The sequence below is a fragment of the Nomascus leucogenys genome, chromosome 5, assembly GCF_006542625.1.
Source record: "Nomascus leucogenys isolate Asia chromosome 5, Asia_NLE_v1, whole genome shotgun sequence".
NCBI classification, from domain to species: domain Eukaryota; kingdom Metazoa; phylum Chordata; class Mammalia; order Primates; family Hylobatidae; genus Nomascus; species Nomascus leucogenys.
Window position 1 is genome coordinate 139,305,933 of NC_044385.1, and position 122,499 is coordinate 139,428,431.

At 45.9% G+C, this 122,499-nt stretch overlaps 3 protein-coding genes across 9 annotated transcripts; 2 read left to right on the forward strand and 1 right to left on the reverse strand.

Annotated features, from left to right (window-relative positions):
* Window positions 1-3,225: 3,225 nt before the first annotated feature.
* PCID2 (PCI domain containing 2) lies at window positions 3,226-57,051 on the reverse strand. 7 transcript variants are annotated; one of them, XR_004030218.1, is made up of 17 exons: window positions 56,942-57,051; window positions 48,821-48,910; window positions 46,593-46,666; window positions 45,580-45,645; window positions 44,587-44,628; window positions 43,475-43,529; window positions 39,334-39,437; window positions 34,126-34,201; window positions 33,076-33,217; window positions 29,888-29,988; window positions 28,912-28,985; window positions 28,671-28,796; window positions 27,698-27,821; window positions 26,910-27,023; window positions 20,149-21,843; window positions 7,699-9,044; window positions 3,226-3,726 (listed from the first exon to the last, which is right to left on the reverse strand). XR_004030218.1 is itself a non-coding variant. In XM_030813722.1 (15 exons), exons 1-14 carry the CDS (start codon window positions 56,975-56,977, stop codon window positions 26,934-26,936), a joined length of 1,200 nt encoding a protein of 399 aa, XP_030669582.1. In that variant the 5' UTR covers window positions 56,978-57,051; the 3' UTR covers window positions 7,680-9,044; window positions 26,910-26,933. The 7 variants fall into 7 exon arrangements, 6 of the variants coding, with proteins under 6 accessions (XP_030669582.1, XP_030669583.1, XP_012362379.1 ...); XM_030813722.1 differs by lacking the exons at window positions 3,226-3,726; window positions 20,149-21,843 and having other exon boundaries at window positions 7,680-9,044; XM_030813723.1 differs by lacking the exons at window positions 3,226-3,726; window positions 7,699-9,044; window positions 20,149-21,843 and adding an exon at window positions 23,884-24,889.
* PROZ (protein Z, vitamin K dependent plasma glycoprotein) lies at window positions 7,321-21,151 on the forward strand. The gene is made up of 8 exons (XM_003279759.3): window positions 7,321-7,681; window positions 8,957-9,120; window positions 10,705-10,729; window positions 11,708-11,821; window positions 12,794-12,925; window positions 13,340-13,407; window positions 18,493-18,610; window positions 20,375-21,151. The coding sequence occupies exons 1-8, from the start codon at window positions 7,330-7,332 to the stop codon at window positions 20,884-20,886; spliced, it is 1,485 nt and encodes a 494-aa protein (XP_003279807.2). The 5' UTR covers window positions 7,321-7,329; the 3' UTR covers window positions 20,887-21,151.
* Window positions 57,052-57,409: 358 nt separating the features above from the next.
* Window positions 57,410-112,189, forward strand: CUL4A (cullin 4A). The gene is made up of 20 exons (XM_003279760.4): window positions 57,410-58,112; window positions 58,310-58,425; window positions 66,229-66,332; window positions 75,520-75,589; window positions 77,014-77,087; window positions 80,510-80,672; window positions 81,203-81,292; window positions 82,365-82,447; window positions 84,107-84,174; window positions 86,728-86,846; window positions 90,206-90,398; window positions 91,966-92,070; window positions 92,501-92,611; window positions 92,704-92,789; window positions 93,517-93,624; window positions 100,456-100,569; window positions 102,055-102,160; window positions 102,334-102,506; window positions 107,960-108,112; window positions 110,595-112,189. The coding sequence occupies exons 1-20, from the start codon at window positions 57,965-57,967 to the stop codon at window positions 110,688-110,690; spliced, it is 2,280 nt and encodes a 759-aa protein (XP_003279808.1). The 5' UTR covers window positions 57,410-57,964; the 3' UTR covers window positions 110,691-112,189.
* The last annotated feature ends 10,310 nt before the right edge of the window (window positions 112,190-122,499 follow it).

Here is a 122,499-nt window from a genome sequence, read left to right on the forward strand (position 1 = left end):
CAGCCTGGCCACTGAAATCAGTCTGTGGAGTGAAGCTGGCCAGGAGCTTCTGGAAGCTTCCGGAGCTCCTCAGGTGCTGAGTGGTGGTGGTGTGGCAGGAGGGGCTTCGCAGGGCGCCTCCTTCTCTCCTCGGGTCCAGATGTTGAGTCCTTGCCCCGCTCCAATCCGGCACTGTCCCTAGGCCTCAAGTTAAATGGCCATGAGAACCAAATGAACTTTCAGTAAACAGAAAAGATTCCAGACAAGGCCTGCCGTGTGTCTCCCAAACGTCCCCTGCAGTTTGCGTCTTGTGTAATGTCCCTAAGCAAAGTTCAACAGTGCTAGTACAAAAACTCCCCAAAAAAGTCATGAGCTGGGCAAAACTGTTCGTAAACAGATGTTGCGAAGTTAGGGAAAATCAACGTGGACAGGTGTTCGACCTCCCAGAAACGGTCTGAGGAAGAGCCCGTCTCCCAGGGTGGGCCGGAGGGCGTTCCTGGCCTGCCGGTTCTGAGGCCTTCTCCGTGGAGCCGGCTGTCAGGCTCTTCACCGGCCCTTCCTGGAGAAAAGGTTTCTGCCTCGGAGCTAGCACCCTGTTGGGCTGCATTTCCTAGGCAGCAACGTGGTCCTCAGGGCCCCAGAGGTAAACCCTGGACTTGGATTCCCGTTTCTGGAAATCAAAGGTTGAGTGGGGTCCAGAGATAACTCTGGGGAAAAATATACAAATGAAACCCCCCATCGCCATCACTCTCTGCACCCTGGTTCCTGCCGCAGTGGGTGCCTGGTGCCCGTGCCTGTCTCAGGATAGAAAGGAAACCGGAGGCTGCAGAGAGAAGGGCCTGATGGGTCGCAGCTCTGCGTCTGCCGAAGCCCCATCTAGAAATAGGGTCTCATTCAGGGAGGTGTGGGAGGAAGCCTCGGGAGGGAGGCGGCGGGAGGAGAGGCCCCAGTCCTGGACGCGCCCTGGGGGTCGAAGTCTCAGCTCTGCAGGCTCCTGCGCTGCCGTGACTGGCAGGGATTTTCTCTCTGCCCGAACATCTCCTTCTTCATAAGTAAAGGCAAGTGGGCTAAACCCATGTCATCTCCATGTTAACTCAGAATAGTCTAGGCCTGGGCCAGGGGACTCTCTGTGACCTGAGACCCCCAGAATTCCCTGAGGGAGGCCCGGTTCTGTTTCGGGAAATAACTGAAGCGGCTGTTTGTGCGAGGTGAGACCCTGAGGACCGAGAACAGCAGGAGGTCACAGTGGGGAGCAAAGACCGAAGTGATTCCGCCTGAGAGTGAGGGAGAGAGAACCTGCGGCAGCCCCATCGCCTCCCCCAGTGACACCTCCCCTCCCCCTGAGCAGGAAGGGGAGCTTTGGGGGGTCCACCTCTGGAGGACGAAGGTGAGAGCGGGTGTCGGGGGCCTGGTGGGGCAGGGAGGCCCTTGTGGGTGCTGGGAGGCCAGACTGTGTGGGGCCAGAGCTGCGCTTGGATGGGGAAATGGGCCTGTTTCCAGGAACACGCAGCCCAGGCTGTGAGGAAGAGGAAGCAGGAATGAGAGCTTCAGCCAGGACAGCTGGTGGACGGCAGACCTCGGCCCCAGCATCATTGTGATGGAGCCATCTCAGCAGGGCTGGGGGTTAAGGTCCCGTTTAGAAGGAGCCCACTCCACAGCCACGGGGTAGCTACTGATGTGGGCAAGCGCCTGCCATGAAGACCCCACCTTGGAGGAAGGGCACTGAGAACTGGATACCCCCAAGACTCAGAGGATCACCCCAGAACTGGCCTGCTAACTATACCAGGAAAGCATGCCTTTAGCATGGCCAAACCTGGGGACCCAGCCTCCTCCTGAACCGAGGGCAGGGGGCTGCCAAAACAGCTGTCTAAGCCGAGCCCAACCCTGAGTCAGGCAAGTCCGAATGGAGGAAACCATAGACTCTTAACGTCAGCAAAGACCAGAAACAGCCGGTGACGCTGCATTCGCTGAGACTGGAGGAGCCCGCAGGCTGCCAGGAGAGCGAAGGACACTGCTGGGGGTTCCCATCAGACAGCCCTCAGCGGGGTGAGGGGAGAGGGAGAGAGGCAGAGACAGAGAGACAAAAAGAAAGAGAGACAGAGACAGAAAGACAGAGAGAGACAAAGAGAAAGAGAGAGAAAGAGAAAGAGAAACAGAGAGGAGGAAGTCCAGGTAAAAAAACAACAAAAAAAAATTGAGAATAAAACGAGAAACAGAGACATAGAGACACAGAGAAAGACATAGTGAGACACAGGAGACAGAGACAGAGGGAGATGCTGAGAGACAGAGAGGGAGAGAAAGAGACAGGAGACACCAACACACAAAGAGGGCGGAGAGACAGAAACAGAAAGAGGGAGATAGCAGGGCTGGATGGACGTGTGGCCGGGCCAGTGGAGAGGAGAGATGAGTCCACAGCGTTCGGAGGCCGCGCTGCCTGGGTGCTGAGCTGTCCCAGGGTTCACAGTCGCAGTTTGTTCTTATAAAACGCCCGGCCACCCCGACCTGTGGTGCTTGGGGAAGACCTGGCTGTGCAGGTCTTAGAAGGGGCCAGTGAGGCCCGGTGCAGGTGTGGGCGGATGCAGATGGAGCCAGGAGGACAGGCTGGAGCAGGGGGGCTGTCCCACACAGGGGCCTTGGCAGCACCGGCGTGGGTAGAGGCCAGTATGGCCAGGTGTGGGGGGAGGGAGCACCGCCTGGCTCGGGTCGTCCGTCCTGACAGGACGCTATGAGGGCAGGAGCCCCGCGCCCCGTGTCCTGCCCCCCTGCTCGAGGACAAGCCCCAGCTGCCAGTCTCTGCTGGGTTCCGACAGGCCTTGCTGGGAGGGAATGCTGGGAGCTGGGGGTTGCTGATGATGCTGAACAGTTGGGGGTTGAGGCTCACAGACTGCACTGACCCCAGCAGGCACAGCTGGGTCCAGGGACTCGGGAAACTCACAGCCTGACACGGGTCGGGCCCCCAGGGGTGGCTGCTGGTGGTCTCGGATGCCCTCCCTGGCTGGACTTTGTGGCTGTGCAGATACTGAGCGGTATCCCTAAGAAGGAGAGTCCTCTGGCTCAGCTGACCTAGGACAAGGTCAACAGGGACACAGGCCCCAGTTCCAGGAGAAAAACAAGCACAGCCAATGGCGAGTGTGGGCGACAGCAGCTCAGAGAGAAGCAGATTATCAACAGCAGCGAATTCACTCAGTGTCAGCCAACTGTACGCTTAAAAAAAGATTACTGTGGTAAATTTTATGTTATGTATATTTTACCACAATAAAAAACTTAGTTTTTAATTACCAATGACTTCTAAAAAATGTTTTTAAAACCCAGATCACAAATCCTGAACATAGGGCCTGAAAGGCGAATTCAACCACCATGGAGGACTCCTGCACCGTGGAGCCGGGACGCGGGGACTCCATGCCGCTCGCTCGGAGGGCAGCTGCTTATGCGGCGGGGCGTGGGGGAGGCGGGGCATGGGGGAGGAGGAGGAAGGTTCTTGAGTGGCTTTTCTACTCCAGAAGTCTCCCCGATCCTGAAATAAAATCTAGAGAGGTGGAAAAAAGAGAAACATGTCCAGATAGTGTCTTCCACATTAATGGTCTCCCAAGCTCTGAGGAAGCCCATTGTGTTGAACAATTCCTCATAAGCTTGCAGGTCCCTGTCAGTGCTTCCGAGACGCTGAAAACGCCAGGCCATGGGCTGCGTCACCATGTGTCTCCTCTTTAATTTCTTCAGGAGCTCCAGGTGATAAGCTGCCACCTCCATCTATAATGTGGACATCAGAGGATGCACCATGCTGTGGTTTGAATGTGTCCCTATAGTGCATGTGTTGGAAACTTAATCCCAATGCAACAGTGTTGAGAGGTGGGACCTTGAAGACTCATTCTTCATCAGAGCCCTCGTGAATGAATTGATACCACTATTATAGGAGTAGGTTCGTTATTTTGGAATAAAAGGATGAGTTTGGCCCCCTTCCTCTCTCCCCTTTCTCTCTCTCTCTCTCTCTCACACACACACACCCTTCCACCTTCCACCATGGGATGAAACAGCAAGAAGGCCCTCGCCAGATGGGGGCCCCCGGACCTTTGATGTCCCAGCCTCCAGAACTGTAAGAAATAGATTTCTGTTCTTTATAAATTACCCAGTCTCAGATATTCTGTTACAGCGCCACAAAGTGGACTAGACCACACTGAATCTAGGAAGCACCATTATTGATGAACCTCAAAGAAAGAGCATATACCTAAATTAGCTGTGGGTCAGCTCAGCCTGGAGGCAAGAGGGGGAAGCTCAGATAATCTAAACCACAGGCCAGCCAGAAACCAGCTTTGCAATACGTTTACACTATTCACATGGGCTCCGAAAACTCACACAAAAAAAAGTATTTAAAGGGATTCCAAAGTGGCAGTGCCCCCAGGGGGCAACATAAAGCACAAACCCTTTCAGGAAGAACTCAGCCTTGTCCAGGCTGACATTAGAACACAACTGCTGTAGGGAACAGGCCAATTCAGAGATGTTGAAATCTAAAATATAGGTCCCCGAGTTGATTGAACAGGTGTTTAAATAGGGACTGCGGCAAGATCTAAGTATTCAATGACCAGGTTCTCCATAGGCTGCTCATTTCAGGTTCCACACAAAGTTGTGGGGTCAGTTGATTTAAGCTGGGGACCCCCACGGAGGACACCCCAACATCTGAAGGACATGACAAAGACCCCAAAGGAAGGAAGATTCCCCTCAGGTATACAGAAGGAAAGTAAACCAGTCAATGGAAAAAGTGCCCAATGTTGGTTGGTTTGCTTTTCAGAACAGAAGAGGGTGACAGAGGAATGATTATTCATACGAGAGATGAGGAAGATGAGTAGAACAAGGTGAATCTTAATGTTTGGACAATTCATTATTGTAGAATTTTTGGTCCAAAGGTGGTATCTTTGAGAAGACAGATGAGAAAATTAAATCACCACATACAACATGGTCAGTCCACATACAACACAGTCACAGCTGTGACCTCGATGTTGATGCCTTCCCGTATTAGTCTGCTCTCATGTCACTATGAAGAAATACTTGGGACTGGGTAGTTTATAAAGAAAAGCGGTTTAATCAACTCACAGTTCCACATGGCTGGGGAGGCCTCAGGAAACACAATCATGGCAGAAGGCACCTCTTCACAGGGTGGTAGGAGACAGAATGAGTGTCAATCGCAGGAGGAAGCCCCTTACAAAACCATCAGCTCTTGCGAGATTGCACTCACTATCACAAGAACAGAATGGGGGAAACCACCGCCATGATTCAATCACCTCCACCCAGTCCTGCCCTTGACCTGTGGGGATTATTACAATTCAAGGTGAGATTGGTTGGGGACACAGAGCCAAACAATATCATCCCCCAAAACTCACATTGATACCTAACCCCCTGTGCAATAGTACTAGGAGGTGGGGCCTCTGGGAGGCAGTCTGCCTACATGGATGGATGACTGCCCTCCCAAAAGAGGCTCCAGAGAGCACCCACATTCCTCCCTTCCACCATCCAAGGACACGTCTATGAATCATGGGCCGTCACCAGACACTGAGTCTACTGGCACCTTGATCGTGGACTTCCCATCCTCCAGAACTGTGAGCACTACGTTTCTGTTTATCATAAATTACCCACTCTAAGTGTTTTGTTACAGCAGCCCCAACAGACTAAAATGGTCCACGAGGGAAGAGCCTGTAGCTCAGATACCCATGCCAGGCATACAGGATGTGCTCAATTAACACTTATTGATCAAATGTGTACGTCCCTGTCTGCTTTTCCATTTTTAAGCAGCTATTGATGGTTTTTAAATTATCCAGCAGAAGTATTTTTAAAGTATGTAAGTTTCCATGTGGGAATATATTTTCACACAAAAAAAGGCACCTTTTCTTAAGAGAAGGCCACGTAGATTGCCAGGCTGGTGCAATTCACCCAAGATCTATCCTATACAATCAACTTCTGGCTTTCAAATTATTTTAGCTCACTCACTAAAGATAAACTTTGTTTTCTTTTCCCAGCTTTTTAAAGCAAACTTCACAACTTCAGTGTATTCGTGGACATGCCCTTTTAATCAAAGGTGTCAGCTTCTTAGTTTTCTTCTGTTCCCACTTTAACAAAATTGTATTTAGAATCCTTTCATTGAGTTTTGCCACCTTGGAGTATCATTCAATCGAACAAAATCTATATGCTGACAATGCTGTCATTTCATCTGTTACCACCTGAATCTCCACTGTGAGTCCCAGCTTCTCTGATGCCCACTCCTGTCTCCACCTGGACTTCCCACAGACACCTGAAATTTGCCAAACCTCGCTTCCCTCTGCCCTCCTGGAGCTTGGCCGTCTCAGCACACGCACTGCCATCCTCCCAATCGCTCAGCCCAAACCTTGAAGCCATGCTGCCCGACCCAATTCATCACGAATCCCATCAGCTTTCCCTTCATGAAGTATCCAGACTGCAAACATGCTTCCTGCTGCATGGCTGCACCCTCGCCCCCTCCTGGACTAGCCAGCAGCCTCCCTTTTTGACTTCTCTGGAATGTTCTGTTCTCCACACAGCTGCCACAGTGATCCCTTCAGAGCACAAATCTTTCCATGTCAATTCCTGTTCCCTCCAATATCTTCCCAACACAGTGGAAATGAAACACCAGGTTCTTACCTCAGGCTTCAAGGGCTGATATGGTTTGGCTGTGTCCCCACCGAAATCTCACCTTGAATTGTAATCCCCATAATCCCCACGTGTCGTGGGAGGGACCCAGTGGGAGGTGATTGAATCATGGGGGTGGTTTCTGCCATGCTGTTCTTGGGATAGTGAGTGAGTCTCAAGAGATCTGATGGTTTTATAAGCATCTGGCATTTCCCCTGCTTGCACTCATTCTGCTGCCACCCTGTGAAGAGGTGCCTTCTGCCATAATTGTAAGTTTCCTGAGGCCTCCCCAGCCATGTGGAACTGGGAGTCAACTAAACCTCTTTTCTTAAATTACCCAGTCTTGGCTATTTCTTCATAACAGTGTGAGAAGGGATTAATACAAAGGGCCTACATCTGAAAGCAGCAAACTACAACCCTGGGGCCAAATCTGGCCCCTTAATAGCTCTTATAAATAAAGCTTTATTGGCACACAGCCAAGTGTTCACTCATGATTGTCTATGCTGCCTCTGCTACAATGGTGCTGTGTTGTAGTGACAGACACTATTTGGCCCTTCCCCCCTTTCTCCCTCCTCCCTCCCTTTTCTCCCCTTCCTTCCTTCCATCCTCCTGCCTTCCCTCCCTCACTCCCTCCTTTCTCTTTCCCTCATTCTTTTCTGTGTATTCCACACACACCTAGAACATAAGCTGCATGTGACTTTGTCTGTCTCACCCACTGCTATGTCCCCAGGGCCTGTCTCATCTCCATTGACCACACACGGGCATGAGTGCCACCTTCCACCTTGCACCTGCTGCCTTTACCTTCCATTCTCTGTCTCCCTAAATATCTCCCAGGGTCCTCTGAGCCTTCAACGTTCATTTCTCTGCCTGGCCTCAAACAGAAAACGTCAGGAGGGAAGCACACAGCTGCACAGGTCATGCCCCGGGGCTCCTGCTGCCAGCACCTCCCCCAGCCTGGACTTTGGCTGTGTTTGTAGCCCTGTCCCAGCGCTCGGGGTAGGAATGGCCGGCTGCTTCCTGCTGCTCCAGGGCCTGGTCCTGGTCCTCGCCCTCCATCGTGCGGAGCCCTCAGGTAGGCATCTGGCTTACCTGTCTGTTGTGCCTGCGCTGTGTCTTTCTTGACTCAGTCCACAGTGGATTTGTAGATGACGCTTTTTCCAGGAGCCGGAGGAGCCCTAAGTGACCAGACTAGTCTTAATTCCCCTGAAAAAGCTGTTTGGATCTTTATCATTTGGTGACAAGTATTTGGGACCAATGATGGTGTCACTTGAGGTCCTCCCAAGAGATGCCCAAATGGAAAGAAGCATGTGTGCAGGGGATTCAGCGGGGAAAGGCCGGGGAGAGGGGAGGGGGAGGGGGGAGGAGTGGGGGGAGGCCTGGGTTGGGCATTGGATGGGGGGAGGGGGTGGGGCAGGCTGAGCCCAGACTGCAATGTGGGCAGAGAGAGCCTTGGCCAGGCTGGCCAGGAATGCCCAGTTTTGAGTCAGGAGACATAGCCAGGGAGCAGCCACCCTGCCTGCCTGCCACCCTTCTACCACCAGCCACTTCACTGAAGGAACAGACATGGACTCCATTCTGACTCTGCCTGCACAGGCGTCCAGGAAAGCTGCAAGTCAAAACACCCAGTGTCCCCGCTGGCCCCATGGTCTCCCACTGGCCCCATGGTCTCCCTCCCTGAGTGGGTGACTCCCTGCCCACCTGCCCAGCACTTACTGTAGCCACACTTAACTGAGCCGCCTCTGCTGTAACCCTCAGCACCGAGAGAAAAGGAGGGAGGATGGGAAGGGCCTGGGCTTTGACCCTCCAGGAGAGGGACAGAACATGCTTTGGGACCCTCAGGTGGGAAGAGGCTCCAGAGACCACTGCCGTGGGCCGACTGGTTTGCCTTCTCCTCCTGGAAATCGCAGAGCCTGCTGCAACATATAAGTTTCTTCTTTTTGTGTTTTATCAAGATGTTAAATGCTGTGCACAGAGGCAGCATAGGAGCTGACGGCTCTTGGTCCCCAGTTCTCAGCACGGTGACCTTTGACCCCAGCTCGGCCTTCCTTCGCACTTGGACCCAAAACCCAGTTGGAGCCCTCCCTCCTCCACTTTCCTGAGGCCCGTGGCCTCTCTGCAGAACCTTAGTGTATCTGCACTGATCCCGGGGCTGGTCCATTCACCCAGAGGATGAAGTGCTTGCCTACCTCGGGGGAGGGAGTAGCGGGGTGGCCCTGAGGCCCTCGCAGGCTGAGAGCCTGTGGAGACGGAGGGGGCTGGGGCTGGGGCTGGCGGCCGGCCAGGGCGGAAGCCAGGCAAGCAGGGCCCTGGGTGCTCCCAGTCATCTGCCTTCTTGTCTCGTCTGTAGTATTTCTCCCAGCCACCAAGGCAAACGACGTTCTGGTGAGGTGGATGCGTGCGGGCTCCTATCTTCTGGAAGAACTCTTCGAGGGAAACTTGGAAAAAGAATGTTATGAAGAAATCTGTGTCTATGAAGAAGCAAGAGAAGTGTTTGAAAACGAAGTAGTCACTGTATGTACCCCCACCACAAACCACAGGCCGCCTCATTATTTAGACTTCTGCTGGCCCAGGGAGCATCATTTCTCAGAGATTAAGCTTAATTAATTAGCCTATTTACTTACCGATGAGGTTGACACAATCCCAGTTTTACAGATGAGGAAACAATTTAGAGAAGCGACTTAATCCACCCTTCCCTACAGCAGTGAGTGGGGCCGGAAGTCAGCTCAGAGCCCACTGGACTCTTTTCTTCAGGTCAGGCAAGGCCCACACACTGATCAGACACCCAACATACACGCCGCCCAGCTTGTGGTGGCTTTCAGAGAATTTCGTGCTTTTAATGGAGACTTAGTGGTTTCAATACCTTAAAAAAACTTGAAAACAGAAACATCCTCTCTGGGATGCCACACAGTAAGAAAATCATAATCCATGCTTGGGATTACATAAATGATTTTCTTCACATGTGACTGCGTGTATGCTCTAAATAACACAAGTAAGAATTTGCTATTTTATTTATTTATTTTGTATTTTTTTGAGACAGAGTCTCACTCTGTTGCCCAGGCTGGAGTGCAGTGGTGTGATCTCAGCTCACTGCAAGCTCCGCCTCCTGGGTTCAAGTGATCCTCCTGCCTCAGCCTCCCAAGTAGCTGGGACTACAGGCGCCTGCCACCAAGCCCAGCTAATTTTTTTGTTTTTAGTAGAGACGGGGTTTCACCATGTTGGCCAGGATGGTCTCGATCTCTTGACCTTGTGATCCACCCACCTCGGCCTCCCAAAGTGCTGGGATTACAGGCGTGAGCCACTGTTCCCAGCCTAAAGCTGATTCTTAATTAAATGTTGACCTGTTTCTCTAGTATAATTAATGTTTTTAAAATTCTCGTTTCGTAAATACCTATCTATAAGAGAACTCTTATGAAATAGACCATTTTTAATACAACTCATAGAAATCCTGAAGGCATGTGAAAAGTGTAAAAATTTTTCAAAGTATTTTGCCCTAAATTTCATTTTTCAGACTTCCTGGTAAATTGTTTTTCATTTACTACTTATGACATGATTCAAGTTGTTAGAAGTCCAAATATGATCTTGGGAGATACTATTTTTTATACATTTTCTTTCTAGGCTTCAAGTCTGAATAATTCTAATTTTAGATACTCCTACCCCAAACTAAGCGTCCCCACTCCCTACACAGGTATATATCTTTAAAATTCAACTCGGTTTATAAAAAGTGAAAAGGTGATGTGACTTCTATATCATGTGCTTTTGTGGAGGGTGGCGTGGAGATTGGCCCTAGGAGGGAAGGGCCACGTTAGGGGCTGTGTGTGGTGGGTTTGTGCCACGTCATAGACTCTGGCCTTCCTCAAATAGGTGGTGGTAGGCACATGTTGAGTAATGTATCTTACAGATACATTTAGTTACTATACATTTAACATAAACAAACAGGCTGTAAAACAGGAAAATTGTGCATTGTTTCAACCACTATTGTCCTATTAGGTGAACAAAATCAACATTTTCTTACCTTCAAGTTCATCTACAGGAAAGAATACAGAAAAACAAATATCCCATTTGTAATATCCCATTTTTTATGTTTTAACTCTAAAGGATGAATTCTGGAGACGATATAAGGGTAAGTGGTTTCCTTCATCTCCTCAGAAGTATTAACTCCTCGGGATGAGGTGAGGGGGTGGGCTTAGGACGCTTCATGACCCCAGGTCAGCGGATGCCAAGCCTTTGGCTCTGGGACCCACGATGTCTCTCCAGGGAAGGGCGCAGCTCTGACTCTCCCCAAGGACCAGGTCAGGAAGCCCCCGGGCTCTGCCACCAGGGCCACGGGCAGCGCCTGGTTTGTCTTACCCAGTGTCTGGGTAGTTTCTGGGCACTCTGGGACATGGGCCACAGGCCAGGAGGGCCCCCCCAGAGCAGCTCCTCCAGCCGCCTGGCTCCTGGGCTCCTGGGAAGCCTCATGCTGCAGCAGGATCAGAACTCGTCTCAAATTTTGGAAAGTCATAGCCCTGATGGAGACTTTGGTTAGGGGACTCCTCCCGAGGGAGGAGCTCCAGGTGAGCAACTGCAGAAGAGCATGGGACAGAAGTGACATAGATGGAGACCCACGGGGCTGGGGGAGGCCAGGGTAAGGACCCACCTGGGAATGAGTAAGCAAAGAGCTGCAGCCACCACCAGACAAGCACGGGGACAACTGGGCTCAGAAGGAAGCGGGAGAGGCCGGGGAGGCCAGAGAAGGGCTGATGGGGCAGGACAGAGGGGGCCGCATGCGGACGAAGAAAGAGCGCCCAGCAGAGCGGGAGGCACCGGCAGCCAGGCCCTGTGTCCTGAGAGGGGAGCGTCCTGGGGGCCAGGCGACGGCATGGGGAGCAGCATGAGAGGGCTCAGTCCCCGTCCCTGCCACCCCATCCCCCCGTCCTCCTCCTGCTCAGGTCCCCATCCCTGCTCCCCTCTGTCCTCCTCCTGCTCAGGTCCCTGTTCCTGTCACCCCACCCTCCTCCTGCTCAGGTCCCCGTCCCTGCTGCCACCCCCACTCCGTCCTCCTCCTGCTCAGGTCCCCGTTCCTGTCACCACCACGCCAACCCCCATCCTCCTCCTGCAGGCGGCTCCCCGTGCATCTCCCAGCCCTGCCTCCACAACGGATCTTGCCAGGACAGCATCTGGGGCTACACCTGCACCTGCTCCCCCGGCTATGAGGGCAGCAACTGCGAGCTGGGTGAGGCCCTGGCCGTCCCCTCCCCCCAAGGGCCTCCCTGGGCAGGTGGGCCTCACATCCTCGGCCAGGGTCCCAATAGGCCTCTCCTGAAGTGTAGACACGAAGGTGCCTGTGTGAACCGCGATCTGGCTCACCCCAGGGGATTCCTCTCATCCCAACCAGATTCTCCTCCAGAAACCACGCCCAGGGGGCTGGCTGCATTCTGAGCTGCCCCTTCCAGACAGGCCCCCATACTTTTCATGGCATGGGCCCCTCTCCTCCCCACCCCTGCCTCAACCATTCACAATCTGCTCACAGGCTGGGGGTCACACACAGGCATCCTCAGTGCCAGACCCCCAGTGGTAGACTGCAGACAGGGAAGACGCAAAGCATATAAACAAATATCCTTAAATACCCGCCAAATGTCAGTGTCCATCATCGCCAACTATAGCAACAAGCGTGCTCTGTTCTCAGCACCACTGGTCAACTCGGAGCCCGTTTCTCTGGGGAAAACCTTCCTTCCAGCCCAGCCCTCTCCTCCGAAGTCCAGATTTCTGCTCCATCTGCCTCCTTGATGCCCCAGCTAGTGCCTTCACAGACACCCCAAATTTACCACGACCAAAGGGGGCTTTGACCTTCACCCACCATGTGCCCCTTTCTTAATCTTCTCCCTCTTGGTGGAGAGCCCCCATTCCAGCTGCTCAAAGTCTCAAAGCCTCCCAAAGTGCTGGGATTACAGGTGTGAGCCACCGCGCCTGGCCTCACTCATGGAGTCTTTGTTCTACATGCACATTCCTGAAATACGGACATGTGGGAAACACTGACACAAAGGACAACGATCTGAAGAGAATGAGAACACATGGACCAACACACCAGAACTCTGTGTGCAAGGCTGTGATAAAATGAACATGGACCGAAACACCAGAACTGCGTGCAAGGCTGTGATAAAATGACCATTTCCAAGCTAGCATTTCTGTTTTTTTTCCTTTTCAGCTAAAAATGAATGTCACCCAGAGCGGATTGATGGGTGTCAACACTTCTGCCTCCCGGGACAGGAATCCTACACGTGCAGCTGTGCTCAGGGCTACAGGCTTGGTGAGGACCACAAACAGTGCGTTCCCCACGGTGAGTGCTCAGACCACAGCGGCCTCCGGCTTCCAATGCCAGCGACCCGGTCCACATCCTCCTTCCTTCTTCTGTAGTACTAGGTGAAGCCCGCGGATTTGTGATAAGGAGTTGCCATGACTCAGAAGGTGGTCCGCGTCTCCACGCTGGAGCAATGGCAGTGCTAGAAAGTGCAATTTCTGTCACTAGTGCTTGCTCAGACCACTCTGAGCTAAACCATGAGTGCCGTGAGGGGGTGGTTTAACTCCAGTCTACGTGTCTGTGTGAATTATTGCGCATTCATCAGCATTAAGGATAAGATTATAATGGTTAGTACCATAGACGGAATTATGCAATGGTTAACACCCTAGACAGAGTCTGACATTCGCTGGGAAGGCGCTGATTCTTATTCTTATGTTGCTGCCTCAAATGCAGACCAGTGTGCCTGCGGGGTGCTGACCTCTGAGAAGTGTGCACCAGACCTACAGGACCTCCCGTGGCAGGTAACAGAGCGCTCTCCGCGTGCTTCAATTTATTGTTACGACTTTCACCTTACTTGTCATTTCCTAAATAGAAATGTTAACAACTAAGTGAATCAGGCATCCTGACTTTGATGGGCTATTGACTGCATTGACTAACCTCTATTCACACTTCCAACCATGTTCTAATGCTGAGTTCATAACTAATACAAAAGGATAGCATTATTTACGGCCCCCAACACCTTTCCTCTGCAGTTCCAAACTGTTGCCAACGTCATTTTCTCAGAACGTAAGCATCTCGAAATCACAGCACGCCTGGGAAGCACTTCAGTGGTGGGCTGCCCCAACCTGGGGACCTGGGTGTAGCCACAGAGTGGCTGAGCAACAGCTTGAGCACCAGCTCAGGCACTGGCTCTGCTCTCGGCCTGGCATTCTAGCTTTGTTATTTTGTTCACTAAATTTCTCTAGTTTGGCATTCATTTTTGTTCCCTTTTCCCCTCCTTGGCTGGTTTAGAAGTTAACCATTCATTTGTTTTTGATTTTTCTTTTTAAGATGGAGTCTCAATCTGTCACCCAGCCTGAAGTGCAGTGGTCCAGTCCCGGCTCACTGCAACCTCCGCCTCCTGGGCACAAGAGCTTTTTCTGCCTCCGCCCCCTGAGTAGCTGGGATTACAGGAATGTGCCACCACGCCCAGCTGATTTTTATATTTTTAGTAGAGACGGGGTTTCGCCATGTTGGACAGGATGGTCTCGAACACCTGACCTCAAGTGACCCACCCGCCTTGGCCTCCTAAAATGCTGGGATTACAGGCGTGAGCCTCATCATTCACTTTGTTTATTTAATGGTCACTCTTGACACATAAACATCCATATTTAGCACATGTAAAGTCAGCTTTTTCTCCCTCCTCAGGCTGATTCCCAGCACCTCATTCTGGGTCCATTTGCTGTCTGGCCAGTATTTTATTCTTTTCTTGCCTTCTGTATAGCTGCACAAAATAGATATTATGATTTTTGTTATTATGGTTTTATACCACCAACACTGGCTCTGATTTACTTACTTCGTTTTCCACTTTCCTTGCCTTTCAGGGCTCTAACACAATTATCTCCTTCTGCCTGAGTATTTCCTTCAGAATAGCCTTGTCCAATAGAAATGCAATGTAAACCACATAATTTAAAATTTTCTAGTAGCCACAATAATGTAAGTAAAAGCATGTGAAATTTTGATATTTAACCCAATATAAGTGTCATTATTTCCCCATGTAATGAATATAAACATTATTGAGGTTATTTGCCTTTTTCCTTTACACTGAATCTTTGGAATCTGGTGTGAATTTACACTGAGGTGCAGCCCTCGTGTCCACAATGCTCTGTACCCGAGTGTGGCTGCCGTGTGGATGGCACAGCCTCAGGGGCCCCCCTCGTGAGGGCCTGTGAGCAACAAGCCCCTGAGGTTTCTGTGTGTGACATCCTTCAGTTTCACCCGATTGTTACAACACAGCTGTGCCCAGCCCACTCACTCTGGCAGTCATGTGGACTGGTAGAGAACAGGATGGAGCTCAAGGACTTGAAGCCACCCAGCTCCAGGGTGGAAAGGAAGAGACCGAAGGGAGGCAAAGCAGACAGTGATGGAAGGCGGGGATGGAAGCGGGAATGGTCTATTGCCAGCTTTGCAAACTTCCTCTCAATCTTTTATCACCTTTCCTGCCCAAGCTTTCTAAGACAGTTCTTGCTATCGCTGTCTGTCCCATGAGTGCGCTGAGCGTCGATATTTGGGAGGCCCGGAGTGCAGTGGTCCTCCATAGGTAGTGACAGGGTCTGCTCTACCACCTGCAGGCTGTCTTCAGCTTCCCAGCTTACCCGAGGGAAGACAGGGCGTAATTCTAGTCTGCAACCGTAGCGCTCATACCAGCAAGGCTAAGAGCCATATAACCGGGGAGGTGGCATTCTCTAGACACAGGACACTGACTTAGGCAGGCTACATACTATTAGATTTTTACTTCAGTATTATAAATTGTTCTGAAGTTATTTAACTGAATATATGGAATTTTCCTAAAACAAACTTTGAAAAGGAGAATAATTAAGTGACCTAGCAGGATATAGGGTTGAAGATTATCTTTAGAACTTCCTTGTTTCTTACCTCCTAGGGAAGAAATTTTACTAGAAGTCTGGCAGACTGATGGCGCAAGCGCCGTCTTCTCTAGAACTTGATTTTATCCCCTTTAAAGTGAGGATCTCACCCCTAGAGTTGCAGTGAGGATTACAGATAATGTTCTTGACTTATGGTAGGTATTCAACAAGTGGCAGCTATTATTCATAAACACATAAAGAGTTCCAGGAACGATGCCACGGTAAAGTTGAAAAAAACTTTTTCACTTGGCTCAGCATTTTGCATTTTATTAGACCATTGAAAATTGTAACACTTAACACTTCCAGAGCCAGTACCCGTACTATGTGGGTACATGCTTTATTTCATTTAATCCTTCAAACAACTTCTTGTTTTCTCCTTTTGTATCCCTGGTAATATTATTTGCTCTAAAATCCCCTTTGTCTGATATTGATATAGACACTTTAGCTTTCTAATTATTAATGTTAGCATGACTTATCTTTTTCCAATCTTCTACTTTTAACCTATTTGTATTTTTATAAAGTACATGTTTAAAAAATAAATAAGGTACGTTTTATAGGTAGTATATAACTGCCTTTCATTTTTATCCAGTCTGAAAAATCTCTGCTTTTTAATTGGGGTATTTAGGACATTTTACATTTATTGTAATTGTTGATATGCTTAGGGTTAAAGCTATCATCTTGCTATCTTTTATTTTTCTCATCTGTTCTTTTCCCCTTTTTCTGCCTTCTGTTAGAATAACTATATATTGTTATGATTGTTTTCTCTCCTTTGTTGGTTTATCATCTCTGGTTCTTTGTTGGCGGTTGCTTCACAGTTTGGAGAATACATCTTTACCCTATCACAGTCCACTCCACCTTCGACGACGCCACATCCGCTCACTGTAGCATGAGTCCTTATAGCAATCATGCCCCATTCCTCCCCTCCTGACCTGGGTGCTGGTTTTGGCATAGGTCTTACATCTACAGATGTTAAAAATGCCACTCTATACTTCCATTATTTTTGTTTAAAGAATAAGAAAGTTTTAAAAAAGTTTAAAGAAGTTTAAAGAATAAGAAAAAAAACCTTACATATACAGTGGCATGTGGATAAATATTTAATGGGATGTCATAACCTTTTCCAGTGTTCCTTGCTGCTTTGTGTAGATCCAGGCCTCCCTCTGGTATCGTTTTCCTCCTGCCTAAAGGGCCCCTTTGATATTGGTTAAATGCTTTTTAACTTTCTAGGATTTCCTCTATCATGGATTTTGAGTTTAATTATACTGTGTATTGCTTTCTTTATGTTTCTTGCACATAGAGTTTGTTGAGATTCTTGTATTTGTGGGCTAATAGAGTTTGTCAAATTCGAAAAATATTTGGTCATAATTTTTTTTTTTTTTGAGACATGGTCTCGCCCTATTGCCTGGGCCAGAGTGTAGTGGTGTGATCATGGCTCACTGCAGCCCCAACCTCCTGGGTTCAGGTGATCCTCCCACCACAGCCTCTCAAGTAGCTGGGACCATAGGTGTGCACCACCACACACAGCTAATTTTTAAATTTCACGTAGAGATGGGGTCTTGCTATGTTGCTCAGGCTGGTCTCAAACTCCTGGGCTCAAGCAATCCTTCCACCTCAGCCTCCCAAAGTGCTAGGATTACAGGCCTGAGCCACCATGCCTGGCCCATTATTTTCAGATATTTTTTCCTCTCTTCCTTCTCCCTGCTCTGTTTTGAGACTTTAATTACATGTATCTTAAGCTGTTTGAAATCCCATAGCTCAGAGATGGTCTGTTCATTTTTCAAAAATCTCCTTTCTCTCCGTGTTTTACTTTTGATAGTTTCTGTTGTGATGCCTTCAATGTCTAATCTGCCATTCATCCTGGCCAGTGGATGTTTAACCTCATACACTGTAGCTGTCATTCAAAAGTTTAATTTAGGTTTTTAAAAATATGTATTTCTGTCACTACTTCTTAACTTTTGGAACACTTGGACTACAGTTACAATCACTGTTTAATTGTCCTTGTCTACTAATATCTGTCAGTGCTGACTCAGTTTTGGGAGATTTTTCTTCTCATCATGGGTCACATTTTCCTGTTTGTATGCTGTAATGGATTTCCAGACATTGTGAATTTTATCCTCTGAGGTGCTGAATATTTTGTGCTCTATACATACACTTGGATATTGTCCTGGGACGCAGTTAAGTTGGAAATACTTTCATCCTTTGGCACATTGCTCTTAAGATTTGTCAGTAGGACCAGGGCAGCGCTCAGTCTAGAGCTAGTTATTCTGACTACTGAAGTGAAACCCTTCTATGCATCCTACCCCATGCCCCGCCGAGTCAGGGATGTTTTAACTCAGCTGGTGGAAGCAATCGCTATTCCCAGCCTGTGTGAGTGTCTAGCACAGGTCCCTCTCACCCTCTTGGGTGGTTCTTTCCCAGCCATAATTAGTCTCCACGTACACATGTGATCACCACTGCTCTGCTGAAAACTGCTAGGCATGCGGCCATCCTCCGGCATTCTCTACCAAGCTCTCTCCTGTGCAGGACTCTGTTCTGCAAACTCCAGCCCCTGTGGCCTCCCTGGGCTCTCAGCTTTCTCTCTTCAATTTAGGGAGTCAGCAGGGCTCCAACTGAGATGCCCCGTCCTGCTCTGCGCCACGGAAATTCTGGACAGTAGCTGAGACAGTTGTTTCTTGGGGATTACGATCCCTGAAAACCATCATTCCATAGATTTTGTCAGTTTTTTGCTTCAGGTGGGATGGTAAATCTGATCACTGTTACTTCACCTGGGCAGAAAGGGGAAGTGCCGGCCCCATTTAATCCCTGAGCAAATAAAAGCTTAGATTGTCAGCAATTCGTTAACAATCCTGTAGCCATTTGAGTGCTGGGGCAAGATTCAAATACGGCTGTCTGCCTTTGGAGTCCATATCCCTAACCAGTAGACTTTCCTGCCCCTAATCCTGCAAATTGTCACCAGCTATTTATTGTCTGTTTTGATTTTTAAAGGTAAAGTTAACAAATTCCGAAGGAAAAGACTTCTGTGGTGCTGTTATAATACAGGAAAATTTTGTACTGACAACAGCAAAATGTTCACTGTTACACAGGAATATTAGTGTAAAAACACGTAAGTATTCTATCATGAGTTTTTATAAAACCACATTGGAAATACACTATCCTATGTAAGAATGAAATGAAAAATTTAAAACTGGACTGTTTCTAATGCAACATAGAACTGAATTTACTGTCAATAAAACTGAGATACTTATAAACTCAGGAAGCATATGTAAAATACCTAGCCCAAGCCTGGGCCCAGCGATGGGCAAGTGCTAACTCACACTCAGCAAGGGAGGAAATCACAACCTACATAAGGATGACTTCATTTCCCACTGAAACTGAGCAGTTATGGCATAAGAGATGGGTAATTGGCTAAAAGTCGGAAGAATGGGGCTCGAATCCCCAGCAGTTGAGACCTTGGGCTGAGACAGTGGCCTTCTCATCGGCTTATCTGTGCCTATTTCTTTTTTTTCTTTTTTCTTTTTTTTTGAGACAGAATCTCACTCTTTCCCTCAGGCTGGAGTGCAGTGGCATGATCTGGGCTCACTGCAACCCTGCCTCCTGGGTTCAAGCGATTCTCATGTCTCAGCCTCCCAAGTAGCTGGGAGTACAGGCACCTGCCACTGTGGCCAGCTAATTTCTTTGTATTTTTGTAGAGATGGGGTTTCACCATGTTGGCCAGGCTGGTCTCGAACTCCTGACCACAGGTGATCTGCCTGCCTTGGCCTCCCAAAGGCTGGGATTACAGGCGTTGAGTCACTGCACCCAGCCATGTGCCTATTTCCTTATCTGTCCAAACACACAATAGTTTCTACCCCGTCGGGAGGCTGAAAAGTTCCATATTAACCTGTCAACATGCTCTATGACTCTGAAGAACCTCAAAAGAGGCGGGTGGATCACGAGGTCAGGAGATCGAGACCACAGTGAAACCCCGTCTCTACTAAAAATACAAAAAAAAATTAGCCGGGCGTGGTGGCGGGCGCTTGTAGTCCCAGCTACTCAGAGAGGCTGAGGCAGGAGAATGGCGTGAACCCGGGAGGCGGAGCTTGCAGTGAGCTGAGATCGCGCCACTATACTCCAGCCTGGGTGACAGAGCGAGACTCCGTCTCAAAAAAAAAAAAAAAAAAAAAAAAAAGGTATGTTTTTACTCTTCCCTTTTTTTTTTTTTTTTTTTTTTTTGAGACAGAGTCTTACTCTGTCGCCAAGGCTGGAGTGCTGTGGCACGATCTCGGCCTACTGAAACCTCCATCTCCTGGTTTCAAGTGATTCTCCTGCCTCAGCCTCTCGAGTAGCTGGGACTACAGGCGTGCACCACCATATCCCACTAATTTTTTGTATTTTTAGTAGAAACGGGGTTTTGCTATGTTGGAAAAGCTGGTCTTTACTCCTGGCCTTAAGTGATCGAACTGCCTTGGCCTCCCGAAGCACTGGGATTCCAGGTGTGAGCCACTGCGCCTGGCCCTTAAATATTTTTCAATCAACAAAATAACATGAAAACCACTTCTCAACAGCCAATGTCTGACTGGCCTGGAGAAATTCCACATCACTGCTTCCTACTTTTTAATCATTTCACCACACCCCATTGCACTCCAAAACAGAAGAACTGACCTTGACTGTTTTTAAAGGCCGTGGCACTTGGTTGCAATCTTGCAATCTGTGAGTGGCCTTTCTGTCTGCAGAAAGGCACAGTGTCCACACCACGGGGCAGTGAGCCTGCGGGTCCTCCAGGGCCGGTCTCTCCCTCCTCACATGGCTCCCTGAGAAGCTCGTTTCTGAGCGTTATGTCCCCTTGAAAATCAGACTGTAAAGAACTAGCGATTGTTCATGATTTCAGATTTTAACAGAACGAGCCAAGACCCGCTGATGATCAAGATAACGCACGTCCATGTGCACATGCGGTATGACGCGGACACAGGGGAGAATGACCTGTCACTGCTGGAGCTGGAGTGGCCCATCCAGTGCCCAGGTGCAGGGCTCCCCGTGTGCACCCCTGAGAAGGACTTCGCTGAGCACCTCCTCATCCCGCGCACCAGGGGCCTCCTCAGCGGCTGGGCACGCAATGGCACTGATCTGGGCAACTCGCTGACCATGCTGCCTGTCACACTTGTGGAGGGGGAGGAGTGCGGACAGGTCCTGAATGTGACCGTCACCACCAGGACCTACTGTGAGAGAAGCAGCATGGCGGCCATGCACTGGATGGAGGGAAGTGTGGTCACCAGAGAACACGGAGGCTCCTGGTTCCTCACGGGGGTCCTGGGCTCGCAGCCAGCAGGAGAGCAAACTCGCATGGTCCTTGTCACCAAGGTCTCTAGGTACTCACTCTGGTTTAAACAGATCATGAACTAACTGAAACTCAGCCAGAAAGAACAACACAACCGGAAGTGGGATACCAAGCTGGCACTGCCACCATGGAGGGCACTGAAACTTCATCACACACTTAGAGGCCATCACAGCCCTGGACCACCCGCTCAGCCCATGCAGCAGCAGAGCCGCCGCTTGCTGGGTCATTTACCGAGCACTGTGACCTTTCTTTCCCTGGAACTCTTTATCTCAACAGAGACCTTAAAACATGAGATACATTAAATAATAAGATAATCTGTCAGTCATAAAACAGCCTGGTTTCCAGAAATTCTTTCCTTCTCCAAGTCCAGTATTCTCTGTGCTCAGGGAATAGCCACCCCAGCCTGCACACAGGTGAGTGTGTTCTGGCGCAGAAGCGACAGCAATCACTGGTTACAGCAGAAAGTGACCTCCTCTGTTGGTTCACCAATTGCCACTGTGACTGAGGACCATGGCTCAGTGCAGAAGCAGCCACTAGAAGCAGGTTGGCAATGGAGGAGAATGACTCTGTGGGTACCCCAGAGAGGCAGCATTAGAGGAAAGGGCCAGAGAGCACAAGAGAGGCTGAGGAGGCGTGCCGGCGTCTCACGGGGTTGTGCACCCGCCCTTCTCTGGGAGGGTTCCCACAGAAAGTTCCGGGGCCCCAGGTCAGGGCTGAGCACTGAGACCCAGCTCTCTGCTCGTCCCACCATGTGGCTCTTGGACAACTGCTCCACCTCTTCATGCCTCAGGGTCGCCCAGGGTGGAGTCCCAGCACCTCACCAATGGGCTGATGGGCAGCTAGGGCAACGCCCAGCACTGTTGTGGCTGGAGTGTGTGTCCCTTCAAAACTCCGAAATTGGAACTTACCCCAAGATGATGATATGGGGAGGTGGGGCCCTCGGGAGGTGACTAGGCCACGAGGGCTCTGCCAGCCCCTTCCATCTCTTCTCCCACGCGAGGATACTGCAACAAGGTGCTACCCTGGAGACAGAGAGCCCTCAGCAGACACCAAATCTGCTGACCCCCAGATCTTGGACTTCCCAGCCCCCAGATCTGTGAGAAATGAGTTTCTGTTATCACCCAGTCCATGGTATTTTGTAGAACAGACCAGGACAGCACGTGCTGAATCACAGTGAACACCTGCTGTCATGAAGGCTGCAGCTGCAATGCAAGTACCAAAGACAGAGCTGCAGTCCAGCCCCCAGTGAAACTTTCTTGGAGACTGGAGCTCCTAGCAGGGTCTGAATTTGCACTGAAATGGACAGAAATGGTGTAAATGTTCACATTTTAACTCTGACTTAGTTAAGGAAGGGGCACAGCTGCTTCTCCACCAGTCAAAGCAGAGCATTGTTGAAAAGCAGAGAGGACTTTTAAAAAGGGGATTGAAAATGTAGGTGGACAAATATTCTCTTGAGTTGAAAACAATTTACACATAACTTGGGTTTTTAAGCCTTACTGTTCTTCAGCACACTCTCTTTCATTTATGCTTTAACCCCAGAATTAAACTTCTTTTCTCCAATCTGTAGATGAAATGGCTCATTTCTCTGAAAGGTCCTTGGCAAAAAGCAACACTAGTGTGAATTTTAAAGTCTTAGTGAAGTTTGGTTGTATTATTCTCAAACTACAATAAGGTAAGTAAGTCACTGCTTTAAATGTCTACTAATGATTTTAAAATCAACTAATGAACATGGCAGGCTTTCTGTACATAATGCTGCAGAAATGTCTGCAATCTTGCTTCTGGTACATCTATTACAAATTTGGATTTACTAGAGTGGAAGCCCTGCTTGAAAACTATTCCAGGCCGGGCGCAGTAGCTCACGCCTGTAATCCCAGCACTTTGGGAGGCTGAAGCAGGCGGATCGCGAGGTCAGGAGTTCGAGACCAGCCTGACCAACATGGTGAAACTCCGTCTCTACCAAAAATACAAAAAAAAAAAAAATCTTTGCCGAGTGTGGTGGCTCGCGCCTGTAATCCCAGCTACTGAGGAGGCTGAGGTAGGAGAATCACTTGAACCCGGGAGGCAGAGGTTGCAGTAAACCGAGATCATGCCACTGCACTCCAGCCTGGGCAACAGCGTGAGACTCCGTCTCAAAAAAAAAAAAAAAACCTATTTCAAACACAGCTGGGCAGAGGCAAAGTATATGAAGACCCTCCCTGCATAATGGTGAAATCTGTGAAATCAGGAACAATCAGAGAAAGCTACAGGCCCAGATTGTCAGCAGAGACATGAGGGGCCTTCAAAATGAAATAACTACTCTACTGGCATTTAATGACATGCTTAGAAACCACACCATAAACAAATCTAACAAAACAATAAAACTCAAGAAAAGGGAAGCTAGCTATGATGACTGTTTTTCTTGTTTTTTGAGACAGGATCTGTCTGTTGCCCAAGGCTGGAGTACAGGGCACGATCCCAGCTCCTTGTGGGCTCGACTTCCTGGGCTCAACTGACCCTCCCACCTCAGCCTCCTGACTACAGGTGTGGACCACCATGCCCAGCTAATTTTTGTATTTTCTGCAGAGATGGATTTTGCCATATTGCCCAAGCTGGTCTCGAACTCCAGGGCTCAAGCAATCTACTGGCCTCAGCCTCCCAAAGTGCTGGGATCATAAATGTGAGCCACCACGTCCAGCCTGTGATGATGTTTTAAAAGGGCCAAACTAGTTTACACTTGGGCAGAGATTAAGTCCAATATTTGAATCCATGTAAACACACTGATATAGGCCATGTGTTCGCCCGTGAACTTGAATGCTGCCATGCTGGACACAGGCCTTGATATGGTTTGGCTCTGCGTCTCCACCCAAATTCCATCTCAAATTGTAATCCCCACGTGTCGAGAAGTGATTGGATCACGGGGGCGGTTTCCCCCATGCTGTTCTCGTGATAGTGAGGGCGTCTAACGAGAGCTGATGGTTTTAAAAGTGGCAGTTTTTCTCATGCTCACTTCCCCTTCTGCCATGACTGTAGGTTTCCCGAGGCCCCCCACCCCGCCCCCCGAGTCATGTGGAAGTGTGAGTCCATTAAACCTCTTTCCTTTACAAATTACCCAGTCTCAGGCAGTTCTTTATAGCAGTGTGAGAACGAACTGACAGAGGCCTGAACACCAAGAGGTAAACGTAAGGACACCTACACTGAGGTTGTTTCTTTCATTGCTAAGAATAACCATTCAATTACCTTAAAGTATCAGTCCTTGACTTTAGGTGTCACTATGGACGGTTCAATACGTTACCCAGAAATGTTGATAAACCTGAGCTTTCTACCACTATTACATCCAGAATGAAATTCAGCTATGCTGGTAGAAATTCCAATATTCAAATTACTGTAGGAAAATCATTTAAATCAAAAGTTGAAGGATGTTCAAGGCCCATGCTGAGCAGCAGGGAAGATCAGATTTCTGTACCCAACACTGCAAGAGAACGGGGCCCCACTGGACACATGGGGAGCTAGAAAACAGACACAGCACCCAAAGCCTCCACCGGCATGAGTTTGCTCCGTGTCTGCTCCACAGGATGTAGGAGGCACTTGTCACGACTGCCAGCGCTAAGGACCTTGCTGCTGGTGGGGAGCAGCTCTGTAGGTCAAGAGGATCCTTGGCATGAACTCCACAGGCACAGGCACTTGCCCTCCTGCATTCATCTCTTGTGTGTACATGTAGCAGTCCATGGCTGGAATCTGGGTGTGACTTAGGAGAGCAGGGCATAAAAGAGATCTGGCTTCCCTGGCTCTACTGGGATCTGTGCTCCCAGAATCCAGCTCCCTGCATGTGGAGATAAACAGGGGAGCCCACCCACAGCCCTGCTGAGCCCCAGGTGAGAGCCCGGGCTGATACGCGGGAATGAGTCACCTTCAAAGGGGCCCATTTGGGCCCCAGAAGAGCCAGCAAACTTCCCCGCCCAGCTCCGAAGAAACTGCAGACTTGCAGATGTAGGAGCGAGCTAAGGAGTGCTGCTGAAGCCCTGGGGCAGTTTCTGCATCCAGGGGAACCTGAGGAAGGAGCCACACAAAGTGAGTCCTGCACTGCGCGGCCTAGACAGAGAGAAAGAGGGATTCACACTTTGTAGAATAGCCCCTCCTTGCACAAGCAGCTTTCAAATGCAGTAACTTTGCAAAGATGAGCTCATATAGTTTGTGTTCTTCTTTAGTAAATTTTTTATAAACGGGGAAATGTGCATACTCTGAAAAATGGCAGTGCTGAGGACTAAACCGTGTCCCCCAAATTTCTTACATTGAAGCCCTAACCCCAATGTGACTGTATCTGGAGGTAAGGTCTTCAGGAGGTAACTAAGGCTAAATGTGGTCATAAGGGTGAGGTCCTAACCCGACAGAACTGTGGCCTTATAAGAGGAAGAGAGCCAGGTGTGGTAGCACATGCCTGTCATCCCAGCACTCTGGGAGGCTGAGGCGGGAGAATTGCTTTAGCCCAGGTGTTCCAGACCAGCCTGTGCACCATTAGCAAGACACTGTCTCTACAAAAAATAAAAAAATGAGTTGGGTGTGGTGGCATGCACCTGTGGTCCCAGCTACTTGCGAGGCTGAGGGAAGATCATTTGAGTCTCGGAGGTCCAGGCTGTAGTAAGCATTGACTGCACCACTGCACTCCAGCCTGGGTGACAGAGCGAGGTCCTGTCTCAAAAAAGGCGGGAAGAGAGTCATCTTTATCGGTACCATCTCTAGCACAGCAAGAATACCACCTTATTCTTAAGTGTGCAACTCAGAAGAGAGCCCTCCCCAGAAGCCGACCGTGCTGGCAACCCCATCTCAGTCACACCTGCAGCCTTTAGAACTGTGAGGCAACATTCCTGTTGCTTAAGCTGCCTGTGGTATTCTGTGATGACAGCCCCAACAGCCCAATGTGAGTGGCCCAACTTAGCGACTGTCAATCTCGCTGTGGTGCCGAAGGGATGCACTCAGGGGCAGCCCATGCCTCAGCGTCCACGCACCCCTTCGGTTTCCACTCTCAGTGCAGCACTCGGTAAGCTACACGAGGTATTTACACTTTTATTTTTATTCTTATTTATTTTTTTGATACGGAGTTTCGCTCTTGTTGCCCAGGCTGGAGTGCAATGGCGTGATCTCGGCTCACTGTAACCTTTGCCTCCCGGGTTCAAGCGATTCTCCTGCTTCAGCCTCCTAAGTAGCTGGAATTACAGGTATGCACCACCACGCCCGGCTAATTTCGTATTTTTAGTAGAGACGGGGTTTCTCCATGTTGGTCAGGCTGGTCTCCAACTCTCAATCTCAGGTGATCTGCCTGCCTTGGCCTCCCAAAGTGCTGAGATTACAGGCGTGAGCCACCGTGCCCGGCATCTACACTTTATTATAAAATAAAATCGGCTTTGTGTTTGATTTTGCCTTAAGTGGAGGCTTCTGATTATGTTAAGGAAGGCTAGAGTGAGCCATAATGTTTAGTAGCAGGTGTATTAAATGTATTTTCAATTTAAGATGGTTTTTTAAAAGAAATGTTTTTTTTTAACCAACAAAGCAAAGGCAAATAAAATAAGTTTATTGGGACGTAACCCCATCATAGATTGAGGAGCATCCATACGGGCAAGCTATAAAATCTGGAAAATTTAAATCAAATTAAATTCTGCTTTTAAAAAGATGGCTTAAGTTAACCAAGCATTTTGATAACATATTCAAATTTAATATATAAAAATAGATGTATCCTGGAAGATATACTGAAGAACATGCCATGTGTATAAATTCAGAATACCCTTTTTATACAAAGAACCACAAAAAGTTACAAAGACAGCCTTCAGGAACCACACTTAGGAAAAGTGAGCCGGAGCTGCCTTCACGCAAAGCCTCCTTCAAAGAAGTTTCACAAAGACTCCAGAACCAGCCGAGTTTTGTGAAAAAGGAATTCCAGGTTTTCACCAGGCTGAAATTAGTTCCAAATGAAGGAGATTGACTCGGGTGTGCTGAAAATCTCAGCCTCAGCATCCCTGGGAAAAGCGCCTCCAAGACTTCCGACTTCAGGGAGCCTTGTCACAGTACCAGACCGGTCTCATCAGCACAACCAAAATGGAAAGAAGCAACTGCTCACCCGTCCTCAGGGCTACGTGTACTTTCAACACACTGTGGACAGTGGAGGAAATGGGTTCTGCTTGCTGACCACTAGCTTCTGATGCTGATGCGATATGTAGCCTTTGATGTGACCCTGCAGGACAGAAAGGGAGGAATTCGTTTACATTTTTGGATCTGAGTCATGTCAAAGATGCTGGGTGATCTAATTAATTTGGCATTAGCATTCTTCCCCAAGAGCGGCACAGTTCAGTTCAGTGGGAAGACAATAAATAAAAATAAATACAATCAACCCTCTATATCCATGGTGGGTTTCATATCCATGAATCCAACCATGGACTGAAAATATTTGGGAAAAAAAAATGCATCTGTAATGAACATGTACAGATGCTCTTCCCTTGCCATGATTCCCTAAACAATACAGTATAACAGCTATCTACAGTGCACTGAGTATTTTAAGTAACCTAGAGATAATTTAAAGTATACAGGAGAATGTGCATAGCTCATATGCAAATACTACGTCCTACCAGTGACTGGAGCACCTGTGGATTTTGGTATCCGAGGGGGGTTGGAGAATTGACAGATACCGAGGGACGTACCGCCAGTAAAGAATATGCAAACATACAGACTATCCATCCCCTCATGCTCCTAAGGGCCCTGGTGAATGGTATTTCCTGGGCTAAAATTAGTTCTATCAAAAAAAAAGCAAAAGGCCTTTTAACAATCTTAACACCACCACACTGAAACTTCAAATTCTGGGCTGAATCTTGCTGTGAGTAGCTGCTTAAATTAAAACTAGGACTCACACACCATGTATATCAAGTTAGCCAGAATACACTGAACTTCGTCAATGTCCACGTCTTCCACCTGCATGAATTTCAAGGCAACCAGAAAAGCATCCAGAGACAGCTGGTGTGTTTTCAGTAACAAATACCTGGAAGAGGGGAGAAGATCACTGTGGTTACTGACAGGATGCAACACTCCACAGCCAAAAAAAGGCACTGTGAGTCAGCAGGGAAAAGGCACCTCTTAATAAGCCGGTGTTCTAAAGGAGTAAAAAAATTCCCACCTATTAGATAAACTCTAAACTACACTCTCAAAGAGCTATTAAATCTAATTTGACTTTTCAGTCTTTAAAAAGTCACTAGTACAAATACAATTTTTAATTATTTTCTAAGTATTTCATTAAGGTGCGTTTTTTTTTTCACATTTTAATCTCCCTGAAATCAGGAAGCACCTGACAATGGGCTGTGTCTCACAGACTCAGCGAAATAGGGTCCCTACTGTTTGTGATGTGTTACCCACAGCTCTATACAAAGTTGGCCTTTGCCTGAAGTTTACTGAACTGAGATCCTGCTGGGACGAGGCCTCAGAAGACATGTGAGGAAAAGAATGACGATCTCTGCATCTGTCTCTGTGACAGGCAGGAGTGGCTGGGAGGGCTACTTGGTCAGGACTAAGGGAGGAGAGTGAGTGGCGAGTCCTGTGTGCTCTGATGAAATGTGGTACCGTGGCTCTCAGGGCTGATGTCTCAAGTCATCTTCTCACACAGAACCTGCTTACCTCCCCCAGAAGTCCAGGCACAGCTTGTGCTACTCACGTGTCTCCGCGCAGGGCCCCCAGGAGGCAGTGGGCGGAGGCTTCATTATATCCCACACAATGAAAGGAAGATGACGACCCCACCCACACGGTGGCCTCCTCTCTTAGCCTGCAACAGCCCTGGACGACTGACTGCTCTGCCGAGAGCTGCACTGGGAGCCCAACGTGCCTGGGAAACGCTTACACTTTCTTAAAGAGGTTCCTGTAGGTGATGATCTTCAGCTTCTCCAGGATGAGGAAGATCCCGCAGCGAATGAAGAAGGCCTCGTGCTTCGCCAGCGCCTCGTGCAGCAGCAGCAGGTTGCCCTCACTGGTGAGGGAGGAGGCGCGTCAGAAGGGGGGTGAATTTCTCATACAGCGTGCACGTCAACTCTCATCAGGCTTGCATTTTTAAAACCCCAAACAGGAAGGATGGCATACGCTACCTCACAGCTCTGGTTACTTCTGCAAACTGCATCAGGTGATACTTTTTCAGGAGCTCCACAGTGGGCATGTGACCCTAAGACAGAGTCAATTTTCCAGAATGAAAATGCTTTCATTTTTGACAAAATTGTCCTTGATAAATATTCATATCAAGGAATTAAGTTTTAAGAAAATTGCAACCTGAGTTTCTTAGAATGTCCATGGATTAAACACATCATAGTACACCAGGAAAACAACACAGGTCTAGAAATCAGAACACTTGGGTACAATACACTTTTGTCAGTCCATGACATGTGACCTTGATCTTGACCTTCTCACATTTCTTCGAATTTCTATAACAGGAAAGTGATAACTGAAGAAATGCTAGTATAAGCATGAGATGTAGGCATACGGAAGTAGCTTCCAGAAGAATCAGCTAAGCATTTGAAACTGGCTGTCAGTTAAACGGGGTGAGAAGTGAGGAGGGCAAGGCCACAGCAGCGCTTCTCCATCACAATCCATTCAGAGCTACAGAAGCTTTAGCCACCTGTGTGCAATGCTTTTCTCATTAGTCAATTAACTTACCAGTTATTTCAAGTATCAAAAATACATTTTAGTAACTAAATGAAATACCTACAGAGCGTGAAATGACATTTTTCTTTCTTGGTGAATCCACTGCTTTTAACTTAGGTTTTAAGGGAGGAATACAAATGATACATACTTATTTTGTCACATGAACTCGAGTTAAACTCGAGTTAAATACTTTTAAGGGAAACAAGACACAAGGAGAGCTTTTCTAGAAGGACCTGGAGGCGTAAGGCATGAAGCTCTGGGTTTGGGCCACACACAATGCATGCTCCTTCTTTATTTTGGGGTGTGCTCATACACAGCTCAGGCTGTGATCAACTACAGACTGTCTGCTAGGTTTTAAAAAACCTATCAGCTGTCAACTTTGTGAAAGCACCAGGATCTATAAACATGGAGTTAACAATCACTCACCAATAGCATTTTTACTGGAAGCAAATAGATCAGAATCATCCTTTTGTTCTTCTGACTAGAACGGTGACAATGCTCAAAGGCAAATGACAGGTACTCCTCAGCTGCAAAGAAGGCAGAGTCAGCACACGTGAGACCAACACACCTGCTTCAGGCCCCTTCCTGCTCCATTTTCTACCACTGTCTCCTGATTTAAAAGGCAAAAGCCCCCTCCCTTTATTATCTCAAAAAATATCAGCCCAGTTTCATTTCTGTGATCAATGACTTTCCTTAAGTAAAATCCATACCCCCAAATTCAATGGGAACTGCCTGGGAAGTCCTACTTAACAGAGGAAAACTGAAGAAAATAACTTTCACAGAGATTCTGATTTGCCTAAGGTCGTCTGGCAAGCCATTATGATAACATTTTAAAAGTTTGACCCTGCTCAGATGATTTCTACGTTCATGAAAAATATAAAGATATATTTTAAAATGTACCTCCACGATACATTTTAATCACTCATAATTAAACAATGAAAATAACTTAGTAAAACACCATCCTCCAGCTTAACATATAATTAGTGATCATATATCTTCCATTTTAAATGACCACATGCTTTAAAAAATTAACTTAGTATTAATAATACACAACATATTAATTCTGTCCTGAGAGCAACATTAAAAAACAGATTTGAATTTAATACATTTCAAAATACAAAAGTAATTCTATTTGTCAAGATTAATCCTACAAACTGCAGGACAGGCCTGCAAAGAGTTCAGCCCGTGCTAACAAGGAACTCTCAGAACAGGCAGGCAGTAGCTGAGCCTTGTCCTGAGGCCGGCAAGCTGAAGGGTCACGGGTTTCTGGACAGTGATTCCACGTTCTCCCTAGGTGAAGAGAAGAGGCTTTGCTAAGGCTGAGTTTGGGTCAAGAATTAGGAAAGTGAGATATTCCTGTTTATGTAAGTTCTTCCTGAACAGTGATATTAAGTCCCAAATATAAGAGAACAGAGATGCTCAGAGCTGCAGAGGCCCTCCCTTATGCAGAATGGGTCACCAGAAGCAGCAGGCCCTGGGGTCTGGGTCAAGGCCTAGGGAACCCACACTGAGACCACACACTGCCTCTGCTCCTAAACTGTGTGGCCACACTGGCACAAAAAACATCCAGTCTTGCACAGTGAGCGTGAATGCTGTGGGGCCAGTGTCTCTTCCAAACCACAAAGCCATGACCCACGAGGAGCCCTGTGGGGCTGAGACCAAGGAACAAGGATTCACTGAGAGTCTGAAATATCCCACCAGCTGCCAGTTTGACTTTTGCAAACTAGCCTCTAAAAAGTGTACCTTTGCAACTGCCCAAGGTAATCTCGAATTCTCCTGGATGTACAAAAAATGCATTTTTTCTTTCTCTTTTTTTTTTTTGAGATGGAGTCTCGCTCTGTTGCCCAAGCTGGAGTGCAGTGGCGTAATCTCGGCTCACTGCAAGCTCCGCCTCCCGGGTTCACGTCATTCTCCTGCCTCAGCCTCCCGAGTAGCTGGGACTACAGGCACCCGCCACTGTGCCTGGCTAATTTTTTGTATTTTTAGTAGAGATGGGGTTTCACTATGGTCTCGATCTCCTGACCTCGTGATCCACCCGCCTCAGCCTCCCAAAATGCTGGCATTACAGGCATGAGCTACCACACCTGGCCAAAAAATGCATTTTCTAATAGTTAACGCAAGCTGAGATTTTTCTGCTGTCTTTGAGGGCACCTTAGTCATTTTGCATCAAATAATATATTTCGGTTGGAGTCAAAAATATCTAGAGGGGTATAAATCTCTGAAATTAATAAATTAATGAAAGTATACATACAAAAACTGAGATACTCCAAATACTCTTTTTCTTACATAAATAATATAAAATCACAGGAAAGAAAATCACCACAATCTCTGCAGACATTTTATCCACTTAAATACAATCAGGGCTCTAGGAATTCCTAGCAGTAAAATGGAAAACAAAATCTCTGTGAGCTACAAGGCAGAAGATCTATGGCCAGCGCTGGCTTTTTGGGGACACAGAATCACTCAGTAATCTCAGAGCATCACACTCTCAATGGCTTTCTGTTTCTTTCACAGTCAAACGAAAGGGTTGGATGATACAGACTTAAACTTTTTAGCTCTAAAGATGTCAGAAACTATGACTATGTCACATCAATATTAATAATAATTTCTGGCTATGTTAGGTATTCAAAAATACCACTTACTGAATCCTCAGAAGAGAAAAAATCAGTATCTTAATAAAATCCAATAGGATAGAATTTAAAAGCTTCTCTACCTTTATGCTTCATATTAGCAGAAAAAAAAAGAGACAGAAAAGAAAAGCCCTTCTTTAAAAGCCCTAGATCTACTAAAAACTGAAAGAAAATGAACAGTCAGTCCATACAAGCCCACAGAGTAAAAACTGTGAAAGGAAATGGTCTATACAAGCCTATAGAATAAAAAGCCAGAGCGTCCTTATGAAAGGGCTATTATTTATCTTGCATTGCCTAAAGTTATGCTGCTTCATGTACTTGGGACTGTGTGCTCAACAAACAGCTGAAGAAGAGTTTAAAGTCTGGTTTGAGCACAACAGAAGAGATCACCAAGAATGATGCCATGACAGCCAATAAAAAACTACAAAAAGAAGAAAAGACTAGTTTCCTGTTCTTGAGAAAGTTACCAACGTAAACTAATACAATAACGTCAGGTGTGGTAGCGACACACCTTGCGAGGCTGTTTAAACGTGAGCTCTGACACCAGGTCCAAGGGCATATCCCCTGCCTCTAAGTCATCTCCATGCGGGATTTGTAGGTCATTAAGTCAGTCGCTGAACTAAATGTTGTCCTAATCTCCATTTCCTATGTCAACATAACCAGCATCTATTACAGGGTCAAAAGGCAAATAAAGAAAACAATATTTACATTCTATTCCGAGAACAGTCATGCTTAGCGAACTCAGAAAGGATGTCTGTAATGCCTGTGAGACTCCAGCATGCACCTGAGAGACCCAGTGTGGATTAAGAATCTTCAATATAATTTCCCTTTAATCAGTTTTAGTGTCAAATATGTATATATAACAGTCCATATTTAAAAATAAAATATAGTAATTGTGTTCTCTGAAACTATCTTTATTATTCAAAGTTGTTCAGAATGCAATGTCTTATTTAAAATACTGGGAAAAAAAGATTAGCAACATACCTTGCTTAAAGTCGCTGTCAAACATGGCCTTGCGTCCAACATAGTATTTGTATGTTACTCTCTGTGCAGTGCTGTAATCGTCTTTCAGGTTTGAGCTGTCAATTGCTCTAATTAGGGGTTTACATAAATGGAGTTTGTTGATCTATAATGAATAACAATCCATTTAAAATATTTAAAAACAACAAAAACAGGTGGCAAAACAAATTACTAAGCATGTCTCCTTAAAATGCAAATTATAAAACCTATTATATCATAAAAATTATTTATATAATAAAACCAAAACAGAAAGCAGCCAGCATAGATGGCATTCACCCTGGGAGGCTCTGCAAAGCCGTTCCAGGGGACACAGCCCTGCAGGAGCCTGTGCTAGTGGATGCTCTGCGAAGCCGTTCCAGGGGGTGCAGCCCTGCAGGAGCCCGTGCTAGTGGACGCTCTGGGAAGCCGTTCCAGGGGGCGCAGCCCTGCAGGAGCCCGTGCTAGTGGACGCTCTGGGAAGCCGTTCCAGGGGGCACAGCCCGGCAGGAGCCTGTGCTTGTGCAGCACCGGCAGGAAGGTGGGGTGCTCTACAGGAGTGGAAGGCCCTGAACAGAAGGCACAAGTCCCAGCTGCTGACACGTGATAGGCTGCTCTTCACCTGACTGACTTTATGTGGCAATGGTTTCTTTATCCATCTATCCATCTGCGTGCCTGCTTTTCCATAGTTAATTACGACCACAGAAGACAAAAGGCTCTGGAGTGAAACCGCCTGCACTGAAAGCCCAATTCCACCACACTGGGCCAGCTGCTTCACACACCGGGGCCTTCGTTTCCTCTGGGGCTGAGAGCGCTAACCTCAGAAGGCTGATTGTCAACAGGAAGACATTTGTAAAGCATTCAGAATAGTGCTTTGCACCTAGTAGGCATTCAACAAATGTTTGCTATTAGGACTAGGAATACGGTTATGATCATTTTGCAAGCAACACCAGGGAGGCTAGCTGATATATATGATATGTGGGAAGCCCAGGAGAATGGAAAATTGTAAAGACAGAAAGGATTCAAACAGAAGCGCACCTTGAAGTAGATTTTAAACAGCTGGTTCACCAGAAACAGCATGCCCCACTTCTTAGAGTCCTCTATACCAGCACGGCTATGGGGAAATAATTTTTTTTACGTTACATAGGAAATAAAAATTTTATTTATAAATCACAAAATAAACTGCCTAAACAAATTAATATCTTGAGGTAAAGTCCCAAAGCTCAAGTCATATTCATATCAAGTCATATTCATCAAACAAAATAACATTATGAAAAAAGATGTCTTACCCGATGGGTAAAAATAAAAGAAAAAGCAAACCAGGAAAATCCCAATTAACTACTTGAGTAACATCCTCCCTCCGCAGCACCAGCTAAAAACTGCCTCATTTGCAGCAACAATGTGTAAAAGTTAATTGTTATAAACCATTTTTGAAAAATGGAAAAATAGGACATGGTGGTGTGTGCCTGTAATCCCAGCCACTCAGGAGGCTGAGGCAGGAGAATCACTCGAACCCGGGCCAATGCACTTCAGCCTGGGTGACAGAGCGTGACTCCGTCTCAAAAAACAAAAACCAAAAAAGAAAAGAAAAATGGAAAAATACCTTCTCATCAGTACAACAAAACAAATCAGTAAAACACACAAAGAGGATGAGTCCCACCAAGGCAGACACAGAAAGTACACACTGTGGGCGTCCATTTACATGAAGTGACTGAACAGGCAGGAAGTGACCCACAGTGGAACAAATCCAGACAGCAGAAAGGGCCTGCCCCAAATGAGGGATGAGGGAAGTTTCTGGGGACAGGCAGGAAGTGACCCACAGTGGAACAAATCCAGACAGCAGAAAGGGCCCGCCCAAATGAGGGATGAGGGAAGTTTCTGGGGTGGCAATCATGTCCCATACCTCAGCAGCAAGCAGACAGATAATACTGTAGGTAGTTCTCTGCATGCAAATTTTACCTCAAAAGACTGAAAAAACAGAAACTGAAGCACCTAGGGGAGGGTGTGCCACTGTCTGCAATTAACTTGGAAATAGTCACATGTTACACAACATTTCGGTCAACTACAGATGACCACATGTGAGATGGGGGTCCTACAGATTCTCACACTGTATTTTTACTGCATCTTTTCTGTGTTTAGTTATGTTTAGACACACAAATAATTCCCATTGTGTTCCAGTTGCCTACAGCATTCAGTGCAGCCACACAAGGCTGCTCTTGCTCCTCATAGCCTAGGACCCACAGGCTGCGCCACAGAGGGGGGCTGTGTAGTGGGCCACGCCATCTAGGTTTACGAAATATACTCTGTGGTGTTAACAAAATGATAAAATTACTCAAAGTGAAGGCACAAAAATACAAAAGTGCCCAGTACAGAAAACAAGCAGGTGGTTTACAAGCCACAGAACATAAAATTACTCTTAAAGACCGAAATGTGTCCACATAGAAACACTTAAAATAATGTAAAAATACAATTTTAAAATATCAAACCCTGTCTTATAACTGCCTGTGAGCTTCTCTGAGCAGGTCTATGACTTTTATCATTCCCTAGGTGCATGACCTCAAACAAAAGTCTCTAAAGGTCTCGTTTTCCTCATCTGAAAATGGAGACAAATAATAATACTGTTCTATGACTTCAAAGAGTTATGGAAAAACCAAACAAAACGCACAAGTACTCTGTAACTCACGTAAAACGCTACATGTATGGTAATATCGTAGCTGGTCTGGCACCAGGAACGATGACCTCTATTGGAGACTATGTGACAAAAGCAAACCCCAAGGGGAAAGAGATGTCACTGGGGATCTGTCTGTCTTCTGAGTGTCCCCTCAGGGCGGAAATGCTGGGTCACACGGTAGCTCTACGTCCAACTTTGAGGAACTGCCTTCCCATTTCTGCACAGCAGCTGCACTGTGTTTGTTCCCCTGGCAATGTGCACGAGGCTCCAGTCTCCCTGCATCCTTGCTGGCGCTGCCCATCTTTCTGATTACAGTCTTCCCACTGGGTGTGGACTGGCAGCTCTCGGAGGTTCTGATTTGCATTTCGAGTGACTGATGCATTAGTCATTGGTGACTAACGATGTTGAGCACCTTTTCATGCACTTACTGGCCACTTGTGTATTTTGTTTGGAAGATTTTTCAAATTCTTTAACCATTTTAAAATTGGATTGTCTTTTTACTGTTGAGTTGTAATAATTCTTTATATATTCTGGATATTAGGCCCTTATCAGATGTATTATTTGCTAGTTTATGGTTGTTTTTTACTTTTTTGAGAATGTCCTTTGAAGTCTAAAGTTTTTAATTTTGATGAAGTCCAATTTATTTTTTCCTTTGGTTGCTTATGCTTTTGTTGTCGTATCTGAGAAGCCACTGCCTAATCAAAGGTCATGAAGATCACTGCTGTGCAGGAATATACAATCAAGCAAAATTTCAAGTATTCATTTAAGAAACACTGATTGAGCTACTGTGGTGCAAGGAACGCTAGTGATGGAGAAGGCCCATGCCCTCACGCACTTCGCAATCAAATACGACATCATCAAATCATTTGGTAAACACAGTGAAAGAAATGTAGAGTCTGCTATGAATGTTTATAAAAGGGAAATCTGATCCACTGTGAAGTCCAGCAGCAAGAGGCTTTAGAGAAGGCGGAAACCTTTAAACGAGCATAGACTGCCAGGAGTCGAGGAGAACCTTCCAGCAAAGGAAACGGCACCCATGGGAGGCCTCAGTGGGAAAGTGCCATGGCATAGAAAGGACTTTTCTACAGTCAGGCCTTGGTACGAAAGTTCTGAAGCGAGGCTGGGTAGGGAGGCCATATTACCCCCACAGCACTATACATCTTGTAGGCTTGGCTGAACAGTTGCACAACTCAAACTCTGCTTATCTTCAGCAATAGGATGCCTGAGGTCAGAGGCTCCCCTCTCGGTTAAACCAGCTAAGACCAGCAGGATGCTAAGTGGAAGTCCACCTGGCCTTTACAGGGCCTCCAACTTCATTACAATCTCATTCTCATGCTCAGTGACACTCCCACCAGTGCCACAACAGCTGACAATCACCATGACAATGACGGGAAGAAGCCGTAAAAGGATAAAAAGATGGCAGTGCTTCAGCTCCCAGAAGTTCACCGTCCATTTCCAGAAAAGCCATGAATATTCTTCCCCTTGCTTTCAATGTCCAACCCCTTCATTCAAGAAACCCTCTATTTCAATCCCCTCACCCCTCAGGAGTAGAGAAGTTGATTTGTGAGCCACAGTCCTGCTTCTTCATTCCTTGGCCTTTACATACAGCTTGCTCTGCTCAACACTTACTTTTGGTTTCATGGATGGGATCTACAACACCCAAAAGGAAAAGTTCCCATCTTTTGAGGCTACCGAGTTTATTGGCAACAAACATGGTGAGTGAAAAGAGAAGCTGGGCTACTGCGATGGTTTGGATGTGGTTTTTTGGCCACATCAAGCCTCATGTCAAAACCTGATCCCCGTTGTTGGAGGAGGAGCCTAATGGGAGGTTTTTGGGTCATGGGGGTGGACACCTCATGAATGGCTTGGCGCTGTCCTTGCCATAATGAATGAGTTCTTGCTCTGAGCTCCTGTGAGCGTTCCCAGACAGCTGGTTGTGGAAGAGCCTGGCGCCTCCCCTTCTATCTCCTGCCTCCTCTCTTGCCGTGTAGTGGGCTCCTCTTCGTCTTCCAGCATGAGTGGAAGCAGCCTGAGGCCTCACCAGAAGCAGACACGAGCACCATGCTTCTTGTGCAACCTGCAGAACTGTGAGCCAAATAAACCTCTTTTCTTATTCCCCAGCCTCAGGTATTCCTTTATAGCAACACAAGAGGACTAAAACAACTACTCTCTGGAAACAATAGTTTTTTGTTTATTTATATATGGATACCTTTGATAATCTTTCTTTGCTTTAAAATTTCCTAAATCTCATAAATAAATGTGATTATATAATTGGTGAAGAGATGGGAGTTTTAGAAGAAAAAATGGAAACTCTAAAGCAGAATCAGACAGAAAGTTGAGAACTTAAAAATAATGGCATAAAAGATCAGTCAACTTGTAAGCAGGTCAATACAAATTACCTAAAATGAAGGAGAGGGAAAAAAAAAAGGATTGAGGCCAGGTGCAGTGGCTCACGCCTATCATCCCAGCACTTTGGGAGGCCGAGGTGGGTGGATCACTTGAGGTCAGAAATTCAAGACCAGCCTGGCCAACATGGTGAAACCTCATCTCTACTAAAAATATAAAAATTAGCCAGACGTGGTGGCATATGCCTGTAATCCCAGCTATTCAGGAGGTTGAGGCAGGAGAATGGCTTGAACCCAGGAGGCGGAGGTTGCAGTGAGCTGAGATGGCACCACTGCACTCCAGCCTGGGCAACAGAGCAAGAGTATGTCTCAAAAAAAAAAAAAAAAAAAAAAGATTAAAAAATAAACAAAGAGACTAACAGTGGCCTGTGAGGGATAATATCATGCATTTAACACACATGCAGTTGAAATCCCAGAAAGAGAAGAGAAAAAATGGGGCCAAAAGTAGTTGAAGAATGTAAAACATTAAATTTTTAAAAACATCAACTTGCAAATACAGGACGCCCAATGAACCCTAAACAGGAGAAATTAAAGAAAAAAAAAAAGCCAACTATGCACATCAGAGCCAAATTACTGAATGCCAACGATAAAGAGAAAATCACAGCCAGAGGAAAAAGACCTGTTCCATACAGGGAACGATGGCAAGGACTCATCAGAAGCAAAGGAAACCAGATGGAATGACATTTTTAAAGTGCCAAAAGGAAAAAACTGTCAACCCACAAGACTCCATGTAGCAAATGGAGCCTTAAAAAATGAAGGTAATCAGTGCTGCTTCTTCACTGGTAAAAAGAGAAAATTTCTTTAAAAAAATAAAAACAGTTTCAGAAAAATGAAAGCTTAAAAGATTCACTGCCCTCAGACCCTCACCAAATGCAAATGCGGAAGAAAGTGCCTCAGGAAAGGGAAATGGCACTAGACGGAAACTGGTTCCTGCAGAGAGGAGCTCCAGGCATGGTCAAATGTGGGCAAATGAAGACTTTTTTCCCCTCAGCTCTAATTTCCTTTACAAAACAATCAACTTTTTAAAGCAAAAATAATGATGGTTGTGGGATTATAACATGTGTAGAAGTGAAATATGTGTCAACAATAAACACAGGCCAGAAAGGGTGAATGCTGCAATGAAAACACCACTAACAGCGTCTGGTGGTCGGTCCTCAGGTCGTTACTCACGTGTCACTGGCACAGACCCGGAAACAGCTCATCAGTAACTCTGCTGCTTTTTCCAACATGTCCCCAACTTTGCTTTTTCCTTTCTTTACCAACTGCTGATCTGCCTAATAAAATATAAAAACATTTATTTCATTTTTCCGAGGCAAGATCTTGCTGTGTTGTCCAGGCTGGAGTGCAGTGGCACAATCACACCTCACTGCAGCCTCAACCTCCTGGGCTCCACTTAATCTTCCCACCTCAGCCTCCTAAGGAGCTGGAACCATGGAACCAGGTACGACCATGCCTGGCTAGTCTTGGGTTTTGTTTTGTTTTTTTTAATTTTAATTTATTTTAACATTTTTTTCTTTTTTTTTGTAGACACAGGGTCTCTCTACTTTGTTGCTCTGGCTGGTCCTGAACTGACTCCAAGTAATCCTCCCATCCTGGCCTCCCAAAGTGTTGGGATTACAGGCATGAGCCACTGTGCCCAGCCAAAACATTTATTTCTTAAAGCAAAAAATGGGTACAATTAAGACTCAAAGTCCCAAAAGATTCTGAAGAAATCAGCTAGCATGTACTATAACATTTTTAAAAATTGAGAAGTCTGTATTACTCCAATTCTTCCACAAACCAAATCTTTCTTCAATTATTTCAAGTTAAGTCAGTCACCAATTTTTCAAACCTGCACTGCATATGTTACTAAGCAACTAAGCTCTCTCTTACTTCAGTCCCTGAAGCTGGCTAGTCAAAACACTTGAAATAAAAACGTTTAACAAATATTAAAGTCATCACTGAGTTTGACATTTCCCTCGCATTTGGGAGGATGGCCTTGGTTAAAGAAAGAAGCTGTTTCTGTCACTTGTGTTCTCCACAAACCTGAGGCCTGCAACAGGCTTGCAGATGACCCACAGCTCCAACTATATTCACAACAACACTAAGCCATTATGGTCTTTTTCTTACTGTATTAACATTTGCACTGATGGTGCAAAAACAGCAATAGGTAAAATGCTGGAGTGTTCCCACCGGCACCAAACTACACGAGTAATCATCATGTTCTTCAACACCAGACACTTTGCAATCAATCAACAAACCAGTAAAATTAGTGTCCTTTAAAAAATGTCCTTGATGAGCCAAGCACAGTGGTTCACACCTGTAATCCCAGCACTTTCGGGAGGCTGAGGTGGGAGAATCACTTGAGCCCAGGAGTTTGAGACCAGCCTGGGCAATATGGCAAGACTCTGTCTTAATTAAAAATTTTTAAATTAGCCTGGTATCATGGCGCAGACCTGTAGTCCCAGCTACTCGGGAGGCTGAGGTGGGAAGCTTTAGCCCAGGAACTCAAGGCTGCAGTGAGCTATGACTGCACCACTGTACTTCAGCTTGGGTGACAGAGCAAGACCATCTCTAAATTAATAAAATGTCCTTGATAATGCAGTAAATATGAATTTTCTTAAATCTTGGTCCTTGAGCACACGTTTTTTATATTCTTTGTGATGAAATGAGAAGCATACAGCACTTCTGTTGCACACGGGTGTCTCATGGCTGTTTACAGAAAAGCTCTGGGCAGCTGTCTGAGCTGTGAGCTGAACTAGCTGCTTCTTGTGGAACAGAAAACTGACAGGCAGACACAGCTACCCAGGCTTGGGCATCTGGCTGATTCTCCAAAACGAATGAAACAAATCTGTCACTTCCAGGCAAACAACTGATGGTACTGGTTGCCAATGACAACATTTGTGCTTTCAAGAAAAATCAGAATTCTGGAAAACTTTTATGAACTACCGTGAGCTTAGCAGCTTTTCCTTACTCCAAGGCTTTTCTGATGAGGCCCCTGGAGATGTTAAGGAAGGAAGGGGTTTGGGGGTTGGGTTTTAACAGTGGTATGTAAACACTTGGGAGGTGCTGCATGGCTCAGTAAGCCAATATTCTCCAAATGGTCTGCTATGGGCTGAATGCTTGTGTCCCCTCCAAAACTCATGCTGAAATCCTAACCCTTAAAGTGACGGTGTTTGGAAGAGAGGCCTTTAGAAGGTGATGAGGTCATGAAGGTGAAGCCGTCATGAATGGGAAAGACAGATCCCTTGCCCCATCTACCACGTGCAGACACAGCAAGAAGATGCTATGGGCCAGGAAGCGGCCCTCTTCATCAGACACTCAACCTGCTGGTGACTTGATCTGGACCTCCCTGCCTCCAGAACTGTGAGACATAAATGCTTGTTGGTTACAAGCCACCCAGTTTATAGTATTTTCTTATAGCAGCCCAAATGGATTAAGACATGACTAACGCAAGATATCACAACATCCATTCAGTGCTTTAGGCAGACCAGTGGATTTCAGTGTAAAGATAGAAAAAGTTCATTGGTACACATCAGAAGCCACATTGTAACAACCCTTTTAAAAAAAAAACTGCCTCTAGGAATTTTCATATATAGAGTCAAAGAACTATCTCAATAGTCTGGAAAGCCTATGAGAATATTCCTGTCTTTTCCATCTACATCTTTGTGATGTGGCCTTTCACCATCAGGCAGAGAAATACTTTACTCAAAATAGTGTCCTGCAACAGAGTGAGTGCAGAAGCAGGCAAGGGGACCAGATGGCCTCTGCTGAACTAGACATCAAAGAGGTCAAAAGTGATGTGACACCACTTTTCTTGGTATTTTGTTTTGGAAATATAGTTATTTTTTATTTAAAAAGTCAGTTATGTTGCATGTAAAAGGTTTATTATTGTTGCTTTAAAATATTTTAAAATCTTTTCTAATTAAAATTTCTAATACAGTAAATATAAATAGAACAAAAATAAAAGCTCTCTGAGGTCTTCAGTATGCTTTTCAGTTCTAAAATTTCCATTTGGTTCTTCTTTATATTGCCTATTTTCTTGTTGAGACTTTAAATGTTTTCATTTGTTTCAAGCATGTTCTAAATTGCTTGCTGAATCAAGAGGGCTGTTTAAAACTCTTGTCAGATAATTTCAACATCTGTGCAATCTCAGCATTGGTGTCTTCTGCTGAATGTTTTTTCTCATTCGAAATCTCCTAAAGTTGAGATTTTCCTGGTAATCAGTGTCGATCAGATCCCGGACATTTGAGGTGTTACCTGACTACACTATGGACCTTATTTATCTTGTTTAGCCGGCCTCACCATGCAAGCAGAGAAACAGGTGCATCCCCTTTGCCACTGTGTGGGGGAGGTCTAGGTCCCCTGCTTAGCCTCTGACATGCACCTGGTGGGGAGGGGGACTAGCTCCTCATTACTGCTAGCCCAGGGTGGAGGTCCTGGGCCACCCCCAGCCCGCACCACTTTGCAGATAGGGCGGGAGGAACCTGCTTTTTTGTGCCTGACACTGGAATGAGGCAGTGACGGTCAGAGTTCTGTCTTGCTGGACTGTCTTCCCAGCCTCCTGGTTTCATTGGGGCTTTTTGTCTCTGCCTGATGATGAAAGGCTTCAGGTTTCTAACGCGCCCAGTCCAGGACAGACAGGAGACAAAAAGGAAACCTGGAGACTCCCTACACGTGACTCTGAGCCCCATCCCCCTCTTCTCTCCACCTCCCATAGCCATGCTGGCCTGACAACTCCCAGGGTTTTAACTGTTTTTAGCAGGCACAATAGGGAGAAATCCATTGCATCCTGACTGGAACTGAGGCCATCAATCATTTCTAAAACTGTAAAGGGGTCGTCCTAAAACCAAAAAGTTGACAAATGCTGCTCCATAACGGGACTTCCGTGGGTCCCCATGGGGACGTCCCCTCCATAAAACCCAGGAACTCCCCTCACCCCAGGGAAGCCCCCTTCTACTGCCCAAATCTATATGAAGCTGAATTCTTTTTGGCGGGGGAGTAGGCCACATCTTAAAGGTAGAAGAGATGCAGAATAGCTCATTTGTTGTTGTTCCACTCACTTCATAAAAATAACACATACCATAAATGGTTAACCACAAAATGGAACCTCTCCCTCTATATGAACAGTGTGGAAATCTGAGCAAATGTTTATTTAAATCTGTTTGTGTTAACCCAGAAAGAATAGTCAGTATCTGTTCTTTTGCTCCCTATACCAGACACATCCCAACTCCAATTCGCTCCTCAAAACTCCTGGGAAGAATGACATGAAATTAAACAACAGTCACCAAGTTTTAGTTTTAAAACAATAATGACAGCAAATTAAACTTACATTATTGGCAAACACTCGAAGGTCAAGCGCTACTGCATACATGACAGGCAGAGCCCTGCAGGGCAAAAAGTAAACAAGTGTGAGGGGCTATGTGGCCCAAGATTCCATCCCCAGAGGTGGGAAGAACACGGACACCCAGGGCTACTATCCAGAATGGAGTCCGCACTTATCCAAAACTCTGACAGTTGTCTGCTTCCTCACCTTCTGTCCAGGTAGGCTGCAGGCCCCAGACTTCCTGATCATCCCGGGGCCCCACAATGCGGTGCTCCACACCCCTGCCCCCAACCCTGTCAGAGGCCCCAGCCCTGCTTCAGTTCTAGGCTCCCAGGGTATCCTCCTCCCCTCAGCTTCCCACCAGTATCCAAACAGCACCACTGAAAAAGAAGTGGTTTGATCAGACTTCCTAACAGGAACCAGAATATGTAATACACAAAATGTCACAGAATAACTTTTACAGCCAACTGGCAAAACTGGACTGTTTTCATGTGCAAGTTTTCACGTGAAAAGATAAAAGGGTGGCGGGAGGCAGAGGCTGCAGTGAGCGGAGATTGCGCCACTGCACTCCAGCCTCAGCGACTGAGGAAGACTCCTTCTCAAAAAAAAAAAAAAAAAAAGATAAAAGGGTGGTTTTGTTTGCAAAAGGCCTTTGGTTATTTTAGTATAAACAAATTTCAGTATTAACCTATAGTTTGTTAATAAATCATAAAATTAAGAATTAGTTTGGCAAGGCATTTAAAAATACCACCATTATTATGTATTAGAACACCCCAAATGAACTGTAGTTGGTCTACCTCTTTTATCTAAGGTTTAAAACCAAAAGTTCAAAATTGACAACTGAAGGAAAAAATAATAAATATCTGGGGAAATGGACATCTGAAATAAAAATAATACTATATTTACACAAACACACTGCAAACAATGTGGCTGATCTACCATTTGTTTACTAGATTTGTAACTCCACTAATCTGTGACATATTACCATATGTCAACACACTGATTATTAAATATCCACATGGAAAATACAATACACATTTATTTAAAGCAAATTTGCAAAAAGATTCTGCTAAAAAAGATTGCCATTTGCCAATTCAGCTGTTTCTGTTCACACTTACCAGTTTTCTTCTTTGTGGGCCTGGAATGCTCGCAAGAATGATGTACTGTATTAAGGAAGACATGGCATATAAAGTTCAAATAATGCTACATATGATAAAAGTAAAGAATAAGAATCTAAATTTTAAGGAATGTAGCTCACCCTTTAGCAGATTTATGTTACAACAATAGTAAGTTCTTGAAGGAAAAAAGGTATAAGCTCACATTACAAATATCTGTATCTCATTAGGCTCAAGTATACTAAATACACTTATTTCATACATACTGTCTCCTAAATAAAAAAGACAAGATTTTTTAAAATCAGCCATTTCAGACATTTTATTTGGTTTCTCTGAGCCCAGATGATCATGAGTTATATTTAAGTGCTTTAGAATCTGTAGCATAAGGCTGATTTTATCAACTCTAGAATTCTTGAATTCTAAGGAGGCTGTTAGCAAATAGCCCAACTCTCTTCTGTGTATATTTAAACAAGGTGGTTAAAACGAAAAGACAAAATCTAGAGATACATACAAAGCCTTAGAACACTCATTGATTCAGGCCATAACTAAAGATACGCTTTAAATGACTTAAGTATGAATTGGTTAGATTTAAGGTCTTTAGCTGCCACAATTCAATGCCGATGTGTATCTGAGTCCACTCTTGTCCGTCTCTGCCTGAATTGTGGATTTCTGATATTTCACCAACAGGACTTAACCAGTCCCTGTAAATATACTTACTACCTTACTAAGGGCAACAAAGCATTCTTCTTCTCAGCAGAGTAAGATCCTTCTTTCTAACCAGTGTTCTTCCTTACTAAGTACTGCACGAGTCTTCAGATCTATGCTAAATTTAAGTACCCAAGTGAAATAGCTGAAACGAGCTTCTGTTCCAAAACACTGTCATTCCTTTCTAACTGCAGAAATGAGCAACTGGCCCAATGTTTCTGGGTCTCAAGTCCCAAGTAATCCACTGCATGTGTTCTATGCCAGACAGCTGCCATGAATGACAAAGGATATTGGACTATCACGGTCTGGCACTTGTATGCCTCTATGAAGTCATGATTCCCCACTGCATAAGTGCACCTGGAGGAGAAACAGAAACATGCCGTCACACAATAAAAACCTAGCACTAGTTATGCAGCCCAAAGAGCTCACTTCACTGCACAGGTCCCAGTGGTCCTGGGATGAAAGGCGTGAAGGAAGAAACCCACAAATGGCTGAACACAAACAGGTGAGGATAAGAGGAAGTCCCACAGTAAGCTTGGAGACTACCCTTTCAAGTGCCAGAAGGACCTAGCACCAGCAGGTTTGTGAGCAACACATGTTGATAACATAGTATGACCCTTCTACTCTAGCAGGGGCTGACAATGACACTCAAACTAGATTCCCAGCTGGGTAATGTCAGCGTTAGTTCATCGCCAAATCTGGAACCTATCGCACACCGCGCAGAGCTAGGAAATCACAGGTGCTTTGTACTACAAGGAACACGGTGGTGCCCCAACTCTTCCAAAGACCCTGTGGGGTTAACAGAACATTCCTGCTCACAGACCCCACCCTGGTCCTGTAGCCCAGGCTGCTCTGAAAGACAGTAATCAAATCTCACATGGCTATAAGGACGCAATCTTCTGCCTGAACTGATCCTTTAGAGATAAAATGGTAGATATGAAATGTACATAAAAAGTAGCATTGTCTGCTTTGCTCAACTCTAGTTTCTTGCCCAGTAATGTAAAGAGCTTCAAAAACAGACATATTTCCACGAAAAGGGTAAGTGAACAGTTAGGCTCCATACTCTACTAGAAAGACCACTAACCAGGCACTATGCTAAATATTATGTGATGTTAAAAACAGTATTATATAACTGATGTATAAAATTTTCACAGGTTTTATCAAACTGAAATTACAAATGCATTTTCCTACTTTTTCAAACTCAATTATTCACTGCTTCAAGCATAAGATAATGCAAGATAAAATCTCCAGTTAATTCAGCAATTTCCAGATGTGTGTGTTTTTCTTCCTCCCCAACAGATTACCTTAAATGAGCTGCAAACATTTCATCATAAGGGGGTTCCAAGACTTGTTGACACTTCTCCTCTGGAGAGGCCATCTGATTTTAAAAAAGAAAAATGGCAAAAGTAAAATTAATAGGCACAGAAAGAATGCAACATAAAGAGATTTAAACCTCTGTTTCAAGAGAATTTATGCTTTATAGTTCACAGTAACACTTTATATTTAACACTCTAAATAAAAGGTTCAGGCCGTGAGCACAGTGGCTCATGCCTGTAATCCCAGCACTTTGGGAGGGCGAGGTGGGCAGATCACTTGAGGCTAGAAGTTCAAGACCAGCCTGGCCAACATGGTGAAAGCCCGTCTCTACAAAAAAAATTACAAAAATTAGCTGGATGTGGTGGTACACGCTGGTAATCCCAGCTACTCAGGAGGCTGAGGCAGGAGAATCGTGTGAACCTGGGTGGTGGAGGTTGCAGTAAGCCCAAATCGTACCACTGCACTACAGCCTAAGTGACAGAGGGAGACTCTGTCTCATAAATAAATAAATAAATAAATGGTTCATTACTTCAACAAATATTTATCAATATTTCAGGGGAACAAGAAGCCCATGAATATAATTTAGTCTTGCCTTCTGCAAGTCAGAAGATATTCTAGGCACTTTCATATACATTTTAGTATATTAGTATTCTTGACCAGTCAAGAAATACTTGTTAAGTAACTATCAGAGGTTTAGTAAGTGAGGTCTAATGAGTTCCAGATGGTGCTATGTTAGGACTTGTTCTTCTCAGCTTCCTGCTGAGAGCACCAGTCTCATCTCCTGGGCTAGTCTAGCTGACATTTCTTTCTAAGTTTTCCTTTGCTTCTAACAGTCAAATTTTAGATAATCTGAACATCTCAATAGGTGATGGTTAATTTTGCCAACTTGACTGGCCATGGAGTCCCCAGACAATGTTATTTCTGGGAGTGTCTGTGAGGGTGTTTCTGGATGAGACTGGCAGTTGCACTAGTAGACTCAGGAAAGTAGATGGCCCTCCTCAGTGTGGACGGGCAATGGCCAATCTGATGAGGGCTTGAATAGAACAAGAGGTCAAGGAAGGAAGAATTCACTCCTTGTGTGGGATTTCTTGACCTCTACAATCACAGGACCCAGTTCCTCACACTAAATCTCTATAAATATCGATATATCCCACTGGCTCTGTTTCTCTGGAGAACCCAGACTAACACACAATAGATTATAGCACACTGCGTTTTTTTGTTTTGTTTTGTTTTGTTTTACAAAAGCAATGAGCCCATGCTGATATGGTGAGAGAGAAGAATGACAGTACCAGAAAAATCACCATTCTACAGTCCCTGGTGAATGAAACCACCGGAAGAAAGTTTATTGGCGAATTTTACAATGAAGGGATTCGTCTCAGATTGCAAACAGGACAGTGTGTGTCCTCTCATGTCATACAATACAAAGCACACGGCACCAGCCATGGGGTGTTCTGGCCAAGGCAAGCCTGAGTCTCATCGAGTCTCTAGCACTAACTCCTACTTAGAGCAATGGTTCTCAACACTGTCTACACATAGAATCACCTAGGTAACTTTATCGGAAAAACAAAAACAAGCCTGCTGTTACTTCAGAGACTGATTTACCTGGTCTGAGTTGCAAGTCTGTACACCACCAAACATAATCGCCAATAGATAAGCCCATTTTTCTTCCAAAAGAAAAATGCTGTTCCCAGTAGGAACACACTCCAATATGATAAAGGGTGTCAATAAGGAAACAGGGCTTTACCAAATGTCCACAAGATTTTCTATAGAAAATACTGCCTCAACATCATCTACTCCACAGATGACATGGAAACTCTACGTACAACCCCAGGCTGGGCCTTGGCTTGCCAGCCTTTCTGACTAACAACTTAAATGGGAGACACCTGTGGTACATGATGTCTACGGGGCTTTGGGGACGCACAGGCCTAGACAGAGTCTAAGCTCCGCCGCCTCTCCACCATCTCACTTCTCTAAATCTCGGAGAGCTGTCTAGGAATCAAACACAAGGGCAGGAGGTCCACATCACTACAGTGTACGTACATAGTCAGTGCCCCACAAATGAATTGAAATTACATAAATCATAAAAAAACTTTAAAATTTTCAAATAAGAGTGACAATATTAGTTTTCTTCTTACTCAAACTCTACGTTTCTCTTAGGAAAGTGGTTACCCTGTAATTGTCTGCAGACACCTGTGTGCACAGTTCTTTTACCTACCTGAAGTCGTGGGTTTGCAACATGAGGATGTTTAAAAGACACCAACTCTGCACAAGATGCTCCATCTCTGGTGTCGATGGCTTCATACACCTGAAACATTTGAAAGGGAAACCTAAGTAGAAAATAAAATATTCTGTTCGAATAGAACCTACAACAATACATTGAATGCCACACAGGGGAAAATTCATTTTCCCCTACTTTGAAAGAAGACAGAACAATCAAAATGTATTAGGCGGTCACTACTCTGCAGTAGGTAAACAATAATTTCATTTCAAAATAGGTTGTTCCTGGCTGGCTCAGGCCTGTAATCCCAGCACTTTGTGAGGCTGAGGAAGGATTGCTTGAGCCAGGAGTTCGAGACCATCCTGGACAACATAGCAAGACCCATCTCTTTAAAACAGACCAAAAAAACAAAAACAAAAACAAAAACAGATGTTCCTGAAGCAAAAAAACAGGTTAAGCAAATAAAAATAAGTCAGTGGTATATCATGTAGCTCTTCATGAAGGTGAATTATTCTAGTTTTACTCAATCACACTAATATATGTTTGAAAATCCAAATATACAGCTTATGAAAAAGAAAACAGTTTAAAAACCACATATATCCAAAATTCAAAAAGCTTCCACTCAACCTTAATATAAAATAAAAGGAAGATGGAAATAGCTAAATAGATGTCACATTCATACAAGGCAATACTTGGCTGCTGTTAAAAAGAATAAAATAGATCTACATGTAGTAACATGAGAAAATGTCCACAATATGATGATTAAATGAAAAAAAAAAGGTAACTGCAGGAAAACTGTATAACTTGATTTGGGAGAAAAAAGAAGAGAAAAATTACGTACAACATGCAAGCACAGGAAAGAATGCAGAGCCTGTACCATACCACACCAGCTGACTGCGCGGACCGTGGGGTGGAGACTAGGAGACCCGGGAGCCTTTTGCCCTATCTAGCTCCTGCCACAACAGACATTTTATAATTAGAAAACCAAATACACTTTTAAATTATATTTACAAAAAAAATTGCCGGGCACTGTGGCTCACGCCTGTAATCCCAGCACTTTGGGAGGCCGAGGCGGGCAGATCATGAGGTCAGGAGATCGAGACCCTCCTGGCTAACACAATGAAACCCCATCTCTATTAAAAATACAAAAAAATTAGCCGGGCGTGGTGGTGGGCACCTGTAGTCCCAGCTACTCAGGAGGCTGAGGCAGAAGAATGGCGTGAACGCAGGAGGTGGAGCTTGCAGTGAGCCAAGATCGCACCACTGCACTCCAGCCTGGGTGACAGAGCGAGACTCTGTCTCAAAAAAAAAAAAAAAAAAAAAGGACATAAAAATTCTAACTAAGCAAAAAGGCAAGCACAAAGCTTTAGATACAGTATGATTTAACTATGATAAAATTAAATATTTACATTTTATGCTAACACAAGACTGACCAGGGATGTCATAACATGGATGTGCAAACGGCAAAAAAGCACAAGCAGATGAGATCCCTCTACACACCCACAAGAGTACTTACAACTAGGAAGGCTGATGACACCAAGTGTTGCCAGGAGCCTGAAGCAACTAGAAGGCTCACACATTGGTGATGGGGTAACTTCGGGTAAATTTTTAGAAGAAAATTGGTATTCTACTAAAGCAAGCAAACGCCTACTCTCTGACCCAATAATCCTGTGCCCAGGTGTCCATACCCAGAAGAAAGGGAGGCACATGCCACCAGTTCAACACACTGGAACCCAACTCCTCCTACCCCATTGTCCAACTCAGGGTATGACTGGGAGGCTGACACCACCTTCCTGAAGACTAACTTATATGATAAGGAATTTCCCACCTGCTTATTCCATACAACTACATATGCATTTACATTTTGAAACAGTAATCACGCTTCCAGGGACTCACAACTAGAAACAGAAGGTATTTGTACTCGGATACATGTAATCACAAAATATTGGACACAAACTAAATATCCATCCATAAAGACAGGCTGAATACTCTGTGAAACATCTATTTTAAGGCACACTATGCAATCATTTTTTGAAAATGAGGAAGATCTCTATGAATTTACATGGAATAATTTACAGGAAGATACGGTTAAGTGAAAAAAGCAAGTTGTAAAAGAGTATGTATAGAATGCTGCCTCTTGTATAAGAATGAAGGGAAACAAGAAAAATGTGTGTTTATGTCTGTGTGTGTGTCACACGTACATCCCAAAAGGAAAAACAGGATGGAGAAGGCAGAATCTAATGCAAATGATTATCTTTCTAGAGAGGGGGTGGAATGAGGTGAGAGAGAGAAGGAAAGTTTCTGAGCACACTTTTAAATGTAATAGTTATTTACAACCCTATTCAAGAAATAAAATAGAAAGACAAACCTTAAAATTGAAACAAATAGAAAATACATACCTAAGTGGATATCAGAAAAAAGAATATGAGTAATCTTTGAAAACAGTAGTTTGTGGAATTTGACTGTCCTTATTCTAAGGATGAAAAGACTGCCAAAAAAAAAAAAAAAATCCTGAATTTCAACATCACTGATTAGATGTTGTTGGTGGCACTGGGGCCCTAATCCTGAACTGCTTGTGAGTACAGTGGTTAAGCTGGTGTTGCTGGGACCACAGTCGTCAGTGAGAAAGAGGAGCACTGGCACAGAGCAGGAGAAGGGACAGTCCCACAGGATTTGGGTTGGAGGTGTGAGCAGGAACTTAACTGTTATCTTCAGCTGAAGCCATCTGAAGACTTTCAGGTTTTACGCCTTCATAGAAAAATTACAGCCATTCAGAGGCAGCCCTCCTGCCCCAGTCCCTGCAAGATCACAGGTTGCTGCTCAAGGTCACATCATATCCTAGCTCCTAACATTTTCAAAGTCACAAACGGGTGCAAGATGATTTGGGCCCAAGTATTATGAAAACTAAGTTTCTCTTCATAGCCCTGGCCACAGGTTTAGGAATTTCATCTAAAAGGTAGACAGATAGATACTAAGATCCTCAACTGTTTAGGGGAAAGGGTTAGGTTTCCTCTTTAAAATCACCATGCTACAGATCAGTATTTTGCAATTTACAACACTGCATTTGCCAATCATCATCAAGAAGCTGAAGGTGGCCCCAAGAAGACAACACTGGCATCTGCCCATCCTCTGCAGGAGGCTTTCTGGTGTCCCCTGCCCACGCCCTGCAAGAACTCACTGGTGCCCAGCTCCAAAGGGGCCTCCTCTGGCTCCCTCGAGACCACCTGACCAGGTGCAATGGAACGGCGCCCTCAAGGATGAGGGTGGCGACTGCCTTGGCAGGGCAGGCACACAGGGTCTTCCCTGCTTGCCCTCCATTCAGTAGCTGGCCCTGGGCTGGAAGGCAAAACAACCGATCCCACCCAGGTCTTGGTCTGCAAGACCCCCAAGAAAACCAGTATTAGTCAGTTTAGCCCCAAAGAGGACATGCCTTCCAAAGTGGCCCTCCCTGTGCCACGTGGGCAGACCTAGCCACAGGAGCCCCAACAGACTCCAACCTTGCTCAACTAAGGCGCTTCTGGCTAGAAAGCGGTTCTGGAGCCTGCTGGCCAAGCCGTGCTCTCTTTGGTTCCACACAAACAGGAGGTTCGAGCTAAGAGTTCCCCATAGCCACCCGTTTATGGTTCCAGGCACTCCAGGCTACGCACTGTGCGATCACTCGCACCACCCAGGGCCTTACACTGGGCCCAGCCCCAGAGCCTGAGAAGAGGAGTGTTCTGGTTAACATCAGTACTCTGGTGACCGGTCACACTTGAGCACAATGTTCTGACGTCGCCAAGGTCTCCAGAGCTCTCTGCAAAAGGAACCGATGGGTGACTGAGAGCTGAGAGTCCCAGACTTGGAGCAAGCACTGTGGAATGAAAGCATACTTCAATGACTAAGCACACTGGGGACATAGTGGTCACAAAGGGATCAAACCCTGGAGTCCAGACACTGGGTCCCTCCAAGGAGAGGTGGAGACCCCTGCTGGGGGCACTCACTGGTAGCCCTCCTTTGCCTGTGACCTCCCAGGGTGGTCCCTGCACATATGCAGGGTGATGTCGCCACACCCTCGGCTCTGCTTGGCCACACCTACCTGGGCTGCACCCAGTGTCCCAGGGGTGACCTGACCAGAGGAGGGCTCAGGGCCACAGGGCCTTGAGCCCAAGGAGGGCCCCAGCTTGCTTGGCAGGCATGAATGTGTCCCAAGGGTGGTCCTATCAATGCCCCTGCCTCAGTGACTAAACTGTGAGAAGGCTGGGGATGTGAAGAGGAAAAGCAGGGATGGCAACGGACAGTACCAGCAAGCCCTAAAGGTGCGACTGGCGCCGCAGTGGACACAGGACCCCTAGCAGCCCAGCCACCTGGCCAACTCTTAACAGCTCATGCTGCAGAGCCTTCAGCCCTCAACGGGACCACACAACCAGACTCCAAGTTAGCACCTTCTGAGCAGCACCCCCAGGCCTGGCTCACCAGGGGATGCTCCCTGGCTCTGGCCCCAGGAAGACTTTCTTGTGGCTGCTGCATGCCCCTCACGCCCTCCAGTCTGGTCCACAGAAGGCATTATCTACTCTTGGAACTCATAACTCTTTTAAAAATTCAAAATCATTACAGGTCATGAACCTCTGAAGTCACTTCTGAATAGTCAAACTTTCCAATTCCATAAACTCTTGAAAGACAATATGAAGAACTATTGAAGATTAAGGAGTAAAGTATCTAACTCAAAGCTGATTCCCTAAATAAAGGTGTTCACTACACCTGTAAAAAGGAGAGGTGTTCCTGGCAAAAGGAACATAATGAAGAAAATCTTTGGGACAAGAAAGATCATGGGTTGCCACAAGAAGATACCACTCCGCACCCAGCAGGATGGCCATAATAAAAAGAATGGAAAAAAACAATTGTTGACAACGAAGTGAAGAAATTGCAACCCTCATACATTGCTGGCGAAAATGTAAAATGATGCAGCTAGCTGCTTTGGCATTTCTTTAACAAGTTAAACACAGAATTACCATATGACTCAGCAATTCCACTCTTAGGTATATGCCAAAAAGAACACAAAACGTGCGCATGAATGTTCACAGCAGCAGCACAATAGCCAAAAAGAGGAAACAACCGAAGTGGTCCATCAACTGATGAACGGATAAACAAAATACTCCATACAATGGAATATCATTAGCCATAAAAAAGAACGACACACTGACACATGTTCCAACATAGATGAACCCTGAAAACATTATGTAAGGAAAAGACACACAAAAGGCACATACTGAAATCACCAGAATCAGCAAATCCATCCAGACAGAAAGTAGATTTAGCGGTTGACAGGGGCTCGGGAGGGAGGAACAGGGAGTGACTGCTTAATGCTTATGACGTTTCTATTTGGGGTGACAAAAAAATTCTGGATAATAGTGATGGTTGTGCAATATTGTGAATGTACTTGTGTACTTTAAAATGGTTAAATGGTACATTTTAAGTTATGAGTACTTCGGTGGGGGCAATGGTACATTCAGCACGAGTGAAATAAACCCTCAGACTGGTGATGCCAAGTTAACAGGTAAACATGGACCAGATGATGTGCTAAAGCATTTGGAACTTTCCCTGGAGGAAACAGAGAGTCAATGAAGTTTTAGTAACAGAGGCAGATGCTCAACTCTTCTTCAATAAAATACCAGAACTATCATTTACTAAGTAAATGCATTTACTGTGTATTCATGCTCTTTTTAATTCTCACAACTTATGTGAAGCCTGTTTAGAGATGGAGAGTCACAGAAGTTAGATAACTTGTCATGGTCCCAGAATTCGTAAAAATGCCAGGATTTGGGCTGAAGTCTTATTGTCTTTAAAGTCTATGCTCTCTGTGCTGTGTTTCACTTGGAAAGGGCAAAGTAAAGGAAACCATCAACCAGTACCTGCAGCAGGTGGGTCCTGGCTGGGGAGCCTGTGGCAACAGATAAAGAAGGGATGGATCTGAGAGACTTTGGAGATACATCCAATTAGGTAAAGGACTATTTGCTGAGACTAAAGGAGGAGTCAATGATTTCCCCCAACTTCCTAGCTTTGATGAATGTGCAAATGATCGTTTTATTCCCAAAGAGATACAATTACATTGGCACCTACGTTCCTATACAACAAATCAAACGTGCTGTGTTACCGTGTACAACCGGTTGCCGTTCTGTATCAAAGAGGCACCTCCTTTTTTTTAAATATTCAACAATCTGTTAATACATAAAACTTAGGTAACACGCCAGTCCAACCAGAAATATTTTTATCCATCAAAATTAGGAGGAAGTGGACTTTTTGCTGTCTCACCTTAGTGGCTACACTGCCCTTTGTGGAGATGTAGGCATGCACATCTCCATAGAGGTCCATCCTGGGCCCAGCCCCTGTCTACTCTCTACTTGCTCCCTGGGTCACCCCTTCCCTTCTCAGTCTTTCCCATCATGTGAATACCAAGGAGTCTCAGATTTGTATCTTAACCCAAATCTGTCTGTTTAAACTTCAGTTTACACACGAGTAGAAGCTTGCTTACCAGTCTCACTTTAACTGACTTGAATTGGAATAATGACTCTCTCCAAACACTCCCTGAAATACACGAGCTGATGCCCAAGGCATGATGAGGACTTTCAGCAAGTAGGCTTCACTCTAATACATCGCAAGCTTTTGCCAGCTAAGTTGTATGTGTTCTCATATCCAGATGTGTCTGTTCTCAAATCTATTTTTGCTACCCGAACTTGTTACGGTAGTTATGTACTTTTAAGCTCATCAATGAAATATGAATGCAAAAGGAAGCAGTTGTTTCTCTATAAGCTAAGTTGCATGTTTTTAAAAGGCTCACTTGAGTTTCTTAAAAAAATAATTAGGTGTGGGGGAAAAATTGTAAAAGATTAAGAAAATTCTAAAGATAATCGTATCAAATTGGTTCTTAAATGCCTATATCCTTGTTTAACTTTAAATAAACTTATACTGGAAAATATTAACTCTGCAGATTAGGCCAAAACAGACATAGCCTAAAGAAAAGGCCTTGGGCTTACATCGAAAGGCTGGCAAGTACACAACTTGAGGTAAGTGGTTTAAAAAAAAAAAAAACTGGCAAGTGAATGTATACTTTCATGTTTTAAGTTAAAAGCATACATCCATTTTTTCGTGATTCCTGTTTTAACCAGTTTTCTCAATTAACCAAGCAACTGCTGGGCCCAATCATGTCAGACTTTTCAGCTATCAAGTATGCATCTTTACCTAGTTGTCAACAGACATCTCAAACTCAACATGCCCAAAACTTAATTTATTTCTCCCTCCAAATCCACTCTATTCATCTTTTTCCCAGATTACAAACCTGGGAATCATTCTTAACTCCTCCGTGTCCCTCAGCCCACCCATTCTTATTCACCACGTCCTGGTAATGTTTCCTTCAAATATTTTAAAAATCCATTCTCTATATTTCCTATCCCTGTTACCACAGTGCTGGTTCTGAAGACAGGCATAGTTTAGCGGAAAGAATATGCGCTTTGAATCTTTACAAGTGCCCATGTTTTAACTGTGCTTCTGCTACTTTATAAGCTGTTGAACAACATCCGTCAGACGCATGTACCGAGCGATATGAAGTGTGCATTGTGCTCGGAGAGTGAAGGGCGTTAAACGACAGCGAGGACGAGGGGCACGAGGCCGGCCTGCAGCACGGCCACAGCCTCGTGCTTACCCCTCCATAGCCTCCTGGAGTCCTCGATTTCATCCCGCATCCTGCTGGGAAGCAGCGTCCATCCGACACAGCACCGGCCACACCGGGCCCTCGGCGTGGCCCGCAGGCCCGTCCGACCCGCTGGGAGCGCAGCCACACACGCCAGCAAGTGAGGGCAGCGACCTGCGACCCCCGCGTCTACTTACGCCGCGACGACTCCGCGATCCACGGACACCGCCCGGCCCCCACGGCGGCCCTGCAGGGGAGACCTCGGGCCGCCTTCCCGAGTCCCGGCCGCCGCTGTTCGGCCTTTCAGTCGGCTCGCGCGGCTGCCCGCCGGGGACCCGGACGGAGAAAGGGTGGCGAGGTGGGAAAGGAAAAGGCCTGAGGGTCCAAGGCAGGAGGGGACACACGGAACACGCCGAGGGCCACCCACGCCGGCGCGCTCCCCGGCTAGGACCCACCTGCTGCAGGTACTGGTTAATGGTAATGTGCGCCATGGGAGCGCGGCCGAACGGAGAGCGCCACCCCCTACGCCTCAAGTGGGCCAGCGGCGTCACTTCCGGCCCTTGGTCCGTCTCGGTCCTGGCGCCCCCGGCCCCGCCGCCGGTGTGCAGGCTGGTTCCGGAGGGAGAACCCGGGGACCGGCTCGGCTACGCGCTCGGGCTGAGGGGACCCGGGGTCTTTCTGCCGGGGCCCCGTCCTCTCAGCCGGGACGCCAGCGGCTCTGATTGTGTGTTCGGGCCCGCCCGGGCTGAGGGGTTTGGGGTCCAGTGGCGAGGACAGCCCCACGGCTAAACTGCCTTTCGCTGCGCTGACTCTTCGTCTGCCCCTTGTGAAAACGAGGCCGCGGAGGACGCTCCGCGCCCGGCTGGGCCAGGGCCTCGGGGCGCGCGCGCCCGAGCAGGGGTAGGGGGAGGGACATGGCGCGCGCTCCCGAGCTCTCATAAGGTGCCTCCGCTGCGCGCTCCCGAGCCTTCAGGAGTTAGGGCACGTCCCGGCGCGCACCCCTGAGCCCTCGAGGTGGTCTCACGCCCGGCGTGGGGGTGCCGAGCCCTCAGGAGGCGCGCGCCCCGGGGCCCTCAGGAGGGGGTCCCGGCTCCCGATCCCCTCAGGAGGGGTGCCCCCGGCACGCATCCCCGAGCCAGGAGGTGGGGGCCCGGAGCCCTGGGGGCAGGTCTCGGTGCGCCCCCCCGAGCCGGGGGTGAGGGTCCCGATCCCTCAGGACGGGGGTCCCGGCGGGCGCCCTCGAGCCAGGAGGGGGTGTCCGAATCTCTTAGGGGGTGTCCGATCCCTCAGGAGGGGTTCCCGGCGCGCGTTCCTAAGCCCTCAGGAGTAGCCGGACGCGGCGGCGGTTGGGCTCGGGCACGCGGGCGGGGCGGGGCGCGCGAGGAGGACCGGGCGGAGGCCGCGCGGACCGGGGCGGGCGGAGCGGAGCTGGGCGGGCGGCGGCGCTCGGGGCGGGGCGCGGCGGTTCCGGCCCAGCCATGGCGGACGAGGCCCCGCGGAAGGGCAGCTTCTCGGCGCTCGTGGGCCGCACCAACGGCCTCACCAAGCCCGCGGCCCTGGCCGCCGCGCCTGCCAAGCCGGGGGGCGCGGGCGGCTCCAAGAAGCTGGTCATCAAGAACTTCCGAGGTGGGTGCGGCGGCCGGGTCGAGGGCCAGGCGACCCCGGCGGGGACCCCACGAGACCCCGCCCGACTTGGGGGGAAGGCCCCGAGATCCGTGCGGGCCCCGGGAGCGGGGGCGCCGGGGCGCCGGCCGGGTCGGGGGTGGCTACGCGGGGCGCTTCGCGGCGCGCCCTGAGCCTCCCGCTCTCCCTCCGCCCTGCAGACAGACCCCGGCTGCCCGACAACTACACGCAGGACACGTGGCGGAAGCTGCACGAGGCGGTGCGGGCCGTGCAGAGCAGCACCTCCATCAGGTACAACCTCGAGGAGCTCTACCAGGTGAGACGGCGGCCGGGGCTGGGGGCGCCGCTGCTGCCCCGCGTGACGCAGACGCGGCCGGGCAGCGGCTCCGGGTGCCTCACAGGCTCTCGCCGGGGAGCGGAAAGGCAGGGCGTTTGCCTCCACTGCAGGGCCGGGAGCCCCAGAGGCAACAAGTGGTTTTGTTTATTGCCGTGGTGGAATTTTTGTTTTCAGGCGTAAGCTGCTTAGAACGATATTTAAAGTTATCCCATTACAGAAGAGAAGGAGGTGTGTTTCTAGGACCCACGTGACTCATTTTGCAAGTATACAGCAAATTATTTTCTCGTTATATATAAAACTCATTACTGTGTCACTTGCCACAGTAATGAGGGTCTTTCCTCTGTTGTGTTTTGTGATTAATGATTGCCTTTAAGATATTCAAACAGATTTTGAAAAAATTCAAAATTCAAAAAAAGTGGTTTTTTTCTCTGTTGTGTTTTGTGATTAGTGGTTGCCTTTAAGATATTCAAACAGATTGATGGTGTTCCATTTCTAAAGTAACAAAAAATGGCTCAAAGTACATTTTACCATATTTGGATATTTTGTTTATAAGCGGACTTTTTTTCTGGCGTCTTCTTTTTGTAAAACAACGTTAAGTAGTTTAATATCTATATTTTAGGTCACGATGTGTTATACAATTATTTGTATTAAAAGGCTTGAATTAAAAAAAATTTTTCTGGATATGCAAGTGACTGCATTGTAGAAATTATAAAAAATATAAAAAAGAAGACTTCAATCACCTATACTCCTACCACCCAAAGAAAACTACTGTTGACAGTTTGGTGTACATACATCCATTCTTGTCTGAAGTGTAAGTAGATTATATTTTCTTACCAGCTTTGAGATATAGTCTACATATAACGTGCACTTCAAGAAGTTTTAACAGATACATACAGTTATGTAACCGGCACCACGGTCAAGATAGAATCTTTCTTGGTAGAATGGTAGAATATTGCTACCACCCCCGAAATTGCCATGACCACTTTTGCGGTCAGCCCTCTCCCCTGACTCCTAGCCCTTGGCGATCCCCCATTTGTTTTCTGTCACTATATTTTGTGATTTCTAGAACCTTATCTAAATGCAGTCATGTATTTATTTCGTAGTCTTTTGTATCTGGCTTTCACTTAGGACAGTGCTTTTGAGATTCATGCACGCGCAGTGTGATTGTAATTTATTACCTAGTAGAATGGGTATACCGCAGTTGTTTTATCCATTCACCAGTTAATGGACGTTTGGGTGTCCATGTTTGGGGTTTTTTGTTTGTTCTTTGAGATGGAGTTTCACTCTTGTGTCCAGGCTGGAGTGTAGTGGCACGATCTCGGCTCACAGCAACCTCCACCTCGCAGGTTCAAGCGATTCTCCTGCCTCAGCCTCCCGAGTAGCTGGGATTACAGGCACCCACCACCACGGCTGGCTAATTTTTGTATTTTTAGTAGAGACGGGGTTTCACCATGCTGGGCAGGCTGGTCTCAAACTCCTGACCTCAGGTGATCCACCTGCCTCGGTCTCTCAAAGTGCTGGGATTACCAGCATGAGCCACCGCGCCCGGCCTTGGGTTGTTTTAAATAAAGCTGCTGTAAACATTTGTGAATAACCCTTTGTTTGGACATATATTCTTATTCCTCTCAGGTAAGTTCTGCTTGCTTCTTTATCTAGCAGTAAGTTCTCAGGGTCATATGGAAAATGTATGTTTACCTTTGTACGAAATTTCTTGTTTTTGCAAGCGGCTGCCCCTTTTGCGTCTCTCCCAGCAGTGTATGGGAGTTCCAGTTCCACTCCGCCACCAGCGTGTGGTGTCCTCAGTCTGTAATTTTAGCTGTGCTAGTGGGTGTGTGGTGGAGTATCATTGTGATTTTAGTCTGCATGTCCCTCTGATGCTAAGCATCTTTGTATTTACTTGCCATTCTATGTATCTTCTTTGACAAAGTGTCTATTTAAATATTTTGCTCATTTTTATTGGGTTGGTTATTTTCTTATTATTGAGTATTTGAGTTTATTGTGTATTCTGGATACAAGTCCTATATCAGATATTCGCCTTGCAAATACTTTCTGCCTAGTCTTCAACTTGTCTTTTGATTCTCTTAACTGTGCCATTTGAAGAGTAATCATTTTAAGTTTTCAAGTCACATGTATCAGTTTGTTCTTCTATGGATTGTGCTTTTAGTATCCAAGAAATCTTGCCTAATCTGAGGTCACAAAGTTTTCTCTTATATTTTCTTCCAGACATTTTAGAGTTTTAGGTTTTACATCTAGGTCTACGATCTATGTAGAGTGAATTTTTGTATGTATTGTGAAATACAAATCTAGAGTCAGAGCCGGGTGCAGTGGCTCATGCCTGTAATCCCAGCACTTTGGGAGGCCAAGGTGGGTGGATCGCCTGAGTAGTCAGGAGTTTGAGACGAGCCTGGCCAACATGGTGAAACCCTATCTCTACTAAAAGTACAAAAAATTAGCCGGGCGTGGTGGCAGGCATCTGTAATCCCAGCTACTTGGGAGGCTGAGGCCAGAGAATCGCTTGAACCCGGGAGGCGGAGGTTGCAGTGAGCCGAGGTTGTGCCACTGCACTCCAGCCTGAGCAACAGTGAGATGCCATCTCAAAAAAAAAAAAAACAACAACAAAGAAAAACGTCTAGAGTCAGTGTTTTCCCTGCAAATGTCCAGTTGTTCAGTCTCTTTTCCCCTACTGACTGCCTTTGCTCCTTTGTCAAAAACCATGTAGGAGTAGGTGGAGTGAGTTGTGAAATCGGGGTGTGTTGGCCCCCCAGCTTCATACATTTGGACAGGTTTCTGCCTATTCTTGGTCCCTTGTGTTTCCATGTGAATTTTAGAATTGGCCAATTTGTATAAGAATGTGTGCTAAGATTTTGATTGATGGTATATAGAATCTATAGATCAATGTAGGAGAATTAAATTAACAGTATTGAGAGGCTGGGCTCAGTGGCTAACACCTGTAATCGCAGCACTTTGGGGGGCTGAGGTGGCCTGATGGCTTGAGCCCAGGAGTTCAAGACCAGCCTAGGCAACATGGTGAAACCCCATCTCTACAAAAAATTTAAAAATTAGCCTTGTGGGGTGTTGCACGCCTGCAGTCTCAGCTACTGACTCAGGGCCCCCACACAACAACCTGGAAGCTCTTCACGCAGGAAGCTGAACAGCTGGGGCCTGTTTGTCTCCCATCTTTCTGAGATTCACTGTCTTTCGTAGCCCAGTACTCAGTGCTTCGAAAACTGTTGCTTCGTATATTTTGTCTGATTTTGTGGTTATTTCAGGCAGAAAGTTAATACAGTTCTTGTACTGTGCCTTGACTAGAAACAAGAGTCCCACCTGAACTCTCAGAGGTCTTTGGTTTAATAAAAGATGATACCTTACAGCTAAAGGTTCTCACTACTTTTCTCCTGGAGATTTGGCTGTCTGATATCTGCTGCCTCATTATTTTTACTTAAAATGGCGGAATTACTTTGCAACACCTTGTACACAGTGATGTCTTATAAAACGATCACTGTAGATATTATGAACAATGTTTGCAGGTGCCTTAGGTGTCTGTCTTGAAACCCTGAGATCTAGGAGTGCTTACCCCAAACTGACAGTCACTGGTTCCTCCTTGGAATGAGACATCGCAAGTTCCAGGGGCATCTCTGGAGGTGCTGCCCCACCAGGGGACATGTGGAATCAATTGATTCACTTACTTGTGGTCATCTCTCCACGCACAGGTGGGCTTCTGGCCTCTCACAGAGTCTGAAGCATGAGCTGCCTCAGATCTATTGGAAGCAAGTGGGATAGAAATCTAAGAAAAGCAAATGTGAAATTACTGATGTCTGATCAAGCAGGCAATACATTTGACTTGGTGTTTCAAAATAAAGTTAAGTTTTTGTATAGGTGGGGTGGTGTATATTTTGCCAAAGAATCTTATGTGAAAGGACCAATTCTCACCCAAGTTTGAAAGGTTTGCTTTCGTGTTTGGTTTTTGGTTTTGCTCAATCTCCCTCTACCTCGAAACACCTTAGGAGTCCTGTCACTTACACTGTGTGGGCCTCAGCTGGCCTATTGTTTCTCTGTTTGTTACTTTGTTTTTATCGTTTTTCTCCTGTAATGTGTAGAGGAGAATGTTGTGAAGGCATGGATCTTTTCCATTTAACGACCTGAATTTCGGTCTGTAATAACTAACTCCCTGAAGAAAGTGCATCTTGTGTCTTGTGTCTCTATGTTTTAGTCCTGCTTGTTGCTAAATGAGACAACAGAAAACTGAAGACTGCGTTTCTAGAAAGGTTTCAGAGAAAGGCTGTGTTTTGATTTGGAACTGTTTTTTTTGTTGTTGCACAAAAACCTCTCAGGCCTTTAAAAAAAAGAGAGAGGTGTGGCCTCCCTATGTTGTCCAGGCTCCTTGGGAATTCCTGGACTCAAGCAATCCTCCTGCCTTGGCCTCCCAAAGTGCTGAGATTCCAAGCGTTGAGCCACTGCACCTGGCTGACATACAAGTTCTGAGGAAAGCCAGGCTGTCTTTCTCGAGTCACAGAGTAGTTGTCTCTGTGACATGTTGATACCAGGTGATAATGGTCAGTGAAAGGGAGCGGTTAGTCCTTTGTATTAGGTGGTGTCCTTCCCTCACACCCAAGCTGCAGGCCCAGCATAGGGATGGGACCTCCACAGCTACACAGGTCTCATCCTGTGTGGCTGTGAAGGTCGCTATATGACTCTGGAGGTAGCTATGTGACTATGGAGGTCTCATCCATGTGGCTGTGGAGGTCGCTGTGTGACTGTGGAGGTCTCGTCCATGTGGCTGTGGAGGTCGCTGTGTGACTGTGGAGGTCTCGTCCATGTGGAGGTCCTGTGTGACTGTGGAGGTCTCGTCCATGTGGCTGTGGAGGTCGCTGTGTGACTGTGGAGGTCTCGTCCATGTGGCTGTGGAGGTCGCTGTGTGACTGTGGAGGTCTCGTCCATGTGGCTGTGGAGGTCGCTGTGTGACTGTGGAGGTCTCGTCCATGTGGCTGTGGAGGTCGCTGTGTGACTATGGAGGTCGCGTCCCGTGTGGCTGTGGAGGTCTCTGTGTGACTATGGAGGTCATGTCCCACAGCTCCGTGGACTTCTTGTTCTGTCTTCCACATCTGAGAGCAGGGATTGCCCTTATCCACAGTGAGCATTTTGTTTAAGTAGCAGTGAGTTCACTCCAGGCAATGCTTTGACACTATAAATAGACATGTATTTGACATTCACACACGTGTCTGTTGAGCTAATACAGACAATCATTTGATGAACCTGCTGGTTAGGAAGTAGCTGTGATGTGAGAAGAGACAGTGCTGGGTGAAGATATACACCAAGTTTCCTCACTTGGCTGTTGATACAAGGAAAGCATCTTGATACTAATAGGAGTAGAATGCAAATGATACTTCTCCACCTCCGATCATTGGATTACATTCCTTTTCTCTGGGGTGAATCTTTAAAATACTAATGGCCTGAGTGCACCAACATGAAGCACACAGTACCATCTGATTAGTTGCTTTATGCATCCAGAGAGGGTATTTCTAAATCTCAAAGTATGATTGAATGTCAAAAATCCATTCTGGGGAGGGGCAACTCCTGTGTTGTGCTGCTTCTATAACAGCACAAAAAAGTCTTCCAGTATATTCCTGCCACAAGGAGTTGGCAGGGCGGGGAGAAACAAAGGCTGTCGCCTTTCCAGTGATGAGTGCCTGTAATATGAAGCCGGGAGTCCTGACTCAGCACCTACAGCAAACCCGGGTTACCCAGGGCTTGCCACTTGTTTTGAGAGGTTCCTAAATTCTTAATTTTAAAAACAAAGTAAATTGCAATATGACTCATATGAGTAGTAAATGTGCACCAAATAGGACACATAGGAGGCAGAGTGGGTTATAAAATATTTAGTCCTTTGCCACAACCAGGAAAAGATGGTTTTAAGGATATTGGTTCTTGGTCTAGGAATTAAAATGTCCAGAAAATGGTCCTAAGTTACTGTTGATTTTTGCTGAAGAAAATACATTTTCTTATATATAAGAAACTTACTTTGTAATAATTATGTTTGTGGGATTCACTGTTTAACTACTGGAGCAAAACCTTTGTCGTAAAGTTCTCTTGGTTGTTTGAGGAGACAAAACGATGGCAGATCTTTGACCAAAACATGAAGATATGGAATTCAAAGGGATGGAATTGAAGAGTTTGAGAAAGGAGTTGAAGTCAATACAGAATGTGGGTAGGAATTCCCTATCTCTATAGTAAGACAAAATGTAGGGGGAAAGTTTGAATTTCTTTGTTATTATACTGATGATAAGCTTGCTAGAAAACAGGATTGTAATTAAAAACAGGATTATAATTATTCTACATCCTCTTTTGATCTTTGTAAATATGCATGTATTTTATATGGTAGTAATTACTGTATGTATTTAACTTTGGTTAATATGTAGCAGCTGTCCGATGTTTAGTATTGGAATTATTAATACTTGTAAGTATTAGTAAAATGAATAGCTTTATAACTTTACCTTTTTTCCTAGGGGTATATTGTATCCTAATTAAATTCAGATTATTTATCTAAAGTGTTTTTATTCTGTGTATTCCCACATTTTTCAAACCCTTATTGGTTCAAAACTTGTTAGGAAAACCATAGTTCTGTTTATAATATTTCATATTGGAATTGAATGAGTTTAAGTTTTTGTACCTAAGATTGGAAAGGAAATTTTATTAGAACTGATAAGAATGTACAAGCATTGTTTCTTTGAGGTGGGTAAAAATATTGTGAGAAAAAATTTTCTGCCTCAAAAAATGGTGTCAGCTGGGCACGGTGGCTCATGCCTGTAATCCCAGCACTGTGGGAGGCCAAGGCGGGCAAATCACCTAAGGTCAGGCGTTTGAGACCGGCCTGGCCAACATGGCGAAACTCCTCCTCTACTGAAAATACAAAAATTACCTGGGCATGGTGGCAGGTGCCTATAATCCCAGCTACTCATGAGGCTGAGGCAGGAGAATCGCTTGAACCCAGGAGGTGGATGTTGCAGTGAGCGAAGATCCTGCCATTGCACTCCAGCCTGGGCAACAGAGCAAGACTCCAACTCAAAAAAAAAAAAAAAAAAAAAAAAAAAAAAGATTTCTTCTTGTGCTAGGAATGTTCACAGAAAAAAAAAAAAGTTTCTTAATTAAACAAACTGAAGTGAATTACACATCTAGGCTGCAGAAAAATAAATAGGAAACCATACAGTCTGGCCTGTGTCACCCAGAAAAAGCTCAGTTTGGACTGAATCACTGCCCTGGGGAGTGTGAGGGGAAGGCCCAGCCTGTTGTTCTTCCTGATGGGAAGGTGGTCACTGAGGGAAAAGATTTTCTTGGTTCTCTAGCCCTGATTTCACTTTGTAATCATCAGGGTGAACTTAAACACACACACACTCCCGTGACCCCCACCTCAGACTGAGGAATCGGAGCACCCAGAAACAGGCCTGTGAGGATCAAACCTGTTGAGAAGTCCCTAGTGACTGGGCACCATAGATGCTCAGGAGTGGGCAGGCCAGCCGCCTGGGACCCGAGGTCCGGCAGGTGCAATGTGCCCACATTAACTATTGTTACCTCTACCCCCATGCCACCTGTGACTGGACTGCAGTGTTCCAACAAGAAGTGCCCTAAACTTAGCCATAATAAATAATTTATTTGTAGATTCCCGAAGTACTGGGGAAGGGTGTGGGGTGCCTTTTTGTTATGATTACAGCTATATTAACAATAAGGTTTTTTATGAATCAATCTGTTGTTCATACTGAAGAATTGATGTACCCTTTTTGTTTGCAGGCTGTGGAAAATCTCTGTTCTCACAAAGTCTCCCCAATGCTCTACAAGCAGCTGCGTCAGGCCTGTGAAGACCACGTCCAGGCACAGATCCTTCCGTTTAGAGAATATCCTTTTTTTGGTTCATAAAGTTTCTATTCATTATCTAAGTCTTTTAAAACTGAACATTATTATGATAAAGAACTAATGAGTATCCTTAATATTAAAACCACAGCTTTTAAAGTTCTTTTTTATTTGGTAGGTTTGTAAGCAAAGTTTACCATTTAAATTATTTTGCTGATCTGAATTAAAGGGAGACCATGTTCATTTATTGGGTATGGTTGAAGTATTTAGGAAATGTTCTGAAAAATGTCTTAAAGTTTGAGTATCCTTTATTCTAATAAACACCATCTGCGTTGGCTTTCTGTGATAGGCAACAAAGTCCCATCAACTTGGCGACTTATGGAGACACCCACCTATCAGCTCACAGTTGTGTCTGTCAGGAGGCCAGGCAGGATTCAGTGGATCCTGTGCTCAGTCTCACGGGCAAAGTCAAGGTGTCAGCCAGGTTGGGGCCTCACCTGAGGTCTTTGCTAGCATGGGCAGGCAGTCGGCAGAAGCCAGTTCCTGTGGTAGTGGGACCGAGGGCCCTGCCTTCTGTCCTGTGTTGCTCGGTGTCACTCTCAGCTCCACATGCACAGGTCCTTGCCTCTCCTCTCACAGCACGACTCTTTTCTGCTTCTAGACCAGCAGGAGAATCTGCCTGTCTGACCTGCTGAGATAGGGCCTTATATGATGTAACCCGTAACCCAGTCAAGGAATGATGACCCTTCGTATTCACAGCCTCGTTCACAGTTGCGTGTGAGGCATCCTGCACGTGGGGACAGGGCAGGAGCATCTCGGAATTCTGCTGCCACACCAGCTGTGACTCAGACGTCTACAGGGGAGTCTCTGGGCTCCTTGGCATCCTATAGAAAATCCTTTAATCTGGACTCAATCTCATTCCCCAGCCTCCTCCCATTACTGTAGCTGTCCATGTGTCTCATTGGGTAGGAATTAGAAAGTAGAGTTTATAATTGCAGAAAATCTACTTGTGGCTGTACTTTTTTAGGCCTCCGTTTCTTCATGTGTAAAATTGGGTGGTTCGTGTTTGCTTATTTCTAAGTGTTCTAGTTCGAGGAAACTTCTGCTCCCCCATCTCCCTGATCTTGGGAAACTAAACCATTCTGAGTTCATTGGAAGGCCCCTCAGGGAATCTGCAGCAGTCGGTGTTGCTGAAGTTGAAGCACGTGACAGGGAAGCTGAAATGCAGGGCGAGAGGTCTCTGTTTAGACAATCTCCACAGCACCCCCCACAGATGGTGAGTGAGGTCAGTTGCAGCTCTGCTGTGCTGGCTTCTGTAAATACGCCTCTGCAGTGTTTTCCAGCAAAGCCCTTTCCTAAAGATCATGAGGTTATTCAAGAGATCTGTGACCACACACAACCTTTTGGAACGTGGCCAAAGTGCACCTTATCTCAGGAGGCACCTGTGAGGGCTCACAGAAGCCGGCCCCACCCCAGTGCCACAGCTCAGCAGTGCGCTTCCAGGAACCCATGTTCCGTGTTCCAGATGTTTCCATCCAAAAAGTGGCCTGACTCCTAGGCTTGGGGGAAGTCTTTGGTAGATGCCCAAGCCTTCTCCCAAAGACATAGGCATGCCAGGCGCGGTGGCTCAAGCCTGTAATCCCAGCACTTTGGGAGGCCGAGGCGGGCGGATCACGAGGTCAGGAGATGGAGACCATCCTGGCTAACACAGTGAAACCCCGTCTCTACTAAAAATACAAAAAATTAGCCGGGCGTGGTGGGCGCCTGTAGTCCCAGTGACTCGGGAGGCTGAGGCAGGAGAATGGCGTGAACCCGGGAGGCGGAGCTTGCAGTGAGCTGAGATCGCGCCACTGCACTCCAGCCTGGGGGACAGAGCAAGACTCTGTCTCAAAAAAAAAAAAAAGACTTAGGCATTTGTGAGAGTCAGTAGGCGATAATTGTTCCTACTCTAGTTGCTGTCCCAATTTACTTGAAAACTACTATTTGATTACCTGATCAAATGAATCTTCTGCCAGTTACTCCTACTCTGTGGGTTGACTAATGTGCCATCAGTTCACTCACTGCACAAGCACTTGCTTTCTACCTACTGCACTGGCACCGCAAAATGGAAAGTGACCCCCATGCCTGATTTCTACCCTCCAAGAAGTCGCAAGCCTATGTGAGAGGCAGGGGAATTACTGTATTTCCCTGGTGCGGTGGCAAAACTGTGATTACAAAAATTATCATTTGGTTCATTAAAGGCGAAAGAAGAAAACATTACCATATTAAATGCCCTTATTAGTCATGAGACAAGATCTTGAGTTGAGAACTGCGAGTCAGGCCAGGAATGGTGGCATGTGAAGCATCTGGGGCAGAGCCTCCCAGAGGAGACCCTCCTGAAGGATGGGGAGGATGCGCCCTCCTGTGGATGTGGCACCAGAAGCAGAGCGTGGAGGGTGCTCTGGAAACCCCGAGCAGCGGGCACAACTAGAACTCCAGAGACCTGGTGGCCCTTAGGCTGTGATGCTGAGTTGTAGATTGAATTTGAATCTTTGTGGATACTATCAAGGAGTTAGACTTCAGTCTGTGAGTATCCCAGTCTTCACAGGTTTTTTAAGCAAGAAACCAGAATTAGATTGTTCATGGAGGTCACTCTGGCAGAATGATGAGATAAGTTTACATATAGACCAGCACACCACAGCCTTCCATTGGGTCGGCACATGTTTTTAAGTATCTGTCATGTGCTAGGTATAATCCAGGCCCTGGGAAAATAAATCTGAGCAGAATGGGATTCTGTCACTTTGGAGCTTAAACCCGAATGGCGGTGGCAGAAGCATCAAGATAAGCATTTATGCTGTGCTGTGATAAGGGTTTTTTTTGTTTGTTTTTTTGTGGTTTTTATTTATTTATTTTTTGTGTGTGTGAGACGGAGTCTTGCTCTGTCACCCAGGCTGGAGTGCAGCGGCACGATCTTGGCTCACTGCACCTGTCCCTCCTGGGTTCAAGCCATTCTCCTGCCTTGCTTGGCCTTTCCAGTAGCTGGGATTACAGGCGCCCACCACCACACCTGGCTAATTTTTGAGACGGGATTTCACCATGTTGGCTAGGCTGGTCTCGAACTCCTGACCTCATGATCTGCCTGCCTCAGCCTCCCAAAGTGCTGGGATTACAGGCGTGAGCCACCACACCTGGCCTGTGATAAGGGTTTTCAAAGGTTCAGATAAGCTCCTGGGACCTAAAGAAAGAGCAGCCAGCCTGCCTGTGTAGGGGAGCATTGCAAGGGTGAAGCGATGTCTGGGCCATGTCCTAAAGGATGGATGAGGAAGTGGCAGGCGCTGTGGGATGCCAGGGTGGCACAGGCCAGGGAGCAGCGTGGGCAGCCCTGGTGCTGAGGAAGTTTACTGGGCAGAAGAGCCAGGTATGCTGCTGGGTGTGGGAGAGTTGACCACTGACAGGATCCCTAAAGGGGAAAACGAGAGGAAGGTGAATGCTGAATTGTGGGGGAGCCTTTGTTGAACCAAGAGGTTGAGGTTTATCTGAAGGTGGAGATTGAGCCAAGGTGTTCAGGCACAGCATGGCTGGGTTATGTTGGTAAGAAGTTAGTGTGCCTGTGTGTGTGCACTGTGGTGTGAGGGGTCACACCACAGTGGTTTGACTGGGCAGCAAAACCACGGAGTGGAATGGCAGCATCCTGCCAGCAAACCTCTTGTGGTTCAGAGGGAAAGGATCTGACTGCTATGGAAGGATGAACCAGACACGGATTGAGGCGGGGAGGGTCTGTCGTGGTCACGTTGATTTGGAAGGAGGTGAGGAGGCACTCAGGTAGAGATGCCTGTTGTGCATTTGGGGCTGGAGACACAGATCCAGTGGTTCCAGACTTGGATGAGATGCCCAGGAAAAATGAGCAGAGTGGCCAGACACAGTGGCTCACGCCTCTAACCTTAGCACTGCATTTTGGGAGGCCAAGTTGGGAGGGTCGGTTGAGCCCAAGAGTTCAAGAGCAGCCTAGACAACAATTAGCCAGGTGTGTGGTTCACACCTGTGGTCCCAGCTACTCTGGAGGCTGAGGTGGGAGGATTGCTTGAGCCCAGGAGGTCGAGGCTACAGTGAGCTGAGATTGCGCCACTGCACTCCAGCCTGAGCAACAGAGCAAGACCCCCATCTCTAAAAAGAAAATGAGCAGAGCCATCAGAGGAGGTGGCTGAGGGCTGGTGTCAGGGAGGTGAGAGGAGAACCTGGAGAGTGATCTTGTGGGACTCGAAGGGCGAGTTTAATATGGCAAGCAGCTTAGTGACCAGTAAGTAGAGTCTGAAGGGATGATGAGACCAGGAAGTGGCAGGTTACTGTGATGAAGGCTTTTAGGCTACGTTCGTACATTAACCTAGTAAACATGGGGTGTTTCTCTCCAACTCAGCACTGTGCGTTGGGGACCAGGGACAGGCATGAATGGCATGGGTCCTGCTCTCAAAAAGCTTGTTTTTGCTGGAAGAGAGTTCTGACCCAGCCCAGTCTCATACAGGGAAATGTTAATGTGATGGCAGATGCTCAGATACTGTGTGGCAGGGAGTATTCCAAGGTCTGCATATTCAGATTTCTTTTGCCTCTGGGATATTCCAGTACTTCAAGTAACTCTGCTTTCTAAGATTTAAGTAATTTGTTGTTGTTGTTTTGAGACAGAGTTTCGCTCTTAATTGCCCAGGCTAGAGTGCAATGGCGCAATCTTGGCTCACCGCAACCTCCACTCCTGGGTTCAAGCGATTCTCCTGCCTCAGCCTCCTGAGTAGCTGGGACTACAGGAATGTGCCACCATGCCTGGCTAATTTTGTATTTTTAGTAGAAACGGGGTTTCTCCACGTTGGTCAGGCTGGTCTCGAATTTGCGATCTTGGGTTATCTGCCTGCCTCGACCTCCCAAAGTGTTGGGATTATAGGCGTGAGCCACCACGCCCGGCCAGATTTAAGTAATGTTATGTGCTGATTATATTTTGATTGTATGCTGATATTAGATTATAGATGAAACCCATCAGATGCGCAGGTAGAAAAAGGGCCTTTGTGGAATTGAGTCATTCACTACCATCTTCTTAGTTTACCATGTCTGTTTTCTTGTCTCACGTGTTTGATAAATTCTGCACTTAGCTGTCCCTTTCAAAATTGATACCTGCTCTTGGTGACGTCCCTTCCCCAAAATAAAGGCCATTTGTACCCATGCACTCATACACATGCTCTGCCACAGGCAGCTGCTGCAGAACCCGCACCACATGCTGCAGGACCAGTGCCACCCAGCCAGGCTACATGGGCACCAGGAGCTCTTCAAAAATGTCAAGCCGGCGGAGTGCGGTGGCTCACGCCTGTAATCCCAGCACTTTGGGAGGCCGAGGCGGGCAGATCACGAGGTCAGGAGATCAAGACTATCCTGGCTAACACAGGGAAACCCTGTCTCTACTGAAAATACAAAAAAAGCCGGGCATGGTGGCGGGCACCTGTAGTCCCAGCTACTCGGGAGGCTGAGGCAGGAGAATGGCATGAACCTGGGAGGCAGAGCTTGCAGTGAGCCGAGATTGTACCACTGCACTCCAGCCTGGGTGACAGAGCGAGACTCCGTCTCAAAAAAAAAAAAAAAAAAGTCAAGCCAACTGTCCTCAGAATCTAACCTGTAGATAATTAAAGATGAAACTCACATTTTCCTTCCCCTGGTTCACCTTGACAGCATTGCAGTTCTGGTCAGCCACAGAATGCCAGGTAGTGGTGGACACCATGACAGCCGTGTGGTCAGAAGAGAAGGGCATGGGAGTGAGCGGGGAACCTTGGCTCTTGGGGAAGTTGCAAAGCTCCATTTTCCTCTAAGTGTGCCTTTGATCCGCACTGGCGACAGCAGGCTTTGTCTTTCCTTAGAAAGACTTTGTGTCTGTTCTCACTTGACCAGATATCATGTACGGAGCACTTGCTGATAGTAGGGCAAGCTCTGCACATTCATGAATTGCTTTGTCTCACAACACCCTGAGCTGTAGGTACCTTCATTGATCATATTTTCTAGATGAAGAGACGAAAGCCCAAGAGAACCCTGTTAGTGCTCGGCCAGATCAGAGGAGACAGAACAGCACCCGTGCCCTCATGGGTTGTGTGGATGAATGAGGGTCGGCCTAGGGCTGTCCCCTCGCGGTCTGTCCTCTCGCAGTCTGTCCGGTCTGTCTGTGGGTAGAGGCAGCAGATGAGCCACTTGTTCCTGGAATTGCAGAAGCAGATAACCAAGCGTAGAAAATGTATGTATCCTTCTTCTGCCCCAACAGAAGCACTGTCTTTTTGCCTTCTTTTTCTTTTTCTTTTTAATTACAGATATGATAGGTAGGTTTTTTCCTATGGTGTAAGCATTTCTGCTGTTGGATTTTGTTTGCTGTTTGAAGACCTGCCTAACTCATCTCAGTAGGCTGTATAAATCCTTTAATGAAGATTGGCCCTTTTCTGAGAAGAAGGATGGTTGCTGAAGAACCTATCTCGAGAATACACTATTGACAGACTCACAGTGTCTATGTGTCTCACATCCTGGAATTACTTGCACAACATTGTGGCTATGTGTTATATCCTAGAATATGGAATTGATTTTGATGTTTAGAAGGCCAGAGCTTACTTAGTAAATGCCACACTGATTTTAGCTTACCATTTTATACTTTTTTCTGTGGGAAATAACAAAAAAATTATTGATTGAGGATCTAGATTGATTTTACAGAGCTATTTTAGAGGAAGTGTTTCTCATTTAATGAACACCTTACGTTGGACTATTCCATCTTAACAAGACACTGCCCCAGGTGGAACTCTATCTTCACAACACCTGAGCTGCCCGATGGTGTCAGATTAACTGGTGTCAGTTTAACCCCATTAAGTTTAAAGGATCTGTGCACCCTCATCTGGAAACAAAGCTCCGCCTTCGGCTGGTGTGGCCTGCCTGCCAGCAGAGAGACTTGCTGGGAAGTCCAGGCCACAGCTCTCATTCAGCTCCTGGAGTCAGCTGCAGGATGGCTGTTGGGGTTCCTTGAAGCCTGTCCAAATGTACTTGGGACGGGTTTTTTTGTTTGTTTTGTCCATCCTGTTTCTGTAGATTCCTAATATAATGAGCGATTATAATTTTGAACAATTTGAAAAGAGTAGTTCCAGAGGAACCTGTTAACCATTCAGCCATTAGGTCTTTGCTGTAAGTGTCTATTTTTAATTTTCTGGCAGTGCTTTCTGAGTATTCAGCAAAGCCTCAAGAAAAAATAGAGTAAGCTGTCTTAGCCAGGCCCCTGTAGCTGTGGTCACAGCACTTCCTGGTGTGACAAGGACTCAGACCCCCCGGGAGCCCCGTGGCTGTCCTCAGCACCGTTTGTTCCTCCTCACGCTCTGCCTGGCACCCTACTCTCCCTGGCACTCTTTCCTTGTCAGGTCACTCTTTGCCACCCTGAGACTCCAGCTCTTGTCTGATTTGTGCATCCTACTAAACTGATGTGTTCTTCCTCCTCTCTGTGTGTGAGGATGTTGTCACCACCTCACGTCGGCTCTAGGTGTGAAGTGTCTGCTGCACAGCAGAAACAGACCTAGAGAAGTCCCTTGGTTTGGCCAGTACCGTGTTGCTGACAGGCGGTGGATCAAGAGTTAAACGTAGGAAGTCCATGTTCTGTCCACTTTGACAAGCCATTTTCTGAATCTGTACAAAGGGAACAATGCCTGCACCACGAGGTTGGGGAGATTTTCAGTGAGAGTGGATGTGAAGAGTGTTTCGTAAATCATAAGGCAGTTTATAGTCGTTTCTGATTCTCAGCTTTGCATGAACCTGAGGGATGCCAGACCACTTGCTCTCGGAGCCCATATTCTGAGTTCTTTGTCCTAAACTACTTTTTGGGCCTTTTTCCTAAAAATATACATTCTAAGAGTCAAGGTAAGAGTGTTCCTAATTTGGTGTATGGATGAGAGTTCATGTTAGTTTTCATTGAGGCTGGAAGTTAAGCCTGAGCCATTTTCCTGTCCAGCTGCACTTTGCCACAGGCTGGGCACCCTGGCTCACACCTGTAATCCTAGCACTTTGGGAGACTGAGACAGGAGGATTACTTAGACCACGTGTTCAAGACCAGCCTAGGAGTATAGTGAGGTGCCGTCTCTTTTAATTTTTAAAAAACAGTCCTAGTGACTCTTACCAGGCCAGTCACCATCTCCAGGAGCCCCCCTGTGGGAGTATGTTCAGTGTCTGCCCTTGGTGAAGTGGGGCCTTTTGTCCGGCCACCTAGCCCCAGGGCGCTTATGGCCTGGGTGTGTTTCTGCCTGCAGGGACTTGAAAGTGTCTGGCAGTGAAGGAAGGAGTGGATGAAGGGAGGCTGGAGAGGGAGTGGTGAGCGGCCAGAGGCAGGCGGGGCCGCGGGAAGGAAAGGCAGCACAGACAGGCTGAGTGCACATTGGTGATGAGATACAGAGATTCATGATTGAACTTCTAGTGTATCTCAGCCCACTGGGGCTGCTATGACAAAACACCATAGACTGTGGCTCATCAACAGCAGGAGTCTGTTGCTCACAGCTCTGGAGGCTGGAGGTCCAGGGTCAAGGCACTGGCAGATTGCATATCTGGTGGGGCCCGCTTCCTGGTCCATAGCCAGCACCTTCTCACTGCATCCTTATGTGGTGGAAGAGGCAGGGGAGCTCTCTGGGGTCTCTTTTGTAACCCCATTCTTGAGGCTTGTCCACTCTCATGACCTAATCACCTCCCAGAGGCCTTGCCTCCTAACACCATTACTGTGGAGTGAGAGTTTCGGCCTATGAATTTTGGGGGGACATGAACATTCACGACTAATATTCTTTCAGTATTCCGATTACTGAATGGTGTGTAGTATTCAGTGGAGAAGGTAGCTGAAATTAAGGGGTTAAAATTGTAATAATGGCCGGGTACGGTGGCTCATGCCTATAATCCCGGCACTTTGGGAGGCTGAGGCCAGTGGATCACAAGGTCAGGAGTTGGAGATCAGCCTGACCAACATGGTGAAACCCCGTCTCTACTAAAAATACAAAAAATTAGCTGGGCGTGGTGGCGCACGCCTGTAATCCCAGCTATTCAAGAGGCTGAGGCAAGAGAATCGCTTGAACCTGGGAGGCGGAGGCTGCGCTGCAGTGAGCTAAGATCATGCCACTGCACTCCAGCCTGGGCGACAGAGTGAGACTCCATCTCAAAAAAAAAAAAAAATTGTAAGAATTAAATTGGCCAGCGTTTTTAAAGTTTTCCTTAGCAGGTCTGTACAGACTCACTAGATAGTGTTTTATTTTTAAAGAAGATTAACACATGCTGGCAGGACCACTGCAGACAAATGGTAAGCTTGTTAACTTTTTCATCAAAACACGACCTCATCCGTCTTCCCTCACCCACATGATTGAGAGCTGAGACATAGAAGTTCTGTCGAGGATTCTGTGTTTGGTGCTGTAGTTGAACAGCACAATGAGAAAAGCAGGGAAGGTGAACTCCTCAGCTCCTGTGGGAGGGCACCACTGACCCTCTTGGCCTTCAGGTCCACAGTCACAGTCCGCAGTGGTGACAGGATTCTTAGATGCCTGAATGGGTCTCTAAATTTAAGCACAATTTACTCCTCAAAATCTAGCCTGAATCCCAGGTCTTTACTGCAGCTGCACAACCAACGTCTTAGGCTTTGTAGATGTCTTGGCTTTGACTTGACTTCGTGTCTGCATTTTTAATGTGACCTGGCCGTTAATTACTTAAGTGAGAGAAAAGACCGTATTAATAGCTTTCCTAAGTAGGTTGAAATCTTTCATTTTCTAAATGATATAAGTAGGAGACGATGGGTGTATTTCTTTTCTGGGCCAGGTACCTGGCAGCTGCTAGAGCTCGCTGAGTGTCTGTTGGGAAGGTTTTGGTGAGATGTGTCCACAAGTCTCCCCAGCCAGGTAGTGGGCTCGATGGTAGGAGCACAGGACAGGACCAGTGCATCATTCTGCGTCCCCTCACTCTGCTCGCAACGCAGAGTCAGAGACACACATCCAAGAGCCCCATCATGTAACAGGAACTCAAGTTTTAAAAGCTTAGTGCATCTCCCTAATCTAGTAAGATGTACCACATCAGTCAAAAAATGACCAAATTTAGGCCAGGCGCGGTGGCTCACGCCTGTAATCCCAGCTCTTTGGGAGGCCAAGGCGGGCGGATCACGAGGTCAGGAGATCGAGACCATCCTGGCTAACACAGTGAAACACCGTCTCTACTGAAAATACCAAAAAAAAAAAATTAACCGAGTGGGGTGGCGGGCGCCTGTAGTCCCAGCTACTCGGGAGGCTGAGGCAGGAGAATGGTGTGAACCCGGGAGGCAGAGCTTGCACTGAGCTTGCACATCGCGCCACTGCACTCCAGCCTGGGCGACAGAGCGAGACTCCGTCTCAAAAAAAAAATGACCAAATTTAAAAGATATCCTTTAGGCCTTGGCTGAACACAGGATCTCTTTAAAAAAAAAAAGAAAAAAAGAAAAAGAAAAAAAAAGATACCGTTTTAGGCTAAGTGCGTTGAAATTCCTACAGTCAGATTTACGACATTAAAGAGATGGAAATCGCATACCAAGGGGACAAAATTAACTTTCGAAAAAAAAAAATCAAACATGAGGGCCGTGTTTCCTGTCCACCGACAGGAAACAGTTGTTGGATTTGAGACAGCTAGCATGGAGTTAAAAGGCCTGATCTTTAATATTTTGCTAGTAGAATTCATAAGTAAATGGTTCTCCTTTCTGCTGGTCAGATCATGATCAGAAGCATCTTCCTGTTCTTGGACCGCACCTATGTGCTGCAGAACTCCACACTGCCCTCCATCTGGTGAGTGTCCTCACAGGGCAGAGCTGCGTCTCCCCTGCAGCTGATGCCTTTCGTCCCATTTGTGTCTTCGGCAGGCTAAGATGGTAAAGTGTGTGTGATTACTTGTGCCTTCCTTTCTTCAGCCAAATCATTAACGTGAACGTAGGAGTCCAGGTGGGTCTTAGCCTTAAAATACCAGGTGTCTAGCCAGCAGCGAGGAGTGGAGCGGGAAGCTGGGACAGGCGGCTGACTTTGGTCATGAGGGTGGAGACAGAGGATCTTGGTTTCTCTCTGACGACTGGAGGTTGAGCCTGGAGCAGCTCTTTCCAGCACTGCAGTTGAAACTCTGAGAAAGACTGCCTGCTGCCCGTGGGGTCGCAGCCCTGAGGCTGTGTGTCCCCTGTGGAATGGCTTGCTCAGCCTCCCGGCCTCCTGAGCACATGGCACTCATCATCCGTCATCTTTCGGGGACTGTATACACTAGGGGTTCTGGGGCCTTTCCTCAGCAGCATTCACGGTCACTGACCACCCCATGGTGCTGAGTCCTGCTCCCTCCTGCAAGCCGACTTTGGGCAAAAGCTGTGTCCGGTCTCACCGTCTGATTTGTCTTGTTCTCTGTTAATGTAGTGTTTCATTCTTCTCACATTCATACATAAAAGTGATGTTGTGCCTTCTCATGAGCTTTAAACCCAAGTTCTTTAAAATGTGCCTGCTTTTCCTACCCGCACCTGCTGGGCACGCTGACCCAAGGCAACGTGATTTCTGCTTTTGCCATGTAGAGATTGCTCTTGTCTGAGATGTCAGTGACCTGCAAGTTACCAAATCCAGCAAGCATTTTTGTCCTTATTTTATACAACATCCGTGCAATTTTGGACACCCTGTCCTTGTTGAAGCTCCCGTTAATGCCATTTGCCCTTCTAACTTCCTCATGGAACTCCCACACATCTCCTAGCAGGCATCCATGTGGTCTACGAGAAGGCAAACGCTGCAGAGAAAAGACAGCCTGTGTTCCAGGAAAGAATGGAGATGATAAAAGTGATCATAGCAGATTATTTAGCATTTGCTCTGTGCAAGGGACTGTTTCCTACTAATGTATTTAATCCCTAGAACAGCTCTGTGGTGTGGCCATTGTCACTCCTATTTTATATAAACTAAGACATAAGTTAAAATAACTCGCCCTACCTCAGTTGTCTGGCCCGTAGTCTAAATGCTTTTCAAAAATTATTATTATTTTTAGAGACAGGGTCTCACTCTGTTACCCAGGCTGGAGTGCAGTGGCACAATCGTAACTCACTGCAGCCTCAAACTCCTGGGCTCAAGTGATCCTCCTGTGTTGGCCTCCCCTGTAGCTGGGACTGTAGGCACGCACCACCACATTCGACTAACTTCTAAAAATTTTTTTGTAGTGCCAGGATCTCGCTATGTTGCCCAGGCTGGTCTCGAACCCCTGGCCTCAAGCAATCCTCCCACCGCAGCCTCCCAAAGTGCTGGAATTACGGGTGTGAACCACCATGCCCAACACTAAACTCTTAATTTATAAACATAGTTTGTACCATAACTGTCATACAAACTGTAAACATTGTTTATAGAATAGAATAAATGATACCACCTCCAGTCTACCACAAGAGGCTAAAAACCTGAACGTGAGCATCATTACAAGAAGAATCCTGGTTGAGGTGTGTGTGGGCAATGCGTGGTGAGGACATACTTTGTCCATCTCTGGGCTGGGGAGGAGGGCTGAGGGTGAACCTTGGCCTGTGCTTTGAAGAATGAACAAGGGTGGTCAGGCAGCTAAGAAAGAAAGAGTAGAAGGAAGGAAGCAGTAAGTTCAAAGCTGAGTATCTCCTGCTAGTGATGGCTAGGATGGCAGCATGACCAGAAGAAGCCTGTGTGAGGAGTGGGGGGTGGGGAGGGATGGAGCTGATGAGGGCCATGAAGGGTTTTCAGCTGAGGTTAATGTTTTGAAGAGAAGATCCCAGTGGCAGGGTAGAGAGTCACACAAGTGGAGACCTAAGCCTTCCTAAGCACTGGCTACCTGCCTGGCACTGCCCCAAGGGCTTCACAGGCAGGAACTAATAACATTTGATCCCCATTTTACAGTTGAGGAAGGAAAGGGCACAGAGACATTAAGCTTCTCGCCCGGGGTCACACAGCTAGCAAGTAGTAGGGCCAGGATTCAAACCCAGGCAGCTACCTCAAGCCCACAGGTCTGGCCACTGCACCTTTCTGCTCCAACTGTGGTGAGGTGCACAGACCTGGTGTGCAGCACGCCTGAGAGCAACAGGAGAGGCCCATGGCAATGTGGTGGGCAGTCAAGGGAGGTGCACGTCTCCACCATTGAGGTGGCTCCCAGGGCCCTCTGCACACCTGTGTGGCACCCACCACTGCGGCTGCTGCCACCATAATATTAATAATATCACTACCGCCGCCACCACCACTGCAATTTCTACTGCCACCACCACCCGCCTACCACTGTTACTACTGCCACCACCACCACCACCACCATTACTGCTGCCACCACTACCCCACCCCACCACCTATTACCGCCACCACTACCTGCCCCACCACCACCATTACTGCCACCACCACCACCACCACCATTACTGCCACCACCACCACCACCATTACTGCTGCCACCACTACCCGCCCACCACTATTACTGCTGCCGCCACCACCGCTATTACTGTTACTGCCACCACCAGCACCACTCCTGCCCTGATGTGCCAATTCAGGATTTCTGGCTGGAGCGCAGCATCTGTATTTTTGGCCCCTCCTTAATGGAGTACTTGGCCATTGGGGACAGCAGGAGTGTTGAAGCAAAGCACAGAGCCCTCAAGATGGGTTTTGTGGACAGCCACTGGCAGCTGAACCATCTTCCTAAGATTCCTCAGGCTGTGAGCTGAGGACTGGGATGAACTCTGAAAGCCATGTGTCACCTTCTCTTCTCAGGGGAAAGCAGCAAACGTTTGGTAGGAGAGCTCCCAGGGCTTGGAGAAGGGAAGCTGCTGGGACGTGCTCCGCAGAGGACACTGGGAAGAGAGTGTACCCTGAGGGCTGTTGGAGACCGTGGCGGGCGGGGCAGGTGGGGCAGGCAGGGTCGTGGTGCCCAACTGCCTGAGTGTCTCCAGTCACTCAGCAGGAAGGTGGCGAGAACCCTGGGCTTCTGCCAGCAGCTTGTGTGATACCAGTTTTATTGTCAGTGGCATGCATGACCTAGCAGTGTCTCCAGGAGCATGGAGCAGCTCTGTTTAAGGAAGGAAATACAAGGCACGCTAGACTGGCCGAGAAACAGAAGTTTTTAAAAAGGAATTCTTGGCACCTAGATGTAGAGAATTAGCAACTTCACATTTTTGGGATGATATTGAATAGCATAGCTGGAGATTCACCCATAACTTCTAAAAAGCGAAACTAAAATGTAGTCTTGTTTCTTACTGTCTGTACAGGGATATGGGATTAGAACTGTTTAGAACCCACATTGTTAGTGATAAAATGGTTCAGAGTAAAACCATTGATGGAATCCTGCTGCTGATCGAGCGCGAGAGGAGCGGCGAGGCCGTGGACCGGAGCCTGCTGCGGAGCCTGCTGGGCATGCTGTCTGACCTGCAGGTGAGTGCTGCCTGTGCGGAAGATACCTGGGTACCTGCCCCGCAACTTGGACCAGCATAAATGGTTGTACCAAAGATGTTAAACAATGAAATCATAAAAGCATTTGTTGAAGATAGGAGAGTCTTCAAAATCCCTAGAAGGGGAATGGCTCTCAAGCTAACACCACACCAGGTGCCACAAAAGAGAAGATAGATCAATATCACTACATAAAATGCACCTTTTTCATGGAAAATATACCATAAACAGAGACAAAACCAGAAGACACACTGGGGGGAAATATTAGCAACACACAAAAAGACAAAGGGCGAAGTTCTTCAGAGCAGTAGGACCCCAAGGCACTGTAGGAAGAGAACAGAGGAGGGCCTGCCTGGCCGTTTTGGGAAGGACAGTGCAGCCGGCCGGCTGGGTGGCCACAGGCGGCTCCAAGTTCAGGTCATGGCAGCCTGCCCCATCAGAAACTGGGATGTGTTAGCACTTGTAAAGATAGTTTCCTTTATTGAAATTGGTCAATAACTCTGCTTGTTTCTTAGGTGTATAAAGACTCATTTGAACTGAAATTTTTGGAAGAGACTAATTGCTTATATGCTGCCGAAGGCCAAAGGTTAATGCAGGAAAGAGAGGTGAGATGATGAGATGTTTCCGAATCCCCTGGCTTCGTTGCTGCAGATGAGCACCTGGGAGGACTTTCCTCATGTTTGCCTTTTCACACACACGCAAACGTTTCATAGAAAATCTTCTGAAAGCTGCAGCCTTGCCGGAATCCCCAGTAATGAGCTTCGTTCTTAGTATACTAAGAATTTAGTTTATGTGAGCTTAGAAACTATTGCATTCTCCCCACAAGTAAAAAGCTGTAAGATCCTTTCTGAAATAAGTAAAACAACTCAAATTTAAGCAAGATGATAAAAACATCTTAAAAATGAAAAATAAATACAAGTGATAAAACTTTTTATTTGTGTGAAGCACGGCAAAAAATTTTCCCAAAAACAAGCCATGGGAAAAAACATGTAATAGTAATAGGAACCCAAAAAACTTAACCACTTTTCCAGATACCAGAGCAAAATCATAAAGGAACCTGCCCCATAGACTTCACCCAAATGGCACGTGCTACTGCCTAGAATGGACCCTGGCCATTGGTTCCTTCATTCTGGCTTTGGAGAGGAAGTTTCATGTCAGATACTGAGCCTGGCTACAGCTACCCCGGCAGAGCCTCAGGCCTTTCCCGCACTGTCTTGGGAAACATGGGCGTACTTTGAAGTCTCCTGCAGCCGTGTTGTTTGTTGTCCCCCAAATGAACAGCCAACTTGTTGACTTGCTTTTGCTGACCCAGCTGTGCGGGGCAGGGTTGCCATTTAGCACCTCACCCTCCTACCAAGTGCTGCTCAGCTCCCTGTGGGCCCTGGGGATGGGAGGAGGGTGTGCACAGACCCCGAAACTTGGTGGTGAGCAGGGACGAAAGAGAAGTGCAGCCTGGGCCCTGTTCTAGGATGGATGTTAATCTCAGGGTCCTTTCTCTATGTCCCCCACACACACATTTCCGTCCTACCTCTCCCTCCCTGTTAATCTGTGTTAATATTTGGCTTGAATATACTGTTTTTTAAAAAAATTACATGTAAGGAAAACAAAATTTCAATTTCTTGGATAGTGTCGACAGTCTTTTTGTTACTGATAACGTTTAATTGTTTTGTTTGTAAGGTTCCAGAATATCTTAACCATGTAAGTAAACGCTTAGAGGAAGAAGGAGACAGAGTAATCACTTACTTGGACCACAGCACACAGTAAGTACTGTTTGCTCGCTGAGCGTTCGTATCTTCACCATGGTTGGAAGGTTCTCCTGTCTGGTTATTGAAATAAAGGGTGTCTTTGTCAATTCATTCAGTACTAAGAGTATTTTTGCACCTAGCATATTTTACTTTGTTATTTGTCATTATTTGGCATTTACAAATTACAGTTTTTACCCAGTGCCTTGTCATGAGTTATTGTCTAAAGAGAGTAAATCTTGCTGAGATACTTGGTGTCTTTGAGTTTTGAGACGGTCTATTTATGTTAATGGAATATCACTGAATATTAGGCTATTTTGATTGTGCACTCTCTGTTACACATTTTATATCACTTTAATTTTATTTATGGTGCTGTCACACAATTTTCTTTTTTCATCTAATGTTTTTTTCCTGCAAACCTGAGGTTGATGAGTAGCTAGGGAAACAAAAAGGGAGAGATTATGTGAGCGTGCGTGTCAGGCACAGAGTGTCCATATGATGGGAGGCAAGGACAGAGGCAGAGGGGACAGCATGGGAGAGAAATGAAAATGATACAGTGTGCAGCCGGGCGCAGTGGCTCATGCCTGTAATCCCAGCACTTTGGGAGGCCGAGGTGGGCAGATCACAAAGTCAGGAGATCGAGACCATCCTGGCCAACATGGTGAAACCCCGTCTCTACTAACAATACAAAAAATTAGCCGGGCATGGTGGCGGGTGCCTGTAGTCTCAGCTACTCGGGAGGCTGAGGCAGGAGAATGGCATGAACCCAGGAGGTGGAGCTTGCAGTGAGCCGAGATGGCGCCACTACACTCCAGCCTGGGCGACAGGGCGACACCCTGTCTCAAAAAAAATGATACAGTGTGCAGAACTGGACCCAATAGGGAATGATAAAATGTACAGATGTGCAGAACAGGACTTGGTTGGACTCAGCAGAGAAAACAGGAGGAGAGATGAAAATGATACGGTGTGCAGAACTGGACTCAGTAAGGTAAGGAAAGGGGCAGGATTATGACAGAATCCAGCACAAAAACAGAGAGGGCGCAGAAAAAGAGATTTGATCACTCAGACATGTGGAGTTGGAGGAGCCTGTGGGAAATCCAGGATCTCGGGCCAGGCCAGGGCACCTCAGGGGCCATGTTGTGCTTCCTTCCAACTGGGAGCAGAAGAGCAGCCCCCAGGAGACTGGGAAGCAGCAGCCAGGGAAGTCTGGGGGAAATAGTGGAGAGAGTGGCAGCCACAGCGAAGCCCCGCAACCAGGGTGTGCAGGTCACACACGGCCTCCCTGAGCCCTTTCTGCTCGTGTAGGAAGCAGAAGGTGGAATGTCGGCTCTGCCCTTCTCCATAAGATGGTACATTAAAACGTTCCTTATAAACTAGAAATGAAGGCTTGGGAAGATGGCTAAAATTAGCAATCCTTGGAATAACACAGAAGCATCCCTGCTTCCCTGGGCCCACCTGTGGGCCTGTTTGTGCTGTTCAGTAGGTGGTTTTTAGAAAGTGCTTCCTTCAGAGTGCAACAGGAGTCGTCGTCCGTTTGCATGAGGAAATGCTCTTAACCTTCTCTTTCTGATTGCCTCTAGACTGTATCTGTCATAGACAAACGCCCCCATATTTTACAGAGAACCAGTCTCCTCTTTAAGCTTTATTTCTAACGCTTATTCCTTTTGCCTTATATAGGAAACCACTGATTGCTTGTGTGGAGAAACAGCTATTAGGAGAACATTTAACAGCAATTCTGCAGAAAGGTAGATTTCCTAACTCTTGTGCAAATTAAACTGAACAATTATCCTTAATTCATTAGGAAAGTAAGGGGAGCATTAAAAATAGCAGTGTTAGGATGTTTGTTATTTTCATACGACAGTCATTAAAAATCTTTTCTAATGAACATGTTAGCCATCCACAGGAGAAAAAAAAATCAGTAAGAGAAATAATGGAAGGCACCTAGTGGAACTACATTCACTGCTAAAACCCCAGTGGCGGGAAGGCCCGGCGGACCTTCTGTACCATGCACATGCCGAAATGTGGGTGCAGTGAGCCTGATGCAGCTCTCTGAGCAGACTCATTTCCTGTGTCCGGCCGTTCTTCCTGCACACTCGGATGTAGGGGACTCAGGGAGCTGTTCGGGCTGTTAGATTTTCGTGAGGCTTCCCTCACCTGTGGACTTCATGCATCTTAGTGTCAGATGAACTACCAACTAGGTGTCCTGCTTAAGCACGGTACACTTTTCTCCTGATTTTCCGGAAGAGAGGAGCATGTGTTCTAGTGCTGACTGTGCGGCCTTCACGTCCACTTCTCCCCAAGTGGTGACAATACCTGGCCACAGGAAGACGGCTTCTAGCAGCCTGCACCTTTAAAATTGATGCTGATGTCTTACCTCGATCTTTGTTTATTGCTTTTATTTCTAGGCTTCAAAGTGTACTAAATTCTGTGAAAATTATAATGAGCAGTCTAACCTTTATAACACTTTAGTACTTATTGGGACATTTCACTGTTACCATTTGAAACAATGTTACCTTCTGAAAGTCATTTTAAATGTATTTGGAAAATACAAGACTTTTTTCAAGCCATTGGAAACCTTAAAAGTTTAATTTTGAGAAGGCCCTAAATGGTATTCAAATATATTCTGGTTTGGGTTCTACATTGTCAGATAATAGTATTATGGCTAATGAGATACTTAAGTGAAACCAGAATAAAACCAAAAGGGAGGAGAATTAACATGATTGAGCATCTCCTGTTAGAAACAACTGCACTTTATGTAAATATCTTTTAAAACAATTCTGTGAAATCATTATCCCCATTCTACAAATAAGAAAACCAGGGCTTAAAACAGCCAGATATTGGTGCCTGGAATCACATTGCTTGTAAGTTGAGAGCCACGGGTCCAATCTGGTTATGATTTTTCTGCTTATTCCACACTGAAACCTACACAGCTGATGTAGTTTCACCTATCCACCTAAAAACAAATGCATTCAGAATTTGTGTCAGGTGTTTTTATGAAAGGAGTCACTTTATAAGAAAAAAGGCCAGGCATGGTGGCCCATACCTGTGACATCAGCACTTTGGGAGGCCAAAGTAGCACTTTGGATCACTTGAGCCCAGGAATTCACGACCAGCCTGGGCAACAAAGAGAGACCCTGTCTCTACCAAAAAAATAAAAATAAAATTTTTTTTAAAGCCACAGGTGGTGCATGCCTATGGTACCAGCTACTCAGGAGGCTAAGGTGGAAGGATCACTTTGGCCCAGGAGGTTAAGGCTACAAAACTACAAAAGCTTGGGTGACAAAGCAAGAGACCTATCTCAAAAAAAAAGAGAAAAAAAGATTTCAAGTAAATAGTAGAAATTTGCATAAATTGTTCCAGTGCATACTTTGTTCAGCAAAATTATTTAAAGAAAATGGTAAATTATACATGTAAAAGCTTACCCTAAATTTTATTAGAAGTATTTTAAAAATTAAAAAGATACTTTTTTTGAATTCTTAAGACATGGATTTTGTAAGAAAGTATAAAAAGTTTGTGTCAGTAGATCAGAATGTAACAGAGAGAAATAAACATTTGGAACTCTAGGTAAGGATTGTAATTATAGCCCCACCATGTGTTTGCACACAACTTTAAGCTACTCGTTTGTGTGGACATCGTGCCCATTGTAGGCAGAATCTGAGACTTTGTGAATTGTATGACTGTTCACCATTTTATGCTTTAAGCTGGCTGCCTCTCAATAGTTATCATAAAGCAAGTATTTAGAAAATCTAGGAGAGTTTTTCTAATTGAGGTATGGTTTTAGAAAACCGTTATAAATATTAAAAATCTAAAACACGGAAAACTTTTTTAAATGCTATGTTAAACACTTCAAAATATCTGATGATGTTTTTCTCTTATAGTTTACTATAGGTGTGAATAAATTTAATCCACTATAAATTAGATTTGATAGCTTGTCCTTTTACATTGTCTGGCCGATGGACTAAATCAGAAGTAGTTTGAGAACATGAACCTCCCAGGTTAAATAGTTGGTGTAAACTGGATTTTCTGACTTGCTAACTTAAGTGAAATAAGAGGGCTTCAATGACATGAAGAAGTAAATAATACATCTTCCAACATACTCAGAGAAAATGAGGTTCACCTAATAGGATCCATCTCAGATATTTAACCAGATGAACCTGCTCATGTAGAGGCAGCGATGTGTAGACCCGCCCAATTTCTAAGCAGTATGTTGACGTTCTTATGGTGCACGCTGTATTCTAGTTGAGTTGTTGTTAATGCTGCCCATGCTGTACTCTGCTGACGTGTACTGCACATCCCAGGGCTTGACCACTTACTGGATGAGAACAGAGTGCCGGACCTCGCGCAGATGTACCAGCTGTTCAGCCGGGTGAGGGGCGGGCAGCAGGCGCTACTGCAGCACTGGAGCGAGTACATCAAGGTACTGGTGGGGTTTTGAGGCCACGGGCGCGGGCATTCCCTGCAGGGAGCAGAGCCGCTCCTGAGAACGCCTAGTGTGCCCTGGCAAAGGGAACTGGGCTGCTGGAAGGCCTGTCTGCATTTTCATCACAGATGACGGGGTGGACGGTAGGCTTCCATCTGCTTCCCAGTCACCAGTGTGAACTTGCTTTTTAGGATAACACCAGCAGTGATTAGCACCATCAAGGTAGAAAGTATAACTTAAAGAACAACTGTTTCGCTCTTCTTCATCAGCATAAATATTGGTTTAATTCTAAATCATGATTTTTCCTAAATCTGCTTTTTGTAAGTCTGCTTGTCAGACATGATCTCCGCATGCCCTTTCCTCAGTGAGAACTATTCTATATTTGGCATATCAGGTTGCTTTATAGACTTTATAAATAAACAGTCCAAATTTAGGATTTATTAAACTTTCGCTTTCATGTTTCGAAAGCATTTCTTTGGCATCCCTGACAAGCCCAGTCCAACCCATCGTAGAGTGGCTTCTTGGGCAGTACCCTGAGTTTTCACATGTCCTGCCCAGGAGAACGGCTCCTCGGTGCTGACGTAGGACCTCCCTGAAGACTAGGGGCTCTCAGCCCAGGGCACCACCCCACCAAGGGGACACTTGTTGATGTCTGGAGACATTTGTGGCTGTCTGAACAGAGAGGGTGCTGCTGAATGCACAAGGCAGCCCTCACCACAAAGAATCGCCTGCCCAGAGGGCCAGTGTTGCCCAGCCCAAGAAACCTGCTGAAGACCCTCTAATGAGAAGCCATTCTCCAGATGCCCCTCACAGAAACAGGAGAACTGAGGCAGACATCAGGGCCCCTTCACAGATAGCTCGTGTTTTCAGGATGTGCCAGTTGCCTAGCATGAATTTTCCAGCTTAAATGGTGAACGTTTAGCAAAAGTCAGTGTTTTTGCTTGCTGGTGACTATTCTTAGATCCCATAATGAAAAGATAAACAAAATTTCCAGAGAATTACGCTGAGAGGAAAAAAAAAAAGCCAGTCACAGATACTTAACATGTTATTGCATAACATTTTGGAAATGACAAAATTTAGAAATGGAGGATAGATGAAAAGTTACCAGGGTGTAGGGATGGGGCGGGGTGTGTGGTTATAAAAGGCCCTAGGAGGTAGCCTTCCACGGGAACAGTCGGGGTTTTGGCCGAGGTCTAGATGTGCACACCCAGATGAGTTAAGAGTAAACTGGGCCGTCTGAAAAAGACTGCTGTGTTATCAGTTTCAGTATCCCAGCTGAGATACTGTTGGGTAGTTTTGCAAACCGTTGCCATTGGAGGAAACTGGAAACAAAGATACTGGGATTGCTTTGCTATTTTTACTATTATGCAACTCTTTCATTATCTCAATAAAGATTTCCGTTAAATAAAAAAGATAAATGAAAGCTTACATGCTGCTTTATGGAATAATCAGACCTGAAGTCATGTATCAGTCCAGCTGTGGAAAGCCGGCACACACAGCACCTCTCCCCACAAGGTCTCGTACAGTGATAGAATTGGAAGTTATAACTGGGTCACACTAAATTGGCCATAAAGCTACTGAAGATTTAGGTTTTTTGCCAGTGAGACAGTCTTCAGGGGATGGGAATATGTGCCAAAAACTAGGAAAAGTTCACCATTGCAGTTTCCAGTCTGGGTAATAAAAATCAGTGAGTGACCATGACCCCTGAGTGTCAGCATTACAGCAGTTATGCTGTAACAAAATAGTAGTTTACATTCTACTCCACATGCCGTTATCAAAATAAAGCTGGGCCTTGTAGTGTATGTGCATTATTTTAAACTGCAGTTAGCACCAAAGGGTGTAGAGTGAGAGGTAAGTCCCGCCCGTCTCCGGGAGAATCTGTGCCCTTTCTGTTGGCATCTTTTTTTTTTTTTTTTTTTCTTGTGACGGAGTCTCTGTCATCCAGGCTGGAGTGTAATGGCGTGATGTCAGCTCACTGAAATCTCTGCCTCCTGGGTTCAAGCAGTTCCCTGCCTCAGCCTCCTGAGTAGCTGGGATTACAGGCTCCTGCCACCACACCTGGCTGATTTTTGTATTTTTAGTAGAGATGGGGTTTCACCATATTGTCCAAGCTGGTCTTGGAACTCCAGACCTTGTGATCCATCCGCCTTGGCCTCCCGAAGTGCTGGGATTACATGCGTGAGCCACTGCACCCAGCCTTCTGTTGGCATCTTTCCACCAGCCAGCTACCTTGCATGTGTGTGTGAGATGTGTGAGTGCACATGTGCATTCTATTGAGATGAATTTTTTAAATCCAATAATTGTATTCAGTTCCTCTTTGGCATATATAGTTTATATCATCAAATGTTAACTGTTTATTAGTGCCCTACACAGACTTTTAGGAATGTTTAATATAACATTTTTAAGTTAAAAATACAAACTAGGCTAGGCGCAGTGGCTCACACTTTAATCCCACCACTTTGGGAGGCCAAGGCAGGCGGATCATGAAGTCAAGAGATCGAGACCATCCTGGCCAACATGGTGAAACCCCGTCTCTAGCTGGGCGTGGTGGTGTGCACCTGTAGTCCCAGCTACTTGGGAGGCGGAGGTTGCAGTGAGCCGAGGTTGCGCCAGTGCACTCCAGCCTGGTGACAAAGCGAGACTCCGTCTCAAAAAACAAACAAACAAACAAACTAAAAAAGTGAGCTTTTCATGGTTAGAAGTGATGGAGAAGGAAAACTAGCTAAGAAGTCCCAAGAGGTATATTGAATTAATAGGAATTAACTTGTCTTGGAGGAACTTACACATAAACGTTCTTTAATAAGCAATGGACATTTTCGCGGTCGTTTGTAAGTTCTCTCAGAAACAGAATCGTAAGACCAACACATTAATTGTGTATTTAATTGTATATTCACACCAAGCACAGGGGCTCATGCCTGTAAACCCAGCACTTTGGGAAATCACAGCAGGAGGATTGCTTGAGGCCAGGAGTTCGAGACCAGCCTGGGCAGCATGACCCCGTCTCTACAAAACTTTAAAAAGATTGGCCAGATGTGGTGGCCTGAGCCTGTAGCACCAGCTACTCAGGAGGCTGAGGTGGGAGGATTGCTTGAGCTTGGGAGGTCGAAGCTGCAGTGAACTGTGATTGCACCACCCCACTCCAGCCTCGGCCGCAGAGTGAGGGCCTGCCTCAAAAAAAAAACGTGTATTCACTTAATTTTTCAAATGTGAATTCAATTTGTGAAACTTTTGAAGTTGTTGAGTATTTACTACTAAGAGTAATTTATGTTAAACTATCCTGATTATACGATAGCAGGAGAAAATACTGTTTGGTATTGTAAACATATTGCTGAGTTGGTATTGATTTGCTTTTGTAGACTTTTGGAACAGCGATCGTCATCAATCCTGAGAAAGATAAAGACATGGTCCAAGACCTGCTGGACTTCAAGGACAAGGTGGACCATGTGATCGAGGTCTGCTTCCAGAAGAACGAGCGGTTCGTCAACCTGATGAAGGAGTCCTTTGAGACGTTCATCAACAAGAGACCCAACAAGCCTGCAGAACTGATTGGTAGAAAAATATTTGTTTTTTGTTTGTTTGTTTGTTTTTGAGACAGTCTCACCCATTTCTAACAATTTTTTAATGTGGGAAAATAAGGCAAAATCGACCAAAATGTTCAAGTTGCTCAAGGGGTGTGTGGAAAGCGTTTTTATCAAGTCTTATTAGGACACACATTTAAAAACCGACACACCTGCATGCAGGGTTGGAGGAGGGCATTTCCATAAGTGAAGATGAGGTAAGAATTTAGAAAAGAAATGATGCTTGACTTCACCAAAGAAGGGAGGGGTGATCACCATCTTTGTATCCTCTAATCAGTATTAAAATAGGATAAAACCAGATGAGATCTCAAATGATAATAGTATTTTTAAGCTGTACAGTTTTTTCACAATAATATCAAAAGAGGCCAGGCGCGGAGGCTCACGCCTGTAATCCCAGCACTTTGGGAGGCCGAGGCAGGCGGATCACGAGGTCAGGAGATCGAGACCATCCTGGCTAACACGGTGAAACCCCGTCTCCACTAAAAATACAAAAAATTAACCAGGCAAGGTGGCGGGCGCCTGTAGTCCCAGCTACACTGGAGGCTGAGGCAGGAGAATGGTGTGAACTCCCGGGGGCGGAGCCTGCAGTGAGCCAAGATCGCACCACTGCACTCCAGCCTGGGTGAAAGAGCAAGACTCCGTCTCAAAAAAAAAAAAATAATAATAATAATAATATCAAAATATATTTCAGAATTCATAGGCTTTCTGTAGTCAGTAAAATTTTTTCTTAGTTTGAAGGAGAAAGGGGGCAAAGAGAACTGTAATACGATGATACTAGATTGACTGTTGATTACTGCTGAAGATGTAAGATGGAACATGGAGCTCACTGTGCAATTGTCTACTTTTCTGTGTGTTCAGAATATTCCATTACAAAATGTTGAAAAGAAAAAAACTAACAAAACAGCAACAGAAGGAATTCAGGAGGCAGTTTACTTTGGCCTTTGTCCCTCTGTATCATTTGTGGTTTCTCTAAAGCAAAGGGATGTTGAGCTCTGGGGAGTTTGGGCTTCTGGAAGTCTTGAGTTCTCCCATCACATGGGGACTTTGATCCTCCCTCCTGAGCACCTGACGATGGCTTGTGCAGCCTCAGAAACAGGAAGCCTGAGTAGAAGTGCTTTCACCCTGCATTGCCACCTTGGATGCCCTGAGAAAGTCTTTCTCTTTAAGAATGTCTCCTCTGCGTTCATGACACCAGATCCTAGAAATAGGCACTCCAGCATCCGGGGCAGTCATGTCCTGAAACCTGAGCATGTATTTGCTGAACCCATTTTATTTTGAAATTCAGAGATTGCATTTAGAGATAAGAAAGATATTTAAACCTGCTTTAAACATTGTCCTGGCTTCATTAAAATTTTGGGAAGCATTTACTCTCACATGACTTGAGAAGTACTTCTCTTAGAAAATCAGATATTTGTTTTTTTGTCGTATAGTCATTTTGGGAAGGTTCCAGAATGTACCTGTGTACAATGTTGCTTATAGAAATTGAAGATGCTCTCTTTTTCTAGTTTAGAGTGTTTACTGTATGTTTATGCTTACAGCAAAGCATGTGGATTCAAAGTTAAGAGCAGGCAACAAAGAAGCCACAGACGAGGAGCTGGAGCGGACGTTGGACAAGATCATGATCCTGTTCAGGTTCATCCATGGTGAGACTCAGGCACTCAGAAAATGCTGCATAATGAAGAGGTGTAAATAGGCCCTGCTTTCTCAGAGGAAGTTTAACATGAGAATGTCAGTATCAGAGCCAGTTTGCATTAGAGTGAACACTTTTCATCCTGGCTAACACGGTGAAACCCCGTCTCTACTAAAAATACAAAAAATTAGCCAGGCGTGGTAGCGGGCACCTGTAGTCTACTCGGGAGGCTGAGGCAGGAGAATGGCATGAACCCAGGAGGCGGAGCTTGCAGTGAGCCGAGATGGCACCACTGCACTCCAGCCTGGGCAACAGAGCAAGACTCCGTCTCACACAAAAAAAAACAAAACACCTTTAAGGGTTTTCAGCAGTTGAAGTTTGAAGTTTAACATTTGCTTATCAACTCTCTGATGTCTTGATTATTCTCTTCTGGTTATAAATAGGTAAAGATGTCTTTGAAGCATTTTATAAAAAAGATTTGGCAAAAAGACTCCTTGTTGGGAAAAGTGCCTCAGTCGATGCTGAAAAGTCTATGTTGTCAAAGCTCAAGCATGGTAAGCGTGTGGGGCCTGGGCTCCTCCCCTGTAACTGAGGGTTGCTGCCCCGTGTGTTGCCCCGATCTCACTCCCTCCTTTGCTGTGTCCAGAGTGCGGTGCAGCCTTCACCAGCAAGCTGGAAGGCATGTTCAAGGACATGGAGCTTTCGAAGGACATCATGGTTCATTTCAAGCAGGTGAGTTGTGTTTCTTCGGGTAAAGCGGCTTTTTAAAAAGTATCTGTTAGTGTGGTGGCTCATGCCTGTAATCCCAGCACTTTGGGAAGCAGAGGCAAGAGGCGTTCTTGAGGTCAGAAGTCCAAAACTACCCTGATCCACATAGCAAGACCCTGTCTCTACAAAAGAAAAATTTTTTAAATGAGCAGGTAGTCCTAGCTACTGGGGTGGGGCTGAAGTGAGAAGATCACTTGAGCCCAGGAGTTTGAGGCTGCAGTGAGCTGTGACTGCACCACTGCACTCCAGCCTGGGCAACAGAGTGAGACCTTGTCATGGATGGGTGGATAGATAGATACATACACAGACAGAGATAGCAGTACCTTGTCATAGATAGATAAATAGATAAGGTAGATGGATTCAATAGATTAGATAGAAAGAATGAATCTCACTCTGTGTAAGAAAAAAATTACACTATTAATGTTTCACAAGTAAATTTTAAAAGAAGAAAAAGAAGATCTAAACATGTGTGGCAAGAATTTGATTTCAGTGAGTCTGGTGGTGACACCTGAAGAAGGGAAGAAGGCAGTCCCAGTGAGGCACTGGGTTTCATGGAATACATTCTGGGGACTGAGATAAATTCTAACACAGATGAAACTTTATATTGAAAATTACACGGTTTATTTTGTTTTAGGTTAATTATATTTTATTACTTTCTCAAAATGATTGTCTTGGATTTCTCTGTTTTTAGCATATGCAGAATCAGAGTGACTCAGGCCCTATAGACCTCACAGTGAACATACTCACAATGGGCTACTGGCCAACGTACACGCCCATGGAAGTGCACTTAACCCCAGAAGTAAGTGTGCAGAAAGCATGCTGTCCACTCCTGCTGTCATGCCCTTTCCAGGCACAGATATGTTGCCTTCAAGAATTGTTTAGTGGGGAGTTTTTAAAAATAGCCCACTCAGTCCAAAATCAAAGTGCTCTTACGGTCTTTAGAAATCCTCATTAGAAAGTGACCACTTTTGTCACCCTCTGTGGCTCCTCCCAGTGCAGCCTGTGTCCTCCTGCTGACCTGCAGGGGGCCCATGAACACAGGCACTTATTTTGGAAGTTATGGCTTACTAAGCTGCGGTTCTTGTCTGGTTGTTTTTTCTTTCCATAGTAGACCGTGCTGAAGTCTTGGGAATGGCATTATTTAGGGCCTTCTTTGTCAGCCACTACTTTAGCTACACTAAACCCTTTAGTGGAGGGTTTGCACGCCAGAGGTAGAATTCTGTGCTCCATGAAGTTAAAATCAGCAGGAGATAGAATACATGCACCATTCATTTAATACCAGGCAAAGAGAAAGGGCTGAGACCAGTCTGGAATCATGGAAGACTTCCTGGAGAAGGCGTCCCTTAAGCCTGATCTCAAGTAAAGATGAATGATGATTTCCTCAGCTGAGAAGGGAAGAAAGACTCACAGCTACAGTGGTAGGACAGTGTGATTCCTTTTCTTATCCGTCATGAGGGTCATGGCCAATGCTCCCTTAACAAAAGACAAATTAGGAGGAGAAAACCGTAACAAATTTATTTAATCAAAGTTTTATTTAACACATCAGGCTTCAGAAATGAAGACCAAAGACCCAGGGAAGACTGTCCATTGTTATGCTTAGGTTTGATAAAGAATGGGCAGCCATGTAGAAATAGGTGTGTTAGTCTGTTTTGCATTGCTATAAAGGAGTACCTGAGGCTGGGTAATTTGTAAAGAAAAGAGTTTTCATTGGCTCATGGTTCTGCAGGCTGTACAAGCATGGCACCTGTGTCTGTGCAACTTCTGATGAGGTCCCAGGAAGCTTTTACTCAAGGTTGAAGGCAAAGGGGGAGTAGGCGAGAAAGAGGGCGCAACAGGCGGTGGGGGAAGGTCCCAGACTCCTTAACAATCAGATCTCGTGGTAACTCATTACCGCAGGGAGGGCACCAGGCCATTCATGAGGGATCCACCCCCATGACCCAAACACCTCCCACCAGGCCCCACCTCCAGCGCTGCAGATCACAGTTCACCGTGAGATTTAGAGGGGACAGACCCCTAAACTCTTACCAATGTGACTGGACAGAAGAGAATCATCTAACAGTAGTAGAGTAGTGGGGAAACCAGTAAGGCCTGTCTGTTCAGATTCTTCTTGGCCTCACTGGGCAATGTTCTTTCCTCCCAGGTGTAGGGCAGGACACCTCTGGAACAAGAGTCTTATGACTTAACTATCAGCAAGGAAGGTCAGAGAACTTCTTAATATCCAGATCCTACACAAAAGGGCAGGGGAAGCATAGAGTAGTATCTCCAGGCTTTATGGCTGGCTTTGGGCAAGAGGGGTTTGAGTTTTCTCTGGCCTGCCTTGGGGAAGAGGAGTTCTCATTCCAGGAGAACTTTGGGGGAGAAGGTGGAGTGGGAGAAGGTGAGTGAGAGATCTTGCTTCTGAGGTGTCCTAGCCAGACTTAGAGAACATGTGCGGGGTGCTCAAAGAAAGCCAGGCAGCCTGCTTTCCACGTTGGCCACGTGCTGCTGTCCCTTCCTCTCCACAGATGTTTGTGCTCCTGCACCGTTCCCTTCCCCTTAATATTCTGGTGGCTCTTGCCCAAGAACGTAAGCACCTGTCAAAGGAGGGCGTTCACCCTGATGTAATACTTTCACCCCATTGCTGTTGATTGTCTCAGATATGTCCTTTGTGATGTTTTTCCGGTACCCAGCCGAGCCCAGGACCCAGGCGGCCTTCGATGCTCCTTGTGAGTAGGTTCAGGTTGGGCAGGTCCAGCCAGATGCCCCGTGTCCCCATCAGGATCCTGGCAGGAGGTGCACACTACCACATGCCCCAGTATCTTGGTGACATTCAATAGGATCCTCCTGTTAAGGTGCTGGCTGCTTTCTCCACCGTATCGTTAGTGTTTTTCCTTTTGTAATCACTAAGTAATCTGTGAGGAGACATTTCAACGCTACGTAAACATCTTAATCCTCATCCAGCTGTCACCCGTGTGGCGATTCCTGCCTGAATTGATTTTTACCTGGTGAATGGGGATTTTTTTCCAGCTCTATCATTTATCTGTATTTAGAAGTTGGCATTCTAAGGAAGAGCCCTTCTTTCCACCCCCATTATTTACTTATTTATTTCTCTCTCTTTATATCATTATGAACTCACGGATTCTTAATTTATGTACTTATTTTGATGCTTAAATTGTCCCATATGTGGTCCGTGGGCCACCCTTAACGCTGGTTCCTTTGCTCTTTGATATGCCTACATCATTTTTTTAGTACTTTTTGTTTTCTAGCAGAAGATGTTTGAAGCTTACCATACTGTATTTTTTTATTGTGGTAAAATATACTTTAACATTCTAGTTACCTTTTTAAAGTGTGTGGTTCAGTAACATCAAGTGCAGTTGTTCCTCAGTATCTGCACGCTGTTGGTTCCAGGACTCCCACAGATACTAAACTTCACAGACTCAAGTCCCTTATTTTATATAAATGTGAGATCTTATATAACCTATGCATACCCTCCCATATACTGTAAATAATCTCTAGATGATTTATAATACCTAACAAATGCTATGTAGATAGTTGTTACACTGTATTGTTAACAGTACAATAACAGACCTGTCTGTTCAGATTCTTCCTGGCCTTTTAGGGGATGACTGACAAAAAAAGTTTGTGCATGTTCAGTACAGACAACCATCCTTTTTTTTCTTTCGAATATTTTTGACCTGAGATTGGTTGAATCCATGGCTGTGGAACCCGTGGACACAGAAGGCCAGTGGTACATTTACAGTGTTACAGAGCTGTCACCCCTGTTGATTCCAGAATTTTTCCATCATTCCATTAGCAGCTCCTCCCCAGCCTGCTCTCCTCCAGACCCTGGCAACCACTATCTGCTTCCTGTCTCTATGGATTTGTCTACATTAGATAGTTCACAGAAATGGAATCATACAATATGTGAACTTTTGTGTCTGGCTTCTTTCACTTAGCGTGCTGTTTTCAAAGTCCATCCATGCTGTACCATACATCAGTGCTTTATTCCTTTTCTGGCTGAATAATGTCGCATTGTATCGATAGGTCACATCTGGTTTCTCCATTCACCAAATATTGGGCATTTGGGTTATTTCCACCTTTTGGCCGCTGTGAATAATGCTGCAATGAACATGGGTGTACAAGTTTTAGTTTGAACACCTACGGTCACTTCTTTTGGGATATATACCTGGGAGTGGAACTGCTGAGTCATGCAGTAACTTGAAGTTTAAGTTACTGAGGAATTGCCGGACTGTTTTCCCACAGTGGCTGCAGCAGCTTTTATTCCAGTTAGCAATCACAGGAGCTTCCCACCTTCTCACCTACACCGGTGATCTGCCTCTTTCATTGTAGCCATCCCTGTCCATGTGAGCTGGTCTCTCATCTTGCCATGATTTGCATTTCCCTGATGACTGTTGATGTTGAGCATCTTTTCATGTCCTGATTGACCATTTGCATATCTTCTTTGGAGAAATGTCTTGTTCACATGCTTTGCCCAGTTTTTGACTGGGCTGTTTATCTTTTGTTATTAAGCTATAAGAGCCCTTCATATTCCGCGTGCTAGACCCTTTCAGATCTGTGATTTGCAAGTGTTCTCTCCCATTCTGTGGGCTGTCGTTTTACTTTCTTGATAGTGTGCTTTCTACACAAGTTTTTAATTATGGTAAAATCACATTTATTTTCTCTGTTGTTACTTTTGCTGTCATATCTGAGAAACCATTGCCAAATCAAGATCACAAAAAATTGACGAGGCCACGTGCAGTGCCTCACACCTGTAATCCCAGCAATTCGGGAAGCCAAAGATCACCTGAGCTCAGGAGTTAGGAGCAGCCTAGACAACATGGTAAAGCCCCGTCTGTACAAAAAATAGATTAGCCGCGTGTGGTGGTGCCCGCCTACAGACCCAGCCACTCAGGAGGTTGAGGTGGCAGGATTGCTTGAGTCTGGGAGGTTAAGGCTGCAGTGAGCTTTGATCGAGCCGCTGCACTCCATCCTGGGCAACAGAGTGAGACCCGAGACCGTGTCTCAAAAAAAGAAAATAAAATAGCACTATGTATTCTCCCAAAAGTTTTATAGTTTTAGCTCATATGTTTCAGTCTTTGACCCATTTTGGGCCTGGACTGGTAGCTAGCACATAGTACCCAAACGATAGCATTATGATGATAATTATCCTCATTAATACCAATCCAGTCCTAGGAGTGAATCCCAAGGAGAAGGTTTTTAGGAAAGAGATGCACTAAGAGGTTTATCACAAACCATGGTACTTCTCAAGGCAAAAAAAAAAGAAAAAAGAGGCTTATGACATTATTGACTTTTATTTAGGTATGGTAATGGCATAGTAGATATATTTCCTAAAAGAGTTCCTGTCCTTTAGAGATACAGAAATACCTACAAATGAAATGAAATCGATGGTATCGCTCCTGGGATTTGGTGTCATTGAAGAAGGGGAATAGGTGCAGCAGGTGATTTATATGTGTGGTTTCATAGAAAGGTGACTCTTGGGCTGAGTTTTGAAGCATGAAGAGGAGATTGCCAAGCAGGTGTGAGGTTGGCAGGAATTTCTGATGGCACAGCTTAGACAGAAACACAGAGAAACTAAAAGGGCACATCAAGTCTAGAGAGCAGCAGGCATTTATGCAGCATCTGCTGGTGCCATGTACAGTGCTGCAATGGGGAGTCAGAGAGCCAGAGGCCCTGCCCTGTGAGCCCCTGTCCAGAGTCCACATTCACGCCGTGCTATAGATGCTGGTAGAGCTAAGAGGGTGTCAGAGAAGGCCTCTCTGAGGAGGCGGTTCTGGAAATGAGTAGGTTTCATGAGGGAGATGAGATATGGGATCCAGCAGAAGAAACCACGTGTGTGAAAGTCTGAGGGGAGGAGAAGGTATGAAAGACGGTAGAATGATCGATTAAACTGGGCTTGGGGGGTGGGAGGGGCACAGGCCAGGTCTGTGAGATCAGAGGTTAGAATTTCACGCTTTCTTTGTCCCAAGATCTTTGGAAGCCATCCAGAGACACAGGGAATGGTGAGCATGTGGGAGAGGAGTGATTGATTTGGCTTTGTGTTCCTGCCCCTATCTCATACTGAATTGTAATCACCACTGCTGGGAGAGGGCCCTGGTGGGAAGCGACTGGATCATGGGGGCAGATTTCCCCCTTGCTGTGCTCATGGTAGTGAGTGAGTTCTCATGAGATCTGGTTGTTTAAAAGTATGTAGCACCTCCCCCTTCTCTCTCTTCCCTGCTCCGGTCATGTGAAGATGTGCCTGCTTTTTTCCCCTCGCCTTCTGCCATGATTAAAAGTTTCCTGAGGCCTCCACAGCCAAGCTACTTGTACAGCCTGCAGAACTGTGAGCCAATTAAACTTTCCTTCTTTATAAATTACCCAGTGTCAGGTATTTCTTTATAGCGGTGAAAGAATGGACCCATACAAGACATATAGGTGGATACTGAGTCCCGGAGCATTGGCATTTGTGGAGTGGACGAGAGCAGGGGGAGGCCACGCCCCGGGCTGTCCAGAGATGGTCTCCTGAGGCGAAACTGATGAGCCCTCACGTGCGCAGCACAGACTCGTCGGAGAGCCCGGGTGCAGTGGACACCAGACAGGATCAAGCTGAAGAGTGGAGAGTATGACGGACCAGGAAGGGCATGCAGAAGTCAGGGAAAGCACCGCGCACGGAAGAGTCACGCACAGCCTGCCCCTGAGAGGCGTCCAGGAAACACGAGCAGGATCTGGGCCATGGGAAAGGCTGGTGCACTGAACGCTGGAAACTTGAAAATGCAGCAACCACAATGTTTAAGGATCAGTAGAAAGTTTGGAAAATGTAAGAAGTTCACTCAAGGCCAGGCACAGTGTAATTCCAGTGCTTTGGGAGGCCGAGGCAGGAGGAGCGCTTGGGCCCAGGATTTCAAGACCAGCCTGGGCAGCATGAGAACACCCATCTCTACAAAAAATAAATAAATAAGTAAATAATCAACGGGCGTGGTGTCATGTACCTGTAGTCCCAGCTGCTCAGGACACTGAGGCAGGTGGATCACTTGCACCTGGGAGGTCCAGCCTGCAGTAAGCTAGGATCGCACCACAATCTGGCTGACAGAGCAAGCCTATGTTCCAAAAAAGAAAAGAAATTCACCCAGAAACTAATCATAGAAACAACTAACTCGTGCTGCACGTTCTGTGCAGGCCCTGATGGAGGTACCATCAGCGCCTGCACAATGCAACGCAAGGGGTGGTGGTGTCACCCTTCACAGATGAGGAAGCAGGAGCCTCGCTCATTTCAGGGAACACCAGCCGAGGCCAGGGCTGGGCATGGCCAGGCTGAGACACAGGATCTGGCCTCAGACACCTTTTTCTTGATGGCTCCAGTCTTCACTCTGTGCCACTGGCCCCAGCAAGCCCTGGTGTGTACAGAGACCACGGAATACAGCTGGTCTGTACCATGAAACACCAGTGCAGGCATTATCTCGTTGGCACTGGGAAGCCCCAAAGTTCAAGGATTGAGGACGTTTTTACAGATAATGGAATCCAGAAAGTGTCAGAATATAGAGCTGACCTTTTAATTCAGCTGTGAAAAATTGTAAAACTCTGTGCATTGAATGGGGGGCTATTGAGATGGATGGTGTGTAGCATAATTTTGTTGTTCTCCTGTGCTTGACAGATGATTAAACTTCAGGAAGTATTTAAGGCATTTTATCTTGGAAAGCACAGTGGTCGAAAACTTCAATGGCAAACTACTTTGGGACATGCTGTTTTAAAAGCGGAGTTTAAAGAAGTAAGTTGTCTCATTTATTTTTTATTGTTTGTAAATATGTTAGTATAATTTTATTGTTACTGGACTTTGGTAGCAAAAAAGGAGTGTTTCACTTTAATTCACTAGCTTTTATAAGTCAACAAAATTAATAACAGTTAAAGGGTTAATATTCCAATCAATAAAAATTGTTAAGAAATCGATCCATAGAAAACCATTTACCTATTGAAAAAAAGAGCAGAGAATGTGAAGAGGCAACTCATAAAAGCAAAATTGAAAAAAATTAATATCCGTGAAGATGCATTACACTTCTCTGCTAAACAGAGGGCTTCAAAGTAAAATACAGTAAGATACCACTTTTTGACTAAGAGATTTGATAAAGCCTAAAAAAAAGAAAAACAGACTCGCCCCTACTGGAAGAAGCATAAACTGTAGTGAGCTTTCGGAAGGGCAGTTTGGCATCGTGAACTTTGACAACACTGCCGAATTGTTGCCTTAGTTTCAACTCTAGGAACTCATCTTAATAAGACATTTTCATGGATTAATGAGTGAGAATAGTTGTTGCAGTGCTGTTATTATGAGCGATTATTGAAGAGGGGAGAATGCATACAATGCACTGATCAATGAAAGGAGCTTATCATGAAACAGGGCAATTATATACACTAAGCAAAAACATTATAAAATTCCTATTTTGCATAGCTGTTATATTAATAATAAACTTAGCTGTACATTATTAAGTTATACATACCTACTTTATATATATTATTGTAGAGAGTCGTATACATAAAACCATATATACTCTTCCTTAAGGTATTAGGAAAGTTAATTTCTATTATCCCCAGTTTTTGCCCTACTTGCTGACTTTAGTTGAACTTGACCTCCGCAGGGTCTGTACCAGCACCATCAACTGCAGCTCTCTCCAGGTGTGCAGGAAGGGCTTGTTATGGGCTTGTGATGAGTCAGGGCTGGGTCTGCAGAGGGAGCCGCCAACTGCCACCCGAACTCTCGTGTGCCTCTCGCGGGTCTGACCTGGAGGCATGTGGCAAGTTGCTACAGCAGGAACTCCTGAATAGAAAAGGAGATCATCCTGGGATATATAAGGCCAAATTTCATTCACCCCTATGTTGCAGTCAGTCCCATACAAAAGGAAGCTGGACTGTAATCCCAGCACTTTGGGAGGCTGAGTTGGGTGGATCACAAGGTCAGGAGATGGAGACCATCCTGGCTAACACAGTGATACTCCATCTCTACTAAAAATACAAAATTAGCCAGGCGTGGCGGGCACCTGTAGTCCCAGCTACTCGGGAGGCTGAGGCAGGAGAATGGCGTGAATCCGGGAGGTGGGGCTTGCAGTGAGCTGAGATTGCACCACTGCACTCCAGCCTGGGTGTCAGAGTGAGACTCCTTCTCAAAAAAAAAAAAAGTTTGAGAGCAAAAAGAAGCTTCTTTTAATTTTTCAAAGATTGTACATGCACAGCTTCAGAGGTGTGATGAGGCCTTCTCTTCCAGGGGAAGAAGGAATTCCAGGTGTCCCTCTTCCAGACATTGGTGCTCCTCATGTTCAACGAGGGAGATGGCTTCAGCTTTGAGGAGATAAAAATGGCCACGGGGATAGGTACGAAAACCGCAGAGTGCATAGCTCCATGAGTTGTTCTTAAAGCATATATTTGTTTTAAGATAAGACATAGACTTGGTAGCATGATTCGTTTACTGTTGCATGATTCGTTTACTGTCGTTGAGTCTCATTGGTTTAACGCCAGCCTTTGCCTGCGTTTGCTTCCCATTCAGAGGATAGTGAATTGCGCAGAACGCTGCAGTCCCTGGCCTGTGGCAAAGCACGTGTGCTGATTAAAAGTCCCAAAGGAAAGGAAGTGGAAGATGGAGACAAGTTCATTTTTAATGGAGAGTTCAAGCACAAGTTGTTTAGAATAAAGATCAACCAAATTCAGATGAAGGAAACTGTATGTATAAACTTTCTCTTTTTACTTATAGGGTGTTAAGGAATCATTTGTTTTTGTAGTAATGTTTTTGGCTGTTAGAGGCCTGAAGCACATTTCTAAAATAATCTGACTATGTAATGTTTATAAGAGTACTCATTTTCATGTCGCTTTCGTTAACTTTACATTCTCAGTAGGAAAGAAAATCAGAAAAAAAGCCACTTAATGTTGTTCCTATTCACAAAAAATTTGTGTGCTAAGCCAGAACTTCCCATGGTCATAGGGTTTCGAAAATTATCCACACTTTCTATGGTATTAGAATCTGATATGGTTCACTCTTGGTGTTGTACATTCTGTGGGTCTGGATAAATGTATAATGTTATGTATCCACCATTATAGGATCATACAGGACAATTTCATTGCCCTAAAAATTCTCTTATGTTCTGTCACTGTATCCCTGTCTCCCTGTCTCCCTCCGAGCCCCTGGCAAGCCCTGACCCTATTACTGTCACCATAGTTTTGCCCTTTCCTGAATGCCATACAGTTGGAGTCATAGTGTGTAGCCTTTTCAGATTGGCTTCTTTATGTATTAGAATGCATTTAAGTTTCACCATGTCTTTTCATGGCTGGGAACTCTTTGCTTTTTGCACTGAAGGATTCTTCATGTCTGGATGCATCACAACTTATCCCTTCACCTGCTGAAGGACATCTGGTTGCCTCCAAGTTTTGGTGATGATGATTAAAGCTCCTATAAACATTTCTGTGCAGGTTTTTATGTGGGCTTAAGTTTTTAACTCCTTTGAGGGTACACCTTTTATAGTGGGCAAAAGTGAGAAGGTCTATCAGTTCTTTCTTCCAAGATAACCACTATTGCCCTTTTTGTTTGTGGTCACGGCCTTTTTCTGTGGTGTGAGTATATGTAAACTTTTTTTAAATGGGATCACTAAGCCAGGCACAGTGACATGCACCCATAGTCTCAGCTACTCGGGAGGGTCTCTTGAGCCCGGGAGCTTGAGGCCAGCCTGAGCAATGCAGTGAGACCCCAAACTCTACAAAAGAAAAAACACCTGGGATCACTGTACGTATGGCACCTGTCAGGGCCCTCCTCTAGCCAGTTTTCGTTGCCGATCACAGTCTTCTCCTGGTCAGGACTTGTTGCAGGAGCAGAGTGCCGGTTGTGTAGACCCACCAGGGCTGGCAGTGCCCTCGGCCACAGGCACTAACATTCCTCCACTGCCCCTCCTGAAAATAAGATTACGTTCAACACCCTGGCACAGACATTGCTGTGCACTTTTTAGATTGTTTCTTTAGTGTGATTCTTGCTCTGGAGCTGCTGGGTAAAATAATGTGTACTTTTCTTAGTTTGACTGCTCTTTTCCAAGTTGAAGTCTGGCAGATTTCACCAGAGCACAGCGTCTGCCCCCACCTCCACCTGTCCTTTGCTCACCCTGTTCTGAGCAGCGCAAAGATAGTTTGTTGCAGTTTTCATTTCTGATTCCTTACAGCATCTTTCTAACACTCAGTAGTTTATACAAATTATATAATCTTTCTAATGTTCAGTTTCTCATGTTTAAAATAGACATACTACTACCTCAAGTTGTGAGAATTAAATGAATCATTTAGAAAGCTCTTTGCCACACACTTGTAAGCACTTCATAAATGTTGATGCTGCTCTTTTTATGCTTAGCCATTTGTATTTTTCTTTTTCTAATTGCTTTTCAAATGCATTTATTATAATGTTTTTTCTCTTACTGATTAGTAGGTTTTCTTTATATGTTAAGGATATTAATGCTTTGTCGTTTTTTTTTTGTTTTTTTTTTTTGCGTTTCACTCTGTCGTCCAGGCTGGAGTGCAATGGTACAGTCTCGCTCACTGCAACCTCCGTCTCCTGGGTTCAAGCGATTCTCCTGTCTCAGCCTTTCAAGTAGCTGGGACTATAGGCGTGTGCCACCACACTCAACTAAGTTTTGTAATTTTAGTAGAGACGGGGTTTCACCATGTTGGCCAGGCTGGTCTCGAACTCCTGACCTCAGGTGAGTCACCCATCTCGGCCTCCCAAAGTGCTGAGATTACAAGCGTGAGCCATCATGCCCAGCCTGCTTTGTCATTTTTGACAGATAATTTTGTTTTTAGTGGGTTTTTTTTTTTTTCACATAACAGTTCTTAAGTTCTCAAATATAGTCTCCTTTTCTTTTATGGTTTCTGACTTAACCTGTAATGCTGTATTAGGCCATTCTTGTATTGCTATAAGGAAATACCTGAAACTGGGTAATTTATAAAGAAGAGAAGTTTAATTGGCTCACGGTTCTGCAGGCTGTACGGGAAGCATGGTGCCAGCATCACCTCAGCTTCTGACGAGGCCTCAGGAAGTTTCCAGTCATGGTGGAAGGTGCAAGGGGAGCAAGTGCCTCACATGGCAAAAGCATGAGCAAAAACAGGGAGGGAGGTGCCCCACATGTTTAAACGACCAGGTCTCGTCACCAAGGGGAGGGCCCAAGCCATTCATGAGGGATCTGCCCCCACGACCCAGTTACGTCCCACCAGGCCCCATCTCCAACACTGGAGACCACATTTCAGCGTGAGATTTGGAGGGGACACATATTCAAAACCATATCATAGGCCTAAGAGAGAAATTCCCTTAACCAGAGTTTTAAAAAACATTTATACTATGTTATTTTTCTAGAAATTTTTACATTTAAATCTTTCTTTTCATGTTGCAGAAATTATTTTAGTGTCTGAAAACAGTCTAACTGCCCCCATCCTTTCCAAAACCAAATTTAAAATATCATCCTTGGACAAGTTATTTGAATTATCACCTTATTATGTATAAAATTCATATAGGTCAGTTTCTCAATTCTCTTTTATAAATTCTGTATCTATTTCATAGCCAGCCATTTTTTTTGTTTTGTTATGTTTTGTTTTTTGAGACAGTGTTGCCCAGGCTGGAGTGCAGTGATGTGATCATAGCTCACTGCAGCCTCAACCTCTTGGGCTCAAGCGATCCTCCCACCTCAGCCTCAGGCATTTGCCACCATGCCCAGCTAATTTTTTGTATTTTTTGTAGAGATGAGGCCTTGCCATGTTACCCAGGCTGGTCTTGAACTCCTGGGCTCAAGCAGTCCTCCTACCTTGACCCCCCAAAGTGCTGGGATTACAGCCGTGAGCCACCATGCCCGGCACCAGCTTCTTTTAATTAATGTAGCTATTCCTATAACTTTATTCTTCCAATGAACTTCACAATAATTGTATCACGCCTTTGCTCCCCCAAATAAGAACATTGACATTTTTAATCCATATTGCATTAAATTAATTTGCAGAGCTTTTATCTTTATCATATTAAATCTTGATTCATACATATGTGTATATATATAAATATATACAAATCTTTTTCTCAGAGCATTCTAGTTTTCTTCTGTAAGTCTTGCATATTTCTTGCTAGTCATAAATTTTCATTCATTCAACAAATACTTATTGAGCATCTGTGGTGGCCCAGGTCCTCTGTGAAGCACTGAGAATTCATCCATTAACAATAAAGAATAAGTCCTTGTTTCTAGGAGTGTTCAGTCTTTTCCAGCAGAGAGGTAGCAGAGGATCACACACATTGACTAACTTGTAAGAGTGGAGGACAATGTTAGGATAGAGAAGTGCAGGAGAGTCTAATTAGATACTGTCGTTAGCCAACGCTTTCCTGAAGAAGTGACTAGCTTTGCTCAGGAACTGAAAGAAGGCCTCTGGCTGCAGTGTCGTTGCCAAAAGGGGAAGCTGAGCCAGACAGGCCTGATCAGGCAGCCACAGCTGGACACTCTGAAGATGGCTCAGATTCGTGAAGCATTTGGAAAACCACTAGAGTTTTAAGCAAGACAGGCTAATGAAATGCTGGTATCTTATAAAGGGGACCTTTTTTCTTTACATTTCTGACGGTTTTTATCAGAATGTATGTATTAATGCTATTTATCTTTGTATATTTATTTTATTTCCAGCCACTTTACAAAACTCTTTAGCTTTGAAAGTTTTTCTCCTGATTTTCTTGGATTTTCCAGCTCATCTACAAATAATGATCGTTTTGTCTGCACCTTTTCAATATACCTCTTTAGTCTGTTCCCGTATTGCATAGTTAGAACCTCTAAAGTAATGTTTTTAAGGAATAGCAGTGCAGCTGAGCTTCCTAATTTTATCTCTAGTTCAGAGGATATTAACTTTTTGGAGGTCATGGATCCTGTTGAAAATGTGATGAAAGCTTGGAGTCTCTCCCATCCTGAAGCATACTTACCTCTTATGTATGCACAGACCTTCCCCCAGCCCTCATTTCAACTGCAGATCCCCATCAGGTTCCTACTGGACTAAGGTTAAGTTGTCTCTAGTATTTACTGTTTGTTTCTGATAACCATGTTTTATCATGTGCAGATTCTTTCCTTTTTTATTCATCCTTGTATGCTAATGTTTAAGTCAAAAAATCAATTTTCAATTTTATCATGCCTTTTCAGCATCTATCAAGATGGTCATATAATCTAACCTTTCAACTGCTACAATGCTCTCACTTATATTCACAGATTTCCTAATATTGATCAACACTTACATTTCTGGAATATATCCTGATGGTCATTATGTTTTGTTTAGTGTGCTGCTAGTTTTAATCTACATCATACATAGAGTTGTTGCAGCTATTAAGTTTTGGTTTTGGAGTTTTGCTATTCTGGGAAGATACATTTTGCTACAACAAATAAGCATGCATAATAAAGTAGGATTCATCCAATGTGTGACCTTTCTTTGCATCAAAAGAACATTTCCAGCCAGGCTCAGTGGCTCACGCCTGTAATCCCAGCACTTTGGGAGGCCGAGGCAGGCGGATCACGAGGTCAGGAGATCGAGACCAGCCTGGCTAACATGGTGAAACCCTGTTTCTACTAAAAATACAAAAATGAGCCAGGCGTGGTGGGGGCTGCCTGTAATCCCAGCTACTTGGGAGGCTGAGACAGGAGAATGGCGTGAACCCGGGGGGCGGAGCTTGTAGTGACCTGAGATCGCGCCACTGCACTCCAGCCTGGGTGACAGAGTGAGACTCTGTCTCAAAAAAATAAAAAAGAACATTGCCCATCAAATTCGGTAACATCAAGTCATTAATATTGAAATATAGGCCAAGCGTGGTGGCTCACGCCTGTAATCCCAACACTTTGGGAGGCCAAGGTGCGCGGATCATCTGAGGTCAGGAGTTCAAAACCAGCCTGGCCAAGATAGTGAAACCCTGCCTGTACAAAAATACAAAAAGTAGCCGGGCATGACAGCGGGTGCCTGTAATCCCAGCTACTCGGGAGGCTGAGGCGAGAGAATCGCTTGATCCCGGGAGGTGGAGGTTGCAGTGAGCCGAGATCACGCCATTGCACTCTAGCTGGGGAGACTGAGTGAGACTCCATCTCAAAAAATAAAATAAAAAGAAAATATAGCTTTACACTTAACTTTTTTTTTCTTTTTTTGTATAGGTTGAGGAACAAGTTAGCACCACTGAGAGAGTGTTTCAGGATAGACAATATCAGATTGATGCTGCTATCGTCAGAATAATGAAGATGAGAAAGACTCTTGGTCATAATCTTCTAGTTTCTGAATTATATAATCAGCTGAAATTTCCAGTAAAGGTAGATGTAACATTAGCATAATTAAATTTGTAGTATTTGCTAAACAATTGACAAAGCGTGTTTAATTCTATGTTCAGTCATATCATTTGACCTGCATTATTCATGGTGCTTTGTGTATACACTGAATGTAGAAAAACTGGCAAATATGAAGCTCTTTATTCCAGGTGTTGTTCATCGCCACTGCAGAAATGATAGAGCCCTAAAACTCTCCTTCCCAGTGATGGTGCGCGCTTGTTCATATTTTCAGGAAGGGAAGAGGTAGATGGGACATGGAAAGCTGAACACTTTTCTCATAGTAGCTGTCAAGGTTGCATCACAAGATTTTAAGGAAATGATAACAATAACTAACTTATTCAGCATTTACAGGCTACACTGCGTTTTCCACCACGGTAATAGTCTACTGTTGCTGTTGCTTATGAAAGTCAGCCCAGGCCTGTCAACCCGCGTTGTGTTTTCAGAACTGAGATTTACTGTCCTGCCACATGTGGGATGCAGGATAAGCCGGGAAAGTATTATGAAACGTTTTTTACATGTATTTATCAACCCAGGAAATACTGAACTCTGATGACGCCTGGCCTCTCAGGGACGGGACCAGCCACACGTGCTTTGGAGGGAAAGTCCCCAGATTCCATGTTGTGCAGTTTGAGCCTCCCATTCCATCAAGGGAATAAAGTTGAGATGCACTAAATAGTCGAACACTTAAGAGTCTGGTGGAAGTGCCACCGTCCATCAGCCCGCATTTGCCCCCTTCCCTGCAGAGATGAGGTGCCGTCCTCAGGGCGCTGTGCAGCTCCAAAAGCACCATCAGGTTCACTGCCCCTTCCTCCCACCAGCTGGAGCACGTCTCCTGTTGCCACTGCAAACAACCAGGCCCAGCGCGAAGCAGAGGCGAGCAAGGGTGGAGTGTGGCAGACCAGGGCGCCCGCTCTGCTCTCGGGTAGAGTGTGGCAGACCAGGGCGCCTGCTCTGCTCTCAGGGGTAGAGTGTGGCAGACCAGGGCGCCCGCTCTGCTCTCAGGGGTAGAGTGTGGCAGACCAGGGCGCCCGCTCTGCTCTCAGGGGTAGAGTGTGGCAGACCAGGGCGCCCGCTCTGCTCTCAGGGGTAGTTGGGTTTTCAGCCACATCCTTATTTTTTTTGAGTTGGAGTCTTGCTGTCCCCCAGGATGGAGTGCAGTGGCATGATCTCGGCTCACTGTAACCTCTGCCTCCCGGGTTCAAGCAATTCTCCTGCCTCAGCCTCCTGAGTAGCTGGGATTACAGGCACGTGCCACCACACCCAGCTAATTTTTGTATTTTTAGTAGAGACAGGGTTTCACCATGTGGTCAGGCTGGTCTCAAACTCCTGACCTCGTGAGCCGCCTGCCTCAGCCTCCCAAAGTGCCGGGATTACAGACGTGAGCCACCGCGCCTGTCCTCAGCCACATCTTGTAAAATGTGTAGCTTATCACTGAATAGAAGGTTAAGTTTGTTTGGAAAATACAGGGTCTCCCTTGTATAGGGAGAGCCTTGCACGTAAGTGCTCACACAGATTTGCTTCCTAATACAGCAGAGCTGGAGTGGCTGTTCCCTCTGGGCAGAGACGAGCTGTGGCTGTGGACTCGTCTACTCAGTCACCTACTCTTAGAGCAGGAACACTTGGGATTGTAGTTTCACTTACATGGACATGGCACGCAATAACTATATAAATACATAAGAATAAAAATACAGGCCAGGTGCACTGCCTCACGCCAGTGATCCCAGCACTTTGGGAGCTGAGGCAGGCGGATTGGTTGAGCCCAGGAATTTGAAGCCAGCCTGGGCAACATAGTGAGACCCCTTCTCTGCAAAAAGTAAAATTAGCCAGGCATGGTGGTGTACAGCCTGTGGTCCCAGCTACTGGGGAGGCTGAAGCATGAAGATTGCTTGAGTCCAGGAAGTGGAGGCTGCAGTGAGCTGAGATCGCACCACTGCACTCCAGCCTGGGCAACAAAAGGAGACCCCATCTCAAAATAAATAAAACAAAATAATTAATAATAAACAAAATAAATAAAATAAAATACAGTACTTAGGCAGAAGCATCCTTTCAAAGGATGAAAGTGCCCCAGTAAGACATAATGAGATTTTCCTTTCAAATAAAAATGTGTCATGTGATTAGGTCTGCCTCGCTTATGTGCTCTTACTGATGGCAGATGTCGGGTCTGCCTTGCTTAAATGTGCTCTTACTGATGGCAGATTATGTATGTACATTTCACAAGTTTCACACGTCCCTCAGGAAGCCATGCTCTGACCATAAACTCACATGGACACTTTTTTTTTCAAGAGATAACGTTAACTTTGTCTTTTGTTCATTTCATAAATGTGTGTATAATTATAAATGATAAATATCTATTTGTATATATATTTCTATAATTATAGTTACATACTTCATGCATATACCCCTTGTATGTAAATGTTTGTAAATTTAATGCCACTATAATTAGGGGGGTTTTATTTTTCTTTTTTAGCCTGGAGATTTGAAAAAGAGAATTGAATCTCTGATAGACAGAGACTATATGGAGAGAGACAAAGACAATCCGAATCAGTACCACTACGTGGCCTGACGCATCTGCAGACGGTTCCCCTTCATGAAACACTAGAATGTACCCTCAGAACAGGAAGCACACCTGTGCCATTTCTGGGACTCTGATTGATCCAGCTGTGGACATTGGAAGGCCAAGGAAGGGAGGTGGCTCCTGGGTCATCTTTCACAAGGCTCAAGACTTCAACCTGCAGATGTATCTTTTTCCCTCCAGTTTTTCCTCTAGTTCTTTTAGGCATTTAAATTGTTTCTGTTACTCTGTGCAAAATAACTTTGAGATTGGACAAGAAGATGTTACTAAAGAGAAGTTCCTTTAAAAGGTCTTGTTCTTGTGTCAAAAAGCTGAAAGTTTGGTTTGTTCTTGTGTGTGATCATGAGTGCACAATGAAGAAGACCCTAGATGCTGCATTTTTTAGCTCTGAAGATTCCTTAGGTATCCCTGAAGACAGCTCGCTCAGATGATCAGCATTTAGAGTGAAAACAAGGGCCCTTCGTGGGTGAACATTAGAAAGAGCCAGGGTTCAAAGCTGGCGAATGGATGATGCATCCTAGCCACTGGCCCCTCTGTGTTTCATGTATTTCCAAAAGTTGTAAACTTTGATGGCTGATTTTTCGCAAGTCAGGTTTCTAAGTGAGCTCCCTGAGGTGCCAAGGCCATGGTGTCCGCCCTGCTGCGTCTCTTCATTTCAGCTGAGTTGCTTGTGAATCTCTGTTTTAGGGTTTGGGGCTAGTGTGTGTTTCCATTCTAAGATTGAGTCTGGCAGTCCCTGTTTTTTGCATTGGGGTAACTGCTCTTTGATTTTTTTTAATTGCAGTATTTCTATGATTGCAATCGTAAAGTTTGGTTTCGTTTTTACAGTCATGCACAGGGACGATCCTTGTTCTCTGCTGTAAACTGTAAAAAGTTTATGGAGACTTAAAGTCTTGGTGTTGTGAAGCAGAGGTTATTTTGTGGAAAGATTAAAAGGATTTTGTTGGTACCTGGTTTTGTGTTGTCTATATATACATGAGGTTGAACAGTGAAAGGAAAGTTCAGTAGTGATGTTAGAAGGGTAACTATGACAAAGATACTTTTGAGATAACATTTAAAAGTACTTTATATTTTACATAATAGCATGTTTCATTTTGATTAAAAGCTACCAAAGGAATTTTGATCATGGCATAAGTGTTTAAAGCAATATTTTCTGGAATATACCAAGTTTATATAATTTGATTTTGTGCTAAATTATTAAAAGAGTCTCTTTTTGAAACATGCGGGTTTAAAATATGACACCTTGTGGGTTTCCATATTAAAATCCTCACTCTTTAATTGTCATTTCTATCTTTGAAAATTTTCATTTATGAGTTCCATGATATGTGGTCTAAGAAAGACCAAACAGATTTCTATTTTTATTTCTTATATTTTAAGTTCGTTGTGTCTAGAGATTGTTAATATTGTAATTTAATGTAGACTTACTTTGAATAAAATTAGTTTAATTGACCTTAAAATTACATTAATAAAACTTTGTGATATGCAAATGACACATTCTTCATAACTCTTTAGCAGCTTTGACTACTAGTGCACTAGACAGAAGTCAGAGCAGAGAGCACCTGTCCCCTCTCAAGTGATTATTCTTTCCTGGCCACCTCTACCACAAAATACCAGTGGGGCCAGGTAGTGACAAATGGGTCTTTTTTACTGGGACCATTCGTTGTGCTGTGCCTCTGTTTCATTTGAGTACAGTGGCTCATGCCTGTAGTCCCAGCTGTGGGAGGGCAAGGTGGGAGGATCGTTTGAGCCCGAGTTCCAGACCATCCTGGGCACCATAGGGAGATCCTGTTTCCATTTTAGTTTATTTATTTTTAATTGAGGTGGAGTCTCGTTCTGTTGCCCAAGCTGGAGTGCAGTGGTGCAATCTCAGCTCACTGCACCCTCCGCCTCCTGGGTTCAAGCAATTCTTCCACCTCAGTCTCCCAAGTAGCTGGGATTACAGGCACCCGCCGTCATGCCCAGCTAATATTTGTGTTTTTGTAGAGATGGGGTTTCACCATGTTGGCCAGACTAGTCTTGAACTCCTAACCTCAGGTGATCTGCCCGCCTTGGCCCCCCAAAGTGCTAGGATTACAGGTGTGAGCCACCATGCCCGGCCTGCCTGTTTCTGTTTTATAAAAGAAAGGAAAATCTATATCTATTCTCTTATTTAGCAGTATTTAATGTTTTATTGTTAAAGGTCAGTGTGGTAAAACAAATAGTATAGAAGAAATCATTGAAAAAGAAACAGCACTTAGAAATGCTGTAAAAGTGGAAAGGAAAAGGTGAAATTGCTTGCAGGTTAGATGATTGCACACCCAGGTCACCTGAGGAGCAAATGAAAAGCTATGACTGAAGAAGGAATTCACCAAGTTAACTGGACACAAAGTTAACAAAAATGTCAGTAGCTTTCCTATAAATACAGACTATAATGGAGGGTCATTTTTTATTTTTATTTAGAGACAGGGTCTTAACTGTCACCCGGACTGGAGTGCAGTGGCATGATCATGGCTCACGGCAGCCTCTACCTTCTGGGCTCAAGCGATCCTCTCTTCTCAGCCTCCTGAGTAGCTGGGCCTACAGGTGTACATCACCATGCCCAGATAATTTTTATTCTATTTTTTATAGAGGCAGTGTCTTGCTATGTTGCCAAGGCTGTTCTTGTACTCCTGGCCTCAAGCGAACCTCCTGCCTCAGCCTCCCCAAATGCTAAGATTACAGGCATGAGACACTGCACCTGACCAGAAGTCATTTTTTCAATAGCATCCCCAAAAAAAGATAAAATACCTAGTAACAAATAGGGAAACACCTATGTGAAAGGTATTATAAAATTACTAAGGAACACAGGCCCTGAATAAGTGAAAGTTCTGTTTATTCTCACGTTTCGCTATACAGTATCTTAAGATGTAAAACCTTCCTTTAAAACACAAGCTGATTCTAAAGTTAAAACAGAAAAGCAAATATGCAAGACTAGTCAAATTGTTTTAAATTCTGCTGTTTTTAGAACACTGTAATTGAAACAGCATGATGCTGGCCCTTTAAAAAGATTCCTGGAACAAGAAAGTCCACAAATAAGGCAAATACACAGGAATTTGGCGTGGCACAAAGGGGCCGTGTGTGATCAGGAACTGGAACTTCGCAACAAGTCCTCATGCTTGGAAGTTTGGGCCACCTTGAAGAGAGAAAAGTTGGATTAGACTCCTTTTTATACTAAGAGAAGTTCCAAGTGGTCAAGTATTTACATGTAAAAAAATATATATATATGAAACGATAATCATAAGATAAATTTTTATTGTAAATTGACTTTGTTATTGTATAAATTTATAGAGTATAAAGTGATCTTACAAATTATGCATACAATGTGGACTAGTCAAGCTAGTTACATCCATCACCTCAAGTACTTAACATTTTTGTTGTGAGAACATCTGAAATTTACTGTTACCAATTTTGAAATGTACAATACTCTATTTTTGACTATATTCACCATGCTGTGCAATAGAACTCAGAAAAAGAAAAATATATTCCTCCTTTCTAAGATTTTTGTACCCGTTGCCCCTTTGTGTTTTTCCACTAAGTGATCTAGTGAATTAACATCGATTTTTTTAAAAAAAGGATTGACATTAAATGACATCTTTTAAAGTCAACATGGGGAAAAACAAGGTTAAAAAAACTAGAACCCTGGCCGGGCATGGGGTGACTCATGCCTGTAATCCCAGCACTTTGGGAGGCTGAGGTGGGCGGATCACGAGGTCAGGAGATCGAGATCATCCTGGCTAACACAGTGAAACCCCATCTCTACTGAAAATACAAAAAAATAAGCCGGGCATGGCAGCAGGCGTCTGTAGTCCCAGCTGCTGGGGAGGCTGAGGCAGGAGAATGGCGTGAACCCAGGAGGCGGAGCTTACAGTGAGCTGAGATTGTGCCACTGCACTCCAGCCTGGATGACAGAGCAAAACTCCGTCTCAAAAAAAAAAAAAAAAAAACTGGAACCATCTTGGATAAAATGTACGACAAAGTACTGATGAGTTTAATGTTAACAGAACCAGAAGTCAGTAAGAAGACCAGCAACAAGCCTTTGGATAAGTGAGTTCTTCATTAGCTTTAACAGAGTGGGAGCAGAGCAAACGGGTACCGTGAGGGCAGACCTGCTTTCAAGAACAGATGAACAGCGGATGAGGATGACTCCAAGAGGTCGCAGGAGCAGAGCTGCATTTCAATGGCAGGTGACTGGGCATCGTCCTGCAGCAAGGCCCTAATATCCCAGGAGAGGGTGGGATCGAGGGCACAGGGAGTGGGGGCAGGTGTGGGCTGGCTGTAGGTGTGGTGCCGAGGGAGACATTGGTTGTGACAGTGACCATGCCCTAGGCTGGAGGGTGGGGGGTCATGTAACATGAAGATTTAGGAGGTGAGCTTGGAGGGTGCAGCTGTTGGCAATGATGGTCTGGGTGAGGACAGACGGGGAAGTGGGGCCAGAGCGTGGGGGACAAGACCTGATGGTCGTCCAGCAGTCAGGGACGGTGACAGGAGCCGGTGATGGAGGCCCTGAGTGCAGGACAGCCCTGGGGCCTGGAGGTGGGCCAGCCAGTGAGAAGGGTGCACGCCACCCGGGGTGTCCAGCAGCATGGAAGGAGCATGGCCTGGAAGCGGCAATGGGCAGAAGGGAGGGCCTCGCCCCAGATGCAGCCCCAGGGGGAGGGTCACGAAGTGAGCAGTGGGCCTCTGCCCCCTCCAGGGAGTCATGGGCACCCTGTGGTGGGTTTGGAAGGAGAAACCAGGCAGTGGCCAGGCCCAGGCCTTGTGCAGCAGCCCAGGAAGTTCAGGGGAAGAGGAGAGCAGGTGTCAGGACCACCTAGCAAGAATGTTGAGGAGATGGAGGTTTTATCGACTTGAATTCAGGAAGTTCAGTAGAAAGGGCTGGAGGGGAGAGAGGTGGCAGTTGGGCCATGTGAGAGTGAGAGGCCCAGCAGTGATGGGGGACAGGCTGGTGGGCTCTGGTGAGGAAGGTCAGCTCGAGGGATCTGAGACATTGTGAAATGATGGTCTCTTAGGTAAATTGGTGAGAGTATATTAAATTTGAAAATGCCCGCACCTTTGACCCAGTAAGTTCCTTTCACTCACGTAGAATGATTTCTAGTACTATTCTCACATACACGAAGATACCTTAAATGTCCTTCAATAAGGAAACAGACCATGTGCTAAGTCCATGCATGTGTGATATTCTGACCGTGCAGCTTGAACCAAGACCTAGATGTCCATTTGGAGTGAGTGTCAAGAGATACGACGTGAGAAAAGATAGAGCAGTGCTGCCCTGCCCCACTGTGTGCGGCCCGTGTACATGTGAGTCACAACAGCTCGACTCCAGAACGGACTTCTGGAAGGCCGGGAGCAGGTACGCAAGAATCTTTTCTACGCATGTACCATTTTGTATTTTTTTAATTTTGTGTCAAAAGAATGTTTAAAAGTAATGACAAATTATTAAGAGAACAAAATGGCCCCACCCACTGTGTTGTTTCTTTACCATAAAACACAAGGAATCAGCCAACCCAAAGTAATTGCACTTCCCTGCCCGCTCTCCTCCCAACCTAATCCACTGTTGTCATTAGTTATTTTATGGGTTACCTTTGTAATTGTAATGGACATAATGAAACCCTATTCTCTCCATCCATGAATGTACTCAGTTTCTCATGAATACCTCCTGTATTGGCATGCCGGGCACAGTGGCTCATGCCTGTAATCCCAGCACTTTGGGAGGCTGAGGCAACGGATCACGAGGTCAGAAGATCAAGACCATCCTGGCTAACACGGTGAAACCCCGTCTCTACTAAAATACAAAAAATTAGCCAGGTGTGGTGGCACACGCCTGTAGTCCCAGCTACTCGGAAGGCTGAGGCAGGAAAATCGCTTGAACCCGGGGGGGCCGAGCTTGCAGTGAGCGGAGATCGCACCACTGCACTCCAGCCTGGGCGACAGAGCGAGACTGTGTCTCAAAAAAAAAAAAAAAGAGAGAAATGTAATCCTGTATTTGTGCAGCACAAAGGATATTCTAAGCATCAAAGACAAGCTATTTATTTCCACATGCCATTAAAGCCGAAAATGTATGTCATATTTTAACTTGCTTTATATTTGCACTATGGCATTTTTGTTCAGCTTTTTTTTTCCTGGAGTTTTTAATTGCTATTGATGACCAAAAAAAATAAAATAAAAAGGTGCCTTTTGTCTTATCACTAAGATAATTTCCTTATCACAGTTTGCATAAACCCAATTTTTTTCTTAAAACACACATTTCGGGGCTGGTCGCGGTGGCTCACGCCTGTAATCCCAACACTAGGAGGCCGAGGCAGGTGGATCACGAGGTCAGGAATTCCAGACCAGCCTGTCCAACATGGTGAAATCCCATCTCTACTAAAAATACAAAAGTCAGCCGGGCGTGGTGTCTCGCGCCTGTAGTCCCAGCTACTTGGGAGGCTGAGGCAGGAGAATCGCTTGAACCCGGGAGGCTGAGGTTGCAGTGAGCTAAGATTGCACCATTGCACTCCAGCCTGGGCAACAGAGCGAGACTGTCTCAAAAAAAAAAAAAAAATCATTTATCAGAATCCTCTAATAGTGGTTTTCTTATTGTTTTGGGGTTTTTGTGTTGTTTTTTTTTTTATGGAGTCTCACTCTGTCATTCAAGCTCGGGTACAGTGGTGCGATGTCAGCTCACTGCAACCTCCGCTTCCCGGGTGCAAGTGATTCTCCTGCCTCAGCTGCTGGAGTAGCTGGGATTACAGGTGTGTGCAACCACACCTGGCTAATTTTTGTATTTTTAGTAGAGACAGGGTTTAACTGTGTTGGCCAGGCTGGTCTCAAACTCCTGACCTCAAGTGATCTGCACACAGCCTCCCAAAGTGACAGGATTACAGCTGTGGGCCACAGCACCTGGCCCTCTGATAAGTAGTTTGGTTTTGGTTTTGGTTTTGGTTTTGAGACAGAGTCTCGCTCTGTCGCCCAGGCTGGAGTGCAGTGGCACAATCTCGGCTCACTGCAACCTCGGCTCACTGCAACCTCAGCCTCCTGGGTTCAAGCAATTCTCCTGCCTCAGCCTCCCGAGTAGCTGGGATTGCAGGTGTGTGCCACCAAACCTGGCTAATTTTTTTTGTATTTTTAGTAGAGATGGGGTTTCACCATATTGGCCAGGCTGGTTTCAAACTCCTGACCTTGTGATCCACCTGCCGTGGCCTCCAAAAGTGCTGGGATTACAGGCGTGACCACCGCGCCTGGCCTAATAGTGTTTTAAATTGAACTATGGGCCGGGCATGGTGGCTCACACCTATAATCCCAGTACTTTGGGAGGCTGAGGTGGAAGGATTGCTGAAGGCCAGGAGTTTGAGACCAGCCTGGATAATAGACCTCAGCTCTACGAAAAAATTTAACAATTAGCCAGGCATGCTGGTGCTTGCCTGTAGTACCAGCTTCTCAGGAGGCTGAGGTGGGAGGATCACTTGAGCCTGTGAAGTTGAGGCTGCAGTTAGCTATGATCACACCACTGCACTCCAGCCTGGGTGACAGAGTGAGACCCTGTCTCAAAAAATAAATTAATAAATAAAAATAATATAAATAATACAATGAATCAGCTGGGCGCAGTGGCTCATGCCTGTAATCCCAGCACTTTGGGAGGCTGAGGCGGGCGGATCACGAGGTCAGGAGATCGAGACCATCCTGGCTAACATAGTTAAACCCCGTCTCTACTAAAAATATAATAATAATAATAATAATAATAATACAAATGAATCATTTTTTAAGAGACGAGGTCTCACTGTGTTTCCCAGGCCACAGTAGAGTGCTCTGGCCATTCCCAGGCACTCCCCCAGGCACGATTCGAGTGCACCCCCACTTCTGGCTGCATCATTTGCTTTTGAGCCCCTGCATAGCTGTGATCCTGGAACCCATGTTCTCTGCATTCCTGTTTAGGTCCACTCCTTGGATCTCAGCCTTGTCTTTTTCTTGTCTTCTGGTTTTATTAGGCAGATTCCTGTTTTTTTGAGACAGAGTCTCACTCTGTTGCCCAGGCAAGAGAGTGCAGTGGCACGATCTCAGGTCACTACAACCTCTGCTTCTTCAGTTCAGGCGATTCTCCTGCTTCAGCTTCCTGAGTAACTGGGATTACAGGCACACCACCACGCCCAGCTAATTTTTGTATTTTCAGTAGAGATGGGGTGTTGCCATTTAGCCAGGCTGATCTCAAACTCCTAACCTGCCTCAGCCTCCTGAGTAGCTGGGATTACAGGCACACGCCACCACGCCCAGCTAATTTTTGTATTTTCAGTAGAGAAAAAGCCAGGCTGGTATCAAACTTCTGACCTCAGGTGATCTGCCCGCCTCGTCCTCGCAAAGTGCTGATTACAGGCATGAGCCACCGTGCCGGGCCTCATTAGGTAGATTCTTAAATGATCTTCTCAGAAAGAATGCATGGGAGACAAATTTTCTGAATCCTGGCTGGACTGTTCTTATTTTACACTTGTGTTTGGCTACATAAAAACTCTAGGCTCAAAATCACTTTCTCTCAGAACTTTGAAGGGATTACACTGTCATAGTCTTCTATTTTCTAGCTCTAAAGTCTGATGCCATTTTGTTAACCTGTAGTTCTTTCACGTCACTTTTGGAATCTTCTATTCCTGGAGTTTTGGTATCTCACAAGAGTGTCTCAGTGTGTGTCCACTTTCATTTGGCCTCTGCCAGCCACCCACTGAACCTTCAGACTGGAAGACTCAGGACTTCTGTTCCAGGAAGTGTTCTCTTTTGACATTCTACATTGCCTCTTCCCCTTCAACTTCTTTGCTGTCACTTTCCTTAGCACTAATCTTTCTAAGTAAACCAACTGGAAGGTCTAATGAGAAGAAGGCCTGGCCTCACCCCTCCCCACTCATAGTTTCACTGTTCCGTCTTTGCTTCTGGTTAGCTTTTCACTTGGTGGCCTCTATTATCAGATTATTATTTCTTGGTTTTCTTTTTAATAAAAGATTGTTTTATGTTTTTATATTTATTTTTCTTTTTAATAAAAAATGGTTTTTATTTTATTTCTAGAATATCTTCTTGAAACTCAAACTGTCCTTACAGGGTTAGCAGGAATTGCACTCGGGGTTCTCGGCAGAAATGCAGTCAGAACTAAGCATGAATCAGGCTGCATTTTGGCCCACTTCCTTGTAACTGAAAGTCTTGTAGCCCTAGATACTGATCATTTGCACCCCCATTGTTCTCACAGATAGGACCACTGACGTTAGAACCATAAGGCTTTAAACATTGCTTAATATGTTTTTCAGATCCTCAATTCCAGCAGAACAGCTGACATCAACCAGTCAAAGGCTCCCACAGGGCGCTGAGGCGGCATGAGAATGCAGTTTCTTCATGCCCCCATCCCATGATTTTAGCCTGCACTCTTCAACCCATCAGCAACTCCCACACCTCAGCCACTCCGAAACTCTTAAAATCCCCAGCCCCAAACTCCTCTGAGAGGCGGGTTCAAGGCTTTCTCTGTCTCTTGTTCAGTTCCCCTCTGGGTGTTAAGCTCCGTCTCTGCTGCAATCCCCAGTATCTCAGTGTACTGACTTCCTGCACATCAGGCAAATGATGTTAGGATTAAAATTACACACAAGTGGGACGCAGTGGCTCAAGCCTACAATCCCAGCCCTTTGGGAGGCCAAGGTGGGCAGATTGTTTGAGCCTAGGAGCTCAAGACCAGCCTGGGCAACATGGTGAAAACCCATCTCTACAAAAAAATAACAAAAATTAGCCAGGCGTGGTGGCACATGCCTGTACTCCCGGCTGCTCAGAAGGCTGAGGTGGGAGGATTGCTTGAGCCCAGGAGGTCAAGGCTGCAGTCAGCCGTGATGGCACCACTGCACTCCAGCCTGGGCAACAGAGCTAGATCCCGTCAAGAAAAAGAAACAAATTGAACTAGTGCCTCAGAGAGTTGTAAATGTTTTTTTCTTTGAGACGGGTCTCAAGCTCAAGCACATGTGTTGTGATCTGGGCCCCCATTCGTCAGGCTTCTGAAGTCGTGGTTTTTTTGGTTTGTTTGTTTGTTTTTTTCTGAGATGGAGTCTTGCTGTTGCCCAGGCTGGAGTGCAGTGGCACGATCTTGGCTCACTGCAACCTCCGCCTCCTGGGTTCAAGCGTTTCTTCTGCCTCAGCCTCCCGAGTAGCTGGGATTACAGGTGCCTGCCAGCGCGCCCGGCTAATTTTTGTATCTTTAGTAGAAACAGGTTTCACCATGTTGGCCAGGCTGGTCTTGAACTCCTGACCTGGTGATCCACCCGCCTCGGCCTCCCAAAGTGCTGGGATTACAGGCGTGAGCCATCGCCCCCGGCCAAGTCGTGTTTTTAGGCACAAGCCTGTCCCCAAGTCTATAGCATCTGGTGCACAGTGCTCAGTAAATGCTGAGGAGTGAATGAAGCAGGGCCAGCGGAAGGAACAAAGACCAGCGAGATAAGAATGGGGAGAAGTACGGGTGTGACAGAACCAAAGAAGGGAGTTTTAAATGTGGTGAGAATCAGAAATGGACCATCACGGTGGCAACTCAGGCCATTCAGTTTGTGTCCTGGGCCCGACGGGGGGTGGGTGCGGCGAGTGGTAGCTGGAGGCAAGGCAGAGGCCAGGGAGAGCTGCTCTCGGGTAATGAGAATTGAGCAAGCATCAAATTGAGCAAGAGAGAAAAGGGGAGAATCTGAGCATACGGAAAGGAGAAATAACTGCGGGCAGGTTTCCCAGGGAACAGAACAGGGGAAACCAAATCCCCGCGCAGTGTGCTCCCCCCGGCGGAGGTCGCTAGGGAAGCCGAGGGGCAGACAGCCAAGCAGAGGTAAGGCCTTCTGTGGTCAGTGATGGAGGGACCAAGGCCAACTGCAGTGTAGGTTGAGGCAGCATATTGCACTGAGAAGTGGACGCCTGTTCAAAGAATGAACAGCACCTTCAAGGCACTGGGATCAGCAGAGAAGCTTTAACACTGGCCAGGTCCTCCCTCTGTCACTGCCCAGGTGCCCCTGAGCAAATTCCTGCAATTCTTTAAAGCTTGGTTTTCTTATAAGTGGAGATAATAATCCTACTTACCTCATGGGGTGGTTCCAAGTGAACACACACAAAGCTGCTTAGGACACGTACTACACACCAGCAAAGAGGAACGAGTCAACAGTCATGCACAAGCACAGTGCCTCTTCATCAGGAAAACCCAGTTCCATACAAATCTAAATGGCTTATCTTCAGAAACATTAATGAAGAGCTGAAGCAAACACTGTCAGCTGGGAAGTCTGTATTCAGTGAAAATGCATTCCTGAATGAAGGCAAAGTAATGCCTTTTCAGATGGAGACCTCTGGTAGGAGAAGTGCAGGAGGAAAGAGCTTCAGCTGCTGGAAAGCAAAGCCAGATAGAAGCCAGGGTCTGCCAAAGGCCTGGGGAGCGCCCGCAATCGCAAGCATTTGGGTAGACACACACACAAATTAGCTTCACAATCTTATTATTTTCTTTAAAAACAACTGTTTAAAGCAAAAATAATATATGTTGGCCTTAATACCATATGTAGAAGTAAAACGTATGACACAATGCAAAGAATAGGGAAAGAGATTGTCTGGTGAGTGTGATGAGCCAGGGATGCATGTGGCAACCCTGGGGGGAAAGGGGAGATGGTTTAGTGAGTGTGATGAGCTAGAGATGCGTGTGGCAGCCCTGGGGGAAAGGGCAGATGGTCTAGTGAGTGTGATGAGCCCAGAGATGCGTGTGGCAGCCCTGGGGGAAAGGGCAGATGGTCTAGTGAGTGTGATGAGCCAGAGATGCGTGTGGCAGCCCTGG

Excerpts from the sequence above, each read along its gene's own strand:
- PROZ (XM_003279759.3), top strand. The coding sequence starts at position 7,330 with ATGTCCCCAGGGCCTGTCTCATCTCCATTGACCACACACGGGCATGAG. Across the intron at positions 11,822-12,793 it reads GGGCAGCAACTGCGAGCTGG|CTAAAAATGAATGTCACCCA; the intron begins GTGAGGCCCTGG and ends TTTCCTTTTCAG. Across the intron at positions 12,926-13,339 it reads CAAACAGTGCGTTCCCCACG|ACCAGTGTGCCTGCGGGGTG; the intron begins GTGAGTGCTCAG and ends CCTCAAATGCAG.
- PCID2 (XM_030813725.1), bottom strand. The coding sequence starts at position 56,977 with ATGGCGCACATTACCATTAACCAGTACCTGCAGCAG. Across the intron at positions 46,667-48,820 it reads TTGCAAACCCACGACTTCAG|ATGGCCTCTCCAGAGGAGAA; the intron begins GTAGGTAAAAGA and ends TTTTAAAATCAG. Across the intron at positions 34,202-39,333 it reads CGGGTCTGTGCCAGTGACAC|CCGTGCTGGTATAGAGGACT; the intron begins GTGAGTAACGAC and ends ATTTCCCCATAG.
- CUL4A (XM_003279760.4), top strand. The coding sequence starts at position 57,965 with ATGGCGGACGAGGCCCCGCGGAAGGGCAGCTTCTCGGCGCTCGTGGGC. Across the intron at positions 58,426-66,228 it reads ACCTCGAGGAGCTCTACCAG|GCTGTGGAAAATCTCTGTTC; the intron begins GTGAGACGGCGG and ends TTTTGTTTGCAG. Across the intron at positions 80,673-81,202 it reads GCATGCTGTCTGACCTGCAG|GTGTATAAAGACTCATTTGA; the intron begins GTGAGTGCTGCC and ends CTTGTTTCTTAG.